Genomic DNA, 144,179 nt, shown 5'->3' with positions numbered 1-144,179 from the left:
ATAGCATCTTTGTGAAAAAGTCTGCCTGTACAGGAATATCCGTGTGTCTGTTAAAAGTGAAAAGGATCCTTTTGAAAAAAAAAAAAAAAGACAAAAATGAAAAATATCATGAAATGATGAACGTATGCATATGCACATGTGTTTGTCTGAACCAAAGCTGATGGTAATGCAGAGCATACTCCAAGAATTATCTGAACCCAGTTTAGGTTGGATTCATCTACAGTTACTTGGCATTGACTGGTTACTGCATTTCATTTATTTTTACAACAGCCACACTCTGCCAATAAAAGATCAAACAATCTTGGTTGCTGGGTTGAAGTTTTAAAAGTACTTGATGTTACTCTTGAATCTGCTCTCAGTTACAGCTCACTAAAGGGTCTGGCCCAGTGGTGGATCTATAAATACAAACATAAGCTGAAAAGGCTGCTTCTAAAAGAGAATGCACAAATATAAAGTCAAGTGATTTTTGCTCCACTCTATCTTGTTTATGCAGTTTTCAGTTCTGAAAGTGGGTGGTTATGCAGAACGACAAAAAATTTAAAATCCTGTTTGTGTACTGTGTCCAATTTTCTGTTGGCTTTTACAGCAGAGGAACACACAATTACATCACACTTAAAAAGCACTTAGATGAACTCATTCCAGTTTCCCATATGTACAAAATAGTGCATTTTCAGATAAACTGCATTAAAATGAAGACAGACAACCAGAAGATTGTGTGTTGTGATTTTATTAAAAAGTTATCTGCAAGATAACTTTTTATCTATTTTTTTACTTCTCCCTAGAAGTATTTAAATACAGAGGACAAAAAGAGCTAAACAAACCACACACCTTCTTTGGAAAAAAAAAGAAAAAAGCTTTGGGCTTTTCTCATCTTCTCATATCTATTATTGCAGTATCATTTTTGTTGGATAGAAACCTGATCTCCCAGTAATTCATCATCATTAAAATCCCTTTGTTTGTTCTAAGAACGTGGGGCTCCATGGTCAGTGCCTGGCATAATTCCAAGCTAAGCACAGTGAAAACCCTTGTAACAACCATAAGCCAGCCCAGTCCTAGCTCAGCTGCTGTAGCAGGTGTCTGCTCCGTGAAAGTTTCACTGTCTTTTTTTTTTTTAATTTCAAATACACCACCACCATTTAACTCACAGGCTGTATATGGAAGCCTTTATATCTGAAAGCTACACAGGAGTGTGGTCCCATGCAGTGGTATGAGGAAGAGCACTATTCTACTTCTGTCTCGTGTCTTGGAGGAAAATTTCTTCCTCTTTTTTATTCTATGACTGGCTTTCTTTGCCCTCTCTATTTACTTCTCTGTATTAATTCTTTCAAAGCCTCTTGCTCAGCCACATGGTTTCTTACTCTCTGTATTTCCATCATCCCTTTATTCCTATCATATCCTGACCATCTTCATGGTAGTGCCACTGCTTCTTCTCCTGCATGGCCTTGCATCCTTACTGCCCTCAGCTTTCCATCACACTCTCCTTGTTCCTTCTGCACATTCTTCAGCTCCTCCTCTTCATATTTATTTCATGTTCAGGTTCACTTCCACGCCCTTTTGACACCAGAGGCATGAGTGCACACCTGGCTTTGCATGCCCTTGACACCAGGTTCTCTTCAGACTCTCCTGGAGGGACTGCTTGCCTCATGGTGTATTGGATAGCCACCTCTCCTAAAAGCAGTCCCAGTGTGGTGGCAGAAGGCTGCACACGAAATTCACTGGGGCTGTGGCTCACAGAGGGCCCCAGGCATGGGTTGGAGGGCAGTTACATTTGATCTGACTACATTTACCCCTCTGTTTCTTCAAATGCAACATTCTTCATTTTACTGTGCTGGACCTGACATTGCAGACAGAGAGCATTCATTAATGCTCCAAACATTAGCTAAAAATTGCTACATCTGGTTTTGCCACAGTTTCCCTTTTTATCTGATCAAAGCAGATGATGGAAGGAGCAGTCCTCACAGACTGCAGGTGGTTTAGAGATTCAAAGACACAAAGCCAAAGTCTGTAGGAAAATGTGAGCACAATTGCTCAAGTGGTTATTTTATTCATATATACAACCACCTCAATTGCACCTGCACAGCAGGTGCAATTCACACGTGCAGGATAAGAAAATACGACTCTAACAACCAAAAAACCACCAGCTACCTGGTGTGTCCTGCTCATTATGTACTGCATTAATGAAGCTTCCCTTCACACAAATTGTCTTTCATTGAAGCAACTTTCTCCATTCTACTTTCGTTCTATCTACTTAACCTCTTCTGCTTTATAACGTTGCAAGAAAACCCTATGAAATTTTGCAGAAAACGTATCTCTGAATTACAGCTCAATTAGCAGCCTATATTTCCAATTAGTAATGTACAGGTGTTCTAGTGGTTGGCTTTGGTGATTTACAGTCACAGGAATTATATAAGAAAAGTCTTAAGCATATGGTAACAGTAAGAATCTCTGGCTGAAGTGCATTTAAATCAAACAATATCCACATCAGCATCCAGGAAACAGAGCAGTCCTTTAATGTTCAGCAATACACCACATAGTGAGTGGAAAATTATTATGTCCCAGATGCAAATAATTTCTTTCACTCATTTTTTATCTCAGTATGTAGTTAAGCATACAAGGGAAAAAGTGTGAAAAAACGAAAATACATGTAAATAATATATCAAATGACACCAAGAGTCTCAAGCTCTTTAATTCCATAATGCTTAGTAGCATTAATTATTCCCTAAATCTGTGTTGAAGTATCTAAATCCCAGTTCTAATGTATTTAGCCTTATATTTCTATAATTCCAGAATGCATTATAAAGTCATTACCAGCCCAATATAAATAAAGAAATTCCGGACACAGAAGTGGTGATGCTGGAGACATAAGTTGAGATGGATTAATTAATTGTTTGCCTTGTTTATTTTCCTCTTCTTCATTAAAGCAATATCTATTCTAGGTGGCAAGAAGAATTTGTACAGTATTTGGATCAACACAATGAATTTGACTCATAGGAATTTGACTGCATTTCTTAGGCCTTCAGTGATACCAATATCGGTGGCCACAGAGCAAAAATTGGAACAGAACACAAAAACACTGCAGAGCCCATAATTCTGTAATAATAATGATAATAATTTCTGTAAGTGGAGAACTTTCCAATAAAGTTCAGACACTTGAGAGGTATGGACACTGCTGTGGCTCAATAAAGTTGATTGAGTGCCCTCACCCCCTTCATACAGCACTGGTTGAGGGCAGGGGTTGGGGTGCAGGGAGGAGGGGAGAAGAGACAGAGAGGAAATAAAAAAAAACCAAACCAAAGCAAAACAAACCACCCTAAAGACAGAAGAGATTTAACTGCTAGGTCTACAGATTTAATATTTTGGAAATTCTCAAAAAGTCTGCAAATCTCATAATATTGCAAACAATTTGAGTCTGCACTAAATGTAGTGAATGAATAATGTACTAAACCAAAATAGAGTGGCTGATTGATTTGGTGTATGACTGAAGGCTTCTCTTTTCTGCAATCAATAACATAAACCTTTTCACTTTCTTGTCTCTCCTGCAGCTCACTAATATTGCTTCTCTGCTGGGTGCTATACTGTTCTGGGAAAAGTTGCCCAATATATTGTTCTGAGATTAGTTTCCTCTGGGACCTTGATTCTGCAAATAATTGCTACCAATCTTAGTGCCAGACAGAATGAAATTACCCTCCATGGAATTTAAGAAAACCATTTTGTTCAAATTATTTTCATGATCTGACTCCTAATTTTCCTTAACACAGCATTAAGAATGCTGTACCTTAAGTTGTAAAAAATTTACATATCAGGGCTTTTATGTTCCATGTTAAGGCATTGAGACAGATAAGAAGAGCGAGGGACAGATGCCTGCATACATCATCATACAAAAATCTTCATTTGTGCCTAAATCTCTGCAGTGCCTTGATACTTGTCTTGCCATGGTGGCTATTTGTTCATATGATAGCAGAACAAGGTAATTATGGATTGCAGAGAGAAAACAAAAGGGGTCCTTCTGGAGAATGCAGACTGTAGAAAGCTGGCAAAAGTCAAACAAAGGCATGTGTGAGGCAAGAAAAGATTATGGGAGTAGGTAACACAACTCTGTCTTGTGATGGTTGATCTGTACCCAGAAATGCCTTCTCTTGAATAACCACTACAGTGAAGAAAAAAGGTGAAAAAAAGATACATTTGAGAAGGTGGTAAGTGTTGGAAAAGGGGGATTTGGTATGTAATTTTCAGAGATGTAAAATCATTCTATTTGAATGATTACCCTCACATGGGTAAGTTACAGCTGAGAATTTGATTTTTGTTGTGTGTTGGTGTTGAGGAAGCAAATCAACTACATAATCAGTCACGCATGCCCTCAAGTCTTTCTATCAGGAAAAAAAAAAAAAAAAACCAAATCAAAAGAACTTTCAAGTCTGCCATCCATATTGAAGGAAAAATACTTTAATCTTATAACAGCATTATCTTGTTCTGCTCAGTTGTTCCAATACGTAGCTTCAGGGAAAATGAAAAGAATTGTGCTGGGTTTGGCTAGGATGTAGCTAGTTTTCTTCCCAGTGGCTGGTACGGGGCTGTGTTTTGGATTTGTGCTGAGCACAGGGTTGATAATACAGAGATGTTTTTGTTATTGCTGGGCAGGGCTTGCACAGAGCCACGGCCTTTTCTGCTTTTCCTATTGCCACACTGGTGAGGAAAGTTGGGGGTGCATGAGAGGATGGAGCAGACACAGCTGGGACAGGTGACTCCAACACACCACAGGGACATTCCAGACATGGGACATCATGCTGAGTACACAAAGCTGAGGGGAAGAAAGAAAAGGGGGAACATTTGGAGTGATGGCTTTTGTCTTCTCAAGCAGGCAGTGCACAGGATGGGGCTCTGTTCTTCTGAGTTGGCTGAATACCTGCCTGCCATGGGAAGTGGTGAATTAATTCCTTGTTTTGTTTTATTGTGTGCATGGATTTTGTTTTCCCTATTTACCCATCTCTAGCTCAGCTCCTGAGTTTTCTGGCTTTTGTCCTTCCCATTCTCTCCCCTGCTGGTGGGGAACTGAGCAAGAGGCTGACTAGGGCTTGGTGTTGGCTGGGGTTAAACCATGACAGAAACCCAAACAAGTTGTTTTGAAATCCCTGCTTCCAAGGTGAGGTAGAAGAAACAATGTTGTGACTTTGGTCAAGCTGAAATGTTAAGCTGCTGTCAGGTGGAGTTGTAAAATGCAGTGTTCCCATTTACCTCTCAACTTCAGAGAAAGAAGCATGCTGTGACATAGTGAACATTTTGATCTCAGAGAACTTTCTTCAGGTTTCAGAAAATAACCGTGACCTCTTTGGATCTTTAAACTACAGTCTGGATAAAATGAAATGAACATGGAGTTGAATTTAATTTCTGATCTTTGTCCAGCCAATCTCAACATTTTAACCTTATCTCTGTAGTTGAGACATCTGAAGAAAAGTGTCTAGGGAAAGCTCCTAGGTGGTGACTCTGTGCTGGCACTTTGTGTGCCCTTTCAGTCATTTAGGTCTCACAGCTCAGCTTATAGCAGAATATTATCTAGACTAGAGCTTCAATGCAGTTTTCTACCATTTCCTTCCTCTATTTCCTTCATCAGGAACCCTGCCCTGTATCTTGTATGAAGTGTCCTTTGCACTCTCTGTTTTGCTCTGCAAAAAATAAAAAGCATCATCAAAATTAGTTTCCAATTTCCACAATATATTTCCATGGTCATTCCTCAGTATGCTGCTTTAAGTACACATTTCCCCAGTAGTAAGTGGCAGAGAAAATTATTTGTAGATTGTTCAGCATTTATTTCCTTCCCTGATTGCTCTCCTGACTTTTCTGGTGATAACTAATCAATACCAAGAGATGCCAAAAATTGTTTGGATACTTGGCTTTTGACAAAGAAACTTCTTTGTCTGGATGGAGGGAGACTCCTTAATGTAAAGCCAGAAAAAACTAAAAAACCAAAATAATTCATCCCTTACCTTTTCAGGGTAGCCCTTTGTTTGCTGTGAGTTCAAATGTGTTTCAAAACAGCATTCACTTAGACCTGTCTTCTGCCAGCACTGTTTTTCCTTCCAACACTGAGCTCCTCTTGTCATCCTGCTGTTGCCACCCCTCTTTTGACTTTGCCTGTCTTCCTATCAGCTATATGTTCTGCTAGAACACAAGAGCTAAGCCTACATTTGTATTTATAGTTTGCATTTAACTGAAAGTTTTGGATGCTCGCAATGAGAAACTGAAAATTAAACAGCTGTGTCTTGACAGCTTTGGAAATGCTGCTCACTGAACTCCCTGAGCAATTCAGAAAACATTGCTGAAGAACAAAACATGGCTCATGTGGCTGTGTTACAGCAGTTGGAGGAAAGCACTAATGCTATGAAAGCTCCATATTACTTTGCATAACTGGCATCACAACCTTTGTTTAATATTCAAGAGAGATTATACAGATAAAGAAGGAAGGCAAGAGGGAGGAAAACTTAAGCAAGCTATGGTTAAGACAGTCTAAAGGTCAAAATTGTAATATTAAATAAATCTTACATGCTTTTATAAACCTTAATTTATTGCCTACGTGCAACTGACATTTTAGCTTTGGGTTTAATACCAAGTACTTCAAAGTATTCTTGTAGAAGAATGGTCGATAACCCTCTTACACAGTATAATTGGAATTCTGCATGTTAGAACATTTGATTTCTGAAAGATTTTTGTAAATGTTAATAGCTGTCTTTTAAAATGGTGTAAGTGTGAAATGCTATGAAAAGCAAAGGTTTAAATGTCACCATGTCTATAATTTTCATATAGTAAAAACTAAATAAGCTTTTACAATATGAAAAAACTAAAGGCCTGCTGCAAGTTTGAAGATATAAGGTAGCTCATTATTAGTTTTTTGAAACTGATATGACAGACACATTTTTTTAAAACTGCGCATTTTACTCTAAAATGTAAAGTTGAGCATTTATTTGTCTGGAAGTGTTTCTACTGCCAAGTCTTCCTGTTTCAAATCCATGATCTGAGTCTGACAATAAAAAGGACTTACCTGGGAAACCTCCTAGAGTGTTACCAGAAGTATTCTCTTCATGCAGACCCACTGGCACTCAGACTGAAAAGTCACTCATATTTGTCTTGGTTGAGCATTATGATCTGTACCTACTAACCCTGGCACATCAGCTGGATTGGAATGAAAAACACAGATATTTCAAGGTAAAGTGTGCAAGCTTTTGCATTCCCTTGGGTGAAGCATCGTGCCATGAATTTTGGAGTGCTAAAACTTAAAAACAATTATTTTCATAACATAATCCTCTGCATTCTTTGTTAATAAAGTCCATAACGCAGCAATGCTACAAAAAACCAAGAGACAACTATTTATTACTTATTTATCCTGTCATATTTCAATATATTTTAACAATAAAGTGGTGGCACAAGACAGTCACAATCTCAGCACTTTTTGGTGTTAGCAAAAGTATCAATTTATCTTCCAACCTGCCTAAATCAAAAAGACAATAGTATTTAGGAAAGAAAGAGCCCAACACATTATAAAGAGCAGATAACATAAACAGAAATCACATGAAGAATACCTTGTCCTCCCATGTGGGTTTTAGGAAACCAAAGCAGTCTTTTTCTAAAGTACTATAGTAATAAGGATTTACTCAAAGCAAAAAGACAATCTTTATGAGTTAAAAGAAGGAACTATTTAAAGTCTCATTGCAAAGTAGGTGATTTCTCACTCCCTAAGCTTATTTTTTAAAGTAAATTTATTTGCAAGACTTTTCTCAAAAGAATGCATGAAGAGTTTCCACAGTTTTGGCGCTTACATCCAGGAATAAAACATGAAATGCACACAGATCACATCCTACAGCAAACAGCACAATGTAGGGGACAGGAGCACATAGCAGAAGAGACTGTCTCAACTGGTAGTTAGTAGAATTATCACAGCAGAAAAACTTCTGTAACTTGAGTTGCTGAAAGTTGTTAAGTACCTGCAGATCAGAAAAGGCATGTGATGTGTTGCAATGGTTTTTATTATATTGTGGGGATCTCAGGTCTGAAAATTCTGGGAATGGTGGTGGAGGCAGGGAGAAATGGGAATGGGTGGTAGGGAGCAGAAGAAGAAGAGAGCATGTTAACCTTCACACAGATAAATTACCATGAAGGGTTGGACAAAAAAAGACTTGTTCTACAAGATTGGAATTAGTGCAGCATCATAAAATCTACAGTTTAGAAGAACAAGTTTTCTGATATTCTTTTTCACAATTTCTTATTACTGACTGCAGTGTTGTTTCTATGGAACACAAGAGTCTGGATCTATTTTTGTGCTCTTCTCATTGTCCTAAAAATTAGCAAGAAATAATATAAGGAAAACAGGTTATAATTTTGCAAGGTATCTTGTGCCCAGCTGCTTTAGAAAAGTGAAACTCTGTCAGACAGAAACTAAAGAATGGTTATACTAGTTTAGGTTTTTAAACAGATACTGACTAGACAATAAGCAAAAATCTGAGAGTTTTGTTTTTTCCTTCAAAGAATGCTTAGAGCACCAGAACTCTCAGCTATTGCCTTTATATATATATTATTGTTAAATGGGATTTATGGTATACTAATTTATAATTTGCAGGTCTTTGATTGTCCTGTTCTGTACTCATATTATCATTCTAGGAATTTACAACACTTGAAAATATATTACACATCCTGAAAACGAAACCACTGACCTTGTATAATGGCCCATTTTCTCCTGCAAGAAAATATTTTTTGGAAATTATAGGGGCAACAAAAAGACAGCTCTAGCACCAAGTTTCTTATTTACAGTAACAAGGGAAATCTTCACCATGGGCAGAATCCAGTAGGCTGATAGGAACATGCAGTACATGTTAGCTGAAGTGTATTATGTTAGAAAAGGACATTTGTTCCTTTCACATCCTGAATGATGCATGATTTTATGATGCCATCTCTCAGTCTTTTCATTTTCCCTTTTTCTGGTCCAAATTCCATCTTTTCAGTCAAAGGAAATCATCAAGTGACCTTGAAATCTGCACTGGTATTTTCCTGGCAGAGAAAGAAGCTCACTTTTCTCATTTGCAAAAATGAATAACAATTTGATCATTCTTAAAACTTCTAAAAGGTTAATTATGCTCTCTCCATGAGCACTGAATAAAAACCTGCTTTATCTCTGCCCAAATGAAACCCACAGGGCTCTCATTCTCTCTAACTCTGCCTGCAGACGAAATCCTGCAAGCTGTCAATTAACTCCTATCAGCTCATAGATCTGTGCTAGCTGCAGATGATTTTTTCATCCAAAAACTATGACAGCTCTCATTTGCCAGAGCTGTTGGGTGACTTTAAAAAATTCACAGCAGGAAAGTGTTATCTGGCTTTGGGCTTGCTGGAGAGAAAAAGAGTGAGAAAACGAGAGGCAGAAAGGTCCTGGGTTATGGAGAGTTCATTTCTAGCTCTAAGATTTCCGTCTGGTTGCAAAACCCCACTTGAACTTGAATTGCATGTTTTAAACAATAATAGAAACTGAACATGTACCACAGAGATGTTTCCTTGAGTGTTTGGGTTTGGTTTCAGATTTAGATTTTTTTTTTGTATTGCTGTAAAATAACAGAGGAGCCACAGAGGAGATGATAATGGCAAAGTACAGAATTAGTAGAACAGACACCCCAATGTGAAGTATTTAGCCTGCTGATATTATTTCCTGTTTGAAAAATGGCTTTTTAATTTGGAATCTGAAAAGAGTGCTGTTTCACTTACCCTGCAAGATGGATGCTGCTTCCAAATGAATAGAAAAAGAAAAAATTACACTGAGCACTCGATGATCACTATAGTCCTGCTCTTCTACTTTATTTTTGTATTGTGGGATAAATTATTGAAGATTCAGCTATAGTAACAAAACTCTAGGGACAGGGGCCGATGGCTCTGTTTGTATTAGAAACTGGAGTTAAAGTGATTAATTTTGGATCTATTATAAAGTGATTGTGTCATTAGTGGATTAACTATAAATATCAATGCCTACTCTTGTAGACAGACAAAAACCAGCTCAGGTGTGCCTCAGTATCCACTGCTAGACACTTAGAGCATTCAATTAGCAACTGCAAAGAGCAATGGAAACTACAAGTTCTTACTGGAAAGAAAAAGAATTGATCCATCTCTTTCTTTCCCAATTTCTGTAAATTGCAATGGAAGGTCTTAGGGACAAACGCATTGAGACTTTCTTTTGGAAGTTTTTATTCTAAAAACTAAAAGAAGGCAGGAGTAATTTCAGAACTCTTTATTAATTTGAGAGAGAATTTAAAAAATAAAATTAGTCTGATGTAGCTCCACATTTGTAAGATCTTTTTCTCTTTCTTGATGTGATAAAGCTGCCACCAGGTGAATTGTTCTCAAGATTAGTTGATAGACTGATCTCAGCACAGAGCAGGATGCATTTTCCACCAGAAGTATCTGAGTTATAATGCAATTTTACTCTGAATGTACTAGGACACTCCCACTGTTGTTAAATATACCAGGATTTCATATCAGTTCTAACAACATTAATAAATGAGAGATTCCTGGACAGTCTATGAGTCTAAAATCAGCCTCAATCAATTAACAGAGAGGAGCAATCAATAGTAAAACAAAGTGAACTAAAGGATAACTTATTGAGAATAACTTTTGAAAGAACAAATATACCTACAAGTTATCTGCTAATATGGTACCTGATTTTGGGGATGGTACAGGATTCCTTTACAGCCTTGCAGTTTATCTTAAAAAATTATTAGCATGAGTACTCTGATGGTTTTGGCTGTAATATAATTAGCAGTGGGGAATTAAATGATGGACCTTTTATGTTTGACAAATTTCTGAAACAGACTTCAGTGTGTTGTATTAAAACATCATGAGGCTTTATCTTCTTCTCATAAGGCAGCAGAACAAACCAACTGCCACGGAATATATGTTGTTTATAGGGCAATATTCTTCCAATTCTTTGAAAAGAACTAATGAAGGTTGCAAATTCACAATTGTTTAATTAAATTTTAAATGCACCAAGAAGCTGCAATGAAAAGATTTAAGCATCTTAATTATGCTATCAATATTACCTAATGCAGATAGAAAAGGAAAACCTACTAGGCAGTAAGTAACTTAAATGCCTTAAATAATGTGAAATATTCAAGCATTATCTGATTTCACTTCCAGGTTCTAAAAAGTAACCACAGAAATTTTCACCTTAATATTCCCTATAGCAGCACGTATTTTAAATTTTCAGAAAAAGTCCTGGACAACACAGCTAAGAGCACAGTATCTCTTAACAATGTTACAGTGGTAGAATAAATATGAGAAATTGGAATCCGATGTGTAAAACCTCTAAACACCTAGTAAACTATTACATATTTTCATTCTTTGACCTGTTAATCTGTGTATGAAGCAACACCTATTCTTGGTTTTTGCCTGTTATTTTCCTGAAAGCTTTGCATTCCCTTCCTTTCTGTTTGTTTCTATCACAGTTTCTCCAGCTGAATTGTACTTGTCCCTGGCTACTTTCTTAAAGGTAAGCATAGCTTATTTTCTGCCTAAAGGAATCAGAATTCAGAAAGATCAGTAGTTTTGGGGTTTTTTTAGTTAATGAACCAAAAAAAGGTGACAGGAATGAAATAGACTACTATGGGAAAAACAACATATACTTCAATAAGGTAAGTGTTTAAAAGTCTCATTTGCCAGGGGTACATGGCTCATCACTGTGGTATATGCAGCTCTTTCATTAGTGGTGTGATTTTGGGATCCATTGAGTAAACAAAATCAAAGGTGGCATGATCAGGACAGTTCAGTCAACTGGAACAAGTGGCTTGAGTCAGACTGGGAGCAAATGCACTGGCTGAGGGTCCAAGAGTTCATGGGAGACTCAACAGGACACTTCATGCCACGAGTTAAGCTGTGCCATCCTAGAGAAGACCTGACCTCTGCCTGATGTTTTAAATGTCAAAACAATGTGTACAGGGAGCAAGTGAGATGCTTTTGTGCAGGGACTAATACTCCTTGCTGCATTACAGATCTAAAAATTCTCTTCATTACAGATGAACCAGTGTCTGTCTGCAGTTCTCAGTGTGGACAGAAAGACATCAACAGCCCACATGTGGGAATGCCAGCTCCTCTTCCCTTGTCACCAGCGTGCCTCATTCCCCCATTTAATCACTGTTCTTGCAGGTAGATTCAGATGTCATTTCCAGGCACTCATAGGACATTTCTCCAATATCAAATGCAGTTGGAACTTTTAGGGAAAAATATTTCAAAAGCTGCTGGGAGCCAAAAGCAGTGTCAGCCTACTACATGTCCTATGGAATTAGCACTTCCATGTGCTTTTATCTTGAAAGGTGGGGCAGAATTTGGAAACAAGGGTTTATATTCAAAGTTTGCTACAACAGGAGATGCTGTGCATATTCAAAGCCCTGCACTTGTATATGACTGCCAGGTGCAAATGTGGACTTGTGAGAAGGTTACAAATGTTTCCTATTATTTGCCAGTTCAAGGTTTTAGCTATATGCCAGTGCAAAACGACCTTTTATGCAGAGCTCAAAAATGCTGGTGTATATTCCAGTTTTTATTTTGAATTTGCATACCATTTTTTTTAAATGCAAAATAGGAACATATGTACCCCTAGAACATTTCTGCAAGTGCTCATAAACAGAACTAGTGAGTACATTCAACTCTTCTGCCAGTGACAAACTGGTTTTCCTAATTTTCCATTTTTCTTGTTCTTGTGGGGTTTTTGTTTAAAGGCACTTTGCATTCCAGATAATGATTTATCCAGATAATGATTTATGTAGTACTCCATGTATCCAATAAATAGCTAGATTTGTGGAATATATTAAGGATGTGATCATGCTGGTATTACATTTCTTCCCAGTTTCCATTATAATCAGGAAAAAATTCCCTTTGATTTCAAGGACAGTTCTATCAGACCAGGAGCACTTAATTTTTTTAAGCAATGTTAAGTGCTGCTGTTCGCTGACATTGTTTCCCAAACACCAGCGATTGTTCACTGACCCAGATGTGAACTTGGTTTTTTTCTGCCTCTGTTTATAGACACCCTTTCTCTGTTGTGCTTATCTACCCTACTCAGAGACCTATTTGACTTGCTGGGATGTTGTGATGGACCAAATTAGAAAGCCTGTGAAAATTGTTTATAGCTGAGTATGTGAAAATCAGTATTTAAAAAGGCACAAAATTAATATTTACATTAATCAGGGACCTCTACTTTACATTCCTGCCATTACTCAACTGTTGGAAAGAAGCATGGTATTTGAAAGACAGAAAAAAAGCAGCCCACATTGTAATGCCTAGACTCTGGAATGGATGCCATTCTCTGCAGCTCAGTACTTCAACCTGAGAAGGCAATGCACTGTTTCAGGAAATTCAGTCTTTTCCAAATGCTTGTGCATAACTGTGAGCAAAGTTCCCTCTTGCAGGACACAGAGACCCTCCTGCCTAGCAAACAAATCCCTTTTTTCCCCTTTTTCTTTGTTTTGTGGATGTTTTTGTTTGTTTGTTTTTTCAAGCTGACAAACCTGGAAAGGAAACAGAAACAAAAGAGAAAGAGAGGTATTCCTATCTGCAGTCCGCTTCAGATGGAATGATTATGATTCTAATCAACTATGACTTTTCACAGTACAGTATTTTTGACCACAATTGGGTTCTACATTAACTTGCTTTTATAAACACTGTGAATGTGTCACAGGAATGCTGTGTGATGTTTCAAACTTTCCATGCCAGATGTGTCTGCAACACAGTCCCAACACTAAGAAAGTTAAGTATACAATGATACTAAAGACCTTTCGACTTCAGAAGAGTTATTTTGCCAGTGTAAATGAGCATGTGTTTTTTCTTCTCCATTATTCATTTAATGAATGTTCAGATTAACTATGGACAAATAACACTCTCAGGAAATAATCAGTTCTGAAACTAAAGAAGTTCCCATTTCTTTTGTTCACATTGTAACTATTTTTAAATTATCTCTGAGCTTTCTAAGTGAGAATTTCAGAAAACTCAGAGCTCACTATAAATAGTTTTCAGTCCAAACTAATCATAAAAGGTATGTTTTATCAGGAATGAGATAACAGACAAAAAATAAAGTATGTGCTCCCTAGTGACAGATCATATGATGTCACCTTTGAGATCTGTCCTGTTTTCTGAATACTATAAAACTTATTATCATTCTGGTCAAAGCTCAACAGTTGTCTTGAATTTTTGGAGGGTTATCTTCAATTATGAGTGTTTTCCTGTGACACAAGGGACACAGCCTCTGTGTGGGGAAATCCTTCATTACTCCATGAAGGGTAGCAGTGTAAATCAAATCAGTGAAGAGTTTCATGGTAAATGTATGAACAAACATCTAGGGTTTATTTTCCTCCTCTGAATCTTTAGACCAGATTAGTGCATACCTGGTCCTGTATGCTCACCAAAATGTGTTGAGGAACAGATCTGGTGACTGTGCCCTGAGCTGCTTCTGTGAAATTACCACACTTACCCAAAATACCGGTCAGATATATTTTAAAACATGTTGAGCAAACAATTGAGCTGGCATATTTGAGTAGTAATCTCCAGCAGGAGAAAGGAGCAGTGTAGAGGTGTACACTGAGATAACACACCCTCTTAAACTGGATCTTCCTCTACATCACTTCTCCTTTTGCAAATATAAAATCACTTCCATACAGGTAATTGATGTATGTGACTGGCTTGGAAGCATAAAAACTGCAAAATGTAAAAATAAACCTGGTCAATGCCCTGATGCTTTCACTGGCACAGATATCTGTGCATTTAGAAACTGTACACTTGAAGATACATCACAGCTTGTGAACTTCACAGATTTGTGTCCCACACTCACTCTGTTTTCTGTAGACTGGTATTTATAACTTCAAATATCAAGAAAAAATATTCCACGAAAAGATTTGAGGGATAAAAGTCTAAATTAATTGGAACAATTTTACTCCTGAAGTACATCAGACTGAAATATTTTCAACTTAAATATCAGTAAATTCTTTGCTGAAGTGTTCAATGCCTGATCATTGGTTGCCTCTGCAGTTAGCTGACTGATAAAACCAGATTAATACCTGACTGATTTGGCCTGACTTGGTGCTCAATTGATTATACTTTATTATTACTTATTATTTCTTGCTTCTTCTATTTTTTGAGATGATTTCAGGCAAATCTACTGCCTGAAAAACACAGGCTCAAACCACTGTCCAGACTGTGGGGAGAGGGATAACTTAGAAAGCTATAGTGCTCTATCTGCATGCTCAGTAAAGTCAGCTGCAGAGAACCCTTACAGTTTCATGCCATTACCATTAAATCTGTAGTGGATGGCCCTTCTTTTTTCTGTTTAGCATAAAGAATTTGAATATTACATCTCCCTAGTCTGTCTTGCACTCCAGTTTAGAATCCTGTTTCTCTCACTAGCCACAGAGAGTACCCTTCCCCTCTGCTGAGAAGTACAGAGGTGATTTTACTGCACAGCATCCCTCTTGCCCATCAGATAAGTATTAATACACTTGTAGGCAGTCACTGCATGACATACAAGATTTGACATTATACAGAGCTATCTGGAAGGGGGTTTTAGCCAGAAAAAAATGTTATAATGGATTTCCATAGCAACTTTCTTGCACAAAGGCTATTCCATGTGTGAAAGTATTGTCTTTAAAGAATAGGGAGGCTTACATTGTATTTAGTCTGGGACAAAGACAAATGCACCAGAAAGGCAGCATGGCCTCTTGGAAATTGTTTCTGTATAGGCAAGAGTAGAATGTCATGCAGTGTTGTGCAACTGGACATGGGCTGTGCTTTGTGCTGTGCAGAAAATTGATTGCAGTCTTCTGAGTACATTTACAATAATATTTGCTGGCAAAACCATTGATCTGACTGTACTGACTCTTGTGCAACATCTACCTCTTCAACATCTGTGAACAACACATATCATTAAATTACTGTGCTGTAAGAAGCACTGTTAAAAGCAAATTTTAATGGTTATTTCTTAGCAGCTCTGAGGGAGCACTGGCAATCATATTGCTTCTTCACGGGGGCTAGATGTCTTGAATCACTCAGAGAGGCTTTGCAGCAGTGGAGGATAGGTTACTGAATTTAGATGATCCAGCACAATCATTAGAATTCCTGAAAATGCCTACAAGTCATTGCACACAGGTATTTTCAGATTACCCCTTGAATACAGGAAGATTGGCAATGGAAAAAAAAAGAAGGATTTGAAAAGACTGCTAGGCAGCCTTTCACTGTTGCAATAATAGACCCAGTTCTGGAGTTGCTAACTACTTTTTGCTGCTATTTAGCAGTTACAGCTTCAAGAGAAATAAACAGCACATACCAAGAAAAGCAAACCATTGTTGCATTCATGACCTTATACCAAACATCCTTCATACTGAGCTGGACTGACTGGCATGCAGATTTGTTTCATAAACAAAAAGTAGTGTTTTCTCTCTAAACAATTCATTGTGAGCAATTTGTCATTGCAAACAGCTTCTGGCAGTTGACCAACTCCTTTCAGATAATCCTTCTTTAAACCAACTGGCCATTAAAATCTTGCCTCCCAACAATGGCACCAATTAGTTCCTAATGAATAATTTGTCTGGATTACTGCATTTGCCGGACAAGATGGAATGAAGCTTGAGTGTCATAAGCAAAATTGTTACCACTAATTCATCATTTAATTGCCTTTCTCCTCATCTAAATAATCCTTAGTCATTTTTAATTCTCTTTTTCATGGGCAGCAACTGAACCTGTAGCATTTATAAGGCCGGAGGAATGTGCTTGATGACAGCTATTGATTAGGTCCTACATACACATACTTCAGATTTTAGGTCATTATTTTCCTTGTATTGGGTGGAAAATTGTAGTCCACAATAAAATAAATTCACAGAAGCATTTCCCAATTTTTATTTAAATTTAGTACAAAAATAGGGAAAGAACATGCAAGCATCACAATAAATATAACATAATGAATGTTTCAAAACAGGTAGACATTATCAGTTTACTAGTTCATATTTCTGGAATATGGAACTACTAATTATCGATTGGAACAGAATAATATGAATATTCACATTTACACCTCATTCTTAAAAATCTTAAAATTTGACTTGTATTTCTTTCTTTTACCCTTTTTTCCCTCTCAATCAGCAGATTTTTATTTTTCTTTGTAGGTGTGTTGAATGAAACCAATTTATATTAGCTTTATGTGTCAACTATCTCTGAAAAAAGATTGTTAAAAAGAAGGGGTTGGATTGAAAAGTAGAACAACTGAAATTCAACTCATATTGTCATGGTGATCAATTTTTGTTCAGCTTCCTGTGCTCTCTGAGGTCTGAAAGAAGCTATGTCTGCAAGGTGTGACTCCATTTTCTCATCTGAGAAATGAAGACACTAATCTTTCTGATCTCCTAGGTGATGTCTGATGCTAACCTCATTGCTTTCTATGAAAGCCACAGGTAATTTGGAGTTGAGAGCAATAGAAAGGTCTATAAATAAGATAAAATAAAATTCGTGAAGGAAGCATTGATTTTAGTCAGGACTGATAATATTTCTTGTCAATACTGACATATTAGTTTCATTTTCCATTATTTCTAGATGTTTTAGTTAAACTAAAAAAGTATAGCCTCTCAAACTCTGTTTGAGAGGTCTTATTTATTGACTATAACCAAGTTCCAATGGCTGTGTAACTTCCAGGGCAAGTAATAAAGTGTTATAAATATACACAAGAGGTGTCTTTTTGTGTTTCAGCCTTCTAGGCTACAGAACCAGAACACAAACATCATAACTAGTGGCTGATGTGAACCAGAGACCTCCCTTGTAGAGAAACATTCCCCTCCCATTGATTGTCCATTCCCTTCCCTGTGCTCTATGACACTCCAGCTTTCTTTACTTACTTTTAAAGAAACAAAAATTGCATGAAAGGTACATTGCCTGAGATAATTAAACCTGCTGTAATTTTCAGATTTCTCTTGCATTGAAAGTTAACAAGTCAGTAAGATTCTGGAAGGCTAAAGGAGTGGAGATGAGGTCAAGCCCAATGTTAACAGAGTGTTTCCTTGTTCTTCTGGTCTCATAATTTGTTAATAATTACTGTGGAATGGATCAAAATACCTGAAAATAATTGCATTCTCACTACCAAATACTGCAGCAGTGACAGGGATAAAAAAAAATAATATGGAAATGGAAAATGTTGGTCTAACAATTTGTCTTTCATATTACAAGCTTGCTCCTTGATACATTATTGAGCCTGTACCACAGGGACTATATTTTTATCCATGTCCATAATCCTTTATAGCAATTCCACAAGGTTTCTATACTAGAACAGTCAATCAAAAAAAGATCCAGAGAAAAACACTGTCTTAAAGTGCAAGAAAGCCTTAAAGCACTTTCAACAAGTGCTAATTCTCAGACCAAAAGGCAACCACAAATCTGCAGGAACTGGCAGCAGGGCTCACCAGGAAGCCAGCTGGCACAGTTAAAAACACGTTAGCCACAGTCTCATTGCTAGGTCCTGAATAAAACACAGGAGTTACAACTTCTTGGGCTGAGTGGCACTAATGTGTCTTCGTGCATAAGTGGTCTTAAAACCTTTTTCGCTAAAGCCAGTAGAATCTACTGTGTGACAAAACCATTTGAGAGTATTTGATCCCAGAGGAATTGTACAGGATTCTCACCAGAGTGAATATGTGCAAAGAAACATATAGTCTTGATGCATTTGTTCTACTTCTCAATTTTCTTATATATGTGTGAAATTAGAGGCTTTGTGATGAAGTAGAGATAATGTCTGTGGATATGGATTCATAAATGCATATGTGTGTGTGTGTGTGTGTACACAAGCATTTCCATACCCATACCCATACACATAACTTATATTTATGCTTATGAGGCTTCTTTCTTCAATCCAGATACCAATCCTGTATGCAACAAGACTCTCAGAAAAACACTACAAGAATAATTCTCTAATAAAGAATATCCAGGAAGCATATCCAGGACTAATTTCTTTCATTTTTTCCTGAGAATAGGATTTCTATGATTTTGTAAATAATGTAGGGAGTTTTCTCTTATTTACCTATGTTGTTAATGTTTATTCAAGGATAAAAAGTATGCACTTTTATCCATATTTATGCAATGTCATTGAAAGCGATGGTTTACTCAAATGTTAAGGACAATTGAAAGCTTTTTATGATCACAATCCCTTTCAAGATAACTTATAATTATAACTTTTATATCCAAATACAGTCAACTGACAATTCAGAAGCAATTAGTAATAAAAGCTGATTATCATATGGTTTGCATGTGTGTTTTAAATCTCCTGCTTCCTTCAGAATGATCAGTCTTTGGGGCTAATCTCTCCCACGTGAGTAATGCTATAAAATTGCCTTCACTACAGAGCAAAAGAGAAATTGTTTAAGTAAAGGTAGAGACTGTGTAAATCATAAACCACTCTCTCAGATAAAGGCCATTAGGTAGGTCTGTGTACAAATTTGGCACTTTGTTTCCCTGCCTTTGACAGCCATTTAGAAAGGCTTAAATATACAAGATCTGACTAAAGCTTTCAAAAATTCATCACGGAATATTTGTTAACCTTGTTCTCCGTGATAGCTGTAGAACAAAGATAATACTCTTCAAATGGAGATAAATTACAGTCTTTCAGAAGATTATCACCAGTCTTAATCGAGTTTGCTCCTACAGCTGAACGGTCAGTGACCTTGTTACTCGCACAATAAACATACCTGCTGCTTTGAGCTCACAGGCAGCTCAGAGCAGCTCCACAGGCCTGGTGTGGCTCTAACTGCTGCAGATAAACTGGGAAATTCAGCTGGCTGGAGGACAATCTTTCAATTAGTCGAGCGCCGTGGCTCGTGAGACGCAGCTGAATTTCTGGTGGAGGTTGTGCACGCAGACTGACCGCTCTGCAGACATGCAGGTGTGAATCAGCTTGGCCCTGCAGATCTCCATGCACACCTATTCCTGCCTGCCCAGGCAGCCAGCTGCCCCTTCCTTCAGCAACAAAGGAGCTCTGAACGGCAGCGAGGGATTTTTAATCTGGCTATGTGCCTTTTCAACAACCTCTTCTTGGTTTTATTTCAGCTAAGAGTACTTGTACACCTCCTTATTTGACCTAAGCATTTCAGCACCCATTTTTCATATTATAACACATTGGCTTGACAGGAGCTGCACTGCAGGAGTTGGCACTTGAGTCAGTTGTGCTCTGTTTTTTTGCAGGGATGTTGGGTGGAGATTAGATTTTCATTATCTCCTAATGGCATTAGCAGTGTATCAGTTTGAGACTGTCCATACTAGTCCATATTCAGCAGAATCAAATTAAACATCACAGGTTTAATATGCAGTTTTTGCAGAGAGAGCACGTTTTTTCCCCCCCTGTTAGCAGCAGGACCTTTACTGGAATCAGCACATCTTGATGTTGCACAATGGCACAGCGAGGTAAAGGATGAAGCTGGGGTGAAGGAACAGCTCTGTCTTCTCTGAAGCAGCCTGTGCACTAGCAGGCAGAGCTGTCTGAGCACAGTTCAGTCAGTCCTGACATGAAAGTTAAGCCAAGGCCACTGTAAGATAAAGTGTTTGGCATTACAGCCACTACATACATTGGAGCTGTGAGACTCTCTGCTTTCTTCTTTTCTTTTTAGTTTAATAGCTATTGGGTTTACTGAGAATTTTTTTCATAGGGGGGGAGAAAAGGCCCATTGTGAATGCTGCTGAGTGCTTCAATGTGTAAGTGACAGTGGAGGTCATCCAGCATCACACAGAATCAGGCCATTAGCAAAGATATCCTCAAGAATTGAATAAAAACTCCAAAATCCCATCACCCCCAAAAATGTATTAAAAAAACCTCCAAAAATAAAAGCAAAAAAACCACCAAAACCCCAAAACAACATCAAAACAACAACAACAAAAAACACTCAAAAAACCCCCAAAAAATCAAAAAACAAACAAACAAAAAAAAAAAACAAAAAACAAAAAACAAAACAAAACAAAAAAACAAAAACAAAAAACAAACAAACAAAAAAAAACACCAAAAAACAAAAAACCCCCCCACAAATACTTCTTAAAATTGCAGCCAAGGAAATAATAGTATTTTGCTCTCACGCTAGAATTCAAAAAAAATATCTCAACTACAATAATTATTATTGTTTAATAATAAAACATTAAATTTTACTGTTGTCACATAGCCTGATGATGAACTTTCATAAAAAACTGAAATCATGTTTTTGCTGTTTGACATTCCTCTGCCTTCTTTCCCATCTAATTGGTCTCCCCCTTCTCATGATTTCTTTTGCTTCTGTGATTATTAAACCGTCCCTACAACTTTTCCTTATACACTTCTGCAGCAGGCTTTGGATAAAAGAAATAAAAAATTCTTTGAAGCCTTTCACTCATTTACTCACCCTGCTGCTTCATGAGTTGATTATCCCAGGAAATGGTTAATAGTGCTAAGTGGTTTTATACACTAAAGCAAACCCCAGGATTTGACTGTTGCTTTTGTAAGTGAGCTCATGTGATTTTATTTTTTCAGGGGAGAGGAAAGAGTCTGTTTTAATCATATGGCTATGAACTGAGCTTCATTTTCTAAGAAAACAGTACATGAGACTTCCTTCACAAAAACAACAGTAAAACCTTAGATCCACAGGGTGGGTTTTTTTGTGGGTTTGACACAAAATTATTTTGCATAACCTCAAAATTATGCTTACAAGGCACAAATAAGACAAAGCTAAGCAGATTCCAGTATTTATCTTTTTTTAGCTATGCCTTTGGGTCAGTTAGGCTCTGTTTTGTGAAGAGATAGTTGTGCACCCTCCTTCCCTTGCTTGCTATGTAAAACAGCCCAGGGCCCTTGGCAGGGCTGCTGTACTTACAAGGGTCACCATTACTCGACTTGTTTTGGTTTGTAATTACCAGCACTAAGCTCCCTGGGTCTGAGGACTGGGCTGGATTGCACAGCACCCATGCAGGCACAATGCCTTCATGCCACCAGGGCACGGGAAGCCTTGGCATGTCACAGGCCCCTTGTTCAGCTGCCTTCCCAAGCTCACAGCCCCTTTCCCAGGATGGGAATCACTCACCTGCAACGCTGGCTCTGGAGCTGCAGAGGAGCCAAGCAGCCCATCCACAGCAGCCTTTGCTGACCCTTTCAGGCCAGGGGCAAATCTCTGATGTGCCACCAGGGGCTATCTTCACACAGGGATTCTGAGGGCATCTTAGCTGTAGATTTTGGCTGGCAGATTTAGCCTGGTGGGGCACGTTAACACTCACATAGGTCTGTGCAAACTGGAACTTGCAGACCCTAGATAAGACTACTGCAGAAATTCTGCATGTGTCTGGAGGCACACACTCACTTAGGATATGCATCCAAATCAGTTATGCTGACCACTCTTCCATACTTACTACAAAAGTCTTGTGAAATTAGGTCACTTAATTTTATAGAGTAAAAAAGCTGTTTTCAATTTTTAATTGAAACCTTCAGAAGAGAACCTTGAAGAGAGCCCTCACATTAAGAAGGAGCTGCTAAAGGAGGAAACTTGGCTTTCTTTGCAGAGATAATCTGAGGACTTCAACAGAGCACATCCAGGCACTGTGATGACACACTAACAGAGGGAGCCAAAAGAAATTGTGAAATCTTGTGTGTGGTGAGGCTTTTATTATGCTGCACATCTATTGCTTGAGACACCTGAGTTTCTGCAGGTTTCCAACCAATATATTCTCTTAATCAGTAACCACAATAGCACTACATGTTTGCACTTCTATATAAGAAATTGAAATAGAGACTAGAATTATCTTTGATCTCTGTTACTTTTTTCCTGTAATTTATTCCCCCATTGTTATTCTGCATGAAAGGCTGCTACCTTGCTACAGCAAGGTATTTTGGGGCAGGTCATACACATGAAGGGTCAGATTCAGTGCTGTTGTGTCACCTGTAATCCCAACAGAGTGGGCGATGGCCCAGCTTTCAAGTTCCTGCCACTTTCTGGACCAGACTTTCCATCATAAAACACAGGCTGAGCACTTTGATTGTTTTAAAGAGTCAGAAATAAATTGCACATGTAAGCATGTATCTTCTCTAAGAAAATACTGGGCATGTTAATTTGATATTTGCAGGTGGGGAGTTATGTAATTGTCAGGAGGAAACTGCAGGCAGCAAGACTGATCCACTCTCAGCTATGGCAACTCACAACAGGTTAGACAAGCTACCACACACAAGGTTTTTCTGCATGATTGCACATTTGACCTTTCAAATTCTAGCCTGAAATGTCAGTGATAAATATTTTTGTTTGTTATACAACTCTAGTGGTGTAATTGTTTTTCAGTGCTATTCTCTGTTTTTACTACTGTATGTGGTTAACCCCAGGATTCTAGAGGAACCTTTCCTTGTTGTATTACATGCTAATTTTGCTTGTTGTGCACATTTTTCTCTTTGCATGACTCAAAAATAAGGCACAGTGAATCTGTGGCAAGTAGCCACAGTTAAGAAAGAGTCTGTGGTTCCACAGAGTTGTTTGTTCAAAGGATAGCCAGGACAACATTGGTTTGCAGAGTTTTTTCCTTGACAAGAAAGCATTCTTTTACAGAAGCATTCCTGAAACCTGGACTTTAATCTGTCTCATGGAGAATGCTTGTTTGCTTGCTTGTTTGCTTGTTGCTTTTACTTCCTTCTTTGCTGCTACCTTCATATCTTTCTTTACTTAAAGGTAAAAACCCTTAGCAGAAGAATTTTCCTTTCTGAGAAGGGAGAAAACCTCCTTTTCTTCACTGACCTTTTCATACCAGGACATCTGGACCACATCAGCCTTTTTGTAGCATTCAAGTGGTTAAAATAAAATTGAGCTGGAACTTGAGAGAAGTTATATAGAAATGTTACACACTGCCCCTAGAACGTGGATAATATTGATTACAATTGTCTATAGTCACAAGCTATTTTAGGCCTTTCACAGTCCTTCCAAAAGTCTGCAAAGCAAAATAAAAATCTCTCACTGCATTTGTAACAAAACTGACTATTGTTCATGGGTTTCTTCTTGAAAAGTACCAAGAAAATAAAATGACCATATCATGATCCCCTAGGACAGGTCCTCATCTGCAATGAACATGTCTAGCTAGACACAATTTTACATAAAGACACACCTTCCAACATTCCCTGAATCCTTGCAAATGCAAATAATAGATCATTTACCTAGCTAGCCAATAAAATTGGAAACCTCAATTTATATCTATAACACAAGAATTCCTGCACGATTTTCATCATAGACTATTTACAGCAAATGCATAAATTGCATTTGGGAAAGTCTCATTGGTCATGTTATATAAAACCTCCATATACTCAATTTATTCATATACTCAATTTACTGATTTACTCAATAAGTTTTTCATGGGAAAATATTAACATTAGGACTTCCTTCCTTCCACCAACATCAGCAGTTAAATGTTAAATGTTGCAGAAGAAAACACAATTCTATACGAAAGAGATATTGTCTCTGACTTCAGTGCTACTGCAGTATCATATTAACACACTTCCTAAATGAAATATGCATTTTCATAACTATTAATATCACCCTAAGACTAGCAGGTCAAATATTTTATCAACAAACTGACAGTGGAATATCAGTAGAATCTAATTCCCCGAGGTGGCAGAGGTTAAGGGCAGGACATATTCATTACATATTGTGCTGTACTTCTGCCAAAATGTTGGACTTCAGTGGGTAAATCAGCCTTTTTAAGTACCTGCTTTGTCAGGTAGAACCTGATTTTCTCTGTGAGTTTGTTAAGGAATGCAGAGAAAATAGCTTTCCAAAACTAATTCAGGTTTTTCCCCCAAATTTTATCATGATACCTCTTCCCCAGATTACTTAGGGCCAGATTTTCCTAGCAGCTCTAGCCACAGCAGACTGCTTTAAATTGACTGGGGTGCTAGAGAAAGATCCTTGAGTGAGCTGCATGGTGTGTTTTTGGAGAGCTTGGGGGAATCTAGGCACATCCCAAAAGGATGCAGCACACAGAGTACTGGGGTCACCATCCTAGCCAGACAATTGGCACAGCATCCTTCTTCTGAATCTCCAGACTGGAACACCCTCCTGTGGAAGGCTATCTGATGTATTTCCTTTGAGGATCATTTCTCTCTCTTTTAAATAGGAAGTGTAAAACTTGCACAGAAAGTAATCTCATCAGATGTCTCTTCAGCCGGAGGGGATCACCTCTGTCTTCTTTTTCACCACCCAAATCACCAAATGATAGGGTATTTATGGTCTGAGGCACTCATAAGCCTTTTTTGCTGCAGCTATTTTATTTAAAAGAAAATAATATAAGATTACCAGAACCACAAAGCGTGAACAGATTTTCTAAAATATTTTTTTATTCTTTCTTCTATGTGCTGTGCATCTAGGCATGGAAAGGGCTAATGACAGGCACATCTTATTAAACAGACAATTCTTTTATATTAGTCCACAAAGGCAAAGGTAGAAGGCTGCATGGGTCTATGTAAGTGCACAAAACACTAAGGTTAAAATGGAGAAATATAAATGGGCAAAGCTAATTGCAAACTGATGAGAGTACCAGGGAGCATCAGAAGATACTTAGTCAGAAAGAAACAAGGACAAAGAAAACTGAAAAGAATACAGACAAGTAAAGTTATGAAAGCCAAAAGCTGTAAACAGCAAGAAAAGTGTTAAAGAAAATCAGGGGGGTGTTGTTGGATGATGTTAGGAAACCAGGGAAAGCAGCTTTGAGACCTTGCCTTTCTCAGGCCTTTACAAGGTCAAGAAGTTATAATAATGATTATGCACCTGCAGGGTGCGTGAGAGACATGATGTTTTGCAAAAGTATATTTTCAAAGAGATGTTGCCTTTTTGGACCAGAGTCTTTTCTATTTTGTTTTGCATGTACTATCCTACATAAATGTGTAGTGTTTCTACACATAAATCTCTCTTGTCTCTTGTTTCTCCATTACATGAGGAACTATGTTGCATTATCCTTTTTGCCACTCCTATAGCCTTAAAATGCAACAGAGGGCAATTAAAACATTTATGAAAAATCATCAGACCATCAGTGATTTCACTGTTAAAAGAAGGATTGGCTTTGTCTGATAAAACGAGGTTTAGCTCTACTGGTTAAGCAAAAGAGCAAATGTGGATCATAATGAAAATTACAACACTTACTCTGTGGACGGATAATGATTCAGTTTTTTCAAAAGTCACATGAAAATTGTTGAAGAAAATTGAAGAAATACCTTTTCACTCACTGATTGCTAAAACTCACCTGAAAAAATTATCCTGAAGTTTCTTTTCTTGTCTTTCTGTCTCATATACTGAAGGGGGGGGAAAATCAACATTCTAGGTCCTTAGACTGAAGAGCATCCATCGTAGACAAGGCTGTCAATGATGCCATTGAATCCAGGAGATGAGGAAATCAAAAGCTTGAATTTCTAAATGAGCTGACCAAGCCTCATTGCACATTGTTTGGTGTATTTTCAATTCTACGTTTCCTTATGAGCAAAGTATAGAAACTTCAAAGATGGCAGATACACTCAGACATTAACTGGTCTTTCAATTGCTTCTTTTTCAAGATGTTTCGATAATAGTCTTGTAAACAGCAATGTGGAACACAAATTCAATTCTGTACATTTTATTGGGAAAAAAACAGAGCAAATCAACATAATAAATTCTACTGCAGTATTTTCAGTCTCAAGAAATGCTTTAAAGAACCAGTGAGACTTTCTTCAGACAATGTCTCCAGCATAGATTTTTTTCCAAAAAGAAAAATACCCCAAATTATTTTTAATAGCTTAACTATTGCTAATTATTTACATTTATATTAAGTAAATTGAAAATGAAAATACTTAACAAATAGCAAATTAAATATAGTTGTATCAAAATATGATCTACAAATTAACAGTAAAATAAAATGTCTTAGTATTTATATTATTTTATCTTTGTGTTATTCATTCATTGGCTTAGGGATTAGATGAATGTCCATTGAGTCTGAGAAAACCTCCCCCTCACATTCTGGAAAGCTCAGGATTCAATGCCCAGCAGGATACTCTTGCCTGACATCCAAGTCACACTTTTGAGGAGCCATGCTGAGAGGCACCTCTGGCCTTTGCACATAAAAAGTGAATTATATTATTCCTGGATTTTATAAAGTCTTCAGAGGGATTTCATTTGGGACTAAAGAATGCTGACTGAGAGAAACCAGGACAAAGAAGAAGCTGCAGAAGTTTCAGCAACCATATAAGGAGTCACTGAAAAGGCTTCAGCATCCTTGCTCACCCCCTCAGAAGCATATGCATGCCTACATTTATTGGGAAAAAAAGAATAGTGTCTGTTCTCATGCATATATGGTGTTCATCTGGACACTACTCTTTCATAGCTTTTTCATTTTCCCCAAGGCTTTGCTGATTTACTGCTTTTATTTCTAATAAATTAAAATCTTTTGTCCTGACAGACATTTGATGTAACTGAATTTCATGGCATTAGAACTGGGCTGTCACTTATTTCTGCGGACTTCCTAGTATCCATGATAGGTCCTACAGAATCCATAACAGTCTTTTATTCTATAATTTGAGGGAAAAAACATTATATGGAAATCTATTTTTGAAAGGTCATAATTGTATATTAAGCTGGGCAACACAACCAGAGAAAATTAATCACAATTTTCCTTGATACACCACTTGTAAATTAATTTATTTAAAATGCATATAGCTTTTCATCAAACAGCCTTTAATTAATAGAAATCTTACAAAGCATTCTGGGACACAATATGCAGTCTTTCCCTGCATATATTTTCCTCTAGGTTTTCATGGCACTTTTCCTCAGCAGTTCTTCAGGTTCTTCATCCCAAGGGAACTGCTTCTTTTACAGTAATGAATCTGAAGCTAATTTTTCATGTAAATATTGGAGATGTCCTCTAAACAGTAATGCCCAGCTTGATTTGGTTTGTTTGTTAGTTTGTTTTAGGTTTGGTTTGGTTTGGTTTGGTTTTGGTTTTGGTTTTGTTACCATTGTTATTATGATGTAATTTCCTGCTTGTGTGAAAGTACAAGCAAGCAGCCAAGGACAGATGGAGGGAAGAACATCTCAGTTTGTTTCACCATCAAACATGCAATGCAATTACAAGCTGTAGTACATGCAGGTTACCCTAACTTCAGCAATGCAAACATGAGAAGACATGAGGCTGTGATTTGAAGCACTGAAATAAATGTTGTGACAGCAGAAGCTGGCCCATTTTCTATCTCAGCCTGTACAGCAAGGGTGGCACTTTGCCTGCTGACTAAATGCAGGTGAAATGGCAGGGAAGGATCAGTGTGAGCATGTGCTGTTTATTATAGTGCTTCCAGATGTGGGTTCTTAGAAGCTGCATTTTCTTCCCTGTGATCAGAGGTCAGGAATCCCCTTGAATGACAGCATGGGAACCAGCACTGACAACCAGCACTGTTCAAGCAAGTCTTGATGGAATTTAGGGAGATTGAGTTGCTGTTGGAAAGACATCACTGGAGATTTAGGGATTGCCCACACTGAGATGCTTTAGAGTCATCCTCAAGGAGAATTTCACATCCTGGTTTTCTATAAGTTACCAAGTCAGGTAACAATCAGTCTGAAAGGAAATAATTCGGTTTCAAGAGCACTTTCTGAGAATAATAGACTTGACTTTGCAGGTATTTAGCCTACTAGTTTCTTCCACATCCCATTTCATTCATTGCTCTTTGGGGCATGCCACAAAGTCCTTCTTATCTTTTGCAGGTATTTAGCAAGTCTGCAAGTTTGTAAGAGAACAAGTTGAAGATTACAGGAGACTTTGTTGATTTTTTATGATGTGCTATTGCCAGACCTCCTTCAAGAGCCTGTGAGAATCTGTTAACAGGAAAATTCAAAATAGGCAATTTAATGAATAAGAGGTTTTACTGGGAAATACTACATTTTGTGATTGAGTATTAAATTTTAGAAGATTCCAAGAAGTCTGGAGAGTTACCAGGAAATAAAATAAAATTGAATTAAATAAATAATTCCAAACAGTAAGAGATGAAGGTACAAAACGAGGTCATGCCTGGATTGAAATGTTTAACATTTTTTAAAGAGCTCCATCACAAACTCTCCCCTTCACAGGCTTATTCCTATAGCAAATATTTTTTTAAAGTATTTCTTTCCATGTGGCATTGCCATATGTTTTATATTGCTAAGTTTTCCATAAACAGAGCACATACACACATTTTAAAGACTATTGATCTTTTTCCTGTTCTGAACAATGTCGAATAGGGCTTTTTCCCTGACTTTTATGGGAAAGTGTTTGGGTTTTTTTTTTTTTTTTTTTTTTCCTGGGGGGTTAAAGACTGAACTATATCATGTGCTGTTGGGGAGGTTGGTCCTTTTCTAAGCTATTCCTTATAGTGACTAAGTGGAGTCTTTTTGTTTGGAAGAAGTATTCTATTAGATATCCCAAATGCTCATTTCAGTAAATGGGGTGTACCTGGAGCTCTGCTACAGTCACTGCGGTCAGCTGGGACAACTCACCTTTCTGTGGCCAGTCCACATCAAGGCCTTGCTTGTCATCTCTTCATGCACTGAGACCACCAGGTTGAATGCTTCCACTTTTTCCAAGCAGGACTCACTTTTCTGAAAATACGTTTCGTAAGGTATGCAGTTAAGCAAGGTGAATCACAGCCATGAATGTATCTCTGAGCAGTGCTAGTGCTGTTGCCAGATACACTCAGCCAATTAACTGCTGGATTTTGTTTGCTGTAATGTCAGCTTCCCTTAAATAGAGAAGAGTTGAGGAAGAGATCACAGAAGTGTGTCACAAGGTTAAAGCCCTGCTATGAGGTCCATATGCCTCTCCTGCTGCTGCAGAGGTCTCTGCCCTCTTAGCTGCTGGCTGATCCTCTCCAGACTGGTGTCACCTTGCAGCCAGAGCCACCACAAGTGCTTATGTGCTTGTGCTGTGAGCTGGGATCAGGAAACTGATACAGCTCAGAGACAGCCCATGTCTGTCTCCATGCGTTTCAGATGGATCAGCTTCCTTATCTGCTTTTAGTGTCTCCTCACCAGTGCTGCTTCTGGCAGGCTGCTGGTCAGCACTGTGAGGGAATGGGCAGCGTGGGTGTGCAGGGGAATGGCTGTGATTTTGGCAGAGCTGCCAGCCTACAGGTGCCTAATCCAGCAGCCTAAGATTGTCAATAAATGATGAGGCTTCATGACACAAGGGTTCCGTGGTTTCTTTTCTCTTATAAATTAGACATGACTGAAAAATTCTCTATACTACTGGTACAGAACTTATAAATAAACTAGGAATGGAAACAAACAGGCAATGCAGACTTAGCAATAATTTATCAGAGCTGCATTTTTCTCCTTTCTGTCTCTATTCACAGCATTAAGTCATTCAGTTAGGCTCCCTCTTTATTAATATCTCTTAGTTGTACAGGACGGCCTTTTCTTATGACCTGTTTTAATTATAGAAACAATAGAGAATAAGAATCATATACGGATGCAGGATCTCTTTTGTCAAGATTATCCCAAGTAATGCAGAGGTGAGCAATCATTATATCTGTTCAACAGATAAGATTTTTGTCATGTAAATTTCTACTAATTCACAAAAAGTCATCATAATAGGAAAACATCTTCAGAAAGGGAAAACATACATCTTGTCATATTCTGAAAGGATCGTGTGTAATTAGTAGAACAGTAATGAGAAAGTTAACATTTATAATTCTGTATCTTTCTCCACACGGACTATCTAGCTGATTATAATTGGAGGATTGTTACCAGTGGAACATTTTTACAAATGCCTTATTTCCCACGACCTATCCAGGAAAGACCAGTAAAGTTCATTTGAACTTAAGGGAAGGGAAAAGAACAGAATTTTCCATTACAATATTATATTAAACCTTCCTTTTAAGGCCATGGCTTTCACTGTAATACACCACTATGATGCACATTACAGAACACCCACTCCATAATTATTCTTTCAGCAAATGGTAGCCACTGGAAAACAAACAGACAAACCAACCCAACCGAACAAACAAACAGAGAACACCACCCACAGTTGCAAAAGCTAATGTGAACCATTTGAATAGCATTTGTCTGTAGCAGATACCACTGCAATGATAGAAAAAGATGGTGCCAATTCATACAACTGATTTTAACCCCTGTTCCCAATGGGTCAAAAGATGACATGGCCAGGGAGATGTCAGAGCTGGTAGGGCTAGAGCAGTGCAGCCCACTGGGGCATGAACAGCTTCCACCACCTAAACAAATCTGTATTTCATGTTGATTCAGCTGCTCCTGCTCTTGAATCCTCAGTTTGTTTTGCCTTGGTAGAGTCTAAGTTTTAGGACCTTGCCTAGAGCAATGCTCTGTTTACATGTGATTTTTAAGTGTTGGATATTAATTGTATTGTACTTGAAGAGACCTGACCTCAAAAGACCTTGAACAAAATTTTTATCTCTCTTTTCATCTTACCATGCAACAGTAACATCATTAAAAAAAAAAAAAAAGTCCTGTTGCTTGTCATGGTTGATAAAATAAATATGTTTTTCAATCCGTTAGTGATATAGTGCTTTCAGCAGAGGAGTGAATAATACCAGGTGTTCTGTGGGATAGAGACATTGTACTCACATTTCGTTTCATAGGAAACCATAGAAAAAAGCCATGTTTGCACTCTATAGCTGGAAACAAAGAAGTGTATACTCTTGAAGTGCCTGCCTTCAGTGTGAAATGTGGAATGAGAGAGGCTTTGTTTACTGTGAGGAATGTCACTACCAAGTTTCTTAATCCTTTGTCAACACCGAACTAATTCAGCTTTCATAAAGACAGGGTAGGGCAATGAGTAAAGGGATCAGTTACATTCTTCTACTATCACACTACACTAACATTAGAGTTTACAGGTTGCTCTGCTGAAAGGGCTGTCTAAAATTTATGTTTCACAGGGATTTTTTTTTTGCTAATTCTTTGGCAGACTGTGCTTTAGGAATACAAGCAACAAGCGAGGTACAGAAGATGTCTGTGAAACAAACACGATGATTTTGCAATTATCTCAGCTGTGCAGTAATAGCAATTAAAAGCTAAAATACCTCAATGGTCACTACAATTAATGCCATTAAAGTAATTAGGCCCAGCAGCTGTAGGGTCAAATAAAGACAACTCTGTAAATGACAATATGGCAAATGAAAATTACTGACATTTTCATCTAAATTATATTCCCTAAATTATCACCTTAACACTAAATAAATAAAGCTATGATAATTCAAAGACAGATTACAGATGGAAACCAGCGTAACTGCTTGCTGCAGAGTTGGCTAGTGTTAAAATTTAGATGTAATTAATAGCCTTTGCTCACTGTCTCTGGTTATACACAGCGTTTCTCATTTACATTCCTTTGCAAGATGCTGACAGCACTAAACATCTGAGAAGAAAGATCTCATCCACCGGAGGAAAATGGTTCTTCATGTTATAGTGCTTATAATGGACATGGTTGCTGCACTGTTCCAATAATAATGACCAGGAAAAGGAATGTGGGAGAGGGAGGCTCTACGCTGTTTTCTTTTCAGTTTTGTGTTCCAAGCCTTTCCTGGAGTCAACGTGAAATGTAATTGCTCTTTTGACCTCTATCTTCTCTCTCCCCAGGTCTGAGGAAGAGCTACACTGGTTGATTATTGCAGGAATGAAAGGCACTCTGACCTTGCCGACCGAGCGCCTTGCTGCTTTCAATGTTGCCCATTATGCTGAAGGCAGGCGGCTCCTGGGGAGAGCTGGAATCCACGGGAGCAGCTCCCGGGCCGGCTGCCAGCCGGGCTCTGCACACTGGGGAAGCCAGCTGGGGAGGCAGGGGGGAGCTGTATCAAAACATTGTTAGCACGGGTATAAAGAGCCCTCAGATGCTGATCGCAGATTGCTTCTTCTAATAAGACTTTGCACCATCCACCTGAAAGGGAAGGGAGCAGGGACGTAAGGGAGAAAGAAGAGCACAGCGATAAGGTTTTCGCAGAGGAATGTGGCAGTCATTAAACCTCAGGGGGGAAAAAAAGGGGAAAAATTAAAAAGCCAACAAACCAAACAAAAAATCTGAGCCCAAACCCATAATTTTCACAAGAATAGACAGATTGTTGCTGTATAAGGATCCATTGAAAATACTCCTCCAAGGAAAACTGATCAAATATTCAGTTGCTAAAACTATGCTAAATTGGAAAACATTCACCATAAAATCTTCCATAGAATATTTCTGGAGCTGTAAAAGACTGGAAAACATACCAAATTCTGTGTTTGACAGATTCCCTCTCTTTTCATGTGTGTGTGTGTCTTTATATTTACATATATTTCAGAAAACCAAAACCTCAGAATTCACAGAAGTAATAAGATATTATTTGAAATTATTTCCTATTACACTGACTGTAGCTTTCATTGCCCTAAGCCAGCCACAACGACTGGCTGAAATTTGACCTGGAGATAATGTGGAGACTAAGGTGGAGCTCTTGAAGGGCACTGATAGTTTGAAGACAGCCCATTTTAAATGAAGCCATCCAAAAAGATGTTCAAATAACATGATCATACAATTTAGAAGCTGAATTTATCCCAGCAGGTCACTAATATTTCAATGTCATCATGACTTGAAGGCTGCCTAGTGACTCGTACAAAATGAATTGGTGCTCTTTTGTTTGGTGGTTTTTGCTTTCTTTTTTTCTCTCGGTCATTTAGTTGAGAAAAACTCAACTAAAATGCAGGCAAGAAACATGCATGCTGTTTGCTCAGCATCCAGCAGTCATGGCCCACATTCCCCAGCCCTGCCAGGTCCCCCTGTGTACTGCCAGGCTGTGGACAGCAGCCCTGGCTGCTCCTTCTGTGCTGGCAGCCCTGCAATGCCCTGGCCATTCCCCATCTCTGTTCTAGAAACCAAGGCACGTGCCATTCACAGGCACCTTGAGAAGGTTTTATCAGGTCACTGCTGCTCAGAAAGGGAAGCCCTGCAGCACACTGGTGTTGTGCTGCTGACCAACAAGTCTGGAGGAAGAAAGCCAAATAAACTGGTTGAAAGTCATGACCAGAGCTGGGAATATATTCTCCTCATTGCTTGGGCCAGAGTATTCAGACAAGCAATACAGAATCTATTAACAGTCTTTGCATATGGTAAAAATAGTTAATTTTTAGAAGGAATGCTGCCCATCAAGATGGCAAGATGTTTATCTAAGTTTATCACCAACGCGTTCCACGCAGTTATATCTCTAATGGAGTTCCATATCATCAAATTTCTGATTCCTTATAGGAATTTGTGACTATGCTCAACACTCTTATTCAACTTCTCTGTGATGAATAAAACTGACTACACACCCCATAAATTTCACAATGAGGCTTGTTCTCCAGTCTTTCAATTTCTCTTCTAATTCTTTCTGCATTTTCTCTGGAATATCAACAGCTTACTTGAACACAGTGCTCCTATACAAACAATCCTACTCAAAATATCTTGAACCTTATTTGAGAATCACCCTGTCTTGTTATTCAGTTGACTATTCCCCATAGGCCTCCACTCATTTTCAGAGCTGCTGAAGTCTTCTACCCTGAAATACTGGCTTCTATTATTTGTCCCAAGCTGAATTGCTGTATGGTATGACTGGTTCTTTTCTCCTTCCTTTTGTCGGATAAAGAAAAGCCATAGTCTTGTGTCAAATTTAAATAAGCTGTGCTTTAAAACACTGTGTAAAGAACCTGAATGAGCAAATACAGGGGATCCTTTCATGCAGTTACCATACCTTTGCCAGTTTTTCCATTGAATAAATACAAGTTATATTCTGTATTTATACTGTTATATTAACACTTCACCTTATAGAAAAAGGGTATTCATATTGAATACTATTTCTGCTATTATTTCTATTAATGCCCTGTACATTCCAAGAAGCAGCTGCTAGGATTAGTGAGAGAGATGGTAGCATATTGTCCAGGCAGAATTGACATAGTAACAACAATGAAGCCAGGTGAGCAGGAGTCTAACACACAAATGAGAGTAAATATATTTTCTTCAACAGACTAAGGAGCTAAGTGACTTTTTCCCCCCATTCTTTACAGAGTTCAAATCCCTGGCAAACAGCTTGCTGCAGCTCATGTCATTTTGTTTGGAAAAATCTAAAAAGGTTAAGCCAAATAACACCATGAAACTAATGGATCAGAGGTATTTGAGTTCAAAAGTCAAAGTATTAAATAAATTGTAAGTTCATATTGGGCCAATTCTTAGTTTTCATTGTTTTAATTTGAAGGATGAATTAAAATACACCTATGTTAAATAAAAACAAAATTAAAAGGTATGAGTAACGTGGCATGACACACATAAAGTAGTAAATAATTGTTTTCACTCAGTCAGTTTACACAGCAAATCAGATTATTTTTCTTGAAAGCAGCTCAAAGAACACAAGCTGCCATTTGTACCCTGTGATTTTTGAATCTTCCATGCTTGCTGCCTAAATGCTTTGTATTGTAGATACAAAATAGGAGCATTGACTGTGAACCTGACAACATATTCAGTGTTTTTTGGCTGTCTCAATGGGTGCAGATCTCAACAATACTAGTATCTGCTTAACACAAATGGCTTATGAACATAAAGCATGTACTTTCAAAACTAAACATTCCTGAATATTGAGTGTGCTTTGCACACACTGGCTCCTGCCCACCTCATCCTTCACCCTATGAAAAAATAATAGTAGGTGTCATTTTTCTAAAATATGGTGTTATGCTCACCATTAAACCACTGGTACAATAAAAAAAAAAATTAAAAAAAAAAAAAAAAAGTCAATTACCTAGTATAGTTCTAAAAACAAATTAGGGAAGACTTCGTCTTGATCCAGGGAAAAAAAAAAGAAATTAATAATAATAACATTGAAAAGATTAAAGTAATTTTCCAGTGTGTGTGTGCACTTTGGTGCATAGTCAATTTGGAAATTACCTTTAAACTTTTGGGAAGGTTTTTCCCCTTTGTTTTGCTTGCCATTTTTCTTCCACATATGACACTTTCTACACTTAAAGCTCAAGAGAAGGGGTGTTAGTGAACTTCATAAAGATGACCAGAGTGAAATCCCTGAAAAATACATAAAAATGTTGATTGCTGTCCTATCTGTCAGACCCTGCAAGATGTCAGAGTTTTACTGCTGTCATTGATCTGATCTGGGGCAAATTATAAACTCCTGGAGAAATCATGTATCACTGAGGCCCAAGTGCATCTGTGGGTTCAACAGCTGAGCTTGATGCAAACGTGCAATCTAATTCTTGCTCTTTGCTTTATTTTAAAGGTTGGAATGTGGCATTTCAAAAACATAATGTCAGATAAGTAATAAGTGTGAATGTTAAGGGTTTACTGAATATAAGATTTCATCCAAGGAGATGAGAAAGACATAATTTCTGCAATATTTGCTAGATTGTGGCTTTTATTTTCGTAGGAAGGGTGGCTGGCAGCTCCTTGTCAGCAGATGGGTAGGAGTACAAGAAGCTTCCTTGTGTTCAGTATCAGCAACTCCTGTTTAATTTGCATTTGAGGGAGTTTTTTCCATAGTGTATTCATTTGCCAGTGAGTTAATATGTCCCTGCATAATCAGATAAGAATGGAATAGAATTACTAATGATAAGAGGAGGTGGAATAAGGGCATGCCAGTAGAGCAGCCTTTCCTTCACCCACTTAATCTGAGTAGATTGTAATTTCAACTATCTCAAGTTTAGGTTGGCCTTTTCTTTTCCCAAGGTAGGAAAGTTTGTTGTTCGATGTTTGTTTTTATCTTTTTTTCCTCTCAAAGGTGAGTTTAGAAAATTAATTGCTGTGGATTGGCTATGTCAGCAACTACTTCATTCTGTGAAGCTACAGAATACAGAGCTTATACCCCCAGCTAGAAAAATACATTATTTACCTCCTAAACCAAACAGAAGAGCAAACTAATTAAAACAGAGTAAAAAAAATATATTCTCTGTGGAGCATGAAGTGAAAACCAAAAAAACCCAGAAAAACGTTGGTCCCAGTGCAACATATTCTTAATATAGGCAAGCCAAAAACCACACCTGCATTAGAGTGAATGGAAATGCCATAAACCTTTAGGGTTGCAATGTGCCACTTGTAATGTAGATGAAACTACTTTTGAATCGAAGAGACAGGTGTTAATGGCCAAAGATGCAGGAGGGCCAATTTTAAACTCGTGCATGATGTAATTTCATTTGGATTAACTCAACTGCTAATTTGATTTTGTCTGTGCAAATTCTCAGAGAACTCAGTGAGCTACACTATTAAACATAATAGATAATGCAGAAGGTGGATATATCATATATTCACAAATTCTACAAATTTCATTGTGATTTTAGCATAAAGCTGTGAGTATATAAGCCATAATATATTAAAAGTATTATGAATATATAGAAGTATATAAGCAGTTTGAAAGAAAGGAGAAGGGAAGAAGGGGGAGAAAAAGAAAGTGAAAAAAAAAAAAAAAGGAAAGAAGTGGAGGGGTAAGGGAGAGAATGGAAGGGAATGGAAGGAAAGGCAAAGCAAGGCAAAGGAAACAATCTCTAAACATGTATTATGTGCCAAACCTTAAACAATTTCTTCAGCCTAAAGCATTCCTGTGAATTTTGCTTGGGCCCCTTAAAATTCTTAGACATTTTCTATTTGAATATCATCTGCTCAGCAGGACAGATATGCCAACTATAAACTATTCTGCCTAAGTGACATAAACTACATGACCTTGCACTGGCCTTTGCAAATGATTTGGACCAATGATGTGTTTAATTGGGAATTTAATGAGCGAAATAGATGTTCCTGTGCTCCTCCAATTCACAATTACATTCTTCTGCTTTTACTTCCAGATAACTCTACTGACTTTGAAGAAGTTACAGCTAGAACACAGCTAGTAAAAAATTAAAAAAAAAAAGATTAAAAAAAAAAAAAAAAAGATTAAAAAAGGAAAAGAGAAGCAGAGCAACAGGCTCATGGGAAGTTCACTGCTGAAAACAAGCAGGATTTACACCACCACAGAGCAAGCAAATCCAGATGTAAAACAAAGCAAGTAACTATGGTGTGTGCTGAAACAGCCTCCCCAAAAGGAGCACCAGATCACTGAGAGATGTTCCACCCATTGACAGTAAAACTAAACTTTGAGATTGCAAGGCCTGTTGAGCATTGAAAAATGATTTATCCTCTAATTGAAATCTCCTTCAACCAATACATGCCAGGCATCACCTTAAAGAAACAATACTGTAATCCTTTCTGAAGAAAGCCTACACCTGATGCTACCACATTCACCATTTCTAGTTACTATTCTTATAATCTCTTTTTTGTAGTAGCTTAATTGAGAAAAAATTATAGCTATCTCAGCTGAATGGGTTTTCTACACTTTGTCCATCACTGTAGTGTGTGAACATTTAGCACTGTCTTGAGAAATATAACATGCAGAGTTATGAGGTTACTCGTTCATACAGAAATATATTTCAGAAATCACACTCAGAATTCAGATTTTTTTTTTTTTAAATCTATTTTTGATTACCTTCAAAGTCACCTTATCATTAGCAAACCAAAGAGAAGGTGCAATATGCAAGGCAAGTGAAGGTCTGAGATCCACCACAGAACACAGAGCAAGAGGGCTCATCTCAGACATCATTTAATGCAAAAGTGCCAAGCTAAAGACATCTTGCATCAAAGGTAGATACTCATACAGGATGAACAAAGTCATTGTCCAAGATATGGACAATGTGTTCAGATCACAGGGACATCAGGAGGAAAACATTCAAGTTCAAGTACAATGTGCTGTGAACAGATTTTACTTTTCCACTGACTTCTACTGGTGCCATTGAATCTAATTAAAAAAAAAAAAAAAAAAGGCATGTGCTGGCAGTGCCCACACTAGTATGACAATGACTAATTGCTAATTCTTCATTCACTCACAGAGTTTATTTATGGTAGGCAACTGATAAAGTGACAAGAACTATATGCCTCTGATTTTTAAATATCATTTTGTTCCCTTTGTACTGAAGATTCTTTTCAAGCACAACACATCATTTAGTGAATCACTAAACTTGTAAGAACCTCGAGTCCACACAAAATTTTCCAAAAATAGGTGCAACCAGCTTTCATACTTCAACCTTCTCTCAATCCCCTAAGGGACTGGTGTTGCCCTTCAGGTACCCCGACAATGTCTGGGAATGTCTGTGATCTTTAGAATATAAAATTCCAGCTCCACCGTATTTGTACGGAAGCCAATTCTGCATTTTTCCCTAAGCCACAGAAAATGTCAAAAGCCGTGAGGCATAATGACAAGAGCTAGAGTCCCTGCTGCATTATTTATACACATTAAGATATGTCACAGCAATTGTCCCACATAAAGAAGCCCACGTAGCTTGCATTTTTAAAGGTCTTCAAGTGGATATTTACACGACAATGCCTGTGAAGAACCAGTAGGTGTGTCCTGCTAGGAAAACCTCTGAGAGTCACTCGTTTCTGCAGCTGGCAAGAGTTGTTACAAAGTGCCACAGGAACGTCTACAAAACTGTTGTCAGGCAGCCAGAAAAAAAAAAAAAAAAAATTAAAACTCTGCATTTTAAGAAGGATTTATTCGTTCGCATAACTAGACTTTAAGGCTGTAAGTGGCTGTGTGCTTCCATTGGCCCCAAAGCCGATGCATGTACTTATTGAACTGGCCCCTTACAGCTTCTAGTGCTGGTCAGACCTCTCTAGTTTGTAGTGCAAAGCGGAACAATTAATTTTGTTTACACAAACCACTAATTTTACACAAAGCCCTAGGGTTCCAAGGTCATGCGAGCACAGGTCTGTGTTTAGGAGCTATATTATCAAGTCTGCTCCCTAAACTCCATCAACAACATAAAGCCATGAGAAACAGAGTTTCTGAGCCACAAGGATTGTGATCCAGCAAGGAAGATGAACATCCATTCCTGCTTCTCCATAAACCACCAGAATGTTTCCAAAACAGTGAACTTGCTTGGAGAAAAGCCACAGACTAACAAACTGGATCCTCTGTGGAAACAGGGTCATCTCAAATAATTGGGCTGCGTTTTCTGGGACTGCACAGAGAGGTGGAAGGATCAGACTTCCAGTGCGTGGGCAGCTCTCCATCGCTTTGTTTCTGATTGTTGCTGCCCTGGCAGCTGCAGGGCTGCTGAGCAGATTGTACAAGAGGTGCAGCATTCCTGGGGCTGAGCTTCATGCAGTGCCTGGTGGAGCCTCTGGAACGGAGACCTGCAACTCCACGCTCTCAGGTGGCTGTGCACAGCAGCAGGAAAGAGGGAGGAGCACTCAGAAACAGGATTCATTGCCCTCTTGTTTTGGTGAATTCTTACCAAGTTGTGAAAAACAGACAAAGTGATCACCTTCAGGCTTTTTAAATGTACGTGGTGATGAAAGACGTACATAAATCCTGCCAGCAAAGTTAATTTCCCTTTTTCTGCTTTAGTGTGTCATGGTGACCTATAAAAATATCCAATGGGCAACAGGGAAAACACTGGGAAGAAAAAGAGACTTTGTTAGCAATCAGGTGTTCAAATATTTGTTTTTTTTTCTTTTGTCAAACGTTTGATTTTTGCATTTGATTGCAAAGTCTTGTGTATCATTCTGTATTACTGGTCCTATTGTATTCCTTCAGCAGGGCACAACAGACATCAGTTACTGTTTGCAGGTTTGGAGATATATATATTTATTATATCTTTCCTGAAAGGCTTGAAAATAAAAGCATTTTCATTTAGCTTATTAACATTATGCAAATGACAATATAACTAGCCTTGATTTGCTGCCACTACCTTGGAAATATTTAAATATTATTATTACTGAGCTCAAGCTTTCAGCTTTATCTCGGAAATTTATGCTTTTAGGCTCAATTTATGCTTGTCAACAAATAATGATCATAGATGTGAGCTGGTTCATAATCCAGAGGTACTAGGTTACAATGTGTTGCCATGGAAACTGTGTTTTATTGCGTTTTCTCTACTTGATTTAAGACATTTGACAATCATAGCAACTGTTTGCCTGTCTTCCCATATCATAAAATATTCAAAAACACAAACAACCTATAGGAGACATTCACACACTTCTTAGACCTCACCATAAAAATAGTAAGAAAAAAGGAATTACAACCTGATATTTAATAGGGACCTTTTCTGAATAGTTTATCTCACAGAATGTCAAAGAGTGTTGGAAAATTCAATCAGAGGTTAGTCATCGAATGGACCTGTCTTGCCTGTGGTTCATTTTGTTTATTGCATCATATATCTTTTATGATCACTGGGGCTTTAGCCTGAAACAGCATTTTCTTTAACAAGAGCCATGTTTCCTCTAACGTTGTTTATTGCATCTGAAACATTACTCTTTGAAACCACAGTACATTTTCAATTGAGCAAAGGTCTGTAACAGAATACAGCATGTCTGTGTTTATTCAGGATCGTGAGTAAAAAATATCCCAGTTCATGTAACATTAATCACTTTGCCAGTGTTCAGCTGAGGTCATTGCCACATTCCTAGCAGTATTAAGCCAAGTCAAGATTAATCACGTACATTAAACCCTGCAAGGAAAGCATGTGCAGCGGATCTGAAATTAGACATTTGGTGAAGGACTAACACAGCACTGTAACAAAATATGTTAGCAGTGTTGTAGCAATCTTTTAGAACAATTCGAGATTTTTTACCTCCTATGTTCTTGTCAGCTCTTCTATATTTAAGGCTTTGTTGCTGTCTCCTTCATTTAACCCATTTTTAAGAAGTTCTAAATAAAACCATTAAATGCTTTCTAGATTGTAAGAATGATTCCCCCTTTTTTTCACTCATTCATATATTTTTAAAAATGCGTTAACGTATTCTTATCTGACTGAAATTTGGCTTTTGAGATTTTTAATAAACAGATAGTAAAATGCCAAGTTATTTTGAGATAAAAAAGTTAATTATTTAATAGCATTTAGTATCAATTTATACTTTCACTTCTTTTTGTATGTGCACATACATCATATTCTTGCTGATGTTGCTGGAAGTGTAAAAGATGCATTTTACACTGCCTTTATGTTCTCCATGGTAGACACTTAGAATTCCTTTGTCCATTCTTGTAAACTTCCGTTAAAATTCTGTTTTATTTTTTTATGTCACACAATCATAAAAAGATAATTGAAGGACAAATAATTTCCACTCAAAATCTCAACGAGAAAACCCTGTTGTGACATGAAGTTTGCAGTCAGTTATTTCTGCCTTGAGAATATATTGCCATGTCAGAAAGACTTGATTCACATTTTTAAAAAAATTAGGAAACTCGGCAATTCAGCAACATAAATGGGAAATAAACTGCTGAACTATAAAATTAAAGGAAGCAGATTAAAAGTATCTTCCATTCTGCAATTCCTTAGCAATGGCCTTCAATACCAAATGCTTTTTTTTTTTTTTTTTTCTTCTCAAGGATAACAGAAAGAATTTTCATAGAGCAAACATCCAAAATCTGGGCTTGCCATAACTGTAACTATGTATGGTTGTGTCCTTATACAGCAGTACAGGGTCACAGAAGAGTATAAAACACAGTCTCACACCACCAACCCACCAACAAAATGCTCCCAGCTGGGGATGGATGGACTGCACATTGAAGGCAATCCTTCTCTGTTTGGAAAGTTCTCCACTGCCTGCCTGACTTCTGTGATCAGCAGGAGCAACATCCTCACCTCAGGGTCCTCAAGAGAAAGGCTGTATTCCACAGGAAAGGTAAGTGCCATCTCATCTTGTCAAAATCTCTCTGGAAAAGGATGTCTGGCACCAGTTTCTGCAAGGGTTCAGACACTATAGCACTATTTTATCTCCTTCTTTATGAACCTTCACTCAGCAAGAGTGGGCTTTTTGTAGCAGACCAGCAGAGAAAGCAGTGAGAAAGTTTAATGCTTCCCTGCACTTAGAGAACAACATTCCTCTTGTGGATCATCAGAGGCAATGGTCACAGCTGAAGGCAGGAGATGCTTCTAGTAGCAATGACATTTATGAGACATCTGTGTCATGTGTGTTTGCTACAACTTTATGCTAAACTGATATCTGGAAACAATCCTTATTCAGATCTTGGCATATATTCTTGATGTTCTTCCATAGAATTAATCTTTTTCCAGTGGTTGTGTGTGAGTTTCCTCTCTGCTACAGAAGCTTACAACATAGGATAAAAAGTCTGCTGCCCTCCTTGGAAATACCATAGCTTTGTCTTTACAAATTTTTATATAGGTCTCATATTTGCAGCAGGACTTGGGAATGAATTCTGTGGCCTTTGACATTTCAGTAGTTTGAAGAATATATATTCTGTGAACCTCCTAAAATACTTATTGCAAGGTTTTCTGCTATGGCAGGGATTTGGATTTCTTATACAGTGTCCTCTCCAAACTCATACTCCAGAGATTCACTGATTTTGACTGTTTTGCCACAGATGTTATGTGTGACATTTGATCTTGTTCTTCTCCACACTACTTCTGTCTATCTAGCAGTTTGTCTACTAGGTGTCTGCAATATTTTGGTTTCTGATTCATATTCTGAAAGAGTACTTATGAGAAATAAACACTTCTTCTCATTTTTTAACTCTTTGTAGAAAATAAAAGTTAAGAAAACTTGCCCCAAAAAATCTAAAAGACAACATAAAAAAGTGCTGGACTCTCTTTTCTTGTATTTTGCTTCAAAAAACTTTATTATTGCAAGTTAACTGAAAGTCAACTGAAAGGATCTTGTATGCCTGCAGTTTGTCTAACTGCATATGTTTTCAACAGAAATCAGTTTACCATTGGCTTCATTCAACATCAAATTCATAGACTCACAGAATATGCTGAGTTGGAAGGAAGCCATGGGGATCATTGCATTTAGCTTTTGGTCCTATCCAGGACACCCCAAGAGTCACACCATGAGCCTGAGATAATTGTTCAAACACTTCTTGAGCTCTCTCAGGCTGGTGCTGTGACAGCTTCCCTGGGGAGCCTGTTCAGTGCACAACTAACCTCTGGGTTAAGCATGTTTTTCTAATACCCAGCCTGAACCTCTCCTGACACAACTTCAGGCTGTACCCTCTGTCCCATCCCTGTCCCCCCAGAGCAGGGATCAGTGCCTGCCCCTCCTGTCCCCTCACAAGAAGCTGTGGCTGCACTGAGGTCTCCCCTCAGTCTCCTCCAGGCTGAACAGACCAAGTGCCCTCAGCCACTCCTCACAGCTTCCCCTGCAAACCCTTCACCCCCTCATGGCTCCTTTGGACACTCTCACAGCTCAATGTCTTTGGTGTGTTGTGGCCCCAGAGCTGCCCCAGCACTGGAGGTGAGGCTGCCCCAGCTCAGAGCAGAGCAGGACAATCCCCTCCCTTGCCCGGCTCTGATGCTGTGCCTGATGCTCCCGGGACACTCTTAGCTCTCCTGGTGCCAGGGCACTGCTGGCTCAGGCTCACCTTGTCCTGACAGGAACTTCATTTGTACAGTATCTGTGCCAATGGCTGTAGGTGATATTATAGTATTGTGTATTAACACAGTTAAAGTTTCTTCACCCCAACAACCTGACAATATTTTCCTGAGAATTTTTTGGTTTAGTTTGTTTTACGTTGTGGTTTGGTGTGTTTTTTTTTTGTTTGATTGTTTGTTTGGGGTTTTTTGGGGTTTTTTTGTGTGTTTTGTTTTGTTTTATTTTGTTTTTTTCTTGTTGCTATTTTGTGGAATGAAGGGGGGGTTTTTGTTGTTTTTAGCTTGTTTTGATTTGCTGCCGCTGTTGTTTTTGTTGTTGGGATTTTTGTGGTCTGATTGGTTGGTTTTGGTTTTGATTGATTGATTGATGTATTGAATGAATTACAGATACCCTATTACTGATTTGGAATGCATAATAAATCTATGTCAGTGCTAAAAGTAGGGATGCTTCTTAGAGATAATTATACATGCTCAACTTTAGAGCTAAAGAGACAAAATGAATGGGCAAACAATGCCACTATGCAGTCCTAGGTTAGTTAAATTCATCACAGAAAATCTGTGAAAAAAAAATTAAACTGTGGTTTCATGTGTGTGCAGTGAATGATCCACACACTGATGAACTGAATGCCAAGGGAGATACCAGACAAAATATTCTTTATGGGTAAATAGCCTGCCTGAAAGACCTGGAAAAAGCCAGTGGGTATAACATAGCAAGAAGTTAGGTCACTTCGCATTGAGCCCATGTACCTGAAAGAAGCCACAAGAGTTTTACATCAGATTCCTAAGATTTTTTATAAATCTGGAAGATTATTTTGTAGTCAATAGTCTGAATATTCGCTCTGACTTTTCCAAATAATTTGTCTTCCAAACCGTTTACTGCCTTCATCTCAGCTCATTGTCTATTGCATACGTTGATCTCACAGCCAAATCTCCTTAGTCTGCTATGAAAACAGGTTTATTTCTTCCCTTCATTTATTTAGGATTTCCCATGTGTCTCCACGAGTTCCACCTTGATTTCTTTGATATATTCTTTTCACTGAGAAAGTTACTGCAAAATATACTGTTGTGAATTTATAACACAGTCTTTCTTCTGCACTAAATCCCTCACAATGCTGATGCTCTAAGGACAGAGGCAGATTGTTTCTTCTTACTGCAGCCACACCAGAGGAAAGGATTTCTATCCATAGGTAACAAAACTTTCTAGCTGTTCCTCTAAATTAGGTGCTTTTATGAGTATGTCTTAGCCAGCTCTTGGAAAAATGAATGGGAGCGGGTTATGTCTAAAATGCAATTGCTTTGGGGCTCTTTATTTTATAATTGAACCCACAGATCTGGTGATGGTAGATCTCTGTCCTTATGATACAGTTGTATAAAATGGTATAACCCAATTTCATGGTTTACTGCAATTAAAAAGGGTCATCTTGCACTGCTCAGGCCTCTATTTCCTTACCCCCACTCCCACCTAAACTGTGTGTACCACTGAACCCCTGAAGAGGTGACACATCTGGTCCTCGGACTGCAGAGTGCACTCAGTGCACTGAGCCAGCAGCAAACCAACCCCACAAAACAGTCAACAGTTTTTGTTGGCTTAACAAACTCCACCGACTCACTTAGGGGTCAAATGACTGCCAGATCTGTGCAATGGAGAGGATGAGACCACACAACTTGAAGGGCTGGAGAAAAAGTGGGAAAACGGGGCCGTAGAGAAAGGAACTTCCTCTTTTGGCAGCAGCAAGCTGTTAGAGCAGCTGAAGTGTCTGTCTGAACTGCACCCTCACCGTGCACAAAGGATGCCCACACGAGAAAGAGTGCAGCAGTGTGCTGTAAATCACACCCCTGAATACTTTGCAGTAACTTCACTTGAGCCATAACTCTTTTGTTCTGTGTTTGTTATCCAAATTCCCTCCCTGCAGGTAGGTAAGGGAAGCAGCTTCAGCTAATCCCCTTAGCATACCTATTGTCTGTCTAAAGTACAGTCATTATGTTCAACAAGCCTCCATTGTAACGAGTCTGGGAGAGAGAAGACACAATCCACTGTGAGTTGGATACCCTTTTGCCAGGGCATTCACAAATACAGAAAACCTGTAAGCTCACCACACCAATCAGAAATCCTAAATCTTACCCGTTCACCCCATCGCTGCATTATGTCAGAGTTCAAATTACAAGACATTGATTAGGTGGGAGAAAGGTTTGCCAGAGAACTTTTCTGGCTGAATGCACATACATTGCACAGCAGAACATGGCGGGCCCCTTATCTAATTAATTCTGTAATTAACAGACATTGCCCTGTTTTGGAGAGATCAGCCTTTTTGTGTGCGTAAGTAATGCCAGTGACTGGGACAGAAAATGTGAGTTTGAATTAAATTTTCAGTGACCAGTTTTGACCTATTCCCTTCAGTAATTAGCAAGAATATTCTACTAGAATCAATGGCTTAACAACAATAGAGGCAGCTCCAGGATATGACTATTGGGCTGTAAACAACCACTGCAGATGAAATAGAGTTATTTTCTAAGTCTATTGTGACTTGTTTATCACTGCACTCCCATGTCTCTTCCCAGAAGTAACTAAATATCATCTCTTCCAGGAAGAGCCCCCTCTAAATCACTTTTGTCGAAATGGGTTCGGCTACTTAAGCAGGGGAAAAATAGTTTTGCTAATTTGCCTCATTTTAGTTGAAATGATCTAGAGAGTGCTCAGGTGGAGGGAATATGATGTACTGTCCCCAGGCAGATGATGAGCTGTACCTCTTCACGGGCACAGCTATTTGCTGAGTACATTGTTTATCTCTGCTGCTGCAGTCTCCCAGGGAGACAGCCAGGGATATCTTCGGGGTAAAAAAGTTTTAAGGTGCAACTAGATATATATTGGATAAGCCATTAAAACATCATTTCATTTTAATGATTTGTATCTGCAAGAGGACATAAATTAGTAATGGCTTGTCAAACTTTACAGTTAAAGTTATTTAAAAAGACTTCTGAATACTACGTGTTTAAATATACAGATATGTATATACATATAGTCCCACACTTATATTACTACTGAAAGAGCTAACACCAACAACTACTTTTTTGTCTCGTACAAAAGAAATGGTTCACACATGTTGTCCAGCTTGAAAGTTTTCAAGAGAGCTGATGCCAGCAATTATTTTATGTTTCATGACGCATTCTTTCACTCTATATTTGGTTTTATTCATATGGAGTTCTCAGTGCAATACAAAGGTTTGTATAAGTTTTATAGGTTTGGAACTCCTAGATTTCTCCTCAAAGCATGCTGCTATTAACAGAGATTGCTTTAAAAAAAACAACAAAAACTTTTCCATAGCTGCTGCTTGCTCCTGAAATGCATAAAATTATTTCAAGGAAAGAAAAAAAAAAACCAAACCAACAATCTGTAAAGAGAAAAAATAATGAGAGGACACTAATTTTCCTCATTCTGAGTTGGAGGTATAATGTCTTTATAAGGTAATAATTAAAAAAATACAAAACAATGACTGGTGCCTTATCTGGACCTTCCAGCTGTACTTCCCCCTTTTGCATTAGCAGTGTGTGTTCTAAGGTTATGAAAAACCATGAAAATTGCGTCTTAAGAGGAGTTTTATTCTTTTTCCTAGGATTTGATTGAAACAGACAGCTACATTTTGTGTATATATAATTAGGCAGTAAAATAGGCTTTGAAGGCAGATTTCTGTTTAGTATGTGAGTCACACACACAACAGTCTTTCATTCAGCAACGAAAGACTGATCTTTTTAATGCCTCAACTCGCTCAACATGTTTTCTGAATGCTACATCTTGCAGTAAAAAAAAAAAAAAAAAAAAAAAAGAGAGAGAAGGGAAGGGGAAAATAAAAAGACAATCCAAGCAGATTTAAAGCCATATTTCTCTCTTTCTTTCTGTTTTTTTTTTTTTGCTGTTTCCCCAAATGAAAAACAATCTGAAAAGCCAATCTAGCTGGTCTGTAGTGATTTAACCTTATGACAAACTGATTTTTATCGTCTTTCTTTCCAGATTGTTGTCCAGGGCAGCACTGAATGCTGCACCAGCTCTAGGCGTATCTAATCCCTCTCATAAAAGGCCATTGTGGTTGTAAAACTGAGACCAATGGCTTTTTCATTCTCCACATCTCAGCCCTCCAAAGTTATGGCAATGGGGTCTCCTCTTCATGTTTTTCTTTTCAGATGCATAATTTCTCCTTTTAATAAGGCTAAAATAGAGAGAAATAAAAGGAACACAATCACATTTTCCTCAAAGCGCTTTCTATAAATACCTTCTGGATAACTGAACTTAGGGACAATTATCTGTATTCTGAGTTGTGACACAGTGTGAATATAACACACTATCCATGGAAGTTTCTGATCATTATGAAGTGAACATATTCTAATTTTGGGCACTGTGACTTAGGGCTTCATATTTTCTGCTGAAGGTCACACTGGCATTCTTATTCATTCTAAAGCCTAAGGATGCAATAAAGGCAATGCTCAATATCAGGACAGTTCCTGTACTTATTCCTTGCAAAGTAATCATGTAAAAGCAATTACCCACTTATTTTGTGCATTTGCAATGCATTCCTCTAAACAATATTTTCCCTAATTTATAATCCATATATCTGTACAAAGAACAACTAAAAAGGCTAGACAGCAAATATTCTCTGGAAAAAAAAAGAGCATTTTCCTTTTTTTTTTCCCCCACCTCCCAAAAGCCTTGACCTCGGTGCTAAATGTTTTCATTAACAATATGTTAACGGATTATATTTCAGAACTAGTTCACCATTTGGAACAGCAATATGACAGAGGTGGCCTGCATTTGATTACAAATTTTTATTTGACCTCAGAGGAATGCTTTTAACCAGCAAATACAAAGTGCTAGATAAAAAGATTTAGAACCATAAATAGTTCACATAAACTCATTTTTCCAAATAAAAAACCACTGCATTTTCATACCTGATTAATATTGATATACCTGCAGATATCTTGTTATATTACCACTAAAATTAAAACCCAACAAATCTGTTTAAATAACATAAAACATTGATTCAGGCAAAATATTAATACTTTTTTTTTTTTTAATTCTGAGAGCATTACATTTGTGGCCTTAAAATTACAGAAGTGTAAAATGAAGAACAGAAATTTTATAATAAGATACATATAATCTATTCCTCAATTTCAAATTTTGAGACAAAAGGAAGGAGAAATGTTTAGCTTGCAAAATAATATTCCATGAGCTAAAGCATGGAACAATTTGTAAGCATCCTTGACATTTAAATACAAGAAATCCTTTGGGCATTTTTGATGAATATGAGCCAGAATAGATTGCAGAAGCAGTGACCCTCACAGGACTTTTTCCAGGTTCCTTGTGGGAAGATGGTTGAAACAACACTTCTGGCTCCAGGACACCACAGACAACCTTAGGCTCCAGAACAATTCCTAAACATCTCCTAAGGACTCAAGACTTCTTGCATGAGAATTACAAAAAGTGCACCAGGTTTTTCTTTTTTCCACATCCCCGGCAGATCAAAGAACAAGACAAAAAGTCTGTTCCTATCCCAGCTTAAAGGGTTTGAAAAGCACAGAGCATTTTTACATAAGGCAGATAAAACTGAGCCCCCTGTGTGACTCTTGGGGCTTGCCATTCTTTCCTCTGGTCCCAAAGAAGACAGCAGTTGCAGTCACTGCAAGGTCTGCTTTAATAGCAGCTATTTGCAATACAGGTCTAAATCTAATGCAGATGTTTTTAATCACATTACACTTGATCTCAATATGCTTAACAAACACAGTCCTCAGGGCACCCTGAAAGGTAAGTAATGACTGTTACACGAAATTACAAGTGAGGAAGCAGAAGCTTTGTGATGAGAAGACCTGCAGGTTTCAAAGTCCAGACGGTGCACAGGCTCACCAGCTAAACAGACCACCTCTGCTTTCTTGCCTGGCACAAACAATGATACTTTTGAGCACACAACACTGCTTTAAAACAGACAGATGTGAGGTGTTCAGTTTAGCTACAATCACGACTTATTCCACTAATAAGAAGAATGATCAAGCAGATGTGATTATGTTACTTTCTTGTACCACCAGCTATGCTCCATGGCCCTTGCTGTGGTGCAACTCCTCGAAGTTTAATTTAAAAATATTGCAGTGTCATACACATATTAACAGAAGATCTCACTGAAATAATTTTGCATATTGTATAACATATTCTAGATCCCCAGGTGTTTTTCTACCTTTAGTGGGAAAATCCCATTGTAATGTTTTTGTTTGGTTGGTTGGTTGGTTTTTTTACTTGATATTCCTTACTTCTATCTTGGTACATTCCCTGGTGTTTTCTGTTTTTGGTTTGTTGTTGGTTTGTTCTTTGGGTTTTTTCAGTTTTGGGGGTTTGATTTTGTTTTGGTTTGTTTTGTTTTGTGGTTTGTTGTTGTTGTTGTTGGGTTTGTTTTGTTTTTTCATTTTCTTTTTCATTTACCAGGCATCTTTTTAAATTAAACTTTTGCAATCAGATCTCTGAAGAAAATATCTAAAAGCTGGATATGTTTTCTCATCAAATGTCAACAGTGCAGTTCTGCAATGCTCCGGCAGGTCCATGGAGAATGCAAACTCAAAATGAGTACATCTCACCTGATTGTGTTTCATCATCCACTAAAAAACATAGCTGTGTTACTTTTGGCTAAAGAAATCATTCATGTTTTTACACACACTTGTTGCTTTAGTTACTATTTCAAGGCAAGGTGGCCAAATTACAGAAGTTGTCATGCAATGACTGTGAAACAGCTGAGAACATACTGCCCCAATTCCCCTTCTTCTGTACTAAGCTTCCCTTTTTGTATTTACATTGTCTGTCGTCTTTACTCTCTCTCCTTCTCTTGGTCTCATCAGCTCCTCTCCTTCTCCCCTGCTGTCTTGCTCCCTGTTTCCTCACGCTGCTTTTAGAGCAGGTCCCTTCTTGTGCTGCTGAGGGTACAAAGCTTTCTTTGTGTTTCTCTCCTGCCCCAACAGAGCAAATGAAACAACAAAAGAGCAACAAGGACAGCCAGGAAAGCAAGAGGGCACAGTTGCTTGCTCTGGTACACACCCTAAGTTGTTAGGGCTATATTCTCTTCACTTGCAGCTTCAGTAGCTAACATATTCCGTTTGTTTAAATGCTTCTCATCCTGGTTATCAAAATTTTTGTTATTTGTCTTGTCCTAGAGGATAAGTTTTCTCCTTCCACACCTCTGCAGTTTTCAAACCTACTGGGTTTAAACCTACACCCAAACAAACTCTGATCCTTCTGTGGTGGATTTTCAGGGGTGGATTTTCAAAGGAGCTCCTTTCTGTCAAAACATAGCAGCATGTTTTCCTCACTCTTCCCCCGAGGATGATTTACCTAACCTTGGCTCTGAAATCTTTCAGAGTCATTCCTCACTTTACCAGACAGTACACATTCTCACTGTTAGTCACCTTTATCTTATTCCTGGTATAAGGTATCTGATCTTGTATCTGGCCTATTCCTTCTGCTTATTCAAAACCATGCTTCTTGCTTTCCTTTCACATTGGGAAAGTCCCTCTCACGTGCTTCAGCTGCAGACTCCTTATGCTTAACTGGCTACTCCTCTGCAAATTCCATTTCAAGACTCATCTTCCCTCTCCCTGGCCTGTGACTCCCAGCCTTTCCTCTAATAAAGCAATGCAATCCTATTCACTAAGCCTCAGTTTCATTTCCCCATGCTCATTTGTTCTCTTTGAAAACGTGAAGTATGGTACCCAGACTTTTGTATATTTTTTACCTTAGCAAGACTACAATATGGACATGCTGTCCTACTAAAATACTGAAACTACATCTATAATTTCTATTCCAAATTATAATCGACTGTGAAACATTAAGCTGAGGGTATGACAAGACTGTGACAGATTTCAACATTTATTGCTTGCTTCCCAGAACACACTCTCCATCATGAAAGAAATACATGCATTTAACGTTATCTGAATGTTTACACAAAGCACTACATAAATAAATATGCTGTTTAAATAACTTTAAAAACTGACTATCTATACAATGAACTAAAGGCTATACTCGTGTCTAGGTAAAAGATTTGTAATTAACATTGTACAGTGGAACTTCAGACAACTGAAAAAAGAAAAGACTTACAGGATCATTCTGTCCACTCAAATGTCAAGATGGAGTAACCAACCGTATTATTTATTTTCAGAGTTTTTTCCAGCATAATTTTCAAGTCTTATGCAATGGGACTTAGGAATTTCCTCTTCATTTATTTCTTCTGTATAATTAGCATATTTTACTGTAAGGATTTTTACTTATTTATTTTCAACTGTTGCTTTTCTCATTTCCTCTTTGCACTTACTCTTTTATTTTCCTTTCTTTTTTTTTTCTTTCCTCCATTTTCTTTTCCCACTTTTTTTTTTTTTGTTCTTTTTCATTCTCTTTTTTTGTTTTTTGTTTTCTTTTCTTTCTTTGTGCTCCCAGAAGTATAGTTTTTATCCTGTTTTCCTTTTACACTCCCTCTGTACCCCCAAATAAATACACATACACACAGAGAGACTCTTTCATAAATCATTCCATCTAGTTGTCAGGTCATCTTTGTTGCTCTTCTATAAACAACATAGCAACATTTTGTTTCCATATAGAACCTATATTTGTATGCTGAAACATCAGAGACACTGACCTCTAGATTAGGTATCAAACTGAGACTCCTTGTGAATATGCAGATAAATGTAAAATAGTCTACGGTCTGTTCTAAAGAAGAAGGAAACATTGTCAGATTTGCCTCTAGAAAAAGAAATGAAAAAAAAAAAAAAAAAAAAAAAAAGAAAGTGGTATCTAACAGAAGTATCTGGCAGTGTATAATGACTGCTCTGTAGTTTGTATCATCAGTTCCCACACTCTGGTCCATGGATCACTGGCAGTCAGCAGTGCTATAATAAATTACCCACAACTAATCTGCAGAGCCAGTAGCTTATGCACATCAATTGAAAGTTTGTCCATAATACTGTGGGATATTCCGAGGGTTCTAAGGATGCGCCAACTCAAAACTTTCGGATCCATACAATTTCCAGTGCCCTGCTTTCAAATCTTATTATGAGAAAACTTTTATGTGTGAAACACTGCATAGGAGAGAAACGCCACTCATTGTTTACATAATTAGTCTGATGAGAAATGGATTTTTGCCCTCTCTTCGGTGCAAAGTTGAAGACAAAGAGAACGGTGTGTCGTTAATCTTTGCAGACATGCTGTCCATAATGCCGAGATTGGAGGCCCGGACGCGTACCCGCGCTCCCCCAACTCGGAACGCGGGAACAAAGGGAGAAGTGGAGAGAGGCTGAATGAGGGGAGGCAGTTAAGGCTTTGCAGCACATGACGGCAGGACTAGGCGGCATTGCTGCAGTTTGGCCGGGCAGGTTTAACCCCGGCGATGTCAGCGGCGGCGGGCCGGGCGCGGCGCCCGCGCCGCTCCCCTCACGCGCGGCGCCGCCGCGGCCCCGCCGGCTCTCCCGGGGCCCGCGCGCGGGGGCACGGCGGGCGCGCGGCCGCCGCCCCGCCCCGCCCCCAGCGCTGCCGGCCAATGGCGGGCCGCGAAAGCGATTTCTGGCTCGCTGATTGGGCGGCGGCCGCTCAGCGCCCGGGGGAGCGGGCAGCGCGCGGCCGCGGCGGGGGCGGGAAGGAGGCTCCCCTCACGGCGCACGGGCCCGGCGGCACGGACCGCGGCCCGGCGGGGCCGCCGCCAGACAAAGGCACCCGCCGCCGTGTCCTGCGCAGCGTGTGCGGGGCATGTGTCTGGCGAAGATAAGACAAAAACAGAACCCCAAAAACAAAAACCGACAAAAACCAAGCAACCCTCCCAGCAAAAACAAAACAATAACAACAAAAAAACCGAACACGGACCGGTGGGGGGGGGGGGGGGGGAAGGGTGATCTGATATTTTTAGCGGTCTGCAGCTGAATCAATTAAACACGGATTTCCTGTTTTAGGCAAACATCACTAATTTATTGGCCTTTTGTCTGTCTTATAAAATGCGCAGAAATACAAAGTTGTAATTTAATTTGGTGAGCAGGTAGAAATTAAGGCGGAAAAGCCACTAAATCACCCAGCGGGCCCTAGCCGCTTTTTGAAATACTGACGTTCTCAACCTGACAAGACAATGTGAGTTAAGTGGTCCTTTTGCAGCCACTCATGGGAATCGGCTGCTGCAGATGCACCCACGGGCCGGTGAGCAGCCTTGCTGTAATTTCTGCCACAGAAATGGATAAATAAAAGCCTGCTTCGGTAGCCATGCGGTACGCCGGACAGGCTCCTTCCCTGCGGGCTCACGTACAAAAGCCAGGGGCGAGAGGGGAGGCTTCTCTCTGAAATCTGTGATCTAAGGAGGTTTTTAAGGATGCTTTACGCATCAGATGGCCTCTGTGGTTGGAGAAATGGCTCTTCCACTGACCGTTGCTTTCAAAAATTAAAATGATGGTGCAAGGCAGATAAAGCAGAGGCATTTTTGCAATCTCTCCCAGTGACTGTTCCTTGGCTAGTTAACAGACCATCTATTCAGAAGCAATTTTCTTTGGGCTGAAATTATGTGCTGACCGTAGCAGATCACTTCCCATAATACCCCTTCCCCCACCCAACGCTAAATACAAACCGTCTCCTACTCACTGTATAATAATGTGAAAATGACTGTAATTTTGCAGACGAGAAGCAGCCCAAAGTGAAACGTGTCTAAACAGAGGTCGATACTGAAAAAATCAGGGCCATTACCTAAATCTGAAAAATACATACTGTAAGGAAACAGGAATAGTGATCCACGACTAAGTAGATCAAAAGCTTGGTGTTGCTGATGTTAAAATTTTGCTAACCGGTAAGTGACATCACTCAAGAGCAACCTCGGGGAATCTGATTTTCGGTACCTTGTAACATTATGCATGCCCGCTCCCCCACAAGTTGCAAACGCTGGGCACAAGTGTCCCGTCCCTGGGGGGAGGGTGGCAGTGTCTCCAGCTTCCCACATCGCTGGGAAGTGGCCGCTCCCAGGCCTTCCTTGCGATTACCCCTGCCTTGTCCCAGCGCCTGGGCGGGAGGGCAGGGATGTATTCTCTCAGCTCAGCATTTCTTGTTTGTGCTACACACATGCCATGACTTTTTTTTTAATGCTTCCTTCCCCTCCCCCCCTCCTTTGTAATGGCTTAAACATTTATTGTGATCAAGGGCCTCCTTGACAATGAACATATCCCTGCTAATAAACCCTTCATTATCAGCCCCTGAAGGGTAAGTATTTTTACACAGGAGAAACGCAGCGGTCTCAGACCGGGCAGCCCCAAGGCCACCCAAGGCAGCGAGTGTTGGTGACCCCACTGCCCGCGGCGTGAGGGGCTCACGGCACCTGCAGGGAGCCTTTTCCCCGGGCTCTGGTCACTGGTGGCCATAGCGCGGCCGGGTGCCCGCCACGGGCGGGTTTTACCCCCGCAAGTCTTGTTTCACCTTCCGCACAGCCCCCGCAGCGCAGCCGGGTCTGAGGGGGGTTCGCTCCTCTGGTGCCTCTCCACTAATCGCTCCTTTGATGGGAAGTCTGCAACCTGGGGACGCTGACGCGCGTGATTTGCTCAGCTGGACGAAATCCAAAGAGGTATTTTGTCACCCTGTCATGGGTGTGCAGGACATCGTAAATGCCACGCTTTGACTTCTTGCCGGAAATTTTGACTTGGGCGATGCGTACGTTTGGCAAGAAAAACATCCCGTATCGATTTTCACAGGGAGATCACTCCCAGGGAGATCAAGGGGAAAAGGAAGGGGGAAGAAAAGTCAAAGAGAGGGGAAAAAAAAAAGAAAACAAAAAAAAGGAGATAGTGCTTAAAGGTATTAAAAGGAACGTGGTGTCTGCGGGGCCAGTGTCCCCCACCTCCGGACCCCTGTGCCCGCGGGCGGCGGCCACCCCATCCCACCCCGCCGTCCGCGAAGGGTTAAACGCAATTTAACGCAGTGGTGTAGCATAATGGCTCCCAACGTAAACAAAAGGAATGATTAAGGGGGATATTTTCGAGCTACACAAAGCCCGATAGGGAAGATTTGTGTTACTAATTCCTGTGAAAGGATGTTCACGTGGTAGTTATAGGGTCGCTGGCATTCACACTTCAGTGCGTGCGGCAGTAAATCAGCAGTCTGGAAACAAAAGGGTTATTTTCTGCTCCCCTTCCTTCCGAAAAAGAGGAAGGGAAAAAAAAAAAAAAAAAAAAAAAAAAAAAAAAAAAAAAAAAAGAAAGAAAGAAGAAAGAACGAATAAAACCCGACCTGTCTAACTTAAGCCATATTGTAAAAATGAACATGTAATAAAATACAAAAGGAGCTGAAAAAGTGAATGCAAGGAGAGTTGATCCGAGAGCGGAGCAGAGCCTCGGTGACCCCCAAGCAGAGGTGGGGGTGCTGCCCTATCCTGAACCTCCCCTCAGCCCCTTCCTCCAGACACTGTTTGCATTTCTCCTCCACTAAGCACGAATATAATCGCACATGTGTATCAGCAACCCTCTCTCGCTGGCTTCAAGCTGTTATAATTTTGAATGAGGGGGCATTTAAAAATTATGACTAAGATTCTAAATTGCCTCTTTGAAACCGGCACAGAAAAATCATTCATCATGGCTTCGAAAACTGCCCTGAAATTAAATTAAAACGAAATGAGGGAGTCTTCCTCCCGACGTGTGAGTCTTGGCAGAGCTACACTCCACCTTGGTTTTTTTTTTTTTTTCCCCTCCTCCCCTTCTCTTTTTTTTTTTTTTTTTTTTTTTTTCCCTTTCCTTCTTATTTCTCTTCCTCTCCCTAAGCCTTAAACGTTCTGTAGGATAATTGAAATGGGAAACACGATTTGTATCTGGCTGCAGCAAGGAGGCTCGGTGTAGACTGCGGGCTGCAGAGCGAGGGGCTCCGTGTGCGTGTGCGCAGTGTGAGTGCACAGTGTGTGTGTGCGGGGTACCGTGTGTGTGTGCGGGGTACCGTGTGTGTGCGGGGTGCAGTGTGAGTGCACAGTGTGTGTGTGCGGGGGTGCAGTGTGAGTGTACAGTGTGTGTGTGCGGGGTTCAGTGTGTGTTTGCGGGGTGCAGTGTGTGTTTGCGGGGTGCAGTGTGTGTTTGCGGGGTTCACTGTGTGTGTGCGGGCTGAGGGCTCCGCGCGGGTGTGCGCCGTACAAAGCGCGAGTGCGAGCGGGCGCCGGGGGTGCGAGCGGGTGCGTGTTTGTGTCTCTCGCCCTCGCCGGCAGGCAGGAGGAGCGCGGGCCAATCGCAGGGCCCGGTTTCATAAAAGCTGGGCGCTGATTGGCCGGCAGGGAAAGGGCATCGCGAACAAAGAAAAGTCCCTCTCAGGTACCGCGCGGAGCGAGGCTCCCACTCCCCCGCCTCGGCCGCTGCCGTGGGGGCAGCGCCCCTGTCCCCTGTGCCTGTGTGTCAGCCTGTGAGGGGACAGACACACATGCCGGGTTTGCCTCCTCTACCCAATTTTTATTTTTATTTTATTTTGGTTTCCTGTTTTTTTTTTTCTTTTTTTTTCCGGTCGTTGTTTTAATTTTGTTTCTAGAAAGAAAGGAAGGTTCATGATATCTGGTGCTCTCTTCCTCCAAACACAATAAATCTGTTGAAGACATTAGAATTTTTTTTCCTAAAATAAAAAGCGGCTGCAACAAAAACACACTCAATGCAGTTAGAAGGAAAAGGTCAACTCGATCCAATACAGACCGTAAGTACGGTTGCGTGGTGTGTCTATAGCACTTAGAGGGGATTTTTTTTTTTTTCTCTGCAAACGGGAGTGTTAAAGAGTTTTGGGAGTTGAGATAACTAAGGTTTTGGGGGACTTTTAAAGGAGGAAAAAACCCCCAAACAATTGCACAAACAGGGTGAGTTACTTGAGGGAAGTAGGAGGGTGAAAGCACTGTGGCCACACAAATCATACTTGACGGTGCACTTGGGGGGCGTTAAAGCATAGTGCCTTTTTTGGATTTTAACTAACCCAGGGCGGGGGGAGGGGGGAATAAAAGTGACACCATTACAGCCAAGTCTGCATTGCTTCCCCGCCCCCCCGGCCCCGGGAGCACCGCGCTCGTTAGCAGGAGCGATGGGGCACCGGCGGACCGTGGGCACCTCGCTTGTCACTCCGAGACACCAGAAACGCGAGGCTGCACCGGGGGGTGGGGGTGGGCTCGTCCGTCGGCGGCTGATGCCTCGGCCGCTTCCACCGCCGTCTCCTTCTGCCGGGCCTGAGGCGCAGGGGAAGGAAAGCCCTGAGGTAAACGCGCCCCCCGGGGAGGCGGCGGGGTGCCGGCGAGGCGTTGCTGGGGGGGACGGCGGGGCCGCAGCCGAGCGGCGGAGCCGGCGGCGCGGCGCGGGGCCGGGGCAGGGCGCGGCCCGCCCCCGCCGGGTGTGCGAGGGGCGGCCCCGGCCGCGCTCCGGCCCCGCCGCGGCGGCCAATGGAGCCCGCCGGCGTCACGTGACGCGGGCGGCGGGAGCCGCCGCGCCGCCCCTCCCCCGCCCTCCCGCCGCCGGCAATTCATTACGGCTTTTAGCTTCCCATCGCCGGCTAATTAAAAATACTAAGCTAAAGCTCCGAGACCGTCTGACTTGGGGAGGGAGGCGAAGGGAAGGGGAAGGGGGAGGGGGTGATAACGGTAGGCTGCGAGGTTTGCTGAGACAATAAGGTGGGAGCGATCTGTCCTGACAAAAAGGTCGTCTGCTTTATCTCCTCGGACTCTAATTACTGAATTACTTACCGCATGACTGACTAGCCCAAACTCACGGGTTTTTCGTTGTTATTATTTTTTTATTCCCCCCCGAGACAGCAATTCGAAACTGATACGTGCTTATGCTGATTTTTTTTTTTTAATTCCTATTTTTAAAAAGCGCTGATCTAAAATTGGTGGGGGAGGGACGGACGGGGACAGGCACCCCCTCCCCGAAATCTTACCCCTGGGAAAATTTAGTTCGTTTGAGAGCACGCAGTCCTCCCTCCACTCCCACAAAATGTTTTGATAACCGGTTTATCAGATCAGTGATTCCCCCCTCCCGCTCCTCCTCCTCTTCCTCGCCCCCCCGCTTCCCCCTCCCCCCGCCTCCCCCGCCCGTTTCCCCTCAAGTTACTTCAAGAAATCAGATCTGTCAGGACGGGCGAAAAAAATGCCACTTCCCAACTAACAGGCGGAATCCAGCCCAGATTTTCAGTCCTTTCTTCTTTTTTTCCTTCCTCCCTTTCACTAATTTATCCCGATGTTAGCACATTCTGTCTTGTAACACCCGGGCGCCTGTAGGTTTGTTTCGTGGGATCATTACTTACTGATCGGGATGGCTCCCAGGTCCGGGGCTGAAGACGGAGTGTGAAGTTGGGGAAACATTTTTTTTTTTCTTTCTTTAATTTTTTTTTTTTAATTTTTTTTTAATATTACTGTGATGATTATTACCTCTCGGTGCTTATTCAGGAAAAGCAAACAAACAAAAATCTGGTCCTTGATGCTTCACTTCTGAATGTGAAATATTACCTCCCAGCTCGTAAAGTTGTGAGGCACAGCATTTTTTTTTTTTTTTTTTCTTTTTTCTTTAAGCAAGGACGAAAAGAACCTAAACAAACAAACAAAAAAAAGGACTTCTAATCCGTGTGCCAAAGTAGGGGGAGATATGTTATTGACCGATTTGTACTGGCTGAGATGATACTTGCTTTCTACTTCTTGATCACTTGCTGTTTAAGTAAAATGAGGCACAGAGTTGTTGCTGAGACGAGTGGGAACAGCATTTTGATTTGCTGGTTTAATTAAAAATGATAAAGGATTAAAGGTAAGCATTATGCATATATATGTATAAAGATTTCGGCGGTCGACTGTAAAAGGGAGAGATCCCTTTAAAAATCGTTTTAACTAAGCTTTGTCAAACACACACTCATTTGCGGTCACTGAGGCCACCTTGGTGCAGATCACTTAAAGTGTATGTCTTAATCAGTTTCCTGTACAGTCAGTAATACTATATTTAACAGACCTAACAATTGTGTGACCTAGGAATACATTAGAGCTGCTTTTAGAACTGTTATCTTAAGGATATATTTTTAAAGAAAAGATATTTTTTATTTATTCTCATTTAAAAAAAATTAACCTACGGACTTTAATATTTTCCAGTAAACATTTGAGTTTGTAAGTTGTTGTTTTTAACAGAAGGTGTATTGTGGTAGGGAAAATGAGGTTTCCCACTTCCCTTAGCACTCTCCTCCCCCACCTCCCCGGGAGATTAAGTGGAAGGGGGATAAAAGATAATACAGGAGAGTCCCAAAACTTCAAGGATCTGGTTTAAAGCCACAAAATCCATGGAATGCAGCGAAGAGGGAATCCGTGTCCTTCCTTTTCTCCTTTTCGTGCCTAGGTGGTGGTCCAAGGGCTTAGATTACAACATGTGCTCCAACAGCTAGGCACCACTTCTATGACTGTATTTCCTGAACTTTGTGGATTTAAATAATGTAGATAATGCTTTTCTTCAATTTTTTTTTTTAATGGACATGGCTTTATGGATGTTGCCGTACAAGTAGATTAAATGTGCTCGTTACAAAAACACCACAGCCACTGCCTCTGCCTTAACAAATCCAAGAACCTGGCAATGGTGAATGTTTTTGCTCCCCCTTACCTTGCCCCCTCTTTATTGAGTGACGTTGTATTGTGGTAACACCCAGACAAGAAATACTTGACTATTTCCCTCCTCACAGGACAACGTGGATGTGGACTGCAGGTTGTGAGCCTAGACACACCTAGGGGAGGAAGACAAGAAGAGTTGAACTTAAGAGAGAGCCCAACGGAGATAAACGAATGTCCCCACATCTCCAAAGGAAAGTTCATCGGATTTTTACTCTAGAGATCTTATCTTCAGGATGTCATTGAACACTTCCACTGCAGGAAAAGGTGTGGATCCAAACGCAGTTGACACTTATGACAGTGGCGATGATTGGGAAATCGGTGTTGGGAATTTAATAATCGATTTGGACGCCGATTTAGAGAAGGACAGACAGAAATTTGAGATGAATAATTCTAATACCACCAGCAGCAGCAACACCAGCTCCAAGGATTGCGGGGGTCTGGCTTCCAGTGGGGCTAATGCTACCTCAGCCTTAGCTGATGGCCTAAAATTTGCTTCTGTTCAGCCCACTGCTCCCCAGGGGAATTCCTCTCACAAAGAGACTAGCAAATCAAAAGTGAAAAGGAGTAAAACTTCTAAGGATGCTAATAAATCTCTGCCTTCTGCTGCCTTGTATGGGATTCCTGAGATCAGCAGTGCTGGCAAAAGGCAGGAAGTCCAAGGGCGCCCTGGAGAGGCAACTGGCATGAATTCAGCACTGGGTCAAAGTGTGAGCAGTAACCCAAACGGCAATAATAACAACACCAGCAACACCACCACCGTTGCCTCTTGTGGGAAAAACAAAGAGGAGAAACCAGGTAAAGCCCCAGGCAGCAGAGGCTCCAAGCGGGATAAGGATGCAGGAAAATCCAGGAAGGACAAGCAGCATGACCTGCAGCAGGGCCACCCCAATGGCAGTGGGGGTGGCAACAGCCAAATTCCCTCTGGGCACCTCTATGGCTTCGGGGCCAAGGGAAGCAGTGGTGGAAGCAGCAGCCCCTTCCACTGTACCTCCTCTGCTGTGGGGGAGGTGAGCAAAGGCACCCCAGATTCAGGGTTAATGGGGAACTCTGTTTTGGTAAAGAAGGAAGAGGAGGAGGAGGAGAGCCACAGGCGAATCAAGAAATTGAAAACAGAAAAGGTAGGACAAAGCTCCTCTCCACCTCTTCTGTGTTTTCCCATGTCTATAATAAGTGTCCCATGAGTATCCCGTGACTGTATGTCTGGCTCCTCTGTCCTCTTTGCTGTGTATTTGTGACATGCGTATGTCCTTCCTCCTTCCCTTACCCAAAAAAAAAAAAAAGACCCAGAGACCCATTCGGAAGATACCATGTTTCCAGCTCTTGTGATTTCCTCTCCCTGCCTTCAGAGCTGGAGAACGTTTTTGTTTTGTCTGCTCGTTTTAACTTCTTGCCCAGAAGGAGAAACACAGAGATGGCCCTGGCTGAGCTGTGCCCAGTTGTAGGAGAGGGCAGCAGTACCAGCGGGAATGGCATGTGTTTGCAGGCTGGGGGTGCATAGCTGAGGCTCCAGGCGCAGCAGCTCCTGTGTGTGCTGATTCTCCCACAGCATCAGTGGGAGATTCGTGGCCATTCCTCTCCCAAGGTCTAAAGGAGCCCTTCTCCCTTCTCTGACCCGCTGCCTAGAGCGGAGGTTGTGCCTGGGGAGGAACAGGAGCTGTGGGCAGAGAGCAGGGCTGCTCCTCCTGGAGACGCAGGATGCTTTTTGTGCTGGGGGCTCCCGTGGCACCGCAGCCCAGAGGCCCCAGAAGCTGCTGTAGCCACTGGGAGGAAGGAGCCAGCACACAGGCAGTGCTGTTGTCTTCCTGGAAGGAGGATGCTGGGAGGAGGGAAATGCACCTTGTGCTGAGAATCGTGTGTGCAAAACAGCTTTTGGAACAGAGTGGAACAGTTTGTCTCCTGTCTGGGGGAGCTTTCCTCTCTGAGCCACGCTGGCTCGTGGATTTGAACTGCTTGTTTGTTGGGCGGTTGAAATGTGTGAAAGAAATCAGATGGGAGTGTGTGTTTTTATTCCTTTCTATTACAAGGATACTGTCTGTATGAATAGATGACTGCTACTCTATTCTTCGGGAAAGGTGGAGGGAGACCTTGTTGTCTTTTGTCAGCTGCTGGCTCCAGGATGTTCTGGTGTTGGTGGGAGTTCTGTCCCTAGGGCAGGAGCCGTCTTCTGAGGGTCCAGAGGGCGAGTGTTGGCCCAGGATTACAAGTATGGTAAATTCTACAGGTTGTTAAACAAAGAGAACCTGCTCTGCCTGAAAAATAAAGCAAGCCAACACCCTCTAAATGAACAGTCTCAGGGTGTTAGACGGTGATTGTATTGTCAGCTGTTGGTCCTAAATTACCTGCCTTTACAACTTCCCCGAGTGAATGTTCAGCCATGGGGAAACTTTCGGGTTGGTCCGTGTTAACAGTATGGTCTGCGAGCGCCTGAGAGGGCTGAAGGTCTCCGGGAAGGGGGAGTTATGTCTTCTTACGACTGGCTACCAGCTTTTGTACTTCAGTCATCAAGTTTTTGTAATACTAAGTCGACTGGAGAATTAGATTTGGGTGTTTGTGATACCAGATATTTGTTACTACTGGAAGATAATTCCAAGGGATTCTGTTCAAAGCAAGGAACAAATTAAATTTCATATTGTATGCATATTATTGCTTTAAAGATAGCATATCTATGGATGAATTTGAATGAGCCTTATGACCTTGTCTAAATGCAGATGAGAAAACCAGATCGCTGTGTAATTCATGTGTATATGTTTGCATTTTGATTTATGAAAAGTGCTGTTCATGGCAGAAAGGTGTCCAAAAATCTCATGGTCTCTTTATTAACTTAGTACAGTAGGCATTTACTTCTGTTGCCAATAGTCTTCAAATTGCAGTTCTCTAATCTGTTTTAACTATCTAGATAAATTGCCCTAATCCGGTCTTCACAATGGCTGTGGTTAAAGAGTCAGAGCCATTTGATTGGATTCAGTGGCTGCCTGGAATGTGGGAGGTACTGCCCTTTTGCAACCCCCTTAGCCTTTTAATCTCTCAGCCAAATGTTCACATTCAACAATTTTGTTTAGCTGGCAATCTGAACATTTCAGTATCTCAAAGGCTGCTGCCATGGCAACGGAGATTAGAGGGTGGTGTGGTTTCTCCCGTTGTTGTGTTCTTCCAACTCTCCAGTCACACAGGAAATCGTATGAAGAATCTATATACGTACGAGCGATCTTATGTGCAATGTAAATGGGACGGCGTGCAAACCCGGAGCAAACACGTATGGAGGAGCTGAGCGTCGGGCACGGTCTGTGTGTTGTGGATGCCGCTCCAGGAGGAGGTCTGGAGCCCGCATTTCCAGCGACACACCGACTTCAGCAGGCTCTGCACATCACACCCCTGCAGCCCTGGCCATTGTCTGCCACAATGGTGTGATGCTTGCTGTCTTAACTAACGTCCCTTAGCGGTGCCCTTAGCCAAGAATGTTCCCTTTTCAATAACAACAACAACAACAACACAACAACAACAACAACAACAACAATAATAATAATAATAATAATAATAATGATGTAGCTTGTTGCTGATAGTGGTTGATACTTTTAAGTCCAGCCAGTGGCAATATTAGTAACATTCCAGTGTTTTTTGTTTGTTTTCTCTTTTTCCAGCCCCCCTCAAGTGATTAATCATCATTGGAAAGAATTCTTTAAAGGTTTTAGATTGCTGAAGTGCTACTGCTTTGACTGTTTATATGCTAAAACATATATGCCATACTTGCACAAAGCAACTTGTTTATTTTATCTGTAGATAAATACATAATTTTCAGCCTGCATGTTGAAATCAATGTTCAGTTACCTTACTGTTGAGCGAGACATGCCTCATGAATTTGGAAGTTTCATTTTAGAATCAAATGAGTTCGTGACTGCTGATTCAAAATCTACATGTTTTTGTATGTAGTGTGGAATATAATACTGCATTTGTTTACTATTTCTGAAAACCTTGGAGCAGATTCCCAGGAGTTGTAGTCACTGTTTAGCTTTCACAGCATGCTTCAATTCTATTTTTAGTCTATTTATTATGTTTCCTTGCTGCAGAGAGTCATGTAAAACATGATAAATTGGATCTTATGAAGCCTAATTAAATCAATGACTGTGTTCTACTGGCTCTTTTATGCAGAAACCGCAAGTATGTTGTAAAAGTCGCCACTCCCCTAATATGTGGATAAAGTCAAAGTGTGCTGTAATGCTAAGATGTTTGAGCTATATTTGTGCAGTCCATTTTGTGGCTAAGCCACCAGTGACATGTCTGAATAAGTAGCTTTGACAGGTAGGCTAACCACTCCTAAGATTTTTGGTGTTAAAACCTGTCTCCATTTTCCATTTCTCATCCATACTGTTTTTAGCACAGTTACTGACTGTTTGTCAGCATGAACTCTTCATCTGTTCCAGCTAAGTTTTTTGCATTTTTAACAGCTGTTACATTGAAAAGTGTTCAGAATAGCTACAGAATTTGCTTTGTGTGCATTGTGAGGAGATTTTGGAATTCATTCAGTCATAATTTACTCTGAGATATGGGAAAACTTTATTTGGTACGTGAAAATCAGTATGTTTACATGAAATTAATGCGGAAGATACAAAGCTGTAATCAGAAGGGTTTTATTACTGTTCTAAATGTATCAGTCTAGTGATACTACAGGATGGATTTTTTATCTCTTTTTTAAAAATTATTTTTAGTTTAGGGCTTCTCATTAAGACTGCATTTGACATATGAAGGTTGTCTTTAGTGAATTAACGTGTTGCTAGTATTATTTATTTTATCTTCACTTTCTTTGTTTAATTTTGGCATTAGGGTCTGAGAGTGTTTTGTACACCATCAGGAATCTCTGGGTGAATTTTACCTATTGATGTAAATCATTTAAGTGCATGCTTTGATTAATGATGTTATGGAGATATGCTACTTCATGTACTTTTCTTGCCGGCCTTGTGTGTAGTTTATTCACTGTGAAATAAAAGGGCAGGGAGGTCACTTGCTGTAATTAAAGAACAAAGTCTATTGTTGTTTGACAGCAAACTGTTTTGAAAGCTACATAGGGGATTTAGCTGTTAAAAACATTGATAAGTATGGGTGTCTAACAATAAGCACAGCTCAGGCTTCTTAAAGTTCTGTAGTGCTGTCTAGTAGTGTGACGGTGCTTTTTGAGCTGGGTGAAGAGGTGCTGCCCTTTGGCCGAGGAAAGCTTTCCGTGTGAACCTGCTGACCTCTGCCAATATGTATGACCAGATCTTCCATTGAATTCCTGTGCAAAGCAAGAGTTAGTGTAGCACAATGGAGGCTGGTCTAGAACATCTATCAAACAAAGTGGGGAAGATGATAAGCATATTCGGAACTACTGGAAAAATATTTCACTTTGGGCATTAGTAATTTTACAATTTTAATAACTTCATAAATACCCAGTAAAGAGGAAAGGATTGATTGTCCAGATGTCATGAGGTTAACCGTGTTCTCCATGTTAGAGGGCTTTCCTGCAAGACTGTTTTAATTATAGCTATATAAAGACTTGTTTTTCCAAAGTAGCATTTTATAGTCCAATAAATGAAATGTATGTTAAAAGTGCTAAGCAAAATCTCCCGTAACCATAGAGGTGTTCAATAACCAGATTCAAGCAACATGGAAAGTACCATCTGTTTCTAGTTTTCAGCATAAGCCCAGGAATTGAAAAACTGAGATTTGCTTGTATTTTTCCGACTCTCTTTCTTTTTTTAATTATTATTATCATTATTTTAAAAAGTTCACCTGGCACTTTATAGAAGCTTTCTGAAATGCAGTAATACAGGAGAGACTGTGAAAACACATGTTCGTACATACAGTTAACCAGTTCCACTTCTATTTAAAGAGATTTCCAGAAGCTCAGTCATTGAAGAATTTATAATAGTGAATCACCTCCTGCAGGCAAACACAATAAGGGTCAGTTCTTCAAAGATCTTACTATTGAGGTAGGACCTGATTTACTCTTTCCTTAAGAAGTAAAACCAAGGGGGAAAAATCCCCACAACCCCCCTCCCATAACAACAACCAAAAAAACCCACCCCTGCCTCTCAAAGAATAACTTTAGCAAGCTCTTATCAGACACCTAATTGCATATGATAAAACCATTGACTACATTTTTCCATGCAGACTTTACTGCTGTTCAGAGAAGTGTTCTAGAATTGTTGATAGGGAGAAAATCACTCTTTTAAAGATAAGTTGTTCTAAACTGTTAGGCAATGAGATTCTTGGCTGCAGCCTATGAGCCCTGGATAAAACGCCATCCGGCCTTTGTTTGAGGTCTTTTACTGAAGCTAATGACTGGTCTTGTGCCGCCCTGAGATAAATGACATTATCTCTGAGTGGTCTGACAGGAAACAGACATGTTAATGGTGGAGCTGCGGGGAGGATCTGCTGTAGTTCTGACAAAAGAGTAAAGCTTGGACCCCTGGTTGTGATCATTAACACAGAATGCATTCCTTCATAATTGGAAAGCTATTTTATCGACAACAACGTAAATCACAAATCTGAAATCTGCAGGCTTTTTTTTTTTTTTTTTTTTTTTTTTTTTTTGTGCTAAACCTGGTGCCTTTTTTTTTTTTCCTCTACCATATAAGAAATGGATTATCTCCACATACTGACATTAGTGGGAGAGTCTGGGGTCTGCTTTATGTTAACTGGACACATCCTTTGCACACTCAATCCAGGTTCCCCTTTATGTACCCTGTGTTATCCATGCGATTTGTATTTCTGAAAGAATAAAAAAAATCCTCTGTGTTTCTTCACATCCTATACTCTAATTGATACATATGATATTGAGCATATTTTACAAGCACCATCAGGAGTATCATGGCAGAAGTACTAACATTTCAGCTGTCCTTCACCTTTACTTCCATTTTTGGATAAGGACATATATATATTTTGGATTTCTGTCACCCACCCTTGAAAAAGGTTAGATTTCTTCTGCAGCAGTTTAGGCAGTTTTGTGTTATTGCCACATGTTCCATATTTCTCACAGAATTCACTTTTTGAATGGCATGTTCCAGATTTGTTCCATGGTATACAGTTGGAATTGCTCAATGTTAGAGTTTACTGTGGTCTGAGATATTTTGCACAAATGATCCAACAATCAGGTTATTGTTTTTATGGTATTCTTAACCTATCACCTTTATATTGTACCTATATGATGTTCTAATGCATTTAGTGATATATTGCCATGTTGCCTGAATTGGCTGGAGATTGTCTGATTTCCTAACTATGCTTCATTTTTTACACCAGAAATACATCTTGCTGGAGTCCTCAGATGGACTCACACCTGTGGATTTGTGGTTTGCTTTCAACTGAAGGGCTGACCATATCTTTGCTAAAAAACAGCAGTTTTTTTACTGTGTTTACATATCAAGCAGTTATTTTTTATTTCTTAACAATTACAGAATACATATGGATATTCAGAAAAAAAAAAAAAAAAAAGTGGTCTAGTACATAACGTTTCCTGTGAGGTGAAAGACAGCAAAAGAGTTTTTTCTGAAAATTTATGATGATGTTGAAATTGCAAAAAGTAAATACCCTTCTAAAAAATAAGTAATGTTCATATATATATATATATATATATATATATATATATATGTATTTTTATAAACCTTTTTCTTTTTCTCTCTTTGTACCCTTATTTCTACCTGGTGCAGCTCTTTTTCAGTGCAGTCTTTCATCAAAGTGAACAGTAACACAATATATAATTTTTTAATTTGCTTAAAAATATATTTGAAATGTGATAATCTTAATAAATATAATTGCCAGTTGTTATAGCAGGATTTGAGGAGTTTTCTTAAATGACATTTTAAATCACGATATTTTAAAAAATTATTCTTGTGTTCTTCATTTAATACCACAATTTACTAAAGGCAATGAGTAGCCATTTGGGGAAAGAGGTCAGAGAATGACTTTTGGTTGTGCTGTAGGATTTCAGTAAGCACTCTGTTGTACTTTCTCTTTTAACTCTTACAAAATGTTCTTGGCAATTGGAACAAAGCCTTTACATTTGAATGAAAGGTTGTAAAACTATTCAGAGTGACTTGACTGGCAGGCAGGTCCTTTGTAATTTTTTTTTTTTTTTCTTTTTTTGAGAAAGCTGAGAGAAACATCAAGGAGTGGAAAGGTAGCTTGCTCTGATGCCCCATGTACACGTATGCTTCCATAATATAAATGCTTATGTATGTATAACACTGCTTGATTAAACAGTTTGAGTGTTCAGGGCAAATTGCATGCAGTGAATTAGGAATCACACCTGTATAGGAAGGTTTTCCAGCTCCAGGGTCACTATGGTGTTAGGAATTAAATGTGCAGCTCTTTGTTTCACTAATTTTGAAGTGAAATTGTGCTACATTGAATTGTATGTCTTTTATGATAAATTGTCAACCTATCTTCAGAAAAAAACCAAAACATTTGGTTCCCTTATCTTCTCACAGCTTCTGATTCTTTCTAGCCTAAATCTCACTTTTGTGCACAAACACAGCTTGGCTGAGGTGTTTGTCTCCAGAGAAACTCCACCAAATAATACTGGAAGGAAAATGACCTCATGAGGATGTTTGAAGTGTATGCCAATAGTGGCATGTGAATGCAGTTTTTGCAGTCAAAAGAGCAAACTAAAATCTATGGATTGTGGTTCCTTGGTGTTTTCAAAACACTAGCATTCTAGTTGTTGAGTTGTCTTGTCATGTTAACCAAGAAGCAGATGGTATAACACCACAGAAGTGTATTTTTAAAGAAAGTTTAGAGGTTTTGATGTGTTTTCTTTTCCTCTTATTTCCCTGATGGCTTTTTTTTATTGAAGAGTAACATGAGGAGACCTGGTAGCAATTTTATTGCTTTCCCATAACAGTTTGAAATAATAGGTTGGTCTTTGGTTGCCAGATAAATTTCTACCAGTCAGCTTGATTCTGTTTTTTATCATGTGGCAGTGGAATATAAAAAGTATATGTTTGTAGTTTGCCCTCAGAAACTGGCTTTTTTTTTCCATGCTTCAATTAGCAACAGAAGACTAAGCTCCAATTGGTCACACTTTCGTAAACTCTGAGAGCTTGCTTTCTTCATTCTGATGAAAGAAAGAGCCAAGTTTAGACTGTGTTTCCCAGGAAATTTTGAGGCACATCTGGCCTCTTTAACTGTGTTCACTAGACAGTTTGATTTTGCACACATTTAGTCATTTGCATTATCCATTGAATTAATTCAGGGGTTTTGTTAAGCCCATCCCCCCTGCAGCACAAGTTCATGCTATTCAAATGCCACCTTTATTGATGAAATTCAGTGATGCTGTGCTGAACTCTGGTAGAAATAGGTCTGTGGGTGCCACAGTTGCTTGTTACGTAAGCATAGCTTTCATAGTTTTCACCACTTCCCTCAACCAGTAAGAAGAGTGAAAAGCAAACTGTAATCTCCTTTCTCATAGTGCACAGGGCCAAACCAAATTATTTTTGGATTTCCTGTCACCTCCTTGGCTGATTTCAGTGGATGGCTTATGTTAAAAGCAACAATAATGTTTGAATTGGAAGGGTTTGGTCTTTGGGTTTTCATTCTTCATGGAGAACTGTTTATTTGAGTGTGGTTCGCCGCACTACACGGATAGTACTATCAAATCTGTGCCTTATTATGGGCTTGTAGCAGTGAAGTAATGGCAGTATTTGCATGTTTCAGGGTTTCATGTTCTTGCCAATTCTTTATTTCTGAAGGAGGGAAATGAAGTTAGATCTGTATCTCTTCAACAAAAGGTAATAGTTAGAAGCAAATGCAATTTGAAATGTACCTCTTACTGTTAGTTACTTCGCTAAACTTTTTTTTTGCTGGTAGGAGTTTTAAATCTGATTTAGTAAATGTTGAGGCAATTGTTTAGTTGGCTTGCACTGGTTACAAGGATGTAATAGTCCAGGAGTATTTATGGATGCAGTGAACATATTTGACATAAAGTTTGATGGCTAACTTTGTTCTGGGTTTAATGTTGGGCACTGTATGTTGTATTGCATTGGAGTTCTGGAATTTGAAGGAGAAATACTTTGAATTGAGAAATATTTTGAGAACAGTGGAGATTGTTGTTCCACACCCAGTTTTACTTAAAATATAAATTGATGTTCTTGCCCACTTCAGCCAATAATAAGGTACAATATTATGTAATAGTGTTACTAGTTGCTGTTTTAGAAGAGGGTTACGCAAACACACATATGTGTACCTATATCAGTATAGATATTCACATATATGCTGGAGGTGCGTGTGTATATATATGCACAGAGACACACATATACATTTACTTACATACACAAGAAAAAAGAGCTGCTACTGTTTCATAAATACAGCAACTGAGTTTTGGCTAATAGTTTTATTTACATTTCGTATCCAGATCTTTTAACAGTCTTTCCTGTGACGCTGCAATGGATGCCAAGCACTGAAGGAGAAAGCTAGCAGCTGTTTCCATTACATTACAGCATTGGTACATTAGCCTCTGCACTTTATTTTCATTTTATGATCTCCTCAGACCTTTCCTAATCACCCCCTAAAAAGGCTTTTCCCCTTCTGCCTCTGATTTATCTGTCTGCAGGGTTCTGTGTTTTTCTTAGCTTTAAAAATGTAAAATCTGTGTGGGTTTTTTTTTTTTTTTCCCTAAGAGCTTAATGCTTTGACTCATACTCACACTGAGCAAGGGCTTACTGTCCTTTTTCAACTCAAGTAAGTAGTTCCTTGTGTTATGTCTCTGTAATTCCTTACTTGAGATGAGTCCAGGCTGCAGAACAGGACCTACTATGACCAATTATATTATTCTTATAACAACGTGAGCCACTGTATGATTTACAGGTTTTTTTGCACGCCACCTGAATGGTGTTTTGTTCCTTCTTACTCTTTCCTTCGCCTTCTCTGAAAATAATTGTTTCATGGCTGTATGCTCTTATTGCTGAGATATGACTGAAAACTGCATGCAGTACAGTGAAGCACATTCATTTTCATCTAGTACCCGTTTATTGCCTTGAGCACTGTAAATCTGTCAGCTCTTCACGATGCTTTCACCTCTTTCTTCATTTGCTCCAGCTTCTAGTTTGACAATGTTCCCCTGAGGCAGAATTCTAATCTGCTTCCAATTAGTTGCAAAATGTGACTCAAATTTCCACATTATGGCTGCTGTTTTACTTGCACGCACACATCTAGAAACAAATTAATGCTCTTGAATATTTATTTTTGAGCCTTCAGATTTACTCTGGTGGAAAAGTTGCCAACTACATTCAAACTACATCCAAGATTGATATTTTTTCTCAAACTAAAATACTTCTTAAAGGTTTCAAATGCCTCTTACTGTTAATTTTCACAAACCCTTTTGGTTGATAATTATTGAGGCTACATTGTGTTGGGATAAATTAAATAAGTTAACAATACACATAATTAACTATTAAATATGGATGTGATTGCTGTGTCAGTTCAGGATAAGAGACATTTCTTCAGGGTGAGCATGATTTTTTTGGAACCTCTAAGTAGTTCTTCAGGATGAGCATACACACCTGACACCTGCCTGACTGCCACTTACTACTTACAACTTCAGAAGTTGTCATTTGGCTGGGGGTAGGGACAGGCACACATTTGATCTCTGGTGAGTCTTAACAGACACACCTAATTAAAATTTTATTGTGTGTCCTTTTGTATGGACCTGTGCTTGTGCATGCATCCATATGCATGAGTGCATGGGTGTGCATTTAAAATATGATACCTTAAATTAAGAGAGTTTTCCCGTCGTGTTCATTCTTCTGTGAGTAGCTACAGTAGGAATATGTGGTATTCAGTGGGGAAGAAGTGATTTTTAGTGGAAAGTGTGGAAATCAGGAATAAAACCCTGAGGAGAGGACTGGAATGTAATTGGAGTCAGAACTTCATTCCTTACTCAGGCAAAACTAGCATCATGTGCTCTGTGACAATTCTGCTCCATTGCCCATCCACCTCTAATGTCTTATGTCTCTGCCTATACAGAGAAACCCAGAGTGTTTAATTCAAATACACCAGTAGCTAAACTTGTAGGTGAAAATCTTCAGTGGAGATTAGCACTCTAAAGCCTGGCAGATTGATGTCAGCAGCCGTAATAGACTTTAAATAGGCTTGCAGAATTTCATTGGAAGTATATTGCTGAAATTGAAATGGTTAAGTACCTGTCATTTCTAAATGAGATTTACACCTGTAAATTTATCTATCCACTTACAATACTTCACTTATTTAAGGTATTAAGCATTAAAAACATACAGATGTGTTTTTAAAAAAAATACTTAATTGCCTTTACTGTCATACATTGTAGTGTTGCAAGTAGAAATATCTCCATGAAGGCAAATATATATATATGTTGTGTTCTGGGTTTAATCCCTGAGAATTTATTTTCCAGAAAGAACAAAAGCTTAAAAATAAAGGAGAATTTATCTCGATGTTATTTTCTCTTGAGTCATCAGTGACTTTTAACTGCAGAGATGAAAAAGCTAAAGTTATTTATTTCTCTGAAGGTTTCACTTACTCTAGTAGACTCCTGTGATTCACAACATCGTTCTATAAAGAAACAATATTTGCAAACATTGTGAAATGTTGCAGTAGCATGGCTTTTTTTTCTCATACAGCATCAAAGTATTTGAGGTTCAGCTTTGTAGCTATGGTGAATCACAGTTCCTGTGATTGTCAGTTGTTGATAAAAAAGTACACAGTCAATTAAAATTCAAGTGAAACATATGTATTTGTAGCTTACAATACTGGCTTTTTAAAGACATGCAGAGTGAGCAACCAGGCCAATACATAGAAAAACCACCCTCACACATCATCCACATGTATGTGTGCGCACATATAAACGTGCAACCACACATTATTAATTTTCATGCAAAAAACACAGTGCTTCAGAGAAGCATTAAATGCATTTGTTGATAGCTTATAGTTTTATAAACTCTAAATGAGCTTATTGCCTTTTAACCATCACTAAATAATAGAAGAACCTATGAGCCTCCACACTGGACAGCAGCCAAGCAGCCAAAGAAAGAGAGGGAGGAAAAAAAAAAAAGAAGTGAATAGCTTAATTGTAGAGCAAATCATTTGTTTACAGATTAAGACCTATTTGGTAGCTAAATCCTATGGACAAGGAGGTGAAAGAATGAGGCACTAAGGTACAGGAAATGAGCTTTATATTTTGTGCCTAAGTCCTGCTATTTTTGCCTCCTCCTAAAGTGGAGGAGGCAAGGAAAAAAATGAATTGTTTAACAGCAAAGACTGCTGAACAAACCACACATATTAAGTAGGAACAAAAGAGTGGGAGAAGGGAAGTGTTGGTGCACTTACGTGCTGACAGGAACCTGACAACTGGAGCTGCTTCCAGCTAAGGGGCACCAGTCTGTGGCAAGAAGAGCTGCCCTATTTTGTTTTCCTTTTGAATGGGGTGGGGGAGAAATGCTTCTGTTAATTTGAGCAAACATAATGCATTTTCTGAACCTCTGTCCCCAATGTGCTGTTTGGTTTCCTCACTAGAACTGTCTCCCCCCCTTTTTTCTCTCTTGCCTTTTCTCCTCTCTCATTTTTAAGAGCAAGTTTGTTTTTTTTTTAATAGGCCTTTGTTTCAGTATCATAATTAATTAGTTGACAGTTCAAATGGTTAAGAAGTGCTTGTGATTCGTGCTTTATTGTTGTACAACATTTTTTAAAGACCCACTTACTGATGGCCTGTAAATTTGAAGATATCATTTTCATGAGTCAATGGTTTAAAGATCAAAGCCATGAAAGTATTATTGAAGAAATGGAATAACCTGTGCAATAAATGTTGTTTAAGTTTCTTCAGTTAAAACTCACGTTTTAAGCAATTTAAAGCCTTTCAAAATACTTCCCTTCTGAATTGAGTTTTCTATGACTTCTTCATCACTGCTGTGAAAGTGAATTTACAAAGTCTGAATAAGGAAATGGGTCCATAGATCACGGAAAATAAAACATTTTATTTTACAGAACATCCCTGCTGTCGGTATCTTGGTTGGCAAAGCCTTCTGAGAAAACAAGTCATGATTATTTTGATTTGATAAGATTATAAACTGCCTGAAGAATATGTTTGGTCTATGTAAAACAGCTATTCCATCTTCCATCTTCACTAGTTGTAGTAATTTACATGGGAAAAAGAGTAGATATAGCTGAGTTTAAATTGTGTCTGGTCGTCTCTAGTCATAAAATACTTTCTTAGTTTGCTCTCCTTAACTTATAATAAAATGGGCATTTTTTTTCTCCTTTGGCTAGTGGCAAGTTCATGTAAAGAAAAATCAAAAGATATGGGGAAAAAAAAAAAAAACCAAAACTTGTCAGTTGTTCTTATTTGAAATCCAGTATGAGAACAGGGAAGTTTTTAGTGTGTAGTTATACTCTGTAATTTTTGTAAGGGGACAAGGAAAAAGTTAATGAGCTTCAGGTGTGACCTTTTAAATGCTTGGCAATGCTGTGCCTTGTTTCTTTACATATTGCTTGATTGAAATATACTGATGTGATGTGAAATATTGCTCTCTGCTTATGTATAAATAAGTGCAGAATGTGTTGCCAGTAGGTTTGCTATTAAGAATATATCTCCCTCAAACTGGAGTCTACTAAGTAACTACTTGAGAAAAGTATTCTTAATAGCGATTCTCAATTGCTTCAGAATGAGCAGCAGCATGAGCACTGACATCTCTGCAAGAAGAAAGCTGCTGTGGAAGTTATGTAAGAATTGTGTCTTTTATATGCAGACTAATTATAAACATATTTGTGTATGTTTACACCCCTTTGTACTCTCCCTCAGCTCTGAAATGACTGTCTGTGGGAGCATTAAACCAGGCTGTTATCTGATATGAGTTTGGTGAAATGAGCATTGACATATTTGAAGTGACTGAAAGCAGTGTTCTTAGTGACTATTAAAGAACTTTACATTATGTGGATGGTATTGTAATTTTGTTCACACTGTACTTTAAAACCTGTATAATGTGACTGGCAGAACTATAAAACCAGAAAGTAATTTGCAGTAGGAAAATTTAAGGCAAAACGGTTGTAATTTTTGTATCTATGTTCTTGGTCATCAGACTCCAAAAATTAGAATATTGAAATAACAAGTGAAGTTTCATAAATTTTCAAACAAAATTACATTTTTGTGTGTGTGTGTATGTATGTGTGGCTTAACTACCAGTAGACAAATTCACTCCAGGGTAAATCTTTTATTTTTGATCAATGCAGTGAAGTAGGACCATATTTTTCTTTTTCAGCGTACCTTACCAAGTGCTTGATGAGCTTAATAAACTTGTTTGTGTCCTTGGCAGAGTAGAAACCAGTGGTTAAGCAATGTTGCCCTGAATGGAGTCTAAGTAAAGTCAAAAGGAAATTTGCATTCAAAATCAACAATTAGACAAAGAAATCACTTAAGATTTGGAGAAATCTGATAGAAATTCGTTTTACTTTTTTGTTACTGTTGCTCTTTTACTGGTAGTCAAGGGGCTGGTAAAAAGGAGTTGCTGACACTTCAGCTCATTAGGATAACAATAGCACTGGATAATATTTATTGCATCACAAGAGCTCATCTTTCTTATAATTATGTTTATCAACTTGTAATTCTTTCTGGAAGAGCCATGCTAATGCAATGTTGTTTTCAAAAAGGGAAGTGAATGGTGTAACTTGCAGTAACAGATTTCAGTATTTTGTAGGGAACGAGTCTTTGATAAGTTGAAGTATGGAGGTCAGAGCACAGTTTTCTCTGTCCTGTTGGCTTGCCATTGTTGCACAGTAAGTCACTGCGTTTGCTTTTATGAATAAAAATCAGCTCAGTGGATGAGAAGTGTGACAGTTCTGTGGTTAATTCCTGTACTTTCGGTATTTTCAGTGTTTCAATGTTGATCTGGAAGACTGAAGTCAGTATACCAGGTTTGTCAAGTAATTAGGCTAATTTCTTTCAGTCATTACTAAATTGGTGAAGCTTTTGCTAACAGACCAGGCTATAAGCAGAGAGGAAATATTACTTAGAGGTCAAATGACTCTCCTTTTAAATTGTGGCTTTATTTAAAAGCAAGCTTGTCACCCACTTTAGAGTTGAATTACTGCATTTGTTGGTTTGGATGAAAGCAAATCATCATTACATGTCTTTAGAGCAGGACAGCATATTTCCTTTGGTTTGGTTTAAGTTAGGCTGCACTTAGAGGAACCAGTGCAAGTTCTTTACCCTGGATGAACTCCTTTTACAGCACTACAGCTTTTCTACTGTGGAAGTAGGCTATGGTAAATCTTGTTTTCTTCAGTTCTGAACGCAAAAATTCATGGTTTTGGTCAGTTTTCCCACAAAAGTTTTTGCCCAGTGTTCATGCAAGAGTGTCTGCACAGGTCTTGGCTGTACCTTAGTCTGGAAAAGCAGTGAAGCTGCTTTTTTTTCTGTGGTGTGTGAAGGAATGGAGCAGTGCCAGTACAAGACTAGAAGCTGATGACCAGAGCATGTCTCAGCCTGCAGGTATCAGTTTTGTTAGGTTTCTGGAAATGAAACTTTTGCTGTAATCCCATGTGGGGTTCTAACAGCATCTACCATGAATATTATCAATGTATACCACTGAGGAGTATTTCTACAAGGTGGGACGTTCCCTAGCCTGCTTCAGAAAAAGGTTCAGGTGATCCACAATAGTGTGCTTTTTCTAGCCTGGTGTTCACCCCAGTTGACTGGGGTGAAAGGGGAGGGTACACAGGCAATGTGAAGGGAAAGCAGTGATCTCCAGAATAGGTGTGTTGGGGCTGGTGGTGAGTACCTAGCTTTGATATCCTCATTTCTGTTTGTCTCAGCTGTGAAAGGATATGTGACTGCAACCTAAATCTGTTGAGTTTATTTGGGCATTTAGACTGAGGTTTGGAATCTCCTGGATAAACACCAATTTATTTAAAAGAGTAAGTATTACATTGCATGCTTTCTTCATGAAGGCCATCACTACTTCATGTATAATTCTTTCTCCTGCTTTCCATGAGATGAATGATTATTTAGACTTTTTCTTAAATTTGTGAGATATTTTTGTTCCTTTCACAGCCTTTTAATGTTTCCCCCATCTTATTCCACATTCAGTGTTAGTAGAAGAGGTAGAATATAAGAAGAAAAGTTTCCTCAGGACTCCCCTGTTCATTTGACAAGTTATAGATGAAGTTGAGTCTCGGGTTCCATGGTGTACTGTGTCTTTCTCCCCTGTTGTTTCTGTGAATTTATCAGCTGGTTACTGAGAAAAGAAAAGTATTTCCAAATTAATAGGAAAATGTGTTGTGAAACCGCAAAAATGTACAGAAGTCTCGAGGGTAAGCTGTGTATCTGGAACACTTTGTCAGGGCTTTCCTTTCTAAAAGCTTTCATTAACCTGCAGGGACAGGCTTGCAGAAACCTAATTGCTGGAATTCCTGTCTCTGTTTGCTGTTTGGAACTCTCCATCTCTTCAGCAGCATTTGAAATTCTTATCTGGCTGGCTGTCTGATGGCTAGGTGCTCTGCATGTAACTAGGAAGAATATCACAGATGGTGAGAAGGACAGATTTTTCAGGCATAATGGTCAGGGTTGGAACTGAGTCACTTGATATAAATGAAGCTCACTTAGATGAAAATTCACACAAGTTCTTCAGGGGAAGCTTTTTTTTGGACAGGGGTGAAGATGGAACAACATCTGTTACCTGATCATGAGGAGTTTGGTTTTTTGTTGTTTGTTTGTTGTTCTTTGGTGTATTGTCATGGTTGTTTGGGGTTTTCTTGTTCTGTCTTTGCTTTCTGGCCACTGTTTTCACACCACCAGACTCTGAAAAATATTTACTGTAGCTGGCTTGAGATAAGAACAGCCCCATCTTTATGTTTAATAGTACTTTGCTCCTTCATTGGTCTGTTGATTGCCTTGTGTAAACAATGAATTATTTTATTATAACCTATGGAAGCAGGTAAGCATGCAAATCCTAATGCAAGTGATGCAATTTGACAGATTCCATGTTTAAGTTCAAATCTCTGCTGTTAAGGGAGCCAGGTGTGACATTCTTTTCCTCTGCATTTAATACACATCAGGTAGCTTTCCATAAGATATTAAATGATGAAGAAATTAAAAATCACCTCTTTGTAAAGGAATAGGAAGCCAGTGAGTGTAATCCTTTGGCAAGGGAAAGACAGTCTCTCCACTGACTGTGTTGCCCATCTTGTAGCACAAAAGTGACTCTTGGCTTCTTTCTCTCTGTGGCCTAGGCCAGGTGCTATTGATGGTGCTGTGTTTAATGCTGACATGTAGCTTACCAGTAACCATTATAAATCAACAAACATCTGTAAGTTCCTTCCGGTTAGATGTGTTTTCTCAGTGCAGAAAAGGCTATGGCACTAATTGTTGAGGTGTTAGTTTTATCTTCAGTATTCATATAGATGCTTATATGTGCAGTTACTTGCATTTCTAGCTACTTGCATCAAGAGAGGCCTAAGAACGCAGGAGGTGTATATTGACTGAGGCTGAAATCAAAACACTCTCTTTCTTTGCTGGTTACAGTTAACCTCTGGTTGAACTCTTAACTGCTCAAACTGGCAGCAGCCCCATTTTCTCCAGAGCTTCCTCATCCAAATTTGCACACAGAGATATGTGGGAGTTACCGGGATGATGACAGATGCCATTTACAGGGCAGTGGAGGGCTCGCTGGATTGACCTGATCTGAGAATGCGCTTTAAGTGTTGTAAAGACAAAGGTATTTAACGTGTCAGACAAGCCTAGTAATGACAATAGCTTCCAGACTGTTCTCCTTTGTCTAGCCTAATTAAAGATCCAGAGAGTTGTTTTGTAAGCTATGTATTGTGCAGGGAGCCATAGTCACTTCCATAAAACTAAGCTTAAAGAAGTGTGCATAATAGGAGGAAAGATTTTGGTGGGATGGGTGTGGCTGCAGATCCTGAGCATAGAGAAAAGGAGGCTGGCTGTGGTCTGCCCGCAAAATCTGTGGTTAATCAAGGGGATAATAATACAGCCTTTGATTTTAAGTTTCAAAGTACGGTGACATACTGTTTGTTCCCAAGCTGTTAAGTTTCTGAAAAGTCACTGTATCTCAGTTAATTAATGATGTTTATAGGATCAGCATGTTGTTCAATAAGCAAATCCTTCACATTAATTAAAATGTGAGTGCTGTAATCTTAGAATGCAGTTATCTGACCTTTTAAAAGAACGGCTTGTGTGCTACTCTGTGCCACTGTTATATTGAATTAGAAATAAAAATCTAATAATGAGTATGTTTTCTCTCTAGTGAAACTAAATGTGAAGCTCTTTTCCCTGTGTGTGACTGCTGTGGCAGTCAAGGGTGTTGTCAGTATTAAAATCTAAATATCACTTCCTCCTCCTCAGTGTGATGACCCACCTTTAAGGGGAAGGTGGGTCACCATCACATTCACTCATCACTGCTGAATAAAGTTGTTTTTGATTGCAACTTTGCAGATTAGCAGTTCCTGAGTTCCCATACTGCTCTCCAAAGCACAGGGTAGCCTAAAATGGCTGCAGATTATGATGTATGACTGCTCTTGTGAAGCTGCAGCTGTGAATCTCAAAGAGGATGTAACCATGCAGAATCGCTCTTTTAGATGGTCATTAGCGCTGCATAAGTACAAGCCTCTTTTTCAGACAGCATTTATTCTTCACGGTTCTTCTACTAGTATGTGATGGCAATGTCATTTGCCAAGCATTGAATAACAATGAATGTTTTATTGAAGTACAGTATTCTGAACCAGTGCTTTTTTTAAGCTGTTTAAGTGCTTAATTTTCGTTTGACTGCTCCTTTTCATGCAAATGTGAGTGTAGCAGAAAAATCCAATACATCCTCCTCCCTTGTGCTTGTGTGATGTATTGGACTAAGCTGAAGGCTTGTGTGTGGAAAAAGAAAACAGAGCATAATTTATCAGTTATCTACTGGCATCCTATGCTATTCCAGTTTTAGCTGTCTTTTCTTCATCTTGTTTAGAACAAACATTTGCAAAAAACCAAACCAAACAAAAAATACTCAACATTTTCCTGTGTGATGCTAAGGAAAAAACAAGTCAAGAAACTGTCTCTTCCTTGCTCCTAAAATTGCCCTCAGAGGAAGAATTAAGCACAATGTTCATTTTTTGTGAATGAAAAGTGGAATTTGTTTTAAACATTTCAGTGTGTGGTTATTTTACTCATCTTCCAAGGACCAAATTGCACTTGGAAGCATTATGATTTCATTTATGAAGGGCAGGTTTTTAATGTGGTTAACACCTACAACTTTGGCAAGATTTTTTTTTTGAAGAGGCTAGCAGCTCCTTTTGCCATTATGAGGATCAGAGGGAAAGCTCATGCACCCAGTTTGCTTTGTCCTTTTGAACATCTGGCCTCTTGTTTTGATTTGTGAGCTATCTTGGAAATCTGGCATCAGTTCTGGGGCTTAAGTTCTAATTAAATAAAGTACACCGTCTGGCCATAAGCTTTGCAATACACTGAGGAAAGGAAGTGGGGGAAGCTATCTTCATTTTATAGTCAGTGGCACTGAGATGGCAAGATCATAAAGTTATTGAAAATTATCAATATATTTTGATACTGCGTATTTCCTTCAAAAGTGACTTTTGGTGCTTACATACAGACCAAATGTGTCTGTGATCTCAGAATTCCTAGGTTTTAAGACCACAGAGCAAGTTCTGACATTATGGCATGAAAATTAGCCAGCCACAGTGCCATACACGATTGTATCCATTCCTGTATTATCATCAGACTCTTTACTGTGATTTGGGAATGCAAAATAATTTTCAGTTGTTAGGGGGGCAGAACAACAGATACTGTGTTTGTTTTATGGAGCAGTAAACAAATACTCATCAGAATTTGAGTGCTGTGACGTTAATTTTAATAAAACACATGATCGTTCTCTTCTAATTATAAATATCAAAAGCAAGTGGTCAGTCTTCAGGAGATACTCAAATTAATCCAGTCTAGGTAGCTTAAATATGCATTTCTTTGCTATGTAAGAGAGGAGAGCTTTCTATATCATTCTTATGAGATCAGAGAAGGCTGTGTTTATCTGATTCTTTTTCTGTTCTTTCCTCCATAGAAAAGTTATGTTGAAATGTAAGAATGTGTTTGAAATTCCTGGCTTGTATTCAAAGATCCACTAATTCTGCCTCTGTGTCTTTGGTATATGATTTTTCCAATGTCTTTGTGTGTATGCCTTCTTTCTCTATCCTCAAACAAGCAATGCACCTTCAGATCTTTCATCCAGTCTTTTCTGGTTGGCCATTAGTCATATTGATTCTCCAGTGGTAAAGGAAGCTTTGTTCTCAGTGCAGGTTTAACAGTTCCGTGTCAAGGTCTGTCACATAAACAAAGCTGACATCAGAGAATTTGCAAAAACATATAATTTTGCAAAAATACAAACTCGGTGATATTTTGCCTTTTGTATTTGAACTAAGGAAGGGAAAACTGAGTAGGTTGGTTTAATGTCCGAGAGCAGGGAAATTCCAGAAGCAAATAAAAATGAAGCAGCTCCCTCAAAACTGAAAAATAAACATGTCCTCAATTTCAGTTTCTGAAAGTAATATTTGAATTACTTTGTTTGCCGGTAGGCTTTGAACTAAAATGCTGTTTACATACATACTGAGAACTGTTGTCAACTGGTGCACTTTTTATATTCCTGCTTTAATCCATTTAATCCATCCAAGAGTCAGTGCAATGAGAAGGAAAGGAAAGGCAGCCAGAGGTGTAATAAACACTGATTTAATTTTTACAGCACCGTACATTATAGAACTATAAAATTGTGTGATTAGCCAACTCATTAACACTGTCTTAAAGCAAATAAGTGTTTAGAGCTTGAGACACTTAGTGCTGGAAACTTTCCTAATAGTAAATTTGAAAAGTAACCAGTGTTGCTTGGAATAAAGATTGTGCTGCTGTGCATCATCAGGAGCTCTGTATTAGGGCTGTCATCTAATTATTCCATTCTAATGCATTCCCTGTTTTACAGCACTCTTGTCTATACTGTTTTGACACTTCCTTGAGAGTGGAGCCGTGTAGAACCTGCAGAGCACTTTGTACAGGCCTGCCACAAAAATAACTTAATTGATTTAAGTACTGCCCTTCACTTTATAAAGGGGTTTCTTTTCACTTGCTCTTTTGTCCTGTGTTTATTAGACATGACTTAGGAGGCATAGTAAGAACCAGTAAGAGTCATTGCAGTCACCCCAAGTCTGCTTTTCTGGTAGAATCCTATTGATCCAGATGCTGGGTTAGCTGTTTATGCACTTAACATTTTCAGTGGTAATTTAAAAGATCAAATAATCTGTTATGAGACATCTGAAAATTCCCATATTTTTGTACAAAGACTGCTAATGGAGTGCTTTCTCCATGATGTATTTTAGCTGGAAATTTAGAAAGTCTTCACCCCTTTTGTAGGAGTCTAAAAATAGATAAACCGTGTCTTTTTAATTTGCTAGATACTGAGGGGACACTTCTGTCAAACTAAACTCATGTCACTTGGTGCATTAACTTCAACATTTGATATTAGTTTGAATTGGTTTATTCAAATTTGAAAACAGTGTTAGAGAATTCTTGGAAAACAAATTTACTATCTCAGCCAGCTTAACAAAAACATGGTCTCTTAATAAATTTAGCTTCTTTGAATCAGATTTTTTTTTTTTTTTCATTATCAGGTATACAATGATTGAATCTCTTATTGTAATGCTATGCTTGTAAAGTTACTGCTTTGGAGGAGGTCTGCCTGATAAGTATTTCCTCAGGCTAGCTTTTAAGCAATTGAATTGCAAGATCCCTTCAGAGAATGACAGAAAGAGGAACCACATGGAAATCAAAATCTCAAGATGTTTTAGGGTGAGGCTTAAAGCGTGGTGTTCTTTTTTGACTATATTTTAGAGATAACTTTTTAAAACAAATCTATTCCAAAAGCACATTTAGGACAAGATAAAATATATTTCTAAAATTGTGGCGGCCGTTAAGTTACAGGTGATCTGTCTTTAAGGACCTGTTGTGTTTGAGACATTTCTTTTGCTATGAGAAAATAAATATTCAAATAAATATTCACCTGAGTGAGCAAGGGGACTGACAGCATTGAGCTTTGTGATGAAGCTCATTGATGCTTAGTCAAGTGAGTAGGATGTTATATTTCTGTAGCAGCAGTTGCCATCTGCATGTGCTGACAGAATGATGGTGGGAGAGGGTTCTGTGCCCTTTGGTGAGAGGCTCACGTGGGGGCTGTGGTTCCACCTCTGCAGAAGCTGATTTCAGACTGAGCTGTCACTGCCACACTTTGTCGTGGACCTTGTACAATGAACTGACACGTCCAGATGAATACCACCAAAAGTACAAGATGTGCTGTGGGATTTAGGTCAGATCTTACAGGGTGCAAGACCGTACCTTTAGTTAAAATTGTTATTACAGGCATCCCTGGAGCAGTAAAGCTGTGGAAGGCAGCATTGCCCTGGCTGCCTGAGCAAACAGTGTGGGACTGACACCTCCTTAGTCCAGCTGTTTACTAAAGGAGGAGTTCCACAATGTCAGTCTGTTGCTTGACATACTTGGTGCCTTTATGTGCTTCCTTGAGTAGTTAAAGCCCTCTTAGCTGTGTCAATTTGACTAGCAGTATACCATCCTGAAGTAGGATACAAGATGTGTGGTACTCCAGGTAAGAAACGTGAAGGGAATGATTGTCTGGAAGACCACAGCAAAGTGGAAACCTTTAAAACTGGTTCATGTCAGAATAGAATATGTATTCTGGAGCTGTGCCTAAAGCTACTGGCTCTGGGACAGTGAAGAGTCAAAAAGGTTCCTGCTTCTTGCTTCCTCTTTGCTCAGAGGTTAATTACTGGCAGTAACTGACATAGCTTTTATAAATGTAGCTCTGGAAAATCCCCATAAATAAATTCTCTCTTCTCTTAAATACACAGTATTGGCAGGATTGGATTCAGGTTGTTTGCAGCCATGCTGTGGAACCTCTCTATTTTTAGACCCTTGAGTAGAGTCCAGAGAGAGAGAGGACAGTGATGGGACTGAACCAGCCAGCTAAAAGTGCTGCTTTTAAAATGTCAGCAGCAAGTTGTTTGAGGTTCATCTTTATAGGCATGTTTACTTTTGTACAGAGGAATAACTGTTCCCTTTGGACTTAAATTCTTGGCTTGTTTCCATTCATTTATATGGAAGAAGAGTAAACCTCTAGTCAACCACACTCCATAGAAGTCAATAAGAAAGGCATAATTGTGGATTTTTTCTCCCTCCATATGTTTGAAGACACACATAAGCCTGAAAATGAGTTGGTAGTATTTCTGCTTCAGCTTTTCAAAATCATTAGCAATACAGAGTAAATGCATGCCTTGAAGTCTGGCTAATTTGTATATAATGGTAAATAGATCTGTTTTTGAGGATGAGAAAAGTCATCAAACACTTCTATATATGGATGTTCATTTCCAAATATCTGAATAATAGTTGCAGGATTGATGCATTCAGGAAAGGAACACAGAACTTGTCGCGTTTGTCCACCAAATAGAGCTTTTCCAGCCTTTCACAACTTCGCATATGTTAATGAAAAACATTTTCTGAGAAATTGGCAGCTTCATGCTTTGTAGCTAATGCCAGCTTTTTTCATGGACCAGTTCAAGGCAGAGCAAAGGGAAAAATGCCTTGTTTTAGTGCGTGAATTACTCTGACAAGCTTTCACATTGCCCCTCCTCTTATTAATATTCTTTTTGATGTGAGCTTGTAAAACAGAGGATTGGCTGTTAATCTCTGGGATCTCAAGGGCTTTTGGCAGTGGCCCATAATTGATGTGTTCACATGGCTGTTGTCTGACTACTAATGATTAGACAGCAGTGTTATCTCCCAGCTAAATCAGTGTTGCTTATAAATCACACTTGATAAAGTGCAGTTTCATTTCTTCAAAGGGTCTGTACATGTCTATATAGTTTGATATAACTGCCAGAGCCATTTCATGATTTTGTGACAGCTTAGATTAGGTTTATTTTTATGAGCAAGATATTTGGATTTCTACCAAGCATTCAAAAAGGTTTCTTTCTGTTTGTCTTTGTTTTAAGCTTATTATGTAGTGGGTAGAATAAAAGGATATGCATAGTTAGGGCAGATCATCCTAGAAGGCACAAGTAACTGGAGAAAATAATGCATAAAAAGTTAAATATGTGGACTGACAATTTCTTCTGCTTTATTTGAACAGAAAGAGAGCTTCCTTTGTTTTATGTGTTGATCCTGCTGTTTCACTATAAAAATAGTCTATAAGAGTATAAGAAAAGACATATGGAAACACAAGGCATTTGTACAGTGGAGTCTGGGATTTTCTGGATGAAATTGAGTCGTTTGCATGCCTCCCTTCTTTTTCAGCAGGACAGAAATGAAAAATCCTTAGTAAAGCTCTACAAATACAAACTTCTGTCTGTGTTTGGGTTCCTAGAAAGCATGCTAACAAGGATCTTAAGGCAAAATTAATAGGTAAAAATGTTGTTGAGATAGGGACATGAAAACAGAGATCTCAGGGTAACCTGACTTCTGAGCCACTGAAAGGACAAGATTACAGACAGACTTCTGTCTATAATCAGATAACTTGAAAGCTGATAGTGTAGATGTTCTCATGAAAAATAACTAAGAGAACACTAAATCTGGATTTCTCCTCTCTGCCCAAACTAAATGGCCTCAGAATTGAGGCAAGTAGGTAAGCAAATTTTGAAAGGTCTTTCTTGCTGACTCTGGTTCTTGTATTTGCCTTCACACTGTAAAATTAATCCTTCAGTCTCATTGTTAAGGGTTATCGTCAGAAACTGACACCATAATTGGCACAATAATTCAGAGGGAACACATATTAGTGGCTTTGTCCCCTCAAAGATTATTTTTATTTAAAAGATGTTTACTGTACATGTATTATTTTTGGAATTTTTTTAGAGCTCTCTTATTTGAAGAGAGCTCTCTCCCTGCTGAAACAACCACTACAGTTGCCCACAGTTACTCTACAGTGGACCTACTCTGGATTTATACCAGTGAAAGTGTACACCAGTTGGGAGGAAAAAAAACACTTGTCATAAATTGTCTTTCCTGAAGGCACTGTAAATAGATCAGACTGCATTTAAGAATAAAGATTTTAACTAAATATCCAGCAGTGGGTAATTTCAAGGAGAGCTAAACAATGGTGCTTCAGCTCTTTTTTCAGTTGAACTGTCACAATGAAAAGGAAAGCTGAAAGGTCATTTTAGAAGTCTTTCCTTTAGTGACTTGCTAAATAATCATGAATGTGTACGTCCCATTCCTGAAAGTAATAATACTCTTGTCTTCTTTAAATAAAATTAGGACACAATATCCTATACTTGGTAGTGTTTGTAGCTGATACTGTGAATATTTAATGTCTAAGGATTAGAGAAAAAAAATAACTGATATGGCTTCTGTGCCCTATCAAAAAGCACAAGAAGGAGACCTCCAAGGCAAAAATATAGGAATATGTTAGTCAAAGACCCACATGTCTTACTAAAAAGCCTAAGGGCTTTTTAAATTAAAAATTCTGGGGCCTGTAGACATCAATGAATATGGGGCCATTAAGTCAAGTGCTCGATTTTCAGAACATGCAAAAAGTGCTGTCCATAAGAATGTAGTCAGGCTCATAAAGGCTTTTGGTAAGCATAGACCATCAAGGAACTTCAATTCTATTTCATGAGGGTTACAGAAGGCTCTTCACAAGCTTTTGGAAGATAAATTATTAATTTAGACAATTTTTCCTGACAAAAATTCATTGAATTCGGGAAGCGACGGCCTCAGTCATAATGTGGAAAACTTTGCACTCTCAAAGTGAGTGGCCAGCAGATGGGTAAAAGGCAAGAGTGGGCTATTGACATGCAAGTGGAAAAAAAGTACAAATAAGCCATTTCTCTTCTGTGTTTTGTTGCCACTTTATTATATATTGTACTGGAGCTCTGGAAAAACTCACAGTGTTTTATTGAATGTCTTCTGTACTCTGGAATGGCCGACATGGCAGCGTTTCCACCAGACTGTGGTCACATCATCAAGTAACTGAAACCATCCTTTGGAACTGGTGAACTTCTGCTTTGAAGTCACAGGGTCATTATTTCTGTGGACATTAAGAACTAAAATTTGCAGTGGAGCAGTTAAATGATGATGCAATCAAATTAAACATTATTTTCCTGTATACAATTGAGAAAATTTTCCTTGGTCGCTTGGAGTCTTGATGTGTCCCAGAGCAACCATACTTCCTTCCCCAGGTTGAAGTCTCACATGTACTAGAAATAAACATAGAAAAACTGGGGATAATATTTATTTATAATGCTGTGAGACCTATGTAAGCAAATATCATATTTATTTCCAGGCTCAAAACCTGGAAGGTTGAGTGTAGCAGAAACTTTAGAATAAAAAGAAGTGAGTGCCATTGTTTAAATGAAAAGCTTCTGAAGGTTCATAAAAGTTCATAAAGCAGTATGTAATCCTCACTTTTTTTAAACGATATTCAGTTGCATGATACTGACAGGTACTGGGCATCATTATGCAGTCTATCTAGCCCCAGGCAATACAGAGTAATTTCTTCCTTTACTATTTAGAATAATTTCTTTCTTGATTGTGGAATTGTGTACCTCTCTACATAGGATAGGTATCTTGAGTGAGTTTTAGTACTTGTTTATTTTGTATTAAAGCTTAGCAAAGCTTACTGGCTGACTGAAGAAAAGTTTGGAAGTGCAGATTGACCAGGAGAAATCAGGATTCAATGCAGTAAGGTATTCTAGAGACAATTATCTCAACGATTGTGATTTACGTAGGCTGAATGAGGAGGAATGTCTCTACCAGAAATTTGCAGGTGGTGATCTGGGCATCCTCCCAGAACTCTGCCAAGCATTAGAGTTGACATACAGTTTTTCAGGCGAAGCCTTGGCAAAAGGATGTCACTGGCAGCTGTCAAATGCTAATTTTTCTCACAGTAAAATGGGTGAATGGCTTGGGAAATCCCACTCATCTGAGCTAGAATAGGAGATCCAGGAGAGGACAAGGAAGTTTCCTTACCTGTTGTTCATCACTGTTGTGCTGCATTAGACCCTACTCTGAACTTTGACTTTTCATCATAGTCTTCATTAATAGTGTTCTAAAAATAAAATACTAGCATTTTCATGTCGGTGGAGGTGCTGCAGTTCCATAATGTCACATAAGGTCTGTGGAGGTCTGGAGGTCACAATATAAAAAGACCATGCAGCTATCAAAACATGAGCTTGCAGAACTCTATGTGCTGGTTAATGTGGCTGATGTGAGTGGCAAAGAATATCTTTGGTACCAGAAGGACTTAATTTCCTTGTTCCCTGTATTGGAAACTTAGTAGCAGAATAAGAGTTTTAAGTGGACTTTTTTTCCTTAATAGCAACTGTTCAGAATTTTCAAATCATTTCAGATGTGAGTGATTTGAGGCTTTACTAGAAAAAAAAAGTGACAGTTCTGTTGATGTCTTTTTGCTCTCTCCAACTACTCAGTTGATTGAAGTGGAGAAGATAATGTTAAGAGTAGAAAATACTTGGAAATTGCAGGTAGATGCTACTTGTGTTATCAGTTCAACACAATTATCCATCAGGTTTCTTGTTCATGGTACAATATTTGTAAAGCACAAACATTTTTAAGGAAAAATATTATTCTCTAAGAAAGGTTTCAAAGTATGAAATTTGGATGAAATTTCTTCATGAATAATCTTCATCATTCTTTTACATTTAAGCTCTTGTGATTCTCAGCTAAGGTCACCAAAATAAGCAATTTTCTTAGTACCTCTGACCTTCTTGAGCTTTGAATGTAAAGTATGCAATAGATATGTCTGTCCTATGGCAGAAATTCCTTTCTACCTCTGTGTCTTACAGTGTTTCTTTTTTCCATGCTGTCCTTTATGGCACTGACCTTTCTTCCCTCCAACAATTTGATGCAGAATATTTGAAGAAAAAAAAAATCAGTTCTGTTAAGCATTGTGCCACAATGCTTCTGAGTTGGCCTCTGATATGATTTATAGGTAAGAAATACTGAACTAAGATTAAAATGAGACCTTTCAGGCAAAATGGAGATTCTTCATAGCGGCAATTTCTGTTACATGTTAGAATATGAAGGAATAGCTTTAGGTTTTTAATATGTAAATTCTCTGTGGGGCAAGGTTTGTAGCAAGAGGAGAGTTAAAAATTGGTGAGATGTCTGTTAGTGCAGACACGCTTCTGAGCACACAGACATTTTTCTCATGTCGCATCCTCCCATATTTCTTCTCTTCCAAAGCAGTTAGATTAATTTCATTAAAATTGCTTCTGATTTATGATGCTGTGCATGAGATTACAATGAGGTCTTCTAGGGTCACTGTTGCTTTAGAAAATTAAGATAGAGGCAAGTATACTTTATGTATAAACAAGCCAGTCTCCTTTTCACCATAAAATCTATAGAAAGCAGGATTGTAGGGGTTTTTTTGTAGGCTTCAAAACTTCCAGATAGGGCTGAATTCCTTTATTTCCTGTTTTCCTTCCCCAACACAATGATTCTGTGAAGTATTAATTCATAACTCCAAAGAACTTGTCAATGTAATTTTCAAGGTTGGAAGTTTCTTAGTCTTTTCTGTCTTTATGTTGCTGTCTTTTAGATGGAGGATTTAGGTTTGCAAAGGGCTAGGCTTGGTTTTTCAGTTAGATCCTATAATAGGATTCAGATCTTCTTTTCACATTCTTTCTATTAGGGCAGACATTCCCACTGGGAATGCTTACAGTAGATTTTTCTTTTTTTCTCCATTTAAAAAGCAGTGCTTTCTGGGAAGAGCCTGTACTTAGCCTGAAAGCTGCTCCTCTGCCTTTCTCCTGTCTCTGTTGGTAGATGGATTAAATGGCTTTTGACATGTACATTTCAAAATCACCTGGTGGATGACACTGCAGTAGTGTATGACCCACTTTGGTCTTAGATAGGTAGACTATGTTATTGTTGAAATATATCTTCAAAGACATTTCATTAAATCAGGAAGGTGAGTTTTGCTGCACAGAACTTGATTCCAGCATGCAAAGTGCCTGAGTAACTGAATGTACTAGAAAGTCTTGCCAATTTCTTGTCGATATTTCCTTTCTCTTCCATGTGTGCTTCTTCCTATTGGTGAATGTTATACAGCCACCAAATCACATCTTTTTTTTTTTTTTTTTTTTTTTTTTTTTTTCCCTTTTTTTCCTTTTTGGTAAATGTTCAGATAAAGGATTGCTCCAAGGAGCAGTGACTACATTGCTTGGCAGGCAGTCTTCATTTTCTGTGAGCTTTCTGCTACTAAGCATCATGGCTCCCTGATACCATCAAACACTTGGCAGTGGAAAACTGCCATGAAAAACACTGCAGCTTTGTAGCCTTTGTCACCAATCAGCTCTCAAAAGCTCTTGGAATCAGGTGAAGAAAATATTGCTTGAATATTTCTGTCTCTTTGTACTCCTTTGATTGTGTGTCTAGAGAGCATCTATGTAAATAACCTTCAGATTCAGATTTTCAATCTCATATTGGAATCTCTTGTGTGATAAACAGCAAGGCTACTGCTCAGTATGCGCCAACACCTGGGAATAATAATGAAAAAATAACAGTGAGAAACTGCAGAGCATCTGTTCTTGACATTAACTTTCCTCATTTTGACAGACTGCCATCACCAGATGTTAGTCTTATGTGTCTTTTTTTGCACTGGAGATGGCGGCCTTCCTGCCTCTCTTTGCCTCTAATAGCTTACATCAGTGCCCTTTGGAGAATTCATGAAAACAATTGTGTCACCACAATGATCTCTAGGAACCACCACTTTGCAGTGCTGTTATGATTATCAAACAGGATGGGATAATTTTAAAACATGGAAATCTGGAGCAATGTTTAAGCTTAGTATATTTTTTTTTCTTGTGACTAAGGTCATGCTTGTGCAATGAATATGTACCTCAATGACAGTAAGTGTCCACTTATTTCTCAGCCACAGGTTTAGCATTTTAATTCACAGAGAAACACCCCCATTTGGTGCAAGCATCCCTATTTGGCCTTGTCCTGAGTGGAAAACATGAACGTTTATTAGCAGGTCTAAATAAGCCAGAACTGAGCACAAATATTTGTAACAAAGAACTTAATAGGATACACTGTCAGATCCATGCTTTCGTTAGCTCCCCTAACTGTTTATAACAGTAAAAAATGGAAAACACATCTGTCAATTTAGCCTATATTCATTAAAACATTGGCTACATGACCGCGGAAAACACTTTGGATTTTTCTTCCTCTGGTTTTGTGATGAGTCTCTTTTATGGAAGAATGGTGTTGCATGTGTAGATGGAGGTTTTGTGCAGCTTTGCAGAGCACCATGTAAACTGTCAAACAGGCTGTTCATCAGCATTTTTTGGGTTTGTAATGGGATGTGGCTTCTCTTTTCCCAAGTGCTAGGCTCCATTTACCTGCCAGTTGCTGACTCCAGTTCTCTTGTGGTCTCTAAGGTGTGTTGAGAGCTCCTGAACTGTGGCTGGGCAGGTGCTGACACGGTTCCCCTTGTTTATGGTTGTTTGTTTGGTTGTTTTTGTTTTGTTTGGGTTTTTTAATTTGGTTTGTTTGTTTGTTTACCTTTAACCTGAAGATTTAATTCTCAATAAAAAGAATACCCTCCAAATGAGGAATACCCTGGATAAGACTGTGGTTATACATCCTTCCCCTCTCCTGCTTAGTTCTCATACAACTGAGATTAAATCCAGACTGGTCATACAAAGATCATGCAAAACATTTGTACAAAGGTATTGAGAATTATTGAGCACACATAAGGCTTGCACACATGATTAAAAGCCTTGGCTCTCAGTTTGCATCTATGAATAATGCTAAAACGACAGAATTGTTATGAAGGCCAATGGTAACAATTGTTACAATTTTTAAAAAGTTCTTCCTAATTTGTTAATTTATTTTCTCGTAATGATAAGTGACGAAGTTTGCTGATCTAAGATACATGTATAATACCATTAAGTCTGTCCTTTGCTTTGTATCCCCATTTTGCTTTACAAGAAGGCAAAATGAACTTTGATAGGTTATTTATTTGATAACTTAAGATACATTTGAGCAAAACCTAGATGATGTACAGTGAGTCATTATGCCTTTTCTGTTGAGTCTTCTTGTGAGGTCCCAAAATTAGAAACAGCATAGTCTTGAAGACATTTGATCATCTATTTCAATGTAGCTGAAAAGCAGATACATAAAAAAAAATATCATTAGGTTGAAGTGTGATTTTTTTTGTAAATATATTTCTTTCTTGTGATGTCTGTGATCCAGTGGGCCAAATGAACATGAGTTCCAGGTGTTTTAGCTAGCTGACTGGGCATGCTCATATCCTTGTCTAGCTGTCTTTTATGGGACAAGGGACCTTAGAGCCAGAATGAAATACCATATGGATGTTAGAATTGTTCCAACTAGTAATTTCTCAATGATACACATGAAAGAATAACATTTGTGTTGTCGTACCTGTCTTTATAAATGTCTTTCTTTAAATAGAAAATTAAGTGCCCAGTTCACAAAATTAATTTTCATCCACAAATCAGTCTCTGTCAGTGCCAAGAAAAAATTAAAATTACTCATTGTTTTAAAAACTTATTATTATTTCATTCTAACAGTCTATGACAAAGGGAATAGTCTAGTAGAAACTTAGCAAGTTGTGTTGTTTAGTATGTATGATAGATATTTTTGTATTTACTTTTTCCTCAGCAGCATTTGGGCGAATGACAAAAAATCTGAACTCATAAGACTGAAATTGCATGTTATACACCAAATCCCTACATAAAGAAATGCAGTCTTGGCAAATTGGGCTGTCTATTACTTTTAAAAATTTAATTTATGTTTTTGGGGTTTTTTATTATTATTATTTTTATTTTTTTAACGCTCACAGCACCATTATAGTAAGTTTGTCTGTTGTTTTCAGGTTGATCCCCTGTTTACAGTGCCTGCACCTCCACCTCCGATTTCCAGCAGTATCACACCTCAGATTCTGCCCTCCTACTTTTCCCCATCCTCATCCAATATTGCAGCACCAGTCGAGCAGCTTTTGGTACGGACGCGTTCAGTGGGTGTCAATACCTGCGAGGTTGGAGTAGTAACAGAACCCGAATGCCTTGGACCCTGTGAGCCTGGGACCAGCGTGAACTTGGAAGGAATTGTGTGGCATGAAACTGAAGAAGGTAAATTGTTTTTTCCATTAGGTTTGTCTCAGATATGTCGTCAATATGTGCTGTGTCTGCCTGGGTGCTAGCTAAAGGTTTGCTGATCTGCTGGGACACCATTATATACTGTGACAGTCTCAGCTTTACAGTTCAGCTAGTGAGCTTTCATTTTAAAAACAAATGGCAGGTCTTTCCATTATTTAAAGCAGCTCTGTTTTCCATATTACCTACCATGTAACCCCAGTTAATAATAGAATTGTTTCCTCTTGCTATATTAAGAAAAAGTATGAACAAATTGCTAATAGAGTAGCATAAATGTGCCATTTAAATGTACATCTTGAGGGGGTGTTTGTGTGATGGGAGTGGATATATGAATAGTTTAGATGAAAACTTAGCTGAATATTTCAGCTGGTAAGCAATGCCACCATTACATAACAATAGAGGCCCCAGAGACCCTGCGAAAATTCAATTTTATGTGATTATTTTTGCATTTTAGTTATATAAAATATGCTTTAAGAGGAAAGCTTTCAGCCTTGAAGAAAAGTGTTCCACGTGGTAAAGAAGTGCTATCACCAAACTGATTTCTTTAATGTCTTTTGAAGACATTTGTCCAAGTAGGAGTGTTGGAGAGCTTTGGGGAACACTAAATGTTGATTTGCTATGATTTAGGACAAAGTAGGAAGAGGATTATTCTGTGATATGCAGATTTTTCCATTTTGGATTTCAAAAGCTCATTATTAAAATACCAGCTTTCTCCTGCTAGAAACACTGTGTGTGTACACTAAACTTCTGCAATTTTTCATTTAACAATAGCAGATGTTTTCATTTATAGCTGTATGAAAATCTTCCTGTGATAGTTCTTACATTTCTTTTGAGGGTAATTTAATTTTTAGTGATCTACCTTCCTCAACAGTGAGAACAAGATTATTTACAAAACGATATAATGACAGAATGCAGCAGTGCATGGCTTCATGATAAATCCTGACGTGCTTCAGACCATATGCACAATGGCATTTCGTCCTTTGCAGTGATATATAAGACCCCACAAAGTGCTCTGCTCTGTCCTCTCAAAAATCAATAGAGAGAGTCAGATTTACTTGCTTTTATATGCTTTCATCCATCCATCTTTCTCTCTGTGTATGTCTACAGCGGATTCATAAGGTAGATTGATTCTTTTAGATTGTTTTTAAAGCACGGTATAAATTCTGTTTTAAATTTTCCCTGCAGAGATGACTGCCCTTAGCAACTCCAATCTTTCTTGACTGGCCTGTATTAACCAGAGTTGGAATGTGTGGGTGTTAACTGTGTTGACATGAAGGAGCAGTAGCTGTTAATAGTGTTATTCTTGCTGAATAAACTAAACTTCTGACCCCCACTGAATTTAAGAGGCTTTCCTTGCTAAAGGTTTGGCACCAGAAATGAAGTATTAAAAAAAGTGCATTCTGGTCAGGGTGACATTCCATTTACCAGTATCTCAGCACTCTAATGGTTTAAAAACTCTTGTTAGTTAATGGAAATTAACTCCCTCAGCCTTTTCCTAGTTTGTCTAGAACAATTTTCTGAAACTACTCAATTCATGGATGGCATGTTTGAGCGAAACTGTTTTCATAGCTTTACAAACACTCTTTGGGAACACTACAGCTATGAGTGACTACAAACATAGATAAAACAGGATTCTAAAATACTCCAGAAATATAGCTGGAGTGTAGATTAAGAGACTGAAGATAGTTGATATGATATCATATTGTGTGGTTTGTACCATGCTCTTCATGTTTGAGTGTTTCAGACCCTGCTGACTGATGAAAATAATATAAATGTGACTGTTTTATCCTAGAGCCTGCAATCAACACTGTATTAAGAAAAATTATTTCCTAATGACGATTTTTGCATTTTAATGAGGATTTGATGTTTGGGGCACACATATATATTTACGTATTTTCAAACTTAATGACATGTTCATGGAGCCGTTTCTGCCAAATTCTAAGAAACAGTGTACAGATGGGTTTTCTTTTCACTTTTAATAGGAAAAAAAAAATCAGATACTCATTTTCTTGAGTCCTGATTTTGACTTTAGGGCAGAACACAACCTTGCCTAAACGGGTGCAAATTCTGCTTACTCTAACCAAAGTCTTCGTAGCTAGGCACATCTAAAACCATCTTGATGTAAATAATGACATACAAATTACTTTTGTAATTTTCACGTGTTTCTTTAGTTTTTACTCCCTTTACTGGTTTCCAAAACTTAATAAAAAAACATATGCAAACTGACATTTCTCTGGCTGTGTATATATCCCATAGCTTCTTAACATAAAACAGTTCAAAGAAGCTAAGGAAGGCATGAAAATTTCTAATCCTGGCTTGTCTTTTGAGATCTTTGAGTTATTTTCTCTCTAGTTTAGCCACTCTGTAAAATGAGTTGTGAGGTGATAAAGATAGGCTTGTAGGCTGGCTGAATACTCATAGGAGCCAAATGTGCTGCTGAGCAGCTTTGGTGTGCTGCAACAACTAGTTGAGGGAATGCAAATACAGAAAGGATGTGGTGAATCACAGTTATTACAACAGGAATAGTAGCCTGAGTGGAGAAAGATAAAATCAAATAGTTTATGCAGAACTCATTATTAGCACAAATGTAATACATGCTTTATAAAATAGAAGGTATACATTGAGAATTCCTGTTATGATGGTATCTGAAATAACCAGTTTTCTTTTATGTATGTTGAGGAAGTTGTCACATTCTGTTGCATTTGTTCTTTGAGATCAGAAGAAGGATGATATTGAGGCTTATGAGTCATATTTTTAAGATAATCACTCCAAGGGTGGGAGGCAAGGGAAGAAAGCAATACTGGATTTCAGACAAAATTCTGAAAGATCAAAAAGGGCATTGTTACAGCTCTTTTCATTACTTCCACACCACTCTATTTAGTTGACTTGATTTAATAAATCTGACATTTTTCCCAGTGTGTTTTAATCTTTAGAGGTGTAGAGGGAAGCTGGCATCTGAACTCTGTGATATTTAATTACAGGGGGTGGTGACTAACCCTAGGTGGTTACTCCTGCAATTGACTGAGACTGCTGGTTATCACAGAGGCATTTCTCAGTTGCTCCACTAAGTTGTGTAGTGTTTAATTGCTACCTAATTATGCCATAGGCATTGTCATCTGCATAACATTCTTGTTTTTTGGATATAACTTGGTGGTGTGTCCAAAGTGGTGGTAATGGCTGTGAAACAGCACTGAAGGGACTGTGTGAGGCTAGCCTGTGGGAGAAGAGAGAGAAATGATTATGTGGGCAAGTCAACCTGAAACTGGCAGCTGATGTGGATATTTGACACCAGAAGCTATCTGCAGGAAAATCCTTCACAGAAAGCAGTTTGGTAGTGCTAACTGGAGTGTGTATTTTGGTTTGGTTGGTTATCCTGACGTTCTGGGAAACAGCTGCTGAAACTCTCTATTGCTATAATGAGAAAAAAGTTTATCTTGCATCAGGTGCTTGCTAAATTGCATGATTATCTTCTGGGTAAACAATTTCTAGGCAAGCAATATAATTTCTGCTTGCTGCCTGGAGGAAATAAAAATGACCTAGAAAAAAAGGAAACCACCAACCAACTTTGTAAATTGCTTGGAGCTCACGCTTTTGTTCAGCTTCTCCCACACAGTTGCCCTGGGTCATGTCCTGGTTTTGGTTCTGCATCTAGTAGTAGTCTGCCTTTAAGTGGGAACCAGCAGTACTGATGATGCCTTCTTTTCCTGAAAATTGCATAGGGGACAGCCCTTGCTGCCTTCGTGTGCAGAACGAGCTGTCTGCATGTGGTGACATTCTTCCTCTTTGTGCAGATCAGGTGCAACCTGCTTTGCTCAGTAAGAAATAATGGGGAAATGAGTTGTGGTTTTCAATCAGGGTTAGCTTCTTGGTCTTTGTAACTTGAGACTGGTTGCCAAATAGAAGAAACAGGGATTTGCTGGATCTCAGAAACCTGATGGGATCATTTCTAGGGGATTCCAAATTTATCATGCAGCCAGTTCTGACACAATTTGGCAGAATTTTTAGAGAAATTTATTAGAAAGGACAAGGCTTAGATGACAAAGAGGCGTGCTGGTATTTGTTGTATATGGGGTTTTCCACTGCCACTTTTGCAACTAACATGCATAGTTTGTTTTGAAAATGGTATTGCTTGCACAGAGCCAGTGTGGATTCCTCTCTGCCTTACTATGTGGTCTTAGTTTTGCAAAGACTACTTTGAAAGAACAGTCTGTGTTAAATATCTTTGGTTAGATATGTGTTTGTACATGTGTGTGTAAGTAAGGGTGTGTATGTGTCAACAGAAATAGAGTTGGAAGAATGAGTAGTCTGGCTGCCTCTTATTCCTGTTAGCAATTTTTGTGGTTTTACAAGCACATTTTCTTACTTTGACAAGTACAAAGGCATGATGAAACAATGAAACTGCTAATGGTGAAAGCCATGTCAAATATGTAAGGAAACAAATATAGAAATTAGAGATTTTTATCAAAGAACATTACAACAATTCGTAGAAATTTATAGAAACATGTTAAATCACACTGTTGTCTTGAGCTCAAGCAAGGTTTATTGAGAGTGGAAAAATGCTTTATTAAACCAAGTGATACAGCTGTAAAAAAGAGGCTCAGTTTTGGACTGGGTGCATTTATATTTCTGTGTGATGTAGACCATTTACTTGCTGAGTACAGGGGTTGGGTATTGTTAACCACTGTATTTAGATCAGAATTGTGGGTTTACATGACAGAAGCATAAAGATAACTACTGCTCAGAAATCAGGCTTTGTTATGTCTGCATTACAGAGAAGTGGTTTTTGGAGATAAGTAGGGTTTTTGGCTAGCTATATTAACAGAACACCTAAAGTACAGTGGTTTCCTCCTGCTGCATGAGTCATCTGCTGACCCAGTATGAACACCACTCACTATCAAAATGCCATCTGTCAAGAAAAAAAATTATATTTATGTTTTGCATGTTATGTTTAATTTTTGCTCCTTCTACTGTATGTGATGCTAGACCCAGTAAATCAGATGATTTAAGGAAGCTTTAAATATGTGATTTTTTTATAGACTTTGGCTGTCTCATTGTATTATCTCAGGCACTTGGAGCCTGACATGGATTACATGTTACATGGAAACTTGTAGCAGAAGAGATATGCTCTGCATCTCACAATGGAAAGCCACAGCCTTGCATAAAAATGTTTGTGGTTTGTGGGAGCTCTACCTACTTCACAGAAGGAATCTGGGATGTACTCAGGCTGAAACAAGTTTTAGGAGTTGTAGGATTCATACCACAAGATGGATTTAGCTGTAGTTAAAGCAAGGTTTTTCATGTCTGAAGGGGCCATTTTGAACATTTCAGCTGTTTGGCTGACCTTACCAGAGCATGCACTTGTTTAGGGACATAAATTCTGGCATTGTCCTCTAACTGGCTTCTGCAATGTTTCTTGTGAACTTCCTTGAAACATAGAGTGCTAGCCAATGTTAGAGCCAATGAGTGCCTACTACTTGCAGCCTGTTTTATACCATTTTCGTCTAAAATAAATGAAGCAAATAATAATTTTAGAGTATCCACAGATGCCCCTCAATTGCTTTTAAACCATTGGGACTGACTCTGTGAACCAGGTGCACATGGTTGTGATGTAGCTTCAGTGAGTTGCCCTGAGTCAGCTGGGTCACAATAACCAAACCTTTGCAGGCTCTTTGTTCTCAGTAAACTGTACATAAATCATGTCAGTATAAACATCACTGAAGCAGAAATTCAAAATTCCTTATGGCTGGTCCTTACTGGCAGAGGAAGAGAGATGGGAGATACTTTGATTTTCTTGGGCTTTAATTTTGATTCTGTTGCAAACAGCTCCTTTTCCCAAAAATTTCAATTAGTCATTCATAAAACATAAATTTAAGTTTGAAGCTTAAAGCACCACAGAATAGCAAAGATCTGTAAAGGAAAAAAAAAAAAAAAAGAGTTGAAAACAGAACCACTGTTAATTTCTAGGCTAAGTGCAACAGAGAAGTTAAGCCTCTCCTCACCCTTTCCATTTCTTCCCAATACCAATGCTTCAGATTTTTGAAGACTGCAGACCAACACTGAAAGAAAGGCACTTAGGAAATCTGTGCTGTTAAATGTCAAATTTGGTATTTAAATGTTAGAAGTATTTGGCATTCCTCCTTGAACATAAACACCCCACAGGGTCCAGCCAGTGCTAGTCCTACAGATTTGTTTAGAGAGGCTGAATGCCTCTGCTGCATGGAGGAATGTGTGCTGCTTTACTGCCTAGTGCTTCCCTTGTTGGTTCACTCTTACTACACTGATGTAATGCTAAGCAAAGTGGAGCCACAATAACTGACCCAAACCATCAGAACTGTCTTAACTTACCCTGGGTACTCACAGGCAGCTTATCCAAAGGGACCTGGCAAATGCTGCATTTTCCAACTGAGTGAGAATCTGGGTGTAATTCTCTTGGTATAACCCAAAGCAGAGGATGAAAAAACTTAACAAATTCCAGACAGTGCTTACATAAAACTCTGCATATTGCCAGACTCCTACAGAGGAAGACTCCCTGTGCTGCTTGTACATACATAGAAAATTATCCCTTTTACAAACAAGCATATGGGGGCAGGGAGGGTGCCTAGAAAAAGGAAGGAGGATAATTGAGATTGGAAACATTTGCTTGGAGCTATTTGAATGTGAAACTGAGCTTGCTCAAGCAGTAAGGTTATGAACACTGAAGGAGTTGCTTCAAGAAAAGCAACAGTTTTGAGCATTTATTGCTCACAAGCAAAATCTCAGTAGCAGCAGATTGCTTAGAAGTGAGATTGTTCCAGTATGAAATACTTGGAACATGTGATGTTTGGATTTGTAGATAGCAGGGGGAGAGATGGCTGTTAATGAAGTGTGTGTGCATCCAAGTGTTTCCTTACTAAATAAATACCATTGGAGTAGGGAATGAAAGCACAACTGAAATGGCATCTTTAGCTGGTGTGCTTCAGGGATTAATCCACTTATATAAAGATGTTCTCTTGGTCACTATTAATTTTATATGTAGTTTAAATAGCTAGGACTAAGCTGTTGTATTCCAGTTTTGCTACACTCCTAATCAGTGCCAATCTTCTGCAGCGGTGATAGGGAGTTGGTAAGACTGTATGGTTTTACTAATACAGATTAATATAAATTTTAAAAATAATCCTTTTTTTTTCACTGTTTGAGGCTACGTCATGAGCTGCTTTTGGCACTGGGACTAACTTTCCAGTATAAGATCAGTGGTTGGCCTAACAAGGAGCTTTTAGTTTTTTTAAGAAATAGTAGACACTTATTTTTTGGTATTCTGAGGCATATTTGTAATTCTTTTTAGTTGCTACTGATATAGTAGTAGCTAGCTACTAATCTGGAATTTTTGGTGGCAAGTAGTAATCCAAAAAGAAGAAGGAGAAAGTCAATTATAAATTTTGAACAGTGAAGAGCCCTTTGAGCTTCAGGGTTAATAAAAGATTACTGGTTATGTTTTTGTTCTAAAAGAGACAGGAAACACAGAGGTTGAAAATGTTGAGGCTGAGGGAGAAGAAAAAGAATATATATAAAGAAGAAAAGCTCAAGGGAAATAGCTTTTTTGATTTAGACTGAAAATGTAGGTCTTGATTTACAAAAGGTAGTGTTGCAATGGAAAGCACAATTGAAGTTCATCAATTTTATATCCCCAAGTGCCATGAAATTTAGGGTAATAAAACCCCCTAGAAACATCTGGGATGAAGAACAAAAGGCTAGTATTAGAGCACTTTGCTTTAATTTGGGTTTTCTGGTGGTTTGGGGGTTTTTTTTGATTGTTTTTTGTTTTGTTTTGTTTTTTCTTTTGTTGGGTTTTATTTTTTTTTTAAGGAGTATCAACTAAAACAAAACACACGTCCATCAAAATTAGCACTGGTTTGTGTTTACTGGCTGTAAATTTAAAGCTCAATAGAATTTACAGGGGATATGGAAATAAAAGGCTGTAGAATTAATTTTTAAGGGCAGATTTTTTACCATCCTTGTTAAAGATTTCATCAGAATAAAGAAGAATATTTAAGAAAAGCCTTAAACGCCTTCTTTTCCCTTTTTTTTTCCTTTCCCCCTGTTTTAAGATGTCAGTTAGGTTTATTTACTAGGCCTTCACTTGCATCAGTACTTCATATATTTAAGGGATTTTGTTTTGTTTGAGTTTTGTTTTTGTTTCTGTTTGAGTGTTAGATCAGGCTATTTGCTATTTCACTAGTAATTTAGCTAATAGTATAATGATTAATAAAATAGAAGTGAACATTAGTTGTCAGGAGATGGCAATTCTGTACCCAGTCCCTAACACTGGGGGTAAGTGTTGTGGAAAATCAGTTTCAAGTGAGGGTAGTTCCTAATGTATTTTCAATTAATCTAGAGGTGGGTTTTTTTTTTTTTTTTCCCATCACTTAAAACTTCTTCATTTAAGTAGGTTGAAGCAAGTAATTATGTTTTACTGCCTGTTTACTTTCCCCTGCAGTGACTGAACCTGTGCTTCTTAACCTTGCATTCATATTGAGCTGGCTTTTGTGGATCTTTGAAAGCCCTGAGGCTGTGTGACCTGCTCTAGCTGGGATTTAGAAACAGTAAGATGAGTCTCAGGTTTCACCAAAGGAGCTGTTTTCCTTAGGGAAGAGAGACACTGATGGCAATTTTTAGCAGAGTATGACTTCTAGTGTGTTACAGATTTTAAAAAGAAGGTCGCTTTATAGGTTATTCTCCACAATTTTCTGAAAGTCTTGAAAGTGAAGAGTGTAGGTTCTGTGGAGAAAGTTTTGCAATAAATTAATACTACTTCTTGAGAGATTTTATTAAAATGTCACTCTTACCTTCGACAGTGAAGGCATTACAAGTTTGTCTGCATCCAGGCCAGTTTCATCCAGAAGAATCACTAGGTGCTGGTAGATTTCATGTAGCTTCAGATTAGGAAGAATCACTGGTTACAGGACTGAGCAATTAAAAAATGATTAAAAAAAAAAAAAGGCTCCTGGGCTCCAGCAATTTCCAGCCAGACACCTTTATTTAGATGTGATACAACCAGAAGGCCAACAGATGCTACTGTTTATTATTTTAATGAAGATCAGATTAATTTTGCTGAATGCTGAAGAGTCAATGGCATCTTCACATAGTTGCCCATATTTGAAAAAGTCTTTCATTTTTAATTATTGTGTGAAAGAAAAAATTCTCCTTGACAGTCTTATAAAAATTTAAAATTCAGCATTTTTAAGCACATGTGACTCCTAAGTGAAAAAAATTTAGTCCTTTGACAGTATCCAATTTCTGAGCTTTTTCAGCTTCATCAGTTTTTTGCAAACCCCGTCTGTGCCCCATTTCTTTCAGGGTGCGGGCTACTTAAGATGGAAGTGAAAGATCTGGGGTCTGAAACATAATTACATAGAAGTTTATTTTTCATTAAACTGCATAGTCAGGGTTGGTTAAAAACAGATCTATCTGGGAAAATGTCCAAGCACACTTCAGGGGTAGGAGAAAAGGCGGCAGCAGTGTTAGTGGTGGAAGTGTTGCTGCAGAGATTGCCACAGCACTTGGGAGGGCACACTTTCTTTGGCCAGTTGCACATCCTGTTTGAGAGCAGTCTACTAGATTTCTTTTTCTTTTCTTTTTTTTTTTTTTTTTTTTGGCCGGGGGTGGGGGGGGTTATATCCCAAAAGCTGAACAGACTGGTTTCCTTGAACTTTCCTTATTTCATCACCTAAACTTCTGTGGACCTCAGCCACACACTGTTGTGCCAAGGTGCTGCCACTTGCTGAGCAGATAAAGATACCTTTTCCCTCAGGTAAAGATTAAAGGCAGCACAGAGGTCCAGATTTATTACCTGAAGCATTTTCGTATGAAATATGAATGGATAGGCTAATGCCATTTCTTTTTACTTTGATTCTGCCCACACAAGTGGCACATGAAATTAGTATAAATGAGGGGGAAGAGGGACTCTTGAGGGGCAGGAGTAAATCTGTACTTGGTTTTGCTTCAAGACAGTAGGTGGTGATTGCATTACAAATGATTCTGTTGGTCTAGACAAGCAAGTGACAGAAAATAACTTAGAGAAAATGTTTTTGTATCCCCAAAGCGTTATCTTTGAGAAGCACAGTTAGTAATGCTGTTGTGAAAAGAAACCTCCACTTGGACCGACAGCTTGATGCAGGCAAAGCTGCTAATTTGTTTTCAGCTTCAAGGAGATTTAGAGTCTTTGCATCTCTGGCAGTAGCACACAATGTAATTGTCTCCTCTCCCCTTAATCTTCAGTCTAGATGCATTGGTTTAATGTGGCTAGGAGAGGGCTGGAATGTCGACTGAATTAGCTGCAACAGATAGCTTACCCTAACAGGTGAGGAGAAGTCTCTTGACTTTGTAGTATGAGAGGAGAACACTGGCTGTTCTTTTCATCATTGCATCTAGTGGCAGAAACACTTTTAAGCAGAATGGAAAATAAATTGTGGGGTATGAAAAGGAGGTGACAGAACTAATGTTCTTGCACTGGCAACATTACTCAGCTATTAGGGCCTCTCTGTAAATAACAGCTTTGCTTTCATCTATTTTCTGCCTCTTTCTTTCACAGAAGTAATTTTGTAACACTACAATTTTTAAGTACTGCAAAAAAAGCTAACTGTGCGCAAGGAGATTTGTTTGCATTCCTGTTATTCAGCTTGGCACTGTTGGTGGGCAGCAGCTGCTTGCACTTTTGGAATATGTGCCATTAATTTACTCCTGGTTTAAAACTAGCTCAATTCACCAAAACGACAATCTTCAGTAAAGGGATATAGCACATCATTGAGCAATTAAATTATTTAGTCAATCCAGTGGTTAATCTAGGGTCAGCTTTGAAGGGTAAATTTCATTGCTGGGATACATTCTTGGCTATGAATGAATGCATGAATAATCTGTCTTTGAACCTTAAGATGCACAATAGACACAATAACTCTTGAGTTGAACTCTTGAGAGTGGGCTGATTTATGGGCAGCTGTTGAAAGTGCTCCTAGTCAAATTATTTTTTAATCTGTGAAGTAGAAACCTGTAGTATATTAATTACTGTATGCCATTCCAGTGGTAGACAGAAAAAAGCCGCGCAAGTTTTTACGGCGGGTTTTTAATTTATAAATTAAAGATTAAAAGGAAAAAGTAATGATTTTGACACGGTACATTGCAATAAAACGAGAATCACTTGTCAGGGCTCCAGCAGACAAATAGCTGAAGGCGCTGTTGACCCCAGCTGCTCAGGCAGCGGATCCGTGAGCTGCTCCCTTGAGCGGCGGGGACTGCGCGCTCCCGGCGCTCCGTCCTTCGCACCCTGCTGGGGCTGGGCTCACTGGGGACCTGACACACACCCACCCTCCCTTCCCTGCTTCAAGATGACGTACAGGAGGGTGTAGCAGTCGCTACACCAAGCCTTGGCCACGTTGGTCTGCTGGAGGTTGGCTGCAAGGGTCAAGAGGTCACCTTAGTGACCAGCGCTGGTGGCTTGGCACTGCATCTCTTCAGTGCTGGGGAGGAGGGAGCTCTCCTTCTCTCAGTACCCCTTTCTGAGCTATTGTGTCTACATTGTGCTAACAAGGTTTACTGATTGTTGTAAGGCGTTCTGAGTTACTAAAATTATGCCATGGAAGTTGGGTTTTTTTTGGGAGTTCTGAGAATTAGTTACAGAAGGAGCAATTTGATTTTATTTTCTTTCAGCTAACAGGCCAAACAGATGGGGAAGCAGACCTGGAGTAGTTTTACTGGCTGGCTGCCATGATTCTGTAAATTTTGATTTGTATGGATATGTAACAGTTTTATTTTTCCCTTTTTGGAAATGTATGCCTGTAAGTCTTTGGGAAATTAATGACTGGCTTCCTGTGAAACGTGCACTTGTAAAACAAATGTTGTAGCAGTGTGCCATGCAGACCCTGTGTTGTGTCAATTAGGAAATGTGACATCAGCAAACTCCATAGACTGTCAAAGGCTAAAGCACTTTTCAAAGCATCGTTCATTCACAGCTCTCCAGAGAAAGAATTAAAAAATGGCAGAAATTTGAACTGCAGTTCAGTACAATTTTATTGTTTTTCTTTGCCATTCAAAAGGCACTGGGCTTGTAATTGTGCCCAAATGAGACTTTTAATACCATTTGACCTTGCACTGTTTTGTACTTGAAATTAACAACACATTCATATTTTCAAAATCTGTAATAATAAGCAAGTGTGAGTTGATCAGAACTTGGAAATCCTAAATTTAAAGTTCCAAGGGAGACAGAAGAATAAAACAAACCAAAAATACAACCTTTGGTCTGTCTCCCACCACTTCATGCTAGTCTCTGCACCTCCATACCAAAACAACCTGCAAGCAAAAGTTGCTAAAGCTTTTATTAATGTGGTGTTGATGATGACATAGCCACTAACTAAGAGGGCTACACCAAGAGGGCTACATTTAACAGTAAAAATGCTGGAAATTTAAGCACGTGACTGGCAGCTTGGGTCATAGTCCTTTTTTTTTTTGTAGCTTTTTCCCTGGAAATTAAAAGAACTGAGTTTCTTACTGCTCACTCAGCATTTGGATCTTCAAGATCAAAAGGCCTTTCCTTCAAAGAATTTCATGTTGTTATTTAAATGGTAATTGGATCTATCCTCAGTTCAACTGTGAGCATTTTCACTTCAGTAGACTTGGGATTTTCATTACTTTCAGTTCTGTGCTTCTAATGGAGGACGTGATTTGGGCAATGACAAAGATTAATTGCATATTTGGAAGCTAGTTACTAGTGACAAGAGTTTAGAAAGTCACATAGGCTATTTGAGCAACATGTGCTCCATAATGAATGATTATGCTGCTCTAATAATTTGTCCCTTCTTTGCTGGCGACTTTTGCATATGGAGTAGTTCCTTACTGACAGATTCATATTTGTGTACAGTATGGACTGTTGAAGTACATATAAATTAAGAGATTTGTTAAACTATTTGCCTGCAAACTTTTGGTTTAATACAGTACACTCTGAAGAAAATGTCATGGCCATGAAATGCTGATCTTCAGAGAGGCAGTGCTTGAAGACTAGTAAGCTTTGGTGTATACCTTCTACTGTAATCTTCAGTACTTTCTGGTGAGGAAGAAGTTATTTTTACATCATGTCTTTGGGAGACAGAGCCAACATTTTGCTTTAATCCTACTCTTCGCTGAGCTGGACTTCAGTTCCTCTCCTGTGAAGTCTTACCACCTTCAGCTCTCAGTGTGATGAAGCAGCATGAAAATTGCTGTTATTGTTATCCAGGAAAGACACCTTCCCGAGGAGACATACTGCTATATGATAGCACTACCATCGTAGTAAATAAAGTACTGCTGAGGAACATGATGAGACACAGCTGTATTTCCTATATTGGTGACTTGGTTTTAATTTTTCTCTGGGGAGACCCCAAAATGCCCTCAGGTATAAATCCTGTTAGACTGTATTCAGGATTAAAATGTCCTTGTGCTAAACATTACACAAGAACCTGCAGAACTGAGTCACAGAAACAGATAGGTGAATGTGACATTTTTCAAAACACAGCAGTACAACTTCCATGTGTGAAGGAAAGAGGCATCTGCAGAGTCAGCAGTGGGGTCTTTGTACTGGTGGCATAGCACCAAGGACTGCATTAAAAACCTCTGGTGTTTTCTAATAATATTAGATGTACCTTCCCATTGACAAGCTCATTTTCTTTAGACCACCCAACATCATATCTAACCTGCAGCCTTTTTTCCCCTGTAGTCTCCTTCCTACCCTCCCCCAAATGCATGGTGCATGTGTATTCATGTTTTTGCTTTCTGTTCACGGAGATACCCAGCTGGGAAAATATAGTGTGTACAATACTTGCTGCCTTCAACTGACATTTCTCATAAATTGCAACAGAAACACTGCTATCAGCAGCTAAATAGCAGGTAAAATATAGCTCTGCATAGCAAGTCTCAGCAGGACACAGAAACTATGGTTACCAAATTTCCAAAGAGAAAGGGTTGGGAGGGAGAGTTTTTGTATACGAATAACTAGGGAAGGGGAATGAAAAACATTTAAAATGGATTCATTGAAAGCTGCCTTTTTCTGGAAAAAAAAAAAAAAAAAAAAAAAAAGACTTAAGAGGGCTGACTCAGTGGCTTCACATTCGCTTTTTGCTGAATTGTTGTTTTAGAAGACCTCACAAGAGGTTTCTATTATAAGCAGTGCAAAATAGTCTTTCCTAGTCCTTAAAAACACCTCTACCCTCCACACACATTCCTTGAAATATTTGTTGGGAAAATATGTAATACTTAACTGCTGCTGTAGTATAAAGTGTTTATGACAGAGTGCCTGGGTCAGCCACAGTGCATTTATGGTTTGGTGCAACTAGACTAGTAAATATCATTATGTTCCTAATCACAGGATTTAAAAAGTTTCATTTTGCCCTCAGCTCTATTCAAACTCAAATCTTGACCAGAAAAGGCTAGAAAACAACCTCACAGCATAGGTTAGAAAAAGTATTTATTGGCATTAGATTTTTTTAGGTTTTTTGATGTCTGCGTTTTTGCTGGGTTTTTTGGGTTTTTTTTGTTTGGTTTGGTTTATTTTTTTTTATTTTTTTTTTCTTTTTTTTTACTTTTTTTGGTTTTTGTGGGTTTTTTTGTTTTGTTTGGTTTTGTTTGGTCTGGTTTTTGAGGTTTTTTTTGTAGTTTTTTTGTAGGATTTTTTTTGTTTGGGGTTTTTTTTTGTGTGGGGGAGTTTAATTATTTTGGGAGTTTTTTTAATTGGTTTGAAGGGCACATTAAGTCGGATGAGACCTTTTTATCATGGGTTGGTCAGTTCCTTGTGACCATGGTAGAAAGGACAGGAAACAATCATCTTACGTTGTGACAAGAGAGATTAAAGTGAAATATTAGAATTTTTTTTAATTTAAAAAAATTAATAGGGAGGATGATGAGTGGAGTAGATTGTCTAGCAGCTTGTGAAGTCTTTCATTAGAGAAAAACATCTATGAACATTTTTCAGGATAGATGGCACTGCTTCAGAATTAAGAAGGGGATGGACTGGACAACTCCTGAAATCCTCTTTGCTCTGTAGTACAGTTCTGAAAGCAGGATAGTTAATAATTTGGTCTAGTTTCCTTTTTGGGTTTTGTTTTTTTGGGGTTTTTTTTGTTTTTTTTAACGGTTTGGTTTGGTTTGGTTTGCTTCTCACATGGAGAGTTCCTAGGAAATTATAACATGGTGTGTCACCTTCTTCATTTTTTTTTCCTTAGATTAAAAATTAGTTGAACAGGATTAGTGAAATATTTTTAAAAGGCCATAAAAAGGAGATTGATCTGCCTGAACAAGGATTATATATAAATTATAGCAGACAGCTGTTACTCAAGGGCTCATGGGACCCAAATGTGGAACAGAGAACAACTCTCTTACAGACAGCCTAGCAATGAAGACCCACTGTTGAATCCATTCAGCTAAAGAATAAGGAGAAAGTGCAAGTATTTCTACTGGAAAGTTACCCTTATCCTTGGCTTCAGCTTTAATTTTTTGTACCAGCTAGTAAATACCTCATAATTTTGAAGGATGCTTCCCCAGTAACCTTTGCTTTTACAATAATCTTTTAAAGCTGTCTTATGAGGAATGAGGGAAGGCAGTGTTGCAAACACAGTGCAGCATACTGAGGTCCAAGAATGCCATCAAGTCTGAGGGAGGCACGTAAATAACACTAATCTTCCTTCTGTGAGGACAGCTATTGGTTTCAGTTTGGAGAGTAATGAGGATATACTGCTCTTCTTCAGTTTATCAAACTATTTTCAATGGAATGTTTTTCTAGCAGTAAGTCTTCATTAGCATTTTTTGTTTGTTTCTTCAAGTGATATTGGCTGTATGCTGTTTTGCTTGGTGAGAGCTAAAAAACCCAACTCTTCAAGGTCTTAAAGATATGGCTATTTTATTTATGCCATCCATAAGACATTTGACAAACACCCTTCAAGAGACAGAGTTTTCCTGCTTTTCTCATTCTTCCTACCATCCAATAGTAGTAGTATTTAAAGTTTTTCTAGTAGTAGTTTTCCCTCTGACAGAGAAAGAGTAATAGTGAGCTTAGTCACTAATGTTCTCTTGATTCATTCTTCAAGTTCTTTGCACAGTTTTCCCTTGCACTCCTGAGGTTTTATGAAGTCTAAGTATCTCATATGAATTTCTCAGTTGGTTAGCCATACAGTTTTGTCAAAGAGCAGTCATTATCCATTTCTTCATCTAACCACAAATCTCCTTGGCAGCGAGCAATTTGCTTAAAAATGCATTACATTTCTCTCTGTTTCTCTGGAAGAAAGAGGATGTTACCTCACAGGCATCAAGAGAAAGCACCATACTTCTCTAATTGCATAGGCAGATAGGCTGCTAATCTCCCATTGGGAAGACCTTGAAGACAAAATTTTTTAACCAGTAACCACATAACTTTTCATTATGCCTGTCTCTAGTCACAACAGGCCAAATGTAGAGTCAGAAAAGTAAGTTTAAAGCTGTATAGAACCTAGACACAATTTAATCCTTTATGTCTGCACTGACTATCATTGTGAATTCTGAAATACTGATGAATTTGGAAGGTTCTTTGTGAAATGCCTTTGCTTTCAAAAACAAAGATCAAAATTGGCTTAAATCTTACTAGAAGCGTTCTTCCTTTAGTGTCATGTGATAAACATTGGAGAGAATAAATTATGTTTCTCTTCTCTGAATGTTTCTGACAGCTTTTGGTAGAGTACAGCCTCCTATCCTTGGAGGTCTGTGGGCTCATTTTCAACAATTCCCAAATATACTTGGAATGGGTAGGTTAATACCCCTAAAGAAAGACATACCAGAGAAAAAATAGGTTTTAATTTTCTAAAACACTGGCTGTTGCCTTGTGAAATTTAAAAGGTCTTGAAATATCAGTGGATGTACCTTTACATGGAATTATTTCTAAACTACCTTAGTCTAGCTACTGAAATAATCACTTTGCAGTCTTTTGGTTTAAGGATGTTTTACTTCCAGTTGCCAGATTTTCAAGTTTACCAGATTTCTTTTTTTTGTTGTTGGAAGTAGAGTTAAGTGTTTGGACTAGTCTATAGGTGATTAAAAATAATAAAAAAATTCAGAAAAAGAATATGAAACTTTTGGAAAGGAGAGTTGTTAAATTCATATTTAACTAATACAGATTATTTCATGAGTGTGTTTTTATCTTCAGGATCCTATCAGTATAAACAACATAGGTATAGTCCTTATGAATTCTTTGATCAAGTTTGCATTTCTAATGGAACAAATGCAGATTTTGGTGTTATTAAAAATAGTTCTCAGTCACTCTGCAGTTTTATCAAGGGAAAAAAGGGCCTTTTCAGAGGACAGAAGGTAAAATTGCAAATCTTACAAGAAAGTTGGAATGCATCTGTTGGGCAACAGAGAATCTTTGCCCTAGAGGTTTTTCAACAGAATCCTGCTATTTTTGAAACATTCAAATGAAGGGTAAAGGTAGCAACTTTCTACCAGTCTGCCAATCCTCTGAGCTGGAAAAAGATCACAAAAACCTGATGTGGATTTCTCTTGGTGTAGCTCTTGTGTGTCCTCCAGCCTCTTTCCTTGGAATCTGGTTCAGTTCACTAAGCAGTCTTTTTATTTGTCTATCTCCTAAAGGTTTTCTACTAAAAAAGCATATATTTCTGATTGTGCATGGACCTATCTAAAATGAAATTAGGCTTCTCAAAAGTAAGATGCCAACTGAATTTGGGCCATCTCTAGTATGGGGAAGGGAAAAGGACAAACCCTTTATAAATATATTCCATGAATATATTTTTATTTATATATATTTATTATATATATATTTATTATATATATTTATATATATTTATTAACTGGAATTAAAATCCTAGTTTACTTCCCTTTAGTTTTCTTTTTTTGAATAGTCTGGTAGCCATTTTTTGTAGTTTCAGATCTTTGTTAACAAGAATGTATCAGTTCCTGTTATTGAATCTGCAGTCTTCAAAACTTCACTGATGTTCCTTGTTTCAAAGGCAAGTTCCTTCCTTCCGTAGAGTTTTCATAGATAATTGTAATTTTCTTTCACAAAATGACCTTTGTAGAAGATTTTTAACCAGAACTGGAAAGGTCTTTCAGGAGGAACGATCCCCTTACCAGTGGACACCAGTCCTAATTTTGTTCAGTTCCCAAAAGAGGCAAAAAGACCTCTACATTCTTGTGTCCCTAAGTAGTTGAAACAGATGTGTGGCTTTCCCTTGATCTCTAGTACTCTTCTCTGTCTCTGTCACAGGGGAAAGACTATGACAAGAAATGCATCCTCTGTAATCTAAGCAATTATTTTAATAAAATACTCAAAGATCGTTGAGAGGACCTCTGAACACAGTGAAACTGTGAGGAAAAGGTGCCACAGCCTTGGCTGCCTTCTGGGTGAGGAGGAGGCTTCTGCCAGAGATTTGGAAAAGGCAGCCAACTGTCATTCCTTTCACACCTTCCTGAAGTGTTACAAACTTCTTGTTGTGGCATCTGTTGTTACTGCATTTGATTGTCTACTGCTCAGGGATGCAGTTCAACAACAGGAGACCATGGGTGGACACATACAGAAATCTGCCTTTTTTCCTCCATTACCATCCTTCCTTTGTCAGTGCTGCTTTTTATACCTGATTAAATGCCCTGAATCTGAGAGATTCTACTTTAAACTTCCTTTTAAGTGGCCTTAATCTGCTGGTGAATATTGTATAGGAAGTACAAAAGAACAAAAAACCAAGTACAGTATCACTCTTTTCTGATTACTTTTGTGGTTTCAGACAGTCATCTTAATAAAATAATAAAAAAAGTAGAATATGCTGAGTTGGAAGGCACCCAACAAGGATCATCAAGTCCAACTCCTGGCTTTATACAGGACACCCCAAGAGTCACACCATGTGCCCAAAAGCATTGTCCAGATATTTCTTGAGCTCTCTCAGGCTGGTGCTGTGACAGCTTCCCCAGGGAGCCTGTTCAGTGCCCAAACACCCTCTGGGTGAAGAACATTTACCTGACATCAAACCTGAACCTCTCCTGACAGAGTTTCAGGCCATTCCCTCTGTCCTGTCCCTGTCCCCAGAGCAGGGATCAGTGCCTGCCCCTCCTGTCCCCTCACAAGAAGCTGTGGCTGCACTGAGGTCTCCCCTCAGTCTCCTCCAGGCTGAACAGACCAAGTGCCCTCAGCCACTCCTCACAGCTTCCCCTGCATACCCTTCACCCCCTCATGGCTCCTTTGGACACTCTCACAGCTCAATGTCTTTGGTGTGTTGTGGCCCCAGAGCTGCCCCAGCACTGGAGGTGAGGCTGCCCCAGCTCAGAGCAGAGCAGGACAATCCCCTCCCTTGCCCGGCTCTGATGCTGTGCCTGATGCTCCCAGGACACTCTTGGCTCTCCTGGTGCCAGGGCACTGCTGGCTCAGGCTCACCTTGTCCTCAGCAGGACACCCAGACTCAGAGCCCTTCCTGCATCATTCCTTCTGCCCAGCCTCTCTCTCCCCAGTCTGTCTGCACATCCAGGGGTGTCCTGTCCCAGATGCAGAATCTGGTGCTTTCCCCTGTTAAACTTCTTATGTTGAGTGATTACCCATCTCTTCAGGCAGCCTTGTCTCCTGAAATACAAGACTCCTCTTCATAAGCAGGTAGGTGAGTTGAAAGAGTCTAACTGTATAAATAGTGGAGAACCAAGAGCAGAAGAACAGTCTTACCATGGTGTTGTGTCCCAGCCAGCAGAAGAGTGAATAGCCACCTCAGAGAACCCCCACAATCTCTGAGGGGTATAAGGAAAAATGCATTGGCTAAATGTATTTATGAAACTGCATTCACAGGTTAGGACTGAGGGAGGTAGATTTTTATAAGGGTTTGATACATCACACTGGCATTCATGGAAGGGGAGGTCCATTTGAGATATGCAGATTATTCCATGTAGTAAATGATGGCATCATTTCCCTTGCTTCCATCCTGACAGAAACCATTAGCTGTAGTGGATTAGCTGCTGTCTGAGTGAAAGTCGTTCTGACAAAGATGATCATGTAAGGAGTGAGCTGTAGTTTTATATTAGGAGAGAGATCAGAAAACTAATGCATCAGAGGATTTGAACAGAAAGAACAAAACACTCCCAGAAGCCTTGCTTTTGTGGCCTGTCAGAAACAGCTTTCTTTGTGTGGCCAGAAAGAGCATATATGACAATAAAACATGGAGTGAGGAGTTGTACTTAATCTGACTAAATGCTGTACATAAAGTCTTTATCAATCTTTTCTGCTCCTGCTGTTACAGGCATATATTTTCAGTAATTCAATTAATTTCCCCCTCCTTCTTGCTCCTAGGCAGGGGTTGCAAAAATTCAAATTCGTTGATATTTTCCGTATCATAAATAGAGAGTGAAAAATAATAATACTAGTATGACCCTAGTTCAGACATGATATTTCTTTCCTTTTTCCTCCCCCCATCAGTTATACTGCATTATTAAGCACAATTTGCAGTGTAGTAGTGATCGAGTTTACAAGCACTGTCATCACAAAGGCGGGAAATGAAAATGTTTCTTGCCAAAATTTATGAAGAAGTAGCAGGTGAAGCGTGGAAATCAGAATTAGGCCCTTGGGGCTTTTGGTCAGTGTATGGTGTGCTCTCCAGCACAAATCTGCATAACAGAATGAAGGGAAGGATTTTCCTCATTAATTCATGTGACAAGGAAGTGAAACAAACCACACAGCTTGTACTACAAAGTTTTTATTGCTTCATAAATTTTATTGAGATAGAAATTACCCAGTTTCCTCTGTGTTTTAAACAGAATCAGTTTGTGTTTATTGACACAGGGAAAGCTCATCTGTGTTCGAGAATAAATCTGTTTTCTGTTAAAAAAGGCTGCATTTTAGAGAATTTTTGAATGGTGTAATGTATTGACACACCACGCTTAAGAATCTGTGGTTTGGGATTTTTAATTTAACAGCAACCGTTTTTTCTACCTGATCGGTTTTATGATAAGCAGTGAAGAATCATGAAAGAGGTACTGAACTATAAGAATACCACTATGATCTGGAACAGATGTGCCCAAGTAAAAAAATATTTATCTGCCAATTTCCAAACATTTTTCAGCACTGCATCCACATTATGTCTGCTGCCATGTTTATTGAAGCATTTGAACTCTGTTTTCCTGCTCATTTAGGGAGGACTGTTTAGTCATGGGCATCTTATGTTGTGGCAAATGTATTCAGGATTGTCTTTCATTTAAGCTGTATTATTCATTAAGAGTTTTAAGCTGCCCTAATACATGCAGAATTTACACAGCTTTACTTGGGTGCTTCAATACAGATATACCCATATTTGAAATGGAAGCTTAATGATCTGTGACTATCTGAAAAATGAAAACGTATAGACAGAGCCCTTGAAACGTCACCCATCTTTTTTCTCTTATTTTTACAATAATGATTGTACAAGATGGGATTTGCATCTCTGAGCAATGAGTTAAATACTTCCAAATCTCCTTGAAATCAATCTTGTGTGTTCATGCATGCAGATTGAAAACCATGACTTCGAGATTTACGTTCTGTTAATAAAATTTACGTTCCCTGAAAAGCAAAGAAGGCTGTCATTTCATGCTTCCTAACCTTCATTGTCTATTTCACTTCAGCAGCAGCCCCTGCGCCTGCGCACACTCCTGAAGAACAGCTTTCTGCTCTGTCGATTTTTGTTCTATAAAAGCCCTGCTTTCTTTATTGCATTTACCTATTACATCTGTAAAATTTATTTAAGCTATGACAAATTTCTCTTTTGGGCCCGGAGTCCGAAGGAACAGCAGCCATCAGGCTGTTGGTAAAGGATTTGTTGGCTGTGATTGTTCATTAAGTGGTAAAGGGTCTGTGGGTGAGGCTAGCTGTCTAAAGCTGCTCTGAGTAGGCAGGTTATGGGCTGTACTTAGTGAATATACATCATCAGGGAGATAAATGTGCTTCAGCAGCCTTTTGTTTTGTTCAGCTAAAATGGGTGTTGATTTTGGAAAACTCAGCAGAATCACTGTCATTTTTCTAAATTAGATATCATTCAGAGTACCCATGAAAAACAGCATTTAGGTTAAATATAGCAGCATTACTTGTCGGCTTTGTGAGTTGACAAGAATAGCATTACATTTATTTCCCTCAAAAAAAATGCTCAAGCTGAACACAGTGCCTGGGAGTGAGAGCTAATTGACAGCACTGTAAACAGGAATCCTTGCACACTACAAGTCCTGTACAGTCCCAGGTGCTGCAGTGCACCAGTGTGAACTGCTTGACTGTTTCTTTTCAGTCACATTTTATGTCCCTGTAGGGACAAGAAATTTAATGTTGGTACTAGTTAAAATGAAGGAAATAAAAGAACATTCGTAAAGATAAAACCTTGAGTTACTAATACTGTGACTGTTTGATCTACAGTGTCTACATAAATAAGGTGAAAGGCCTGCTGTATTTTTACTTTTGATTATGCTATTCCAACACCACCAGTGCTTACTGCTCTGTTTATTCAGATGTCCACCAAAATAACTGTGAAACTTCATCTTCACCACAAGCTGAAGGCAAGCTATTTGATGGACTATGAATTATGAGTTCTTCTCATTCTTTAGGGTGTAAATATGCTTTCAGTTGAAAGCCAGGGAGGGAGGGGAATACATTTGAAACAAGCTTTTAGTCTGCACTTGATCTCCTCTGGTTTTGTATGAAAAGCCACATTGGACTGAATGACAGCTGAAAAGGCAAGCTGCTGTGTTAGAGGATTTAGCAGAAGGAAACTGCTGTTCTTTCAGCCAGCACCTTCCCAGAAAGCTCTCTGGGTCTTACACCACCAGTTCAGAGCACTTGTGAAGTCGGAGCACTAAAAATATGTGGATGAAACAGTTTAATTGAAAATACATCTCGATCCCTTAGTACTGCTATTTGGGTTTAACAAAGTAAATAAGTCTTCACTTATGGCAATTTTTTGTCTGTAATTTAAAATGTGATGATTCTTTTCTAAAAGCTGAAGTTACAATGGCAGAATTATCTAAGGCTAAATTAATTTAAAAAAAAAACAACACCACCACCCCTCCAAAGAAAAAAAACCAAAAAACCTCCCACAATAAAACCCAGAAAGACAAGGAAGACTTGGCTAACTGAAAAATCTACTTGTGTTACACAATTGTTGAAATTCTTACACAGAAAAGGTTTTTGAAATCATACAGAGTTGTTTCAAATTAATAGTAATAATGAAGGGCAAATGTCTTCTAAGAGAAGTTAATGTTCTATATCACACATGCAGAAGTCCCACTTAAATGATCTCCAGACCTCAGAACAGCACTAGGAAAAAATAATGTCATCATGATTAGTTCTGGAAATGTTTTTCCATTTTGAGCCCAATGTGATATTGATCTTTAAATACTATAGGGTGACTAAATTAAAAAATACCCATTTGTCCACAGTTAGCATGGCACAACTCCACTAGGGATATTTTTAATTAAATGTGTTGTGGTCTCTGGTTTTCTAATACACAAGCTATATTATGGTACATGGCAACATATGTATAACAGTTCTGTGCAACTGAAAGCTTATCCTTCTTGATATGCATAAAATTATCTTCCAAAACTTTCTTATTATCTAAAGATAACAATTCTGTCTGTTTCAGTGTTACACCTCTCACATAAGTCTGAGTCTAAGGACTGATCTTTGTTACCTATGATTATTGGCAATTAGGAATGTGTTGCTTTTAAGGGAAAGGCTTTGGGGCCATTGTTGTCCAGCTCAGAGTCAATAAAATCTGAGCTGCTCATAATAGCCTTTCTTTCTCATTGAAGCCTTGGACTTGCTCTAACTTCATCAGAGCAGAGGAAGAAAAGAATGATGTGAACAATAGGGGCCCTGGAGTTTGACTTAGGCCTAATGTGAGGAGGCTGTAAAAGCTGTCAGGGAGCTTGATTGATTGGCTCTTGGGCTGCAGTCCTCAGTGCAAAGCAATAATGTTCCTGCCTCTTGTGAGAGGGCTGGATGTGTCACCTGGGGTCAGAGCTTATCAGCCTCAGGGGCCAGCATTTCAGATGAGGCCAAAGTGCAGTCAATAATTTATACAGAAATTTGTGTGTAGATTCTGGAGTAAAGCAACCTTTATCCTGAAACTGCTTGTCTGACCAAAGAAATAATTAAGTAATGTCTGAAAGTCCAGTCCTTCTTTTTCTTCCCCCTCTTAGTGACATGGGAAAACAGTCTCCCAGGATAGAAATATGTGTTTCTGTCATTATGCTGGTTGTGCTTTTGATGAGAGAGAGCATGCCTATGATAATCCTTTTAGAGATGTTACACTGCCAAAAGAAACACAGAGATTTTTAGCTGATTATATTAGGTTTCCTAGCATCCCAAGTTTTTGCCTACATTTTATGCAACACTGAGCTGTCTTCAGTGTCTAAATAGTTTTGTTTCTAAACCTATGAGGGTCAAAGGTTGATCAGGTCCAGTGCATGAAAAAGCCAAGAGAAGCTGTAGTAGAGGCATAGATCACAGCAGGCCTGGGTAAACTAGCCAGGCTCCTATTAATAAGTGGAGAAATTGGGACAGCATGCACAAAGGATACTTACAGGAAAACTGTCCAACCAGTAGCTGGCAAGAGAAGGAAAGTCTCACAGAAAGTATTCTTATCCCTAGTGGGTACTCGTTTTGCATTGAGTCAGTATTGTTGAGCACCTGGAGTAAGCCAGCTGTTTTAACTAGATGTTTTACTAGTTTACCGACTTGGAAATAATTTAAAACACAGGAAAGAAAATCATAGTGAACTTCTCTGCAGAATTTTGACACCATTGAAGTAGGCTAGCTGACAAGTAGCTCACTTTTGTTCTGTCCCAGCAAAATGACTACTTCACTTCAGTAGATGCTAACAAAAGCCCTTTTACCTTACTTCTGCTCAAGGAGAACACTATTAGTCACAGTTCATTAGGCGTGTTTACAAAACTGAGCTGGTATCTTAAGTGGGTAACTGAAACACTTTTGACTGCTAGGGGCATCTTTCCACCACAAAACTGCAAGAATTTTGTAATGGGAAGGATTGCACTGCCTACTATTTTTCAAAGAGAAAACTAGTTTGTGGCATGAGAACTGCAAAAATTATGTAGCATATAGCTTTGGCAATGTATAATATTTGTTTTGTGGTTTTCAAATCTAGAAGCTTTAAGCATAGTTTGGTTTATCATCTGTTAGCTGTAGTAACAAAAGACCTTACATTAGGCTACATGAAATCCTAAACCAAAGCAATTATGTAGGAAGAAGAGGCCCAGATTTGTAAGGTTCTTGATCTGCTTATTATAGGCAGAGGAAAAATGGGAGTGCTGGGCCTGGCCACACGAAACTGATTCCTTTTTTGGTGCATGAGTGGGAAAGAGTTAGAAGAAAGAGAATTCATCATTCACATTTAGATTTTTCATAGGATTCCTGTGCACACCCAGTGCTTGACAATACACCACTTTCATCTCTATGTACTTTGCCATGAGGTTTCTTGGTGGCAGATTACTGTATAGAGATTTTAAATAGAGTTCATATCCCCAAATATAAAGGATGTGTCCCTGTGAGTCCCACAAACGAAAAGAAAGAAGAGTTTTTTGTCTCCTGTTAGCTATTGCAAGAAAACCTAAGGGAGTTCTGCAGAAGAAATCCTAGATGTTTTTATTTCCCTCCCCTTTGTCTTGGATGTGTCTGTCTTAGGTGTTTACTTATCCTTTTCCCAGGCTGAAGACAATGAAGTCTTCATGAGATCAGTGAAGCTTAATGCAAAGGGAGAGAGAGAGAGAGAGAGGTAAAATGTAGTTCAGTAGATTTCAATGTTTTCCTCCACTGCTTTAAATTGCTATTTTAAATTACAGTGAGTGGAATAATAGTGAAGTTATCATGTCTACTAACTGCAGTTGGCCTTTGTAAAGAATGACTTGTTAGGAGGCTTTATGATTTACTGAGGCCCACAGCTGGCTGCCAGCAGAGCTACAGGAGTGTGTTCTCTCTTGGGCCTGGAAGCAAGAGATGAAAAGGATCCAAAGCTGGCACAAAAGCAAATAAATGCTTTGACTTTAAATAAAGCATCATAATTTATAAGGGGCTCTGCTTCTCAGTCCCAATGAGGTACGTGGATCAGCAGCAGCTCTTTGAGGTTGAGCAGAATTGTCTGTCTGGCTCAACTGCAATTCTGCTATCTGCAGCCTACAGATTTGGAAGAATTTTCATGGTTTGGGATTGGAATTGTTTCTGTATTCATGCCGTTTCTTTTCCATAAATTGTCTCTCTTCTGTCTTCCATGTCTTTATGTTTCATTAGCTGCTCTACTGTTTGATAAATAATTGTACCAGTGTTTGCACCTGGCAGCTCTTTATCATGATGTACAGCGCTGGGAAACAAATCACCAAAGACACCTGAAGGTTTATAGGTGCATTTTGTCATCTGTTACTTGCTCATCAAGTTCTTACAGTAGCAGAGTTCAGAGCTGGGAGACAAACTTCTGTTGAGATGCCCTAAAACATGCCTTAGAAAGAAAAAAAAACAAAAAAACAACCTGAGTTCTTTAAGAGGTTTTTGGGGTTTTGTCAGGTTTTTTTTAATAGATACACACACATGCATGCAGACATAAATTTATACCAGCTTCCCCATTTCTGCAGCTGTTTCTCAACAGTCTGCTGATGAAAACAGTATTTCTGTGGTCTGGTGTCTGAGAAGAAGAATAGAAATGAGGCAGATAATTCTTAAAAGGAACTCTTCAATGCTTGTCTGGGTGAGAAAAAATTGTTTTGGTTTTCTCTTTTTTTGGCCCTGCTTCGTGCGTTGGAACAATAGCTCTTTCCCCCATGCTCCAGACTTGTTTTGCTTTGCTGTTCACTTGCTTTTAAGGGAGAAAGACTTTGGGAGAGAAGTAAGTAGCTGAAGAGTTCCTGTAATTAATATAAAGTGCAGGAAGCAAGTGTGACAGATTAGTTGAAAAGCCCTGTGTTCTGTTGCTTATCTCAAGTGACATATGGTCCTGGAGTGCAAGCAAAGGCAGTGGATTGTGGGGCTTCTTTTTCTTTTGCTCTACAAGAAGTCAGAAGAGTGTCCATGTGTTCAACATGGCAGTAACATAGGAGCTGAAATAACACTCCTTGAGAAGCGAGTGGGAAGCTCAGGGGATTACAGAACAGCATTTCCTTCTTCTAAAATTGAAACTGTGGCGCTTTTCAGTGTCAGGCTTTGCGAATCACAGTTATGATTACTGAAGTAAAAAAGAAAAAAAATCTGCTAGAAACAGAATCCTTTATTCCTGAAACAGATATGGTTTTCTTCAGAACACACAGATGTTAAATGATTTTCAACTTGCATTTTTAGTATCAGCTGGAATAAAGTAAGGCTGCAGTTTTATTCTCAAGCTGTAGTGAAACAGTGAAGTTGTTCAGTTATTCTGGCCAAAAAAAGGGAATGGCTGCACAAAAAAACTAACTCTTTAGTTTTTCTCCAGAGGTCAGAAGCCTATGGTTAGTTTATAATAACATTAATTGCACATTTTCTTGTAAACACTGCAATCATGTGGTCTGACATTCAAGAGGTATAAAAGCAGTTTATCCAAAAGTTTTCCCAGTCCTGCCAAATTCTAATCACTTTGATATAAATCTGGCAGGAGAAAATTATGTGAGTTGCTGTGGCTTCATAGTTTTCAAAATCACCACTCTAAGTAGCTCATATTTTAGTAGAACTGTTTAGTTGTGGATAAATCAACAAGGCATTTGGGACCCAATCTGATGTAATTTCTGGGGTATTACCCAGTTTTCATTGAGTCTTTTATTGGTTTTTTAATGAGTGTGAAATTTAGCCTTATATTTGATTAGGACCATTCCTATTTCTTTCAGCTCTCCATTTGCATTTAGATATGGGTCACTGGTTATTTTTTAGGCAGACCAGCTTTAGAAGAAATATATGCATTGAAGAAAAAATATTAACAGTTATAATTATAACTAATAAGGGACATGAGCTCTTTGATTAGATGCTGTCCTGTCTTCCAGAGCCAACCTGCCCCCAGCATTTCAGTCATAGCTTTGTCCAAAGGAGCTATCATTTCAGCTAACCTCAGCTACATGTCTTCCTTACATGCTGGGTTTTTTTGTACTAAAGCTGGAAAAGGGCAATGTTGCCAGGGAGGCAAGAAAAAGAAATGAAACCAGAGCTTCTTTTAGCTGACCGTTCAACTGAATATTGACCAGCTGTCTTCATGAGAAAGAAATAGATGGTGGTGGATAAGCTAGAGTCTAGTTTTCCAAGAAGTTCAATGATTTTCCCAAATCAATACAGCCCATCAGGCTTCAGAACAATGGATGCATGAGACATGACAGTGATGGAAGTAGCTTGTGTTCTTTTGTGTATTAAGCACATGGGCTCAGGGGTAAACAGGATTTCTTCAGTTATTGCAGTGTTTATTCTTTTATATGCACTGGGATGAACTTCTAGATTAAGAAAATCTATTACAGTAATTATTAGGTGGGATTAAAAAGATGTCTGCTTGATGGCCCAGCTCCATGTTTCCAAGAGCTACTCCTCACTGTATAATTGCTGCTTCTCTTTTGGATGCAAATGGGATTATGTAATGCAAGTCCAGGGAATAGGTTCTATAAAACAGATATTTTTAAACTAAGGTGGTAGTTCCTACTTTCAATATTACCTTTATTTTACCAATCACTTCATAATGAAAAGAAAAGAAAGGGTATGACATTCATATAAAGTATCCATGGAATTTAGGTTGTCGTTACCCAGAACTTACTGGAAATCACACAGATATGATCTTACTCTGTTAGGCTGCTGCAGAAGCTACTGTTGTTTGTAGCTGAGCTTTAGCCACTAGCAGGGTGACATTAACTAAAATAGCAGGGTTTTGCCACTCAGCCCTATAACCTTTAAACTTGCTACGCTTTCATAAAGTACAGAATACAGAATTAACAGCACAGCTAAGCGCCTCAGTGGTTTATGACTACACCAGCAGTATTTCATTATGCTTCTTTTCCTTGATGCTATCCAATCTTCTCATCTTCATTGCCGTACAGTATTTGTTCAGATAAAGTCCAGTGCCCAGGATGACTAATTGCAGATCTGTGCTCCAGATGGTCTGATTACAGGATGTGGTTAAAGCGACTTTTCAAACATTCTCTGCTGCAATAGGGCTCTTAAAAAAAATAAAAAAAAAAAAAGGCCCACCAGCAAAACAAAACAAAAAACCAACCCAGTCTTGCATTTTCAGGCCACCTGACAATCATTACATTCTCAGGCTGGCTGATGTTGATGCCTGTTACATGTGCACCTGCTGTAAATGTAGTTTAGTTCTTGTGCCATGCTAGACAGAGAGTGTGATTAAAGTAGTAAATAAACTGTACGTCCCCCAGATCAGCATTCACTGTATAAGATGTGGCTTCATACATAGAGTGTTTACTGTTAATTTTAGATTGCATTCTGGATGGAAGCAATCAGGGAGAAACAAGCCATTTGCATTGCAAGTCTAATGTAAAAATTGTTCAGTGTTTTCTATGCCTGCATGAATTGCAGGTGTATATGTGGATGTGGGGTTGATGATGATCTGGTGGATATGGTGGTTGTGAGGCAAAGGAGTTCTACTGCTTTTACTAAACCATTGTCAACAAAAAAGCTTGAGATAATCCTAAGAATAAAGATTTTCATCTTGCAGCTTTTTGCATTTCATATATTTTAGCTATTGTTAGAAGGTGGTGTCAAATAGATGCCTCTGGGACAAAAAAAAATTCAGTGCCACATGTGGAATAAAACATGTTAATTGATGGTGGTGCACTCACTGATGACAGATATGCCTGGTTTGGTTATCCCAGGCATGTCTGTATTATTTGTACTTGGCACGGCAGGGATAAAAGGCAAATCAAATTTGGCTTGCAAACAAATTTGTGTATTCACTAATCATAAAGATACAAGGAATTTATTATTGCATCTTAACCTTGAAGAACAACTATGCCAAAGAAATTTTTGCTACAATAATAACCTTTTAAAGAAGTAGTCTTACTACAAACATTCTGCAAAGTGCAGTACACTTTAGAGATCTTCCTCTGACATCAGTAGAAGTTGATTTAAAAATATACTCAGGATAGCAAAGTTAGTAGGCAGAACTATTAATTTTGGACTTTTGACCACAGAAGAATCCACTTTTAAGTGTGACTTGTTTGTTTCTAAAATATACATGACTTTTGATGACTGACAGGTAGACAAATCGTTCCTAGTTTTGAAAGATGATTTAAATATTCTTCAATAGTTCAGTTACAGAAGTGTTCAGAAAGACTTTGTGCAGATCTGGTTTCTCCAGAATTTTACAGATATTTTTAGCCAGATTCTCTACTAAGAGCAGAGGGAGCATCTCCTTTTACAAAAATGAAGGCTTGCCCACTCAGATAAGGCGTGTGCTAAGTTCCCTGGTAAAATAATGAGTTTGCACTGAACTAGGATTTTGTAGCATTTGCTGTGATCTGAACACAAAAGCAGCCTATGCTGTAAAAATTAAGTCAGGCTTTCCTTTCTGATTAATTGAGTAGCATCTACTTGCATTGGAATTTGAACATGTTTGTTTTCTAAAGCCAGTATTTTTAAAAGCTGGGGCCCACGTTTAAGGTAGTGATGTGGTAATTTGATTCCTCACCACATGATCTCATTTTCAAAGTTTTGAATACAAACATAAAAATTCTTGGCTTATGCTCATTGCACAAAATAGTGAAGATAACAAAGAGATTAGTATCTGTTTTAGACTAGGTACTTCAGGGGTTTTTTGTCTTTAAATGGAGGAACATCTGCAGGAGTGTAGAAATGTCTGCTAAACGTGCAGGATCAGAGTAGTCCATATGAACAACACCCTTACTTGATACTGAAAATGCCTTTGATTGTGATTTTTTTATGTCAAAATAGTACATCTGCACTTCTTAGCAATAAGTTTAGTTACTCCATTTCCAATTTGATGGCATATTTCATTCTGTGATATATAGTTAGTAAATAGCAGATTTTGGTTCTGGTCTTTATTATGCAGTGCTGAAAAGAAGAAGGGACAGGGGAAGAAGATTCATAAAAATTGAAATTCATAAAAAGTGAAGTTTTTTCTGCAGGTTTTTGAAATTATTTTCTTATATACCATTTTTATGCCATATAACCTTTCATTCCATAATAAAACTAAAGGACAAGTTGCCATAGTTGTTTCATACATGTTACCTATCAAACTGCTTATGTAAATGCTTATGTAAAATGGTTTTGTACTCCTATGCATTAGTTTTTCCTGCCTGAAAATTTTTTGCCATTAACATTGTGGTTATGATTGTGATGAGTAAAGAAAAAGAGCTCATAATGGTACATATACAGTGAAGGAAAACAGCAAAACACAAAATCTAGTCTTGTTCCTAAAAGGCTGAAAACCTTCAATGTTAACGGAGAAGCTTCTATTGACAGTGGTGGGCACCAGATGACATGCTGGTTGCACCATTGTCATACATTAATGCTTTTGGGTATGATCCTGCCTTGGCTGATAATGGATTTCAGCAGAAAAACTACAGTGAACTGTACTACAGAAAACTTCTGGGTAACATGACCCCATTTTCTTACATTATAACACCATTTTGTATTTCCCACACATAAAATGTTCTTTGCTTACTGTGTCTACGTTTTTATGATGAAGAGTAGCATGGGTAGTAACTTCAGAGCATTCGATTTTCATATTCTTGTTTGCTTTAATGTAGGACATATCACACTGAAGACTGCAGAAAATATTGCTAATTTTGGGTCTACTGTAACTGTAAATAATTACATAGTTTGCAAATAGAATGATCAAACAAATTAAACCAAGAAATTTATATCTGTCTTTTGGGGAGATGAGATTTTCTCTACTACATTCAATTCTTGTGAATTGCTCTGTGGTAATTGTTCAAACCCTTTAAGATGACATGCTTAGTTGCTCAAAGAAGCATTTGTGTGTAGTATATATTCACTGTTGTTTGATCCAACCTCACAAGAACAGAATTAGATATTTGGCTAAGTTTCCTCCTTAAACTTAGAGATTCTTAGAGAGTCCAAATATCCTCAGGTGCATTTCATTACAAGCACCTGAATTTTTTCCCATTTTTCAGTATTCAATTCAGTATTCAATGGGTATTTTAAAAAATTTAGCCTCTTGGGCTTTTAAGGTGAAAATGCATCTCTGTGTTCAGATAGTACGAAACCTGTAGGTTCCTCAGACTGTCTTTGCATTTTCTCTCTTGTGCATCAAGGACATTGTGTGGATTACCAGCTCAGACATCTCCATTTTCATCTTATGGTGGAAGAAGCAAGCCCTCCACCAGTTGCATGTTTCCTTAGATCAGTCCTACCTCTCATGTCACTTGTATTCTCCTCACCCATTCCTGTGATAAATAAATGAGTTACCTACCTGTGGGTTCTGTGGAATCCTATATGTGGCTGGGCAATGTGCTGTCCATCAGGGAAAGGAAGTGTCTTCCTTGCCACAGCTAATTCAAAATAGTGTGGAGATTAATATTCTCCTACTTGCATGGGACCTCTGCTAAGCCTAACAAATTTAATGAAATGCTATATGTAGCAGACTTTAAGAGAGGAATTTACTTGTGTTTGCTTTTGAAATACTGACTTTCTTACACTGGAAGATCACTTAAATATCTTCTAAGAATTACTGAAATATGTATTGATTTCAGGGGCTTCTATTATTTTCCATATTCTGTGCCTTCTACCTTGCCCTCTTTTCTGTCAAAAGGTAACAAACTATCCCTAGGTCTGCTATAGAAATAAATTAATGAAGTGCAGAGATAGGAAGAATACAAATATCAAGGAAGATGGATGCATACGTCAGAATAAACCTTAACTAATCGACACCCCCCCAAAATAAACAACCCCCCCCCTCAAAACAAGGCAGATCAAACAAACCAACCAACCAAACCAAGCCCTCAAGAAAACACCCAAAATCCCACAAAGATAACAATTACTTTTTTAAAAAAGAGTAAAGGTGAACTAGCTGGTGGAGAATAAATGACAAAGATAGCTCTTCAGTAATACTCTGTGGGATGTCAGAGAGCTCTCTTTGCTTGTTACTTTTTGGACACTGGACAAACATTGGTATGTGGGCTGGATGGATCAACTGTGCTGCTTGCAGATAGATGAGCTGCATGCTGTAATACAATTTACCAGTGAAAAATGCTCATGATTTTCACTTGGAGGCTTACAGAGTCACAGATGACAAGCTGTTATAGTGGAAGAAAGGCATCAAGGCTGCCAGAGAAGCACCTTTACAATCTCTTTTCTCTAGGGTGTGAATTGCAAGTGGGAGCATAGCTTGGAGTTGCTCGTTGTAAGAAATCCCATGTCCACCAACAGATATTTCCTCTTGGATATGCTGGGTTGTTCTCCTCTTCCTCCTCCTCCTCCCTGAACCCCAGCACACCCTGGCTTCCTCCATGCCTAAGCAAGGGACAACACAAAGCTGCCTTGGTGTCCTTGCAGGCTGCCTATTTTGCATAGGTCGTAAAAATACAACATGGCATTTTAACCCTGCTCACAGAATCAGTTAGTTTGGGAAGGATGTCTGAGATCATTTGACAAGGATGTCTGAGATCATTGAGCCCTACCTATGACCCAACACCACCCTGTCAAGTAGACCATGGGACTAAGTGCCACCCAGAGTCTCTCCTTAAACACCTTCACCATGGTCCTTCTAGGTACTGAAAGCCTTACTCAGACACTGACTGGAAGTGCAATTTGTCTTTCATGCTTCAGATGCTTCAGACCAGTTCCCCCCAGTGTACAAAATTCCAGTTGCCTAATCGCAATGAAAAACCATATGGGGGATAAATTTCAAATCTGTTACAGAGAATTTTCAAGGAAATCCCTTCTTCCCTGGTACCTCTGCTAACAGCATTTAAAATACTTCCCTGCTGCTAAAACATCCCTGAGGAAATAAGCTGCTGCTTGCATGTTAACTTCACCTCAGTGCAGGAGAGAGGGACAATTTTAGTGCAAAATTAGAAATAGAGCTGGTAAGACAAAGCAGAAAGATGGGCTGGAAGCATTCTGGCACAATGCCAGAACCGTATCTGTTACAGAGATGCTGCAGATAAAATAAGGGAAGTGTAGAGGAAAAACAAGGCTGTCAGCTGTGAGTTGGTGTCTTCACGCCTCTCATAAATTGGGAACATTTTGTATTGTGCCTTTCTTTGTTAGATGAAATGTATTTCTTATTTCAGTGTGTGTTCTAATGAGAAGAGATGTCTGGTTCAATAATATACCTTCTGTTTATCTGTGGCAGTTAATGAATTAAAGGGGTCATTATGCTGGCTAGTCCATAACATGATGATAAATTATGTGAAGAAGCGGTTGAGGACAACCTGAAAACATTTGAATGACATGCCCCACATTTATTTTCTTGTTACTTACAATAACCTTATCATTCACAAATTTTACAGGGATAATTCAAGTAAAACGAAATTAGAATTCTGCTTTAGGCAGGAAAATTTGCATTTAATAAAAGTCATAAATGCAAAAGCAATTAAGTTACAGTAGGTTTTTTGGAGGATCCCTCTTCCTATATGAATATATATTGTAATTACTCTTGCCTTCACTGCTGTGTGGTTGAAGTTTCATGTCTAGTCCCTTGCTTTCCACAGAACCAAAAGCAAGGTAAATAATACATTTTTTCCAACTATATCTGCTGAACAAAACTTGCAGTGCATACATGTGTATGTTTGTGGGTTTGGATATGAGTAATTTCAAGTAAATAGAAGCCTCATTATCATATTGTTCAAAGCAAAGCAGATTATTCTTTGCCGTCACCTTCTGATTTAAACACTGTAACTGGTGCTTAGTTTATGCTGGCTGGCTGCCAAGTGAAAGCAATTATGGGCAATAATAGCAAAATTAAGAGGTGAGTGTTGCTGTTTTACAGCAGGACATGGCAAAACCCATTTCCTTCTGTCAGCTGTATCTTGATTACACACACAAAGTCACACAGGCAAGCTGTTTTACACACACACATGCGTGCACACGTTCTTGTTCTTTGTCATTTGCAGTCTTTCCTGTGGGTTTTAACTTGAGGTCACCGAAACCAGAAAAGAGGAAGAATATAGACCAGAGTGTTTGAAAGCAAATGAGAGTAAATGGCTCACTTTTGGGGGGAAGGACAGGGAAAAGAAAAAAAAAAGAAAGAAAAGAAAAGAAAAGAGCATAACAAAAAGCCTATCCCAGTTATTGTTCTAACTGTGATAATACTTTATTTTTCATTCACTGACAGGTGTCCTGGTGGTAAACGTTACATGGAGGAACAAGACTTACGTGGGAACACTGTTGGACTGCACAAAGCACGACTGGGCCCCTCCTAGGTAGGCAAACATTCTGAGTCTCTTTTTCTCCACTGTATTTTAACCCGTAATCTCAGGCAAGAGACTGTACAGAGATTAATAAAGCACAACTAGTTATAATTGAAAACATGCACCAGTGAAACGAGTAGTTCTCCAGAGTGAAACGTGGGGTGGAAGCTCTTCTTTATTTTACTTTTGTATTTTTGAGAGGGAAGAGGAAATACATGGGATTCAGTCAGAGAGCAGTTAATTTCAAAATGCATTTCTGCAAGTTAGCAAAATTTTTTGCTCCATTGTTCTAACCAGTGGACACGTCCCTACCATTTTTGTCCTTTTTTAATGACTTTGCCTTTGGCACCGTTATCATTCTCATTTGTCAGAAGGACATCTTTCCTTTAACATGCGTGAGGGTTCCCTTACGGGACGTGCTGGTGGTTTTGGTGGTGTTTTTTTTTGCTTTTTTATTTCACGGCTCCTGCTGACAAAATCTGTTGTTTGTGCAGGTTTTGCGAATCGCCCACGAGTGACCTGGAAATGCGCGGAGGACGGGGCAGGGGAAAGCGCGCGAGGTCCGCTGCAGCCGCGGCTGTGCCCGGGAATGACGCCAGCTTTGCAGAGTCCAGGGGACTTCAGAATAAAAACCGAGGCGGTGCCAATGGGAAGGGGAGGAGGGGCAGCCTTAACTCGAGTGGGCGCAGAACACCCCCAAACTGTGCCATGGATGAAGTCAAAGCCAGCCCCTCGTCCACAAACAAGAGGAAAACTAAGCCTCCTATGGAGCTGGATTTGAACTCCAGTTCAGAGGACAATAAGTCTGGAAAACGCATTCGTACTAACTCTAGAAGCACTCCCACCACCCCACAGGGGAAACCCGAGACTGCTTTTTTGGACCAAGGCTGCTCTTCCCCAGTGCTGATTGACTGTCCTCACCCCAACTGCAACAAGAAGTACAAGCACATTAATGGATTACGTTACCATCAGGCTCATGCACACTTAGACCCAGAAAACAAACTGGAGTTTGAGCCTGACAGTGAAGACAAAATTTCAGACTGCGAGGAAGCACTGAGTAATGTGGCACTTGAATGCAGTGAGCAAAGCACAAATTTGCCAGGCTTTGATCCACTAAAAGCACCAACATCTCCTTCCTCCATTGCTACCCCAGGGACCCCCAAGGGAAAGAGGGAACTGACCAGCAATGGCACCGGTTCAGTTATCGGTTCCAAAACTGGCAAGAATTCTGGCAAAAAGAAGGGTATGAACAGTGAATTGAACAGCCTTCCGGTGATTTCCAACATGGCAGCCACACTGGATAATTGCTCAGTAGCAGATGGCAATTTGCAAACCGAGATGCCGAAATTGGAGGCTGAAGGGTTAATTGACAAGAAGAGTTTGGGTGATAAAGGCAAGAAATCGAACAATTGCAAAGTGGATAAAAACCTTTCCAAGCTGAAAACAGCCAGGCCCATTGCCCCAGCGCCAGCACCAACTCCTCCCCAGTTAATAGCTATACCTACTACAGCCTTTACAACCACCACTACAGGGACAATTCCAGGACTGCCCTCTCTAACAACTACTATTGTTCAGGCTACACCAAAGAGCCCTCCACTGAAACCCATTCAACCAAAGCCCACAATTATGGGAGAGCCAAGCACTGTAAACCCAGCTCTCACATCACTCAAAGACAAAAAGAAAAAGGAGAAGCGAAAGCTGAAGGACAAAGAAAGCAAAGAGACGGGCAGCCCCAAGATGGATTCTAAGCTGGGGAAGCTGGAGGATTCAAAAGGGTCTGGAAAAGATTTATCTGGACATTTTTTAAAGGACCATCTCAACAAGAATGAAGTGCTAGCTAATGGACTGTCAGAGTCTCAAGAGAGCAGGATGGCAAGCATTAAGGCTGAAGCTGATAAAGTTTACACATTCACAGACAATGCGCCCAGCCCTTCCATAGGGAGTGCCTCCAGGATGGAATGCAGCACTTTGGTGAATGGACAATCTGCCATGGCCCCACTGCACGTGTTGACACAGAATGGTGCAGACAGCACGGCAGCTAAAACCAACAGCCCTGCTTACTCAGATATTTCTGATGCAGCTGATGATGGTGGCTCTGACAGCAGGTCAGAGGGCATGAGGTCAAAGGCCAGCTCTCCATCAGATATTATTTCTAATAAAGATGGTGTCGTAAAAGGACATTCTTCAACCACAGCACAATCAGCTCAAGCAAAAGAGTCTCATTCTCCCTACTACCATGGCTACGATCCTTACTATTCCCCAAGTTACTTGCACTCTGGACAGGTCAGTGCCCCAGCAGCTGGGAACAGCAGTACCCCGCAGGGGCTGAAGATTAAAAAAGAGGCTGAGGAAGAGGCTGAAAAGAAAGAGAAGGCAGAATCGTCAGATGCCAAGAAAAGCGAAAGCACTTCCTCTAATTTGCAGCCACAGCATCAGTCGGTAATAACTCAAAGACACCCTGCACTTGCTCAGTCACTTTATTATGGACAGTATGCCTATGGGCTCTATATGGACCAAAAGTCCTTAATGGCCTCCAACCCTGCTTACAGGCAGCAGTATGAAAAATATTATGAGGACCAGAGACTAGCAGAACAGAAAATGGCACAAAGTGGCAGGGACTGTGAAAGGAAGAATGACCCCCCCTTGAAGGAGATTGGGAAGGATGACAACAAGCAGAAGAATATTCCGTCTGCCACTATTTCAAAGGCCCCTTCAACTCCAGAGTCCAGCAAAAATAACACTAAAATAGGATCATCAGTTCCTAACAAAGGTGAGGAGACAAGCAAATCACAGATCCTTTCCAATCACCAGCAGCAGCTTCAGTCTGACACTTTCAAAGCCAAACAAATGGAAAACCACCAGCTTATAAAGGAGGCTGTGGAGATGAAATCTGTTATGGACTCAATGAAGCAGACAGGAGTAGATCCAACCACAAGATTTAAACAGGTGAGATCACCGGAAATGAAACAAGAGTTTCTTGGTTTATCTTCTAAGTTGTGAGATTTTCTTTCAGATTCTGCTACATTCATCTACCTCTGCAGCCAAACAAGCTCCACCATCCTTTTTTCATGCTGGTTGGTGTTGTAGTCTGTGAATAGACCAATAAACCTTCCAGATGAAATGTTTGAAAAGAACAACAAAAAAAAAATTTAAAAAATCAAGTAAGGTGGTAGTAGAGCACAGGCTTAAGACCTAAATGGACTATTTTAAATTACATGCATGAATAAAATAGAATTAGATTTCTCTTTGAGATGTAAATTCTAAGCAGTTTGCTTAGTTCAGAAATGAGAAATTTCAAGCAAAATAAGCAGCTTTCATAGTGAGAGGACTTAAAGTAGATTTGAAACATGGTTTGAAGTGTTTCTTTTTTTTGTTAAATGACAGTTGGCATTTACTAAAGATGGGTGAGCTGGTTCTTTGAAGAGTTGACTTAAAGCACAGCTCTTTATCTTAACCCAAGGTGACCTTTCTGAAGCAGTTAAGTTCCCCTTCTCTCCTCAACCAACCTCAAGCCCCTACAGACCTACACAATGGATTAAATCCTCTCTCCATTGAAGTCAGCGATAGTTTTGCCATTGACTTCAGTGGAACCAGAATTTTATCCAGTGGCTTCATGCTGACCCTCGTAGATGTCACATTGCCTTCATTTGAGGCGATGCGACTGTCTCCGTGCTCTGAACTGGAGCCTCAATGCTTGATGCTTTCATGTTCTGGTGTGTGGTACATCCCAGACTTCACCCTTACAGGCTGTCTTTCAAGGTACAGTGGGATCAGGGGAGTGGGAGTAGACAGCTCTAAAGGAAGTGGGATGGTACAACACTAAGTAGGAGAAGATTTCTGCTGATTCAAGTGAGTATTTGAACCAGGCTGTCCAAGAGTTTAGTTGCTTGCTTATATTTCTGTGGCATGTGCCATAAGTGTCTGTCAACTGGGGAAAATGTTGACAGCTAGCTCTTGCATATCCTGTATTAGAAAAAGAAGTCTTCCTATTGCTTTTCCATGCTAGTTTGGTGTGGTGTTGCAAAGAACTCCTGTCTCTAGTTGTCAAACATGTTTATAAACTGATCTGTGTAATATATTATGTGAATAAGTATTTACAGTGCCCAGTACATGTTCTCTAAACCACATGAACCTGGTCCAGTAAATACTTGCCCCTTTGTAACTTTACAAACTTAAAATAAGATCATCAGTTGAAAGTCTGCTTTAGTGTTTGATTTCCACTGATTCCTGGATGTTTGTAATACCAGAGGCAGCACTAGAATCTTGCCAGCTAGATCAGCTTTTCATGTGCATTGTTCCAGGTATTCTAAGTGCTCTGGCATGTCATTAACCAACTCTAATTTTGTGGTTCACAGATACTTTTTGCTCTCTAGTGGGAAAAATCTCTCTGTGGGCTTTAATTAAAATGTTTTATGAATAACATGGTCTCAGAACTTCATTACATTGCACATGTATTTCATGATTAAACTAGTTAAAGGCATGAAGAAGGATATAAGATGAAGCAATTGAATTAAATTTTGATAATAGACTCTTGCTCCTTCATGGGAATATTGGCTTGACTTTGAGCTCGAGGCACTCTGTGGCAAGCAAACGTCTCCTCTACATAATGGGGATATGGTATTAAAACAGCTATTAAAAATACATTAACTGAAATGTGGGAAATATCAATAACAAACTTAGTTCTACGTCTAAGTTCAGAACAATTTCTTTCTCTTCTGTATTAGGATCCAGATTCACGAACATGGCATCATTACGTCTACCAGCCCAAATACCTAGATCAGCAAAAATCAGAAGAACTTGATCGTGAGAAAAAGTTAAAAGAAGACAGCCCTAGAAAAACACCTAACAAGGAAAGTTCCCTTCCTGTCTCATTAGCAAGCATTAAAGAGGAGCCTAAAGAGGTCAAGCGTTCTGATTCTCAATCAGTGGATGAGAGCAAGATAAAAAACGATGATCAAAAGACTCCTGTAAACTGGAAGGACTCTCGGGGTGCTAGAGTCGCAGTTTCCTCGCCCATGAGCCAGCACCAGTCATACATCCAGTACTTGCACGCCTATCCCTATCCGCAGATGTACGATCCCAACCATCCAGCCTACCGTGCAGTCTCTCCTGTGCTAATGCACAGCTATCCTGGTACGTATCCCAAAACCTGCCTTTGCATCCTCACCTTCCATAAAGCCTGGTTTGTGATGTTTCTGTTGTAGCTAGGCTAAATTAGAAGCTTTATGGGTGACGTTGTGTTGCATGTGCTTCCACTGGGGAAAGTTCTGTAGATGAAACTGATTTAATGCAAGATGTTCCTTTTATGAACTCTCAAGTTTCTCAACACTTGACAGTCTGCTGTTGCTGTTAGACTGACAGATAGTTTATTGCCTATAAAAATATTCTAAGCACTTACTGTCAGAACCATTATAGTTACTATTCCTTTTACTTAAAGAGGACCCATAAATGTCTGAAATGGCTATCAACTCAATCTTCTTTATAACCTCCATTCATCAGGGTAAATTAGGTGGTGAAATTGAAGAGCAGCGTGCCATTTGGTAGTCATGTGATCTATTTTTGATGTAATTCTCAGTTCTGACATTGTCTCCTCCTACCTTGATATAATCAAAATGCAAAAGCAGTAACTTGATGTGGTATTATTGTTTACCTGCAGGGGCCTATCTCTCTCCAGGATTTCATTATCCGGTTTATGGGAAGATGTCAGGGAGAGAAGAGGCAGAGAAGGTCAATACTAGCCCGAGCATCAATGCAAAATCAACCACTGAGTCCAAAGCACTGGATTTGCTCCAGCAGCATGCCAACCAGTACCGCAGCAAGTCACCTGTTGTAAGGCATCATCTGTTCTTACTGGGGAGTGTCACATACAGGGAGGGGTGGAGGAGAATCATAGTGGTGGGAAGCACACAGTCTGGCATCAAGCTATGAGTGCATGATTCTTCTTTGTAGTACTGCTTACAATAAAAACAATTTATACCTGGAATGCTTCTGTGTCACACACTGGAAGCAACACATCTAACACAGTTCTGTACTGAGGTATCCTGTCTTGAATGGACTCATACAGAAATACAGATTCAGAGATACTTCCTGGTATGCATACTTTTGCAATTAAACAGGAACTTCCTGTTTGGAAACATAATGAAATGAGAAGTTGGGCTATGGAATTTGGTAATATCCCTTGCCTGTATTTGCCAAGAATCCACATCTTCCGAGTAGCTGATTACCAGCTCCCATTTCTGAAGATTTACAAACACAATTTACAAAGTTGGAACAAATACTTTCAGATTTCACTTCCAGATAAGTTGATGCTGGTCTTAATTGTGAGCAAGTCACTGATTCTCATTCTATTTTCTGAAAGGTTTTTCTGGTATTCAGTCAAACTTGATTCCCAGAGAGTTTCAGAAGGCTGAGGATTAATTAACACCCATTTTCAGTAGCTTACCTAGTTTGTTCAGGCATTGACAAGCCAGCCGTTCTTCAGGGAGCCCAAAGATAGAAGTCACCATGGTGTCTTCAAGATGCAATTTATTGCATCACAATCTTTGTGCCTTGGGAAATCTTCCATTAACCTTAAGGATTAGCTTTAGATTAGAATCAAGTACAAATATTCCAGTAGAGATACTTCTTCAGAAGAAGTTAGCTTCATCATTTGTACTCTAAAGGTTCTTGACAGGTGGTAGCACATGGTTTTGTTGTGGTTTCATCCCTTTTAAAGTTCTCACATCAATTTTCTTTCACTTTGTGTTACCAGCCTGTGGAAAAATCACCATCTGAGCGTGAGCGGGAAGCGGAGAGGGAGCGAGACCGCCACTCTCCTTTCAGCCAGCGGCATCTCCACACACACCACCACACACACGTTGGAATGGGCTACCCCCTTATACCTGGACAGTACGACCCATTTCAAGGTGAGCAGGAAATTGTCAGTGGGTGGCATTAGCTTGCCTCATGGAATTGTTGCCTTGGCACTGGAAATTGTGCCAACATGAAGCATTTTGAATGGAGGTCCCGTTGTTACAGCAGAAGTGCTTCACATTTAGGAAAAAGGCTTGAAGAGTCACAGCATATACAAGCAATAAATTAATGCCTGAGAAATACCAAGTTTTGTTTCCAAAACTGGGTGTCAGAGCATTTTTAAAGATGTACCAGTTAGGCTGTCATCCACATGAATGTTTTGATTCCTCCTGCAAACTGACATTAACTGGCTGAAAGGCAGTAAAATATCCAAACCAAACAACCTCCTTTTTGTATAATTAGGGTTGTGTAAGCAATGGAGGAAGTGTAGCAGAGACAAAAGCTTTTTATACTGAACATATTTTATGTACAAGGCATTGCAGTCACAAGGGTTTGTGCTTGTTATAATTTGACTGTTTGAAAGAGGACTCTTTGTATTCTGGCAAGTGCCGTGTGCAAAGTTGCAGTCAGGGAAAAAAGCAGCACCAGTGAGATACAATTTATTCTCCCTGGGTTTTATACCAGTCTTTGAATGTTTTTTCACTAACCATGGACTCTAGCTGAATTAAAAGGAGGTTTCCTCCTATGCAGCAAAGTATGCACTACCACAGTTGGTGGCTAAATGACATTTCTTCTTTACGTTGACTTGGTGCCTCAGCACTTATTTTTCCAGTGTAAAAGGTTTGACATTTCTCAGTGTGATTCAGTGATTCCACATGCCTTTTGGGATGTATCATGCTTGTTCAGTAGCAAAACTGTAAAAATAGAAAGTTATTATGAAAGTATTGTATCCTTAGCTGCTGACATGTAGTTTCTGTAATTCACTGACTTTTGATTCTTGTTGTTTCCTGATACCTATTATTTCTACTGAGTTTTCTATTCATGAACTCTCATACATACCACTTAGCATCACTCAGTGCAGTATTTGGAAAGGAATGCAGTAAGTAAAATGTTGTAATTTCTTGTAGAATATCTATCAAAGACAATTCAGTTTATTACAGAAAGATATATTGATCATACTGGGCAGACTGTCTTAACAACGTTACCTGCAATATTTGTCATTTGTATAGTGTTAACTCCCCGTGCACACATTTTTTGGTTGTTTTCCTTAGAGATCCTTCCTACCATTTCTCTGACCACACAAATCCATTAGAAGTACATCAACATTCCTTTGTTTCTTCTTTCCCTCAGGATTGACCTCTGCTGCCCTTGTTGCCACTCAGCAGGTGGCTGCACAGGCATCTGCATCTGGTATGTTTCCTGCACAAAGAAGGTAAATAGCCAATAAATTCTATATTGTAACATAGGAAAAAGAAAATCAGTGATTTTTTTAGCCTGATGGTGTACATTTCCTTGTATGTCACAGTTTTTAAGGCTGAGGAAAAACTGGGTACTTTGGGTTAATTGCAATTTTGTTCTCCTAGAATAACATTTTGTCCTTAGTTGTGTTCTGTAATTATAACATAGCTCATTAAGAAAGAATAAGTAGTCTGTCTTCTGAGATTTTCTTCTGACACGTAGTCTGTCTTCTGAGTGTGTTTAACGAATTAAGATAAAACAAGAGATTATGAAATATAATTTAAGATCTAAATTTTTAATAAAGTGAGTTTAAAATTAATGTTTGGTTGGCTCCATGCATGACCAGAAGAACTTAGGATTTTATCTATTCTGCAAGTCTGCCTGGCTTGCTGACCTTGCTTTTAGAGAGGTTTGTTTGGGAGCCTGTTAGACATGGCTTTGTATTTAAGTTGCACACCCATGTCCTACATTTATAAACATTTATATGCCTCTCAGTTATTTACTAAGTTATTAAGAGGAAAACTTCTGTATTATGATCATCCCATATCGAGTCAAAATTCCAAAGCATCTTTTAGGGTTTTGTTCATTGCTGCCATGTTAAAACTCAGAGTTTAATGTGTTAAATAGAACTGTGAAGTTCTATGTTACAGGTGTCTGTCTGAAAGCTGATGCTGAAACTAGCAACCATTAGCTGGAATTATTTGACTAAGAAAAATTTGTAGCCCTAGAAGACGTGATGGATGATAGGGTATCAGAACCCAGAAGAAAAATACTGGTACAGGTTGCTTCTTTAGGATGCTGTTCCTGGAAGGGGATGGATGAGGACAGGGCTTGCTGTCTTTTCTTCTTGTGTTTGAGGATACTTGTTCAGATTCCATTTCATGGTGTGTTCAAGGTGCAGGAAAAAAAGTCTGAGGAAAGGATGCTGCTTACTAAAACCTTCTTCTTTCTCATTTCAGAGAATGATGAATTTGGGGATGAACATTGTCATGTGACTGGATCACATGAGGAAGCGCTTTATTACAGACATCAGTTCCATGGTGTTAATTTGAAATGCCTTAATGGCAGGCAAAAACCAGTCATTTCATTTTTGTAAATTGCAGATTTTATCACAGAGTAACAAATGTTGCTGTAATTAGACTTCTGTTTTTATATATATATATATATGCGTATATATATATATACATATATATATAAAAATATATATATATTCTTTACTTTTTTTGTATCAGTACCAAGGCTCGCACACAGGGTCTGCTGCTAAGTTGCGAACCACACACTAAATGGAGATATGTATTTGTCATGTTTAGAAGGCGTTAACTGCAAAAGGCTTTTTCTTTCTTTTCTCTTCTTCTTTCTTCTTCCTTTCCTTTTCCTTCTCTCTCTTTTCCTTTCCCGTTGTAAATAAATAATGTTATGTATCAGTGTGCCTGAACCTTGCATACCCTTCTGGTATTTCCCACAAGCTCTCAGAGAGGCTAACTGTGATGACACTTTGGTACAATGTAGATGTCTATTTGGTGGTTCCTATTAAGATGCATCAGTGTAAAATGTTACTGTATTCACTGTTTCATTGTAATTGTGTATTGTGAAAAATATACCTTTGGAAGGCATGGGGATTCTAGTACCACAAAAACTGTGTTGTATATAATGTATAGATTTTAAATGGAGATAATGAGCATCTGTGAATAATGAAATGTCTTTTTTGATAATCTTGAATGGCAGATAACCTAATAGCCTGCATATGAGAAGACATCTGTGATTGTTCTATTACTTGAATAGTCCTGCAGTCTTTTTTTTAATGTTTACAATTACCCAGATTTAGAGGAGAGACTTTAATGCCATTACCTGTTTACTTGTTTTATGCTGTAACCTAGTTTATTTTATGTAAAATCTATATCAAATGCTTTCATTTTTTTACTTGCCTTAAATAATTTGGCAATCAGAATAATGAAAAACTTTGATTTTTCTTAATTTTTTTTTAATTTTTCTTTTGATTTCTGGGTGTTCTTGAGCCACTTTGAAAGATGTGTCATAGCTGTAGATAGCAGAGGGTGCAGCAATGGCACAGCTCCCAGTCATGCTCCTGTTGGGCCTGTGCCATTGTCCTCTCCCAGCAGGCAATGCAGGGTCCAAGCCAGATGGCAGATGGACCTCTTTCTGTTGACCCTGATAGGCTCAAAAAAGGCCCATGGTAACACTTTAGATGGTATTAGTGGAACTGAAGTCTCTAATACCTGTTTTAGAGCAGCTCTGTATGCTATAAATTATAGGCAAATTTTTCCTATTATATGTGTATTGCCCTTCCCCCCAAAAATGAATAGATGCCTAAAAACAGAGGACCTGTCAATTAAAAAAAAAAATTAAAATTCCTTTTCTGTGTCTAACCTGCATTATCGTAAGATAAATATTTTATGTGGCTATACTGCCAGTTTTGTTTCAGTGCAGTCACAGAGTACACAGTAACATGAAATTGCTAATTGTGATGTGAAAAAAAATCAGGTCAGGTCAGGTTTTTGAGGCTTTAACTTTTTTCCTTTTCTGCATATCCCGGTAACATTGATTGTCAAAACTGGTTTTTAAAGTTTTACTGGTTTTTTTTGTTTTGTGTTTGTTGGATTTTTTTTGACAGGGTGAATTACTACAAGTTAAAGGTTGTTCTTGAAGTTGGTTCCATTTCTTCTACCTTGTGAATACTTAATACAGAAGGATGAATTAAAGATTCCCAACAGACAAGCACACTTGGACTTTTATATTACTATGATGAATCTGCCATTAATATTGCTATAATTGTTTTATTTTTATAGGCATAAAATCAGTTCCCTTAGTGAATAGTTATAAGGTTTATTGATTTTTACTACACATCATTCATCTGTGGCTTACTATTATTGTCTTGTTCTGAACACATTCAGAAGTCTCACAGTGGTGACATACTACAAGTTAGCCTCATAAAAAAATGGGAAGGAAGGGGTGTTTTCTTTGAAAAAGGGGATATTGTGAATGCAGGGCTCTTGAAATAATAAATGCCTTATTACTTCTATAGTAAAGGCTCAGATGGCTTTTGTGTTGAAACATACCACTGACTTTTGTTTTTTTCCGCCTAAACCAGCAAAACAGATCTCACAAATTCACACCGTTGGTGATTTTGATTTAGTGTGGTTTGAGTGTCATAAGTAACTGGAATGAATTGCTCTGATTGATATAGGGTAAGCAACAGTTAAAACTACAATTAATGTTGTAGTTTTATTGTATCCTTGAAGTCCATAAGAGTGACTATCATTTTGCCATTTATTGTTGTCCTCCACTTAAGATTATTGCATCCTCCATCTAGCTTCATAGCCTTCATTTTGGTTTAACACTCCCCATACTGAGCTCCCCAAAGGCTGTGCCACAGTCAGTGTCACTCTGGTTCAGCACTCCCCACAAAGGGTATCCACCCACATGTCTGAGCACTCGTGCAGCTCCAGGGTCATCTCACCACTGTGTGAGCATCCAAAGTTTGAACCACCTGAAGCAGTAATACAGGAAGACAATTTATACACCTGGGAGCTGAGAGCTGCAGAGGCTGGTCCCTGAAAAGGGGCACCAGAATCATCATGGTACAAATACGTTTGCACTGTTTTCCTCAGGATGGAAAACATTCTGCTACCTCCAGCTGACCTCCACCACCCTGCCCTTCCAGCAGCAGCTAACAGTACCTTGCTTCTGTTTTTCATCCAGATGTTTCTGGATGTCTTGCAAAGGTGAAGCAGGCTTATGCAGTACACTCCTTTGGGTTTATAAGTCTGCCCCTGTAAATGCAGCTAGAGAAATGAAAGGTCTGTCAGTGCAAGCTCCTCACACAGGCTCAAAAAACCCAGCCAGGGAGTTTACTACCTGTGATGATTGCAGTGGGAACAGCAAAGGAGGGTGGGGTGCTTTTTGAGCCTGGCTGGCTACCAGGGCTGGCCTAAAGCTGGTGAAAAAGGGGGCTAAGAGAAACATAATGTCAGTGTTGTAATTTTAGAATTCCCTGGTGGCCTTGGGGAACACCTGAGAAGTCACAGAGATAATTCTGTGCCACACATCCCCTCCTGATTCTGGTTGGGCTAAACCATTTGGTCTGGAGTCACACTTGTCACTCTGCTGTCAGAACAAGGACCCCAGGGATGTAGAGAATCCCTGAATCCATCCTAAAACACACACGAGGGATTGTTGATGACATAAAATTTGGTATAAACAAAGGACACTGTAGTGCCCTTCTACAGCTCTCCACCCTGGCTCTTCTTAGAGAATCACTAAAAGTCAGGCAGCGAGTCTAATTCATATTTTGTTCCTGGCATCAGAGTCTTGTCACTGTCACAACAGACAAAAGTACTGTCCTCCTGTTCTGTCTCAGAATCTCACTCTTGTGTTTGCTTGCCACACTCTCTCCTCCCCTCTCCCCTCTCTGTGCCACTTGCCAGCTTAATGAGCCCTTTTACATCCATCTGATACCATCAAAACTCTATTTGCACATCTAAAAGCTTTCTGCATACATTTGTGAGCTTGACCCTTGATTAGTTCTCTCTCTTTCATCACAATTCCTCTGTTGACCTGCACCTTTTTCTTTATCTTAGATTGTGTTAATGTATCCTGCCTCTCTTTAGCCTACAGTGTTTGGGACAGAGAACATGTTTCACTTCAAATTCATGTAGCACAGTTCATATTTATAGCTACCCCTTAATAGTAGCTACAGCCCTCACAGATGAAAGCACAAGATGCCATGAGTAGCTAGGACAAACCACTGTTAATAAGGAGCTTAAGGTAACTGACAAAAAAATTACAGTTTTCAAAGGTATTTTGAAACCATCCAATGACTCTAAATTGTGAATGATACGAAGCCCACATAGGAAGTCTGAACCTTTATCTCCCTGCATCAGAGGGAACTGGAGACATACAGTCATTACTTAATGTGCCAGCTTTGTTCTGCTTTAGAAAGAGGGCTCTGATTCCACTTTTAGCACTTTGTGTAGCTCTCTGAACTAAACACCCTATAGCATTACTGTGAACTACAGTTTTCCCTCACGAAGTGCTCTTTTTTCTCAGTCAGTATTTCCTAAGTTCTCATTGCTTCAGCCTTTTCCAAAGTTGGCTTTTTTTTCTCTCTCTTTTTTTTTCCTTCCTTCCTTCCTTCCTTCCTTCCTTCCTTCCTTCCTTCCTTCCTTCCTTCCTTCCTTCCTTCCTTCCTTCCTTCCTTCCTTCCTTCCCTTCCTTCCTTCCTTGCCCTTCCTTCCCTTCCCTTCCTCCTTCCCTTCCCTTCCCTTCCTTCCCTTCCCTTCCTTCCCGTTCCCTTCCCTTCCCTGCCCTTCCTCCTTCCCTTCCCTTCCCTTCCCTTCCCTTCCATTCCCTTCCCGTTCCTTCCCTTCCCTTCCCATTCCCTTCCTTCCTATCCGCCCTTCTCCCTTCCTCCTTCCCGTCCCTTCCCTTCGCCTTCCCTCCTTCCCTTCCCTTCCGTCCCTTCCCTTCCCTTCCCTTCCCTTCCCTTCCCTTCCCTTCCTCCTTCCCTTCCCGTTCCCGTCCCTTCCTCCTTCCTCCTTCCCTTCTTCCTTCCTTCCCTTCCCTTCGCCTTCCTTCCCTTCCCTTCCCTTCCCCTTCCTTTTCCCTTCCCTTCCCTCCCTCCCTTCCCTTCCTTCCCTTCCCTTCCCTTCCCTCCCTTCCCTTCCCTTCCTTCCTCCCCTTCCCTTCCCTTCCCTTCCCTTCCCTTCCCCTTCCTTCCTTCCTTTCCTTCCCTTCCCTTCCCTCTTCCCTTCCCTTCCCTCCCTTCCCTTCCCTTCCCTTCCCTTCCCCTCCCCTCCCCTTCCCTCCCTTCCCTTCCCCCTTCCCTTCCCTTCCCTTCCCTTCCCTTCCCTTCCCTTCCCTTCTTCCCTTCCCTTCCCTTCCCTTCCCTTCCCTTCCCTTCCCTTCCCTTCCCTTGGAGGATGTTGAATCTTACTGTTACCAAGAAATGCAAGGGATTTTAATTAAGGAGAGGAGACATCAGCTGAAGTTGTCTTCCAGTGGTGGGGAACCATTAAAATTCTTACATTGTTAGTGATTTCTGTGCAATGTATGCTAAATAGGGCTTTCAACTTCAGTTGCAGCTCTGACATTTCTCCTCTGAACTGATAAATTTGCAAACTTGAAGGTTTAGCAAAGGTAATTATTACCTGCAGACTAGAAATATTTGTCATGAAGAAAACTGAATCTCCACCTTAAAATGATATAAAATTATTCTAAGGCTATGAAACTAACTTTTGTTATACACAAATGAACTACTGCAGATCCAGCTGATAACTGTAGTTCAGTTTCAGATGTTTCACCAGCATTCTGTAGTCACTTTGAGTGGTATAGTGGTGTATTGTATGATATCTATCATTTGAGTTCACTGACAGTAGGACACCACTTGCTTACTGCT

The 144,179-nt window shown here is 39.1% G+C and overlaps 1 protein-coding gene across 5 annotated transcripts; it reads left to right on the top strand.

The window, feature by feature from the left end:
* Positions 1-57,596: 57,596 nt before the first annotated feature.
* ZNF608 (zinc finger protein 608) lies at positions 57,597-140,798 on the top strand (the record flags this gene model as incomplete). 5 transcript variants are annotated; one of them, XM_079331579.1, is made up of 10 exons in its annotated part: positions 57,598-58,080; positions 61,075-62,121; positions 93,913-94,168; positions 129,439-129,526; positions 130,009-132,460; positions 134,239-134,647; positions 135,171-135,343; positions 136,266-136,419; positions 137,657-137,738; positions 138,724-140,798. In XM_079331579.1, the coding sequence occupies exons 2-10, from the start codon at positions 61,237-61,239 to the stop codon at positions 138,728-138,730; spliced, it is 4,506 nt and encodes a 1,501-aa protein (XP_079187705.1). In that variant the 5' UTR covers positions 57,598-58,080; positions 61,075-61,236. The 5 variants fall into 5 exon arrangements, with proteins under 5 accessions (XP_079187709.1, XP_079187705.1, XP_079187706.1 ...); XM_079331580.1 differs by lacking the exon at positions 57,598-58,080 and adding an exon at positions 58,115-58,626; XM_079331581.1 differs by lacking the exon at positions 57,598-58,080 and adding an exon at positions 59,627-60,161.
* Positions 140,799-144,179: the final 3,381 nt, after the last annotated feature.

Source organism: Erithacus rubecula, assembly GCF_903797595.1.
Source record: "Erithacus rubecula genome assembly, contig: SUPER_Z_unloc_5, whole genome shotgun sequence".
Taxonomy (NCBI): domain Eukaryota; kingdom Metazoa; phylum Chordata; class Aves; order Passeriformes; family Muscicapidae; genus Erithacus; species Erithacus rubecula.
This window is presented reverse-complemented; position numbering and strand designations above follow the sequence as displayed.